Raw genomic sequence first — 144,179 nt, 5'->3', positions numbered from 1 at the left:
ATACACACAAACACATGGACATACACAGAGACATAGAGATACACACATAGACACACATAAATACACATAAACACACAGATAAATATAAATGTATTTAGATCAACCATATCAACCCCTAACTTCTCCGGCTCCCATCCCTACAAGTGCCTCTAAGTTCATGTCTTTTGTTTTTCCCTTAGACTATAAGTTCAGTCAGTACTGCTGAATTATGGACAACCTACTATGGGTCATGCCACTGAAGAAAATGGATATCTTCTCCTCCATCAGCCATCAGCTGTCAGTAACTCTTCAGTTAGGGTTGAAACCTAATGACTCTCAGAAGACTGAAACTGAGATTACAGGCATGCCCTATCAATCCAGCTTCATTTCTTTTTCTTTTTATATTTATTTTCTGATATCATTTTCCAAGTTATCTGGACTTGGACCCAGACTAAACTCTTTTCATTGCCTATATTCACTTAGCATCCAAATTGAAAACTAAGGATATACCCACACACATCGCTGAAACCACACTTCCATGGAATACTTTATTGTATGCACTATTATCATTTTCTATCCTGTTCTATTTTATGTTATTTATTAAAGTGTCATTTCCAACCCAAAACATTGATTTCATGACCCACTAATGTCTCATTGTTTATTCTTGACAAACCACTGTCTTCCAGATATTTAAGCTGCTCAATTGAGTTGGGTCCTTAATTTTAAGTAAAATTAAATAAGCATGACTTTCTCTCTTAAAAGCAGCATTATCAATACAAACAATCCTTCCTTCACTTTCTTCCCCTTCTCTAGCCTACTGACTACAGCTCAGATGACCCCTCCCCCATTGTCTTTCTACTTCACTCATATTTAGCTTTTATTGCTAGCATGCACAGAGGCTTCTTTCTCCAAGCTCTGTGGCTACTTCTGTATTTCTAGACTCAACAGGTATAGTTAGTCCATTTCTTGACAAGTATCCTCTTGCTTCAGAACACTTCCTGACATGGTTGTTGTAACCCCCTCCTACTTGTTTTCCTTTTATTTCCCTGGACTCTCCTTATTATAGGTCTGTTTTGCAGGCTCTTCTTCCTCCATCTGGCCAGTCGATATTTCTCCAGACTTAAAACTGATTTTTCCCCCTTCATTCTGCATTTGTACCATTCTGTAGTTTAATATCCATCTGTATGCTGATGTCTCCCAAATGCTTATCACCTGCCCCAGAATCTCTCAGTCTTGCTCTTATTCATGTTTAGAGCTGGGTGGGGTTTATCCTATGTGTTGCATGGTGTTTAGCAGTATGCCTGACTTTTACCTACCAGCTGCAAGTATTATGCTGCCTTTCTCAAGTAGTAACTGTGATTACTGGATATCTGCAGACATGGGTGGTTGTCATGGAAGTGGGTAGGGAGGGGTCACTCCAGGTTGAGATTTGATGTGTTTCCTTGACCTGTCATCTGTAGAGTAGGTAGCATTTTCTCCTGGACACTTCAAAGCCTTTTCATATTCCCCATGCCAGATTTGAACTTAATGTGTTACCCACTCTTGTGAGTTCATCTATCAGCTCTGATCCCCACCTCATAATCCACTCTGTGCCTTCAGAAGATTGAATTTGTGCTTATTATCACCTGCTCCTACAGCACTCCTATGTGATCTATACTGAACTGAGCCTGTTTAATGGGCTATACATTTGTCTAAAATCTACTCATCTGTCTCCTCTCCTGTTTTAGCCTCTTCCTACAATGATTTCAACTTCATTAATGTCACCTTCATTTTTCCCTATCCATACTCAAACCTTTGGACATCAATGTTGTTGTTGTTGTTGTTGTTGTTGTTGTTGTTGTTGTTGTTGCTAAATCCATCATTATCCTCATTAAGTTTCCTTGGAGCATTGGATGACAATTAATGCAGAAACTCATAGCTGATCAAACTGCAGAGAATAAATGTCAGTGTCTATGTCACTCTGCCATGTGTATCAGGAATTGTAACAAAACACATGAAAGGTCTGTTGTAAGAACCAGTGGTGCCTATGCCTGCAGCTGACCCTGTGCCACAGCTCTCTGTACCCAAGTCCATTGGGAGAAAGATGGTCTCCCAGGAGTGCGGACACATCTGAGAGCACAGGTAAGACAACTACTTTGTTCCAGGGGACCCACCTGGAGCTCTCAGAACACAGGAATCAAGGAACAGTCTAGGAGAGAATCCTTCTGGTTTCTGTCTGTGCCCTTAGCTGACCCTGTGCCACAGCTCTCTGTACCCAGATGCCCTGGGGAGAAGCTGGTCTCCCAGTAGTGCTTACACACAGGTTTACAGGAGGGTCAAGCCTCTGTCAGAGACAGCAAGACCAACTAATATCAGAGATAAGCAGATGGCAAGAGGCAAGCACAAGAATATAAGCAACAGAAATCAAGGCCACTTGGCATCATGAGAACCCAGTTCCCCCACCACAGCAAGCCCTGGATACCCCAACACACCAGAAAAGCAAGATTTTGATTTAAAATCGCAACTCATAACGATGTTAGGGGACTTTAAAAAGGACATAAATAACTCCCTTAAAGAATACAGGATAACACAGGTAAACAGGTAGAAGCCCTTAAAGAGGAAACACAAAAATCCCTTAAAAAATTACAGGAAAACACAAGCAAACAGGTGAAGGAATTGAACAAAACCATCCAGGGTCTAAAAATGGAAATAGAAACAACAAATAAATCACAAAGGGAGACAACACTGGAGATAGAAAACCTAGGAAAAAGATCAGGAGTCATAGATGCAAGCATCACCAACAGAACACAAGATATAGAAGAGAAAATCTCAGGAGTGGAATATACCATAGAAAATATTGAAACAACCATCAAACAAAATATAAAACACAAAAAGCTCCTAACCCCAAACATCCGGGAAATCTAGGACACAATGAGAAGACCAAACCTAAGGATAATAGGTATAGAAGACAGTGAAGATTCCCAACTCAAAAATATCTTCAACAAAATTATAGAAGAAAACCTTCCTAATCTAAAGAAAGAGATGCCCATAAACATGCAAGAAGCCTACAGAACTACAAATAGATGGGACTAGAAAGAAAATTGTTCCCGTCACATAATAGTCAAAACACAAAACAAAGAAATTATATTAAAAGCAGTAAGGAAAAAGGTCAAGTAACATATAAAGGCAGACCTATCAGACTTCTCATCAGAGACTATGAAAGTCAGAAGTCATACAGACCCTAAGAGAACACAAATGTCAGCCCAGGCTACTATATCCAGCAAAATTCTCAATTATTATAGATGGAGAAACCAAGATATTCCATGACAAAACCAAATTTATATAACATCCTTCCAGAAATCCAGTCCTCCAAAGGATAATAGATGGAAAACCCCAACACAAGGAGGAAAACTATACCCTAGAAAAAGCAAGAAAGTAATCTCCTTGCAACAAACCCAAAAGAAGAGAGCAATACAAACAGAATCCCACCTCTAACAACAAAAATAACAGGTAACAACAATCACCAGTCCCCAATATCTCTCAATATCAATGGACTCAATTCTTTAATAAAAGACATAGACTAACAGACTGGATATGAAAAGAGGATCCAATATTTTGCTGCACACAGGCAACATACCTCTGTGACAAAGACAGGCACTTCCTCAGAGTAAAAGCCTGGAAAACAAATTTTTAAGCATATGGTCTCAAGAAACAAGCTGGAATAGCCATTCTAATATTGAATAAAATCGACTTTCAACTGAAGGTTATCAAAAAAGATAAGGAAGGACACTTCATCAAATTCATCAAAGGAAAAATCCACCAACATGAACTCTCAATCCTGAATATCTATGCTCCAAATACAAGGGCACCTACATTTATAAAAGAAACCTTACTAAAGCTCAAAGCACACATTGCACCTCACACAATAATAGTGGGAGACTTCAACACTCCACTCTCAGCAATGGACACATCATGGAAACAGAAATAGTAACTAAACAGAGACACAGAGAAACTAATAAAATGGATTGAACAGATATCTAATAGAACATTTCATCCTAAAAAAATAAAAGAATATACTTTGTTCTCAGCACCTAATAGTACCTTCTCCAGAATTGACCATATAATTGGTCACAAAAGAGGCCTCAACAGATACAAGAATATTGAAATAGCCCATTGCATTTTATCAGATCACCATTGAATAAGACTGATCTTCAATAACAGCAAAAATGACAGAAAGCTCAAATACACATGGAAGCTGAACAATGCTCTACTCAATGATAACTTGGTCAGGGAAGAAATAAAGAAATCTAAAACTTTTTAGAATTTAATGAAAATGAAGGCACAATATACCTAAACATATGGGACACTTGAAAACAGTGCAAGAGGAAAACTCATAGCTCTGAGTGCCTCCAAAAAGAAAATGGAGAGAGCATACACCAGCAGCTCGACAGCACACCTGAAAGCTCTAAAACAAAAAGAAGCAAATACACCCAAGAGAGTAGATGGCAGGAAATCAAACTCAGGGCTGAAATCAACCAAGTAGAAACAAAAAGAATTATACAAAGAATCAACAAAACTTTGCGAAAATCAACAAGATAGATAAACTCTTAGCCAAACTAAGAAGAGGGCATAGAAAGAGTATTCAAATTAACAAAATTAGAAATGAGAATGGAGACTAACAACAGAAACTGAGGAAATTCAAAAAATCATCAGATCCTATTACAAAAGCCTATACTCAACAAAACAAGAAAATCTGGAGGAAATGGACAGTTTCTAGAGAGATACCTGGTACCAAAGTTAAATCAGGATCAGATCAACCATCTAAAAAATCCCCTAACTCCAAAATAAATAGAAGCAGACATTAAAAGTATCCCAATAACAAAATGTCCAGGACCAGATAGCTTTAGTGCAGAATTCTATCAGACCTTCATAGAAGACCTAATACCAATACTATCCAAACTGATCCACAAAATAGAAACAGAAGGAACACTACCCAATTCCTTGTATGAAGCCACAATTACCCTTATACCTAAACCACACAAAGACCCAACAAAGAAAGAGAACTTCAGATCAATTTCCATTATGAATATCAATGCCAAATTACTCAATAAGATTCTGGCAAACCGAGTCCAATAACACATCAAAATGATCATCCATTATGATCAAGTAGGCTTCATCCCAGGAATGCAGGAATATATGTGGAAATCCAACAATATATGGAAATCCAACATTATATGGAAATCCAGCAATGTAATTCACTATATAAACACACTCAAAGAAAAAAAAAACACATGATCAAATGCTAAGAAAGCATTTAACAAAATTCAACACCTCTTCATGTTAAAAGGCTTGGAAAGATCAGGAATTCAAGGCATATATTTACTTTTACTAAACGTAGTAAAAGTACTATATAGCAAACCAGTAGCTAACATCAAATGAAATGGAACCTCCAGTCTGATTTCCAGAGTGGTTGTACCAGCTTGCAACCCCACCAACAATGGATGACTGTTTCTCTTTCTCCACATCCTCACCAGCATCTGTTGTCACCTGAATTTTTTATCTTAACCATTCTGACTGTTGTGAGGTGGAATCTCAGGGTTGTTTTGATTAGCATTTCCTTGTTGACTAAGGATGTTGAACACTTCTTTATGTACTTCTCAGCCATTTGATATTCCTCAGCTGTGAATTCTTTGTTTAGCTCTGTAACCCATCTTTTAATAGGGTTATTTGACTCTCTGGAGTCTAACTTCTTGAGTTCTCTGTATATATTAGATATCAACCCTCTATCGGATGCAGAATTGATAAAGATCTTTTCCCAATCTGTTGGTTGCTCTTTTGTCCTAATAACAGTCTCCTTTGCCTTACAGAAAGTTTGCAATTTTATGAGGTCCCAATTTGTCCACTCTTGATTAGAGCATAAGCCATTGGTATTCTGTTCAGTAAAATTTACCCAGTGGCCCATGTGTTCAAGGCTCTTCTGCACTTTTTCTTCTACTAGTTTGAGTGTATCTGTTTTTTATGTGGAGGTCCTTGATCCACTTGGACTTGAACTTTGTACAGGGCAATAAGAATGGATCAATTTGCATTCTTGCAGATGATATGATGGTATATTTATGTGACCCCAAAAATTCCATCAGAGAACTCCTAAACCTGATAAACATTTCAGCAAAGTGGCTGCATATAAATTTAACTCAAACAAGTCAGTAGCCTTCTTCTACTCAAAGGATAAACAAACTGAAAAAGAAATTAGAGAAATGAAACCCTTCACAATAGTCACCAATAATATGAAATACCTCAGTGTGACCCTAACCAAGCAAGTGAAAGATCTGTATGACAAGAACTTTAAGTCTCTGAAGAAATTGAACAAGATCTCTGACAGTAGAATAATCTCCCATGCTCATGGATTAGCAGGATTAATATTTTAAAAAATGGCCATCTTGCCAAAAGCAATCTATAGATTCAATACAATCCCCATTTTCAGGAGGCCAGCTCCAGCAGGGGTCTTCTTTCTTGTTGGTTCTTCTTGAGGCAGTGGAGGGGGAAGAGTGTCAGTGGAGGGTAAGACTTTGTCTTATGAGATATTTAGGTTTGATATATAACAATAAATTTACTTATCTAAGTCTAAATTACAATGCTATTGTAGCTGACTTACTTATCTATGGCTAAGTTACTATGCCATGCTACAGTAGCTGACCTGCCTTCTGTGTTCCTCTGAAGCCATAAACTTTAGTCTCTGGCACTTAGCACCTCATTCTAAAACAGGAGGATATAAAGTAAAGAATTAATTGCTAGAGCCTTTTCTCTTTTGTCACTATGCCTCTTGCTTGTCAGGCCAGGGGGAAGTTTGGAACAATAAATTTCAACTAAACCAAGAGAAGTGAATAGCACTTGCAGAAGGAAAAACTTTTACATAGGCAAATATGCATAAACTTATATAAGTTCATATATATATTCATGAATGCATATTTATATAGTTTCACTCAACATAGTTGGGCTCAGCTTACATGCATTCTCACAATTACATTTTTACACATACACATGCATACATTCTCACAATTACATACTTACACACACATCCATACTTAACATATGCATATGGATCAAAAGACCAATCACTGGTGCCAAAAGAACTCACTTATCCTGGATGAAAAATAAGCTCCAATCTTTCTTGTATAGAGAAGAAAAAGGCTTCTACCCTTTTAATGCTAAAATAATTAAACCTAAGTTTGTAAGAAAAAAAGCTTGTTCCTTTTAATAAGACTAAGTCTGCCTTGTTATTAAGAAATGACCTGTTCTGTCCCATGGTAAGGAGAAGCCTGCCTGCTCCTTCTGCTCTCTGCAGCTTCTTCTTTCTTCCTCTTTCCCTCTGCATTCTGCACATTGCTCTCTTATGTTACCTATAGTCTCTAAGTTATTCCACTCTGCATTATCCTTCTTATCTTGCTCTCTCTTCCTGCTCTGATGTTCCAATAATGCTCTTGCTCGCAATGCCTTTTCTCCCAATGCTATGCCTATACTTCTTTTTTTTTTTGCCATAAGATTTTTTTTTAAAATTAACTTGAGTATTTCTTATTTACATTTCGAGTGTTATTCCCTTTCCAGGTTTCCAGGCAAAAAACATCCCCCTAACCCCTCCCCCTCCCCATTATGGGTGTTCCCCTCCCCATCCTCCCCCCATTGCCGCCCTCCCCCCAACAATCTAGTTCACTGGGGGTTCAGTCTTAGCAGGACCCGGGGCTTCCCCTTCCACTGGTGCTCTTACTAGGATATTCATTGCTACCTATGAGGTCAGAGTCCAGGGTCAGTCCATGTATAGTCTTTAGGTAGTGGCTTAGTCCCTGGAAGCTCTGGTTGCTTGGCATTGTTGTACATATGGGGTCTTGAGCCCCTTCAAGCTCTTCCAGTCCTTTCTCTGATTCCTTCAACGGGGGTCCTGTTCTCAGTTCAGTGGTTTGCTGCTGGCATTTGCCTCTGTATTTGCTGTATTCTGGCTGTGTCTCTCAGGAGCGATCTACATCCGGCTCCTGTCTGCCTGCACTTCTTTGCTTCATCCATCTTGTCTAATTGGATGAGTGTATATATAGGCCACATGTGGGGCATATGCCTATACTTCTAAGTTCTTCTTGAGTTCAGTTCTGTCTAAAAACTTCTCCTCTACTCAGTTCCTCTCTCAGCTAGGTTCTTCTCAGTCCAGATCTTCTTGGCTCAGGTCTCCTCATCTCTCTTCAGCTCAGTTCTTCTTAGTTCAGTTTTCCTTCGCTTACTCCCAACTCTTCTTATTTGTCCTCAACACTTAAACATCTTTCAGAACACATGATCACATGTTACAAAGTTCATCACAAGTTCACACAAAAAATCAATTCATAAATTGAAATGTAAATTTACAACAGAGAATGTTTACATGCATATCCCTTAGGAGTAATTATCTGGCTAAACATCCATCACCTGTCTCAGCTCTACAGGTTCACTGAAGGTTTAAAACCATAACTTTAAGTTATTAGTGAAGTTTTGTATAGATAAACCCAGTCAATATTTTATCCTCTGTCCTAGCACCTATAATAAATAGTTAATTCCCTTTTTATGACCTTTGGTTAATTGTTTTATAGCCTCTTGGAATGAGCTCTGAGTAGGAGAAAGTCTGGTTAACATCGAAGAGCAATTAACTGGTGACACTTGGGAGACCAGCAGAGTTCTCACTGCAGCTTTGGCTATCAGCAAAAGACCTAATAGCAGTCCCACTATAAAAGAGTTTAATAACCATTATAATTTTAGGAATTCTTACAGGATCATATTAAGACATAAGTCTTCTATTTATTTATATAGCATCACTACCAGACAGTACATCTTCATAGATCTGCAGAGATCTGCTCCTAAAGTGTATTACTTAATGGTTGTTATATGTTTTTAATAATAACATGAAAAGCATTTTAATAGCAGGAATCCTTCCTAAAATGAATCCATTACAGCCTTGCTTAATAAGGACACATCGGTCACAGATTATATAATTATCTGAGGCAGGCCATCTCAGGATTATCACCTGCTAGTTATTAGCTTGTCTTATTATGTCTCTTGACACCCATCAAAATTCCAACTCAATTCTTCATAGAGTTAGAAAGAGCAATTTGTAAATTCATTTGGAATAACAAAAAACCCAGGATAGCAAAGGCTATCCTAAACAATAAAAGAACTTCCGGGGAAATCAGTATCCCTGACCTCAAACTGTATTACAGAGCAATAGTGATAAAAACTGTATGATATTGGTACAGAGACAGGCAGGTAGATCAATGGAATAGAATTGAAGATCCAGAAATGAATCCAAACACCTATGGTCACTTAATCTTTGACAAAGGAGCTATAACCATCTAGTGGGAAAAATTTAGCATTTCAACAAATGGTGCTGGTTCAACTGAAGGTCAGCATGTAGAAAATGTGAACTGACCCATTCTTATCACCTGTACAAAGCTTAATTCCAAGTGGGTCAAGGACCTCCACATAAAACCAGATACACTGAAACATTTACTGAAGAGTAAATGTGGAAGAGCCTTGGACACATGGGCACTGGGGAAAATTTCCTGAACAGTACACTAATGGCTTATGCTTTAAGATAAAAAAATGGACAAATGGAACCTCATAAAACTGCAAGGTTTCTGTAAGGCAAAGGACACTGTCATTAGGACAAAATGGCAACAGATTGGGAGATCTTTACTAACCCTACATCTGATAGAGGGCTAATATTCCATATATACAAAGAACTCAGGAAGTTGGACTCCAGAGAATCAAATAACCCTATTAAAAATGGAGTACATAGCTAAACAAAGAATTCTCAACTGAAGAATATCAAATGGCTGAGAAGTACGTAAAGAAATGTTCAACATCTTTAGTCATCAGGGAAATACAAATCAAAAAACCCTGAGATTCCACCTCACACCAGCCAGAATGGCTAAGATAAAAAACTCAGGTGACAGCAGATGCTGGTGAGGATGTGGAGAAAGAGGAACCCTCCTCCATTGTTGGTGGGATTGCATGCTGGTACATCCATGATGCAAATCAGTTTGGAGGTTCCTCAAAAAATTGGACATAGTACTACCTGAGGACCCAGCTATACCACTCCTGGGTATATACACAAAAGATGCTCCAACATACAACAAAGACACATGCTCCACTATTTTCATAGCAGCCTTATTTATAATATCCAGAAGGTGGAAAGAACCAGATGTCCCTCAACAGAGGAATGGATACAGAAAATGTGGGACATTTACACAGTGGAGTACTCCTTAACTATTAAAACAATCACTTCATATAATTCATAGGCAAATGGATGGAACTAGAAAATATCATCCCGAGTGAGGTAACTGAATCACAAAAAACAAAAAAAAACCCACAAAGACAACAACAACAACAACAACAACAACAACAACAAAACCCACACATTGTATGCACTCACTGATAAGTGGATTTTAGCCCCAAAACTTGGATTAGCCAAGATACAATTCACAGACCACATGAAGCTCCAGAAGAAGGACAACCAAAGTGCAGATGTTTTAGTCCTTCTTAAAAGAGGGAACAAAAATATTTATAGGGAAAATTACAGACAAAAAGATTAGAGCAGAGACTTAATGAAATGCCATCCAGAGACTTCCCATCTGGGGATCCGGCCCATATACAGACACTACCCTAGACAATATTGCTGATGCCAAGAAGTGCATGCTGACAGGAGCCTGATATAGCTGTCTCCTGAGAGGCTCTGCGAAAGCATGACAAATACAGAGGCAGATGCTCATAGCCAACCATTGAATTGAGTATGGGTTCCCAATAGAGGAGTTAGAGAAAGGATTAAAGGAGCTAAAGGGGTTTGCAACCCCATAAGAACAACAATACCAACCATCCAGAGCTCCCAGGGACTAAACCACCATCCAAAGAGTACACATGAACAGACCCATGGCTCCAGCTGCATATGTAGCAGAGGATGGCCTTTTGGGCATCAATGGGAGGAGAAGCCTTTGGTCCTGCCAAGGCTGGATGCCCCAGTGTAGGGGAATATCAGGGTAGGGAGGCAGAAAAGGGTAGATAGATGGGGAAACACCCTTATAGAAGAAGGGGGAGGGGGAAGGCATAGTGGGCTTATGGGCAGGAAACCGGGAAAGGGGATAACATTTGAAATGTAAATAAAAAATATCCAGTAAGAACCAGTGGTTGGGAACAATCAAAGGAAATTAAATAGTATATTGTAAATATGATTGGACCACTCTACTCATAGAATCACAGCAACTGTGATGGTACAAAGGCTACACAAGATCAAACCAGCATAGAGCATAGCATAGAGACAGGTGGAGTTCTAAGACCTGACCCCTTACTGAAGAGCACAGTCAACAGATCCAGTGGAAAGCCCCATAACCATGGGTGTACTCACGGATGGGATTTAGTTGGTTATTTAAAAACAAAAACAAAGCTGGGTGGTGGTGACACATACCTTTAATCCTTCACTTGGGAGGCAGAGGCAGGTAGATCTTTGTGACTTCAAGGCCAGCCTGGTCAACAGAGTGAATTCCAAGAGAGCTAGGGCTACACAGAGAAACCCTGTCTTGAAAAAAAAACAACCACCTACTCAACTACCCACTCAAACAAACTTCCAAAGAAAAACAAATGCAACAGCAACAAAGCAAATAAACACACCAGGGTTAGAGAGAGAGAGGGAGAGGGAAAGAGGGAAGGGGAAGGGGAAGGGGAAGGGGAAGGGGAGAGGGAGAGGGAGAGGGAGAGGGAGAGGGAGAGGGAGAGGGAGAGGGAGAGGGAGAGGGAGAGGGAGAGGGAGAGGAAGAGGATGCAGGCTTGGTTTTTGGGAGGAGAGAGGAGTGTGAATGGTGATTATGAGCAAATGGATTGTATGAAATTCTCAAAGAGTTAATAAAAATGCATTAAAAGCCCCCCAATTATTTTTCCTTCAGTATTACTGACTATTCCTGATCCACACTTGAATGAAACCCACAGTCTTTTTTCTGGTCTCTATCCCCAGTGTCCTTCAAATGTACCTATAAGTACAATTCAGTTCATTATTTTAAAATCTCCATGTTTATATTCATTTCTCCACTTGTAACTAAAAATTGATGCTAAGTTCTTAAGGTCTTTTTAGACCTGTCGGTTTAATTTTCATAGTACTCATGAATGTAATACCCTCTACCAATGCCTGTCTCTGGCCCCCACTTGCGCATGCCCTTTGCTGTTGACACACTTCTACCTCACTGGTGTCTTGGCTGGGTATTTTACAATCCCCTTCTGCAGAGCCACATCTTACTTTTTTACCTCCTTGCCTCCTCTCTGAGGGCAAGTTTAATAAATCTTCCCTCAGCTAATCTGGTCCACAGGGTGCTCTCTCCTCACTAATCTCCCATTTATACTTTTAGTCAATACCAAATTCATTCTTAATTGCTTAATTTATTTTTAATTTCATGCACAGTAGGTTTTCTACATCCAACTTGATTGCAAGTTTATTGAAAGCGAGCTTCTCATGGTATATGTCATCTGCCTTCTCAATTTCATTGAGCAAAATGACTGGCACATAGCAGACAGTAAATAGATGATCAAATAAATGGTCCTGGGTTTCCAAACAATTCTAGACAAGAGGGATCCTCTTTTAGTTGTTTTCATCCCCCAAATTGTTCATATGCTTATGGACTTCCTTATATTATAGCATAAACCTCATTTTCTTACTTTGAGCACATAGAAATAGATAAAAAGATCTTACAACCAAAAACGATTCTTCATTCACTTTGTGATGTTAACAGAAATAATCATATTGCAGTAAAGATTTAAGAACTATTATTAAAAAATTTACTCTCTTGTAAACATTCGGACTGTTTCCTTGAACTTTCGGAATCCATTGACTTGTTTTTTCTTTTAAAAACAAAAATAAAAATTCGAGTGTCATCAGTAGCCAGTTACTTTTGAGGTCAATGTCTCCTCAAAAGACATGTGTACATGGGAGAAATGAGTACATCTCAGAACAGAGAGCGGGCATTCTGATTAGACTCCCAGAATCATTTTCTGCAGAGTGAGTTTTAATATTTGAAGGTTAGAAAGGTGAGCCCAAGCCGGATGCGGTGTGTGAGAACAGCCCACTTTTGCTAAGCAAATTACCTTGGAAGTGGTTCAGTGTTGGATTCAGGGAGGGCTGTGCCGGCCCTCGGAGGAGAAGGCTGAGGGTAAACGGCAGCTCCTGCCAGCAAGATGCCAGTGATCCATTCAAGCTCATCAATCAATATTGGATGTCAGAAATGAGATTGAGCACCCTGACTCCTCTAATAATGGCCAGGAAAATGAAGATATCTTGGAAAATAGCCAGAGGCAGAGAAGGCTTTGGGTTTTGACACTGTCCTGTAGTGATGGGCTTTGCAATATGTTTCCTATTCGCTCTTAGACATTCTCTAAGGACTCCCCCTTCTTTTTCAAGCACCATACCATATCCTGGGTTTTTGGTTTTCTGGAAGACATACATGATGTGGGCTGTTAGCCCAATTTGTGAATAAATGATGTTTATATTAAGACTGCCCACCTATGTAAAATAGACCTTGTATGGCACTGTGTGCTGCTTAGTATGTGTATGGGGCAGATGTACATGAATGTACATACCTGCCAAGGCCAGAGGTTTCTGAGTCACCTGGAGCCAGAATTTCAGGTGGTCCTGAGCCACCACCCATAACCTGGGTACTGAACTCAGGCCCTGGGCAAGAGCAATCAACTGCTCAGCCATCTCTCCAGTCTTCTGTGTGCTGTTTTTGCAGCTGCATCTCTTCATTTAATTGTATCAGCAACACAATAGAGTAGATAAAAGAATTGTGTGTCTCTGTGGGGGTATGCACATATGCAAGTGGGTACTCGTGGTAACAGAAACATCGAATTCCCCTATAGCTGGAGTTACAGGCATTGTTGAATATTTGAAATGTACTAGAAACTGCAGTTGGGTTCCCTGGAAGACCATTGTTCACTCTTTAACGTTGATCCAATTCTCTAGCCCCTCGAAAATACTTTTTATTAACCTAATTATACATACCGGTTGCGTACAGTGAGATATTTGAATACATGCATTCCAATCAAATCAGAGAAGTTAATACTCCCTCTTCACTTGGTTTCTCTGTTTAGAGCCTTCAAGTTCACGGATTCCAGATACTTATATATTATAAATATGTTTCACCACAGTGGTTGCCACAGAGTTACTGTATTCCTTTCAAGGCATCAAGATATCTTACTATTTCTCATATGCTTTTTATTCACGCTTGCACATCCAGTGGGGTAGGCTATTCTACCACTGTTACAGGCCAGCCTTCAAAATAAATCCCTTTCTCCTGACAGTTTGCTTAGTGTGTCAGCTTGATGTACAATGCTGTGTTTAACTTCTTCTGGGCACTGGAGTGTGGTCTCCTTACAGTATTTTTGGTTACAGTTAGTGACTTTGGATACAAAGTGTACAACTACAGAGCTGGAGAGCCTCTGTATAGGCTGCATAGGAATGGGGTATTCTAGTGTCACATGTAGATATGTCTAGAAGGTAGTGGTGTGTTGTGCCCAGTGTTTGGTCATTACTGTAAGTGGATAATGACATTGATGGACTTAATCTGCTTCTGCAGGTACTGGTGATCTGAGATCTCTTCTGCAGACAAGGGGTTCTGTCCCAAATACTGCATGGGAGAAGGAGACAGTGAGAACCACAGTGCCTCCAAAACCTCTTAGTGCAGGCGCAGTAGCTTAATGGCATCAGGGGCTATTGTGTTTGAGCAGTGGGTATACAGGTAGTGAAAGGAAAGATAATTTCCATTCCCAGCTCTGTAAACAACATGAGCCAACCGTAGCATGGAGGTGCTATGCGGCTCACTCCCTGCCTTTTCAGCAGAATGGTCCAGGCATGGGGCAGCAATAGGAACTGTCACTTTTATTACTAGCCCTTTTGCGGTACATGCATATATATATAGGAGAAGGGGGAAGGGTGGAAGCTGCATCAGCATCCTCTTAAAGTGTTGGCACCAGCATGAGCCCATAGATAACTGAACTCATGAGCCTGTAGATAACCTTGGTCTTGAAGGACAGACATGCAGGTCTCCTGACCCTTAAGGATGGCACTTTCCATTCTCCGTGCTGTAAAATCAATTTCGTGCACTGTAGGGCACTAAGCAGGCTTTACTCTTTGTACTCTTCTGAGTTTAGTTGGGGTTGACTTAAGATAGTGTGGTGCAATATCCGTGGCATCCAAGATATGGGTTTATACAAGGGCTTCTGACTCCCAGAAGTGTATAAAATCAGAGTAGCTCACCTTTTAAGATAGGGATATTGTCACTCAAATGAAACAATGAAAGCTTTACCAAAGGGCATGGCAATAGGTAGGGGTACAACTTCACAGGATTAGGAGACAGAATGGGTTTATTGCGTGGAGGACAGAGGAGAGAGCCTAGGGTTCGATAATGACCTTGAAGATGGATTGATGCTCTACTCTGGTCTCTCTTAGTGGTGGCCATGAGGGGAAGTTGGCCAAGGTAACACTGTTTAGGGTAATGCTCTTGGTCATGAACTATGTGTGAAGAGAGAAATAGCCTAGGATATGGTTGTACATGAACTTCCTGGCAATGGTAAATGAACTGAGTGATTGATCATGCTCCTGTAAGAAGCAATATGAGGAGATTAGAGACAAGAGCATCCTTAGAATGAAGAGAAAAGACAATGTTAAGTGGTCTGCAGAAGGGGATGCAAGCATAAGTATGTTTGCACTGAATCTTAATTCCCATCAGCTCTTAAGACCAAACGGAGAAGCACGGGCAATCATTCCCACCATGAAATCTTTTTAGTAGTGTTCTAGAGAAGTTTTGACCAAGCAGGGTCCAAGGGAAGACATGCTAGGATAAAGAACTCACATGAGGTGAAAGCAGATTTGAGCAGAGTAACTGTGAGATCATACACCATGTCTTTCCCTGGTCTCCTTCACAAGTGCACCAACCCAATAGTGCTGTGAGATGTGTTTGCTAACGACCTGATCCAGAGACCTGCCCTCTGCTGAACAGGACTTCATGTTGCCCAGGAGATATGTCTCCAATTCTTCTGCTGGAACCGGAAGCCAGTGCCTGTATCACATGGGGATATGAGGCTGCCACTAGTCTCCAAGGGAGACAATGTATTTGCCCAGGATTTTCCTCCTTTTCTAATTTCTTTATTCATTCTCTCTCTCTCTCTCTCTCTCTCTCTCTCTCTCTCTCTCTCTCTCTCTCCCTCTCGGAGGTTGGCTATTAATACATCACTTAACAAGAATTCGAGTCTCATTTCCTGTCTCTTTGTAATTCAACCTGAGCTTATAATGTGAATGGATGAGGACTTTCAGGAAGGGCAATTGAAACAGAAAGAGAAATAAAAATAAAATGTGAAGTACACTGGCTTTGGACAGAAGTTCAGAAAAAAAAGATGTTTAGAATATAAGATAATAGAAGCAATGGAGAAGGACAAGATGACATCACGTGTTGTCCCTATCTGTAGTGGACAGCAACATGCCTCTAAGTTCTTATGTCAGATGAGGAGTAAAAGAAGGGAGTTCTGCAGAAAGATTAGCAACTGTTAGGATGATGGGTGAGAGGAACTGTCAGAGAAGGGGACTGAAAGTTCAGTAGCGCCCTTGGAAGAAAGAGTTCCATGTTTACAAGAGAAGCTGTGCTTATGAGTCCACTGATACTTAGGACATCCTCCAGAAGATCCTTGGCTCCTCTCACACCGGCTTCTCAACACTCCGGTGTGTCTCTCCTAAATTCAGGTTGCAGGCCTAGAACGACAGCAGAAGTAGCTGAAAGATTTGTCTCCTAGTGTACTGCCGAGCAGGAAGGCTGGCTTATGAAAAAGAGATGGATTATTTCATAAGCTATGATGTAACAAATGGTTGGCCATCTGCAGAAAAAAGGAAGAAAAAGAAAAAGATAAAGGCAGGCTTTGAATTCATTTCGTGCATTAAAATACATTCCATATGGAGCAAGGACTTAAAAATAAAAAGTGAACTATAAAAATCTCAGGGAAAAAAATAGGAAAAGTTCTTCAGCTAGGGAGTAGGGAGTGTCTAAGTAAAATAAAACTCAGCAACTATTAAAATTTAAAACTTCCGTAGGGCAGAAACGAGTGTCTTTAGTAATAGCCAGTGTTTGAGGCCTCCATGTGCTTTACATTGTTGCTTAAGCTATCACTGTACAGAAATATGCGAGGTCAATGCCTTTGCTGTTGTCCTAGGTGAAGGGGGCTTAGAAAGAGCAGACTGCTCTGATAGAACAGATGGATGATGGGAAATGGGGTAAGGTCGGAATTCTCTCGGGTAGATGCTTCTAGACAGATCATGGGCTTCATTTTTAAATTTGTGTTTTGAAGAACTTCTAGGATGTCAGAGAGTTGAAAAACCTTCACAGTGAATTCCTGTGCAGTCTGCACCCAGCTCCATTTAACGTTGGCCTCTTAGAGAGTTTTCATAGCGCAATTAAGAAAACCGAGAAATGAATAATAGTATAATGCCATTACTGAGCTATGGGATGCCATTCAAATTTCCTGTTTTTTTCCTCCATCTTTTATTTGCTCCCATACACAAACTCACATCCAACATTGCACCACACTGTTAAGCTGTAATGTGTCCCCAGTCCCCTCCTAACTGTGGCAACGTCCTCCGTCCTTCCTTGTGTTTTATGAGCCTGCCTTTAGAAGCATTGCTTAACTTATTCTCTGACTGACCTGGATCTGGTTTTTTTCTTAATGATTGGATTTTGCTACATTTTTGGCAACAATAGCATAATGGCCATGTGGCCTTAGGAGTGACATCTGAGAGGGTATCATGTCAGCCATGTCATCATGGATAGGGCTAGCTTTCCTCTCTTCCCTAAGGTGATGGCTAACAGTGTTCATCAATGTTGTTACTGGCTTCAGCAAACATTTCGGAGATGATAGCTTGACCTTAGGCAACCAGTCCTGTTTCTCTTTCATCCACCAGTTTTCCTGTTTGTTCAGATCTTGTTTCTACAATTTCTATGCTTATTTAGTGCTTCTGCATTCGTCTTACCTCATACTTATTGATTGGAATTATTTTGTATAAATAACTATTTTCTGTTTCTTATGTAACCATTCGTTTATTTCGTTATGAATTCGTGAATGTTTTATTCTTTGCACTGTGACCTACTGTTGTAATTATTCCCTTGCCAGCTTTGCCATTCAAAATCTTTTGATGGGTTATGACATCCTTTGATGATGGACCCCACTCCTCTTTCCTTCTCCTTCCTCCTCTCCCCTTCTTTCCTCAGCCTCTGACACTACTAGATGCTCTCTGTTAATCGTGAGCTTTCCTGACGTATTAGTGAAATCAACCACCTTTTGGAAAGTCTCCAACATACTTAGGAATTAAGGTACTGCGCTCCCTCACTCATTTTGGAAATGTGTTTTTCCCAGAAATAGAGTTTTAAGCATATGCTTTCCCCTTTTTCTTTTAGAACTTTCTAGATGCTGTCACTCTGTCCTCTGGATCCCAGCAGCTCTGCGGGAAGGAGAGTAACGCTGTTTTATTACAATGCTGTGTTTACCACTTTCTCCTTCTTTGCTGGATGCTTTAAGAGCTTGTTTTGCTTTTCTATGATTATGGTGTTGGGGGAGGGGTTAAAATGGTAATTGTCCCAGGAATTTTTCTGAATGTTTAGATCTATGACTGAATAGGTTTAAGTGACATGGGGTGGGATGGTGAACTTGCTACTCTTTCACATTTGGGGGTTCCGGTGAATACATTTTAAATCACTTGCTACTACCACACAGGCCTCTGAGAGTCTGTTCCCTTTCTGTGTGAAATTTTCTGTTCATCATTTTGAACACTTTTTCTGGGATGTCTTAAAGTTTATCAGTCTTTAATTCTGTTATGTGTAAACAACGTTCTGCCCAATTTAGTGAAATTTTTATTTCAGAATTTTTGGATCTTTTTTAATCTATAAATATTTGGGTTTTTTTTTGTCTAATTTCTTCTTTAAATTCACACAGTTTTTTAAACCCTTGAGCTCAATTATAACAGTATTTTTAAAGTTAGCCTGCTCATTACATAATAACCATAATAATCATGCCCTAGTTATGGATGGTATTTTCACATAGTCATCGCAAGTCTAGGAGTTTTTAATTGTGTGCTTGATGTTTTCTGTATGATTTTCTTTATTCTTTCCCTTTTGTCGTTATAGTATTTCCCTAGGTAGTTTTGAAAGATGCTTTGATAGGTGGTTAATTTTCCTTCAGACCATTTCAATCTTCAGTGTTTATTGTTGAAAAATGTATAATGTAGTATTAGTACTTTTAACCTTTTTAAAGTGAACAACAGGGACATTAAATACATTTATGTTGTGTACAACATTCACAACTATCCATCTCCAGAGCTTTATGTCAAACTCTGTGAACATTAACTCTCGTTGTTAAAGTCTTATCTCGTATAGCTTTGCACTGGATTTCCCTAATGACTAGCAATGTTTAGTGGGCATTTTCTCATGTGCTTTTTGGCCCTTTTGTGTATTTTCTTTAAAGAAATGTTTGTGTAGGTTTAAAGTTTTTCTCAACCTATTTTAATGATGGTTCTTAAACACTTTAACCTCCTTTCTAGCCCACCACCCGCCAGAGGTAGTGGAAGTGTTTGTTCTACCACAGAAATGCATCCCCGGCTGAATGAACCACCTCTTCATCTCTGTGGTTTTAAAAATAAGGTCTCATGAGGGCCAGCTGGCTTTGAACTCCTAATCATCCTGAAGTTGCTTCCCAGGGGCTGTGGTTACAGGCAAGCACTGGCATACTCGGGAACTGGTGAGCGGCTTTATTTTCTTAATTGGATATTTTTTATTTACATTTCAACTGTTATTCCCTTTCCTGGTTTCTTGTCCATAAGCCCCCCATCCCAGCCCCTTCCCCTTCTTCTATAAGGGTGTTCCCCCCACCAACCACTCCCCCTTCCCACCTCCCCTCCCTGACATTCCCCTACACTTGGGTGTCTAGCCTTGGCAGGACCAAGGGCTTCTCCTCCCATGGTTGACCAACAAGGCCATTCTCTGCTGCATATGCAGCTGGAGCCGTGGGTCTGTCCATGTGTACTCTGTGGGTAGTGGTTTAGTTCCTGGGAACTCTGGTTGTTTGGCATTGTTGTTTCTATGGGGTTGCAAGCCCCTTCAGCTCCTTCAATACTTTCTCCAATGGGGACCCCATTCTCGGTTCAATGGTTTGCTGCTAGCATTCACTTCTGTATTTTCCACGCTCTGGCTGAGCCTCTCATGGAGAGCAGCTTTTATCTCACCATTTAATGTTCTCTTTCTATATGGGCTTCAACGGTTTGACTTTAATTGGATTGGTTGCCAATCTCTTTGGTATATCCCACTTGGAGTTTGGAGGGGTTCCTAGATTTTTTTTTTAATTCAAATATTTTATGAAGTTTGAGAAATTTTACACCATACTTTTAAAAAATAATTACTACCATTCCTGCCTGTCTCTTCCTCCGAGACTGTTTCAGCACGTATAGCTTAACTATGGTTCTTATATCCCGAGGGCTCTGTTCAGTTTTGTGTCTTCTTTTCTGCTGTTCTCCAGACAAATTCGGAATATTTTATCTCTAAGTTATCACGTTTTCCCTCCTGTTTGGATGCATGGTTGATAATCTCCAGTAACTGTTTCGATGTTTGTACTTTAGATCTCTAACACTGTTGGTTCAGTTCTTTTTATGATTTCTACCTTTTAGTTCTTATTCTTATTTCACTTCTACACAGTTTTCCTGATTTCCCTTGGTGGTGCGCTCGCTGACCTTTCTATCTTGAACATATTTTAGTAGATCCTATGCCTGTACATCTGCAGAGCCATTTCCTGCCAATTTGTTTCCTTCATTTTAATTGGCCCTGCTTTCCCGTTTCTTTGTATGCTCTGTGATTTTTGTTGCTACTGAAATAAAAACAAACAGAGCAAAGAAACCTGATCTACCAGTCTGGGGAGTCTGGCTGTGTGCTGAGAAGCTTCCTCATGCATTGGCAGGACCTGCTCTGAGCAGGGGGAATGGGCCTCAGGCTGGGGCTTAAGCTTTTCTAAGGCTTTCTGAGCACGCAGCTGCATCTTGCCTTCCTTTATGTGTGCATTTTTCAGTTTCCTAATTTGCCTGGCCCTGTTTAAACCATCTGCATTCTCCAAGTGTGTCACTCTCGGCCCTCCACGTGGTCTTTACGCTCTAGTGGGTTTCGTCTCTATTATCTTAACTAAGGCCCATAGTCTTCTTGATATATAAAGCACATGAATATACAGGTGCTCAAGTAGGCCAGAGGCATTGGATCTCTCTGGAGTTAAATTTACAGACTGTTATGAACCACCAGTCAGTGTGGGTGTTGGGACTGAACTTGGGTTTTTTGTTTTTGTTTTTGTTTTTGTTTGTTTGTTTTGTTTTGTTCTTTTTTTTTTTTTTTTTGAACAGCAAGCACTTGTAAGTGCTAATGCACATTGCTGGGATCTTTATTTAATCTCTGTGTATCAACACACACACACACACACAGAGAGAGAGAGAGAGAGAGAGAGAGAGAGAGAGAGAGAGAGAGAGAGAGAGGGAGAGAGAGAGAGACCAAGAGACAGAGAGACAGAGAGAGACAGAGACACACAGAGACACACAGAGAGAGACAGAGAGAGACAGAGACAGAGAGAGTAAAATCAAATACTCTAAAACAACCCAAAACAACAGAAACTCCTTTTTTCCCTTTGCCTGGGAAAGATAAAAGTGCTTTTCACCCAGGTAATATTGAGATGTCAGCTGTTTAGCTCAGTTTTTCCCAGTAGATGTTCCCCCAGTCTTGGAGCCTTACCATGTATGCTTTCACTTGGTGTTCAATAGGCTCGAGGAAATGTTGTGTGGAATTACAGTCACTTATTGGTAGACATTTTCTTTTCAGTACTCTTCAGAGCAAATTCCATCCTTCTCAGTCTCCCTAAATCCCGTTCTTCCTCTCAAGACTGTGAGAACACCATGCTCTTCCCAACCCTTCATCATCTATCCATACATTGTTCAAATACTAGATTCAAATAGAATGTCCAGGATTATCTTGCTTTGTTTTCTTTTTTCCTGTTTGTCTTTTGACTTTTTATTTATTTTTTTGGAGACTTCGATTGACTTTGTATATAGGCTGGCCTGGTACTCATTATGTGGTCTGGGTAGATCTCACACAAATGATTCTCCTGCCTCAGACTCTCACATACTGGGACTAGTCAAAGTCTGTCCCACTGTGCCTGGTGCAACCTAGTGTTTTCTCCTTTCTGCGTTTGAGTCTGTGGTCCCAATACCTTTTCGTCCTGGGCTTCATAGATCTTGCTGTCTCCAGCTAATGTGTGTCAGGAAGTCAGGAAAACAGCTCCAGTAGTGCTTACTTGGCTAGGGTTCAAGATGAGACAAGTTTAAAGTGACTTTTTTTTTCTGAATCGTGATATCTGCAAAGGAATGCAAATTAAAAAATATTTTGGTATTCTGAAATACGGAGGTTTATAAGTGTTGTAGAGGTACAGCTTAGTCTGAGATGTCTTCTTTGCTCACAGTGCCTAGCATGCAGATGTGATACACACCAAGTGCCCAATATGTATTCTTTGAAAAACCCTCTAAGCAGCCAAAGGATTCTATCGACAATAGTTTTTGAGGGCAAATATGTCTTGGCACTTCAGCACGATGACTAGATCGCTTCTCTTTCCACTGTTGTAGACCCTGGACTGGGATTGTTCTCTGCTTCACTGTCTATGACATTTACTCCTAAACTGCCCTAGGGCAGAATACTGATGTCATGGATTTGCTCCTGTACTTAATATGTCAGAGAAAAAGAAGTTACTATTTTCTGTGAAAACCTAAATGTAAGGGTAAAATATAACCCAGTACTTAGGATTTCTGCCACATCATCTCTAGATAATATAATCTCTCTCTCTCTCTCTCTCTCTCTCTCTCTCTCTCTCTCTCTCTCTGTGTGTGTGTGTGTGTCTGCTCTTCTCTCTGTATATGTCTTTCTGTGTGTGTGTGTGTGTGTCTGTCTATCTGTGTCTATTTGTTTTTCTCTCTGTGTCTGTCTGTCTGTCGGTCTCTGTGTGTGTGTTTGTTTGTGTATTTCTGTGTGTAAGTATAGATTATTATTTTATCACTATTAGGGAAGCTTACAAACCCGAACTGATACACACATTGGTCTTACAGGAAATATGATTGTGGTCTTTTTGCTTTGTTTGTTTTTAAACTCTGGGAAGTACAAATAGGTTTGTACATTTTGCATTTTCTACATTAATTTTATTTACATTTATTTTACATCTGTTTTTATTTGAGGAACAGCATGGTAATGTATGCATGTACTGATCAAAGTTGAAGTAATTAGTGGTTCTAATTCCTTTCCATTTTCGTGCTTACTTTAAGATTTAGGACTGAAATTGAACCCAAAACCTTATAGGTGCCAGGAAAGCACTCTGCCACTGAGCTGTGCCCTGAACCTTTGGGCTGATCTCATCTAGTTAATCAAATGCTTGGCCATGGCAGTCAGTCATCGCTTTGTGTTGTACATAACTAAAACTCAGTCCCTCACCGTTGTTTTGCCAACTACTCAGCCTCTCACTCTCATCCCTGCCTGACCTGAACCTGTAATAACTATCATTTTACATTCAGATGGACTGCTTTTTAGCTACGATGTATAGAAGTAGCAAGGAAACATGTTCCACTATGTTCATAGCAGCCTTATTTATCATGTCTCTCAACAGACGAATGGATACAAAAACTGTAGTACATTTACCCAAATGGAGTACTACTCAGCTATTTTAAAGAATGATTTCATGAAATTCACAGGCAAATAGATAGAACTTGAAAATATCATCCTGAGTGAGGTAACCCAATAACAAAAGAACACACATGGTATGTACTCACTGATAAGGTGATATTGGCCAAAAAGAAACTCAGAATACCCACAATACAACTCACAGACTATATATGAAACCCAAGAAGAATGAAGATCACACCAAAGTGTGGATGCTACAGTACTACTCAGAAAGAGAAAAAATAATCTCTGGAAAGGAGAGAGAGAGGGTGGGAGAGAGAGAGAGAGAGAGAGAGAGAGAGAGAGAGAGAGAGAGAGAGAGAGAGGGAGATCTGAAAGGGCGAGAGGAGGGAGAGAAAAAGGGGGTGGTTTAGATACAGAAGGAGATGGGGGAGAAGTATATAGAGTCAGGAATTTGAAAGTAGGTGTGTAGCAGTGGGGGGAAGGGGAACTGGGGAGTAGCCACCAGAAAGTCTCAGATGCCAGGGATCCAAGAGGTTTCCAGGACCCAACAGGGAGAACATTAATTGAAATACCCAACAAAGGGAAGATAGAACCTGTAGAGACCATATCCGTGGACAGGCATGGCCCCTGGTTGAGGGATGGGGCCACCCACGCACCTCAAAAATATTTACCCAGAATTCCTCTTGTCAAAAGGAAATGCAGGGACAAAGAGTGGAGTAGAGACTAAATAAAGGAAAGATTATCCAGAGATTGCCCCATGTAGGGATCTCTCTCATCTGCTGACACCAAACCCAGGTAGTATTGCTGATGCCAAGAAGTACTTACTGACAGGAGACTGCTATAGCCGTCCCCTGAGAGGCTTTGCCAGTGCTAGACCAATACAGATGTGGATGTACATAACCAAACATTGGACTAAGGGCAGGGACCCCATTGGAGAAGTTAGGGCAAGGACTGTAGGAGCTGAAGGGGTTTGCAACCCCATAGGAAGAATAACAACATCAACTAACCAGACCCCCTCAAAGCTCCCAGGGACTAAACCATCAACCAAAGAGCACATGGGGGTGGAGTGAGTGGGGGTAGACCCAGGGCTCCTACTGGATATGTAGCAGAGAACGGCCTTATTTGGCATCACTGGGAGGGATCCCCTCGGTCCTGTGGAGGCTTGATGACCCAGGATAGAGGAATGCTAGGACACTGAAGCAGGATTGGGTAGGCGGATGGGAGAGCACCCTCATAAAGGCAGGGGAAGGGGGAGGGGATATGGGGCTTGTGGAGGGAAAACTGGGAAGGGGGATAGCATTTGAAATGTAAATAAATAAAAACCATTAAAAATAAAAAAAAGTATTAAAAAGGTAAGCATGCAGGATTGCTGTGTCTGACAAAGTGAAATAATGATGATATTTTAGAGTAATAGCTTCCAGCTCCATACATTTCTCAGCAATGTCTGGATTCTATTCTCTCTCTTTTTATATGGCTGAAAATAGTGCATTGGGCTAACCCATCTCATCTTCTTTTGTCTGTAGATAAACCTAGGGTGAATGTTGGCTGTGACTTAAACACATGCAACATCTCCTTTGTATGCTGATTTCATTTCCTTTGGATGTATACCTACAAACTGAAGAGCTGGGTCCTATGGTGGATCTGCTTTGAGTTGTTTGGGGATCCATACAGTTTTCCATAGGAAACAACTGTGCATCCTCACCAGTTGTGTTGTCAAAGTCCCGTGTTTTCCACCTCCTGGCCAAGAATTTGTCACATTTTGTCTTTTCTGTTAATGTCGTTTCATCTGGGGTGAGATGATGTCTTATTGTATTTTGATTTGCATTTCCCTGACTTGTAATGATTTTTTTCATAAGCACGCTGCCCATTTATATCCCTTAAGAACGTCTATTAAAACCAATCTTCTATTTGTAAACTAAGTTGCTAATGAGATTTTTAAGTCCTTTTATATTCCAGACAATAGGCAATGGAATGGTTTCTTTCAGCACACAGGTTGCCTCTGATCTCTGCTGATTGTATTCTTGGTTGTACACAGCAAAGTTTAATACATCCCATTCGTCTATTTGGTTTGTTTGTTTGTTTCCTGTACTTCTGAATCTTGCCTAACAGATACTTGTCTATACTAGTGCTTTGGATTATTTTTCTGATTTCTTCTAGTACTTTTATAATATCACGTACTTCATCCTCCTTGAATTGGTCTTTGCTGATTTTTAATCTTGCGTATTGAGTAGACATCAGTCTTCCCAGCACTATTTACCGAAGAGAGTAGCTTTTCTCCAGTGCATATTTTTTTTAGCAGTCTTCACCCTGAAAATCAGTTAGATAGGCCCATAGGTTTGTTCCTGGCATGTTTATTCTGTTTCTTTGATCTGTGAGTCAGCTTTTATGCCAGTTCTATGCTGTTTGGGGTCTTACGGCCCCATGGTGTATTTTAAGATTAAGTTTTTGACATCTCCAGCTTTGTTCTTCTCAGTCAAGATTGCTTTGGTGATCTGAGGCCTTTGGTATGAATTTTATCCTTCCAGATCCCCTTTGCCTTCAGCATCTGAGAATGGAGTATCACTCTGCCTCCTTTCCTGCATGGTTTGAGGTGAGAGCTGCAGAAAACGTGGGCATGGAGTCTGGAATGCAGGCAGACTGCAAAACAGGTCAGCTACACCCTAACCTGTGATGCCACAAGATTATAAATTCTAAAATAATAATGACAGCAGTTTCCCTCTTTACAGAGCCGCTAGGGGGATTAAATATGATAAATGTTGTAAATCTCTAGAACAAATTTTGAAAGTCATTTCAAATTAAATGAACTGAAATTATTTTTATTATTAGTGGTGGTGTATTTTTATATTCCAGATAATAATAGATCATATGTTTTAGCTGATGAATAAGTATATATATATATATATATAGTATATATTCTATGCTTTGCCTTGCAGAGTAAAAATTTTTGGTATTGCTTGATAAGTATATTTTTTAAAGGCAACAGATATCCAGCTGTTTTCCTTCAGAGGATCCAGTATCATTTGGTACCAACAAACCCTCCGAGTGACAGTAGAAGATGTTGATTTTCTCTTCTCTTTTCTACCATTTCCCGTTTCATAACACAAGGAACCTGGCACATATATATCAGATCTTCCTGGGCTTGAGTTTAGGATTTCAGGGGTAGAGTTTGGGAGTGGAACCCAGTAAAGGAATGTTGTGTCATCAGAGGATGCCATTCCAGCAATCAGGCTATCTAGGACTTGGCTGTTCAGAGAAATAGTAATTGATTGCTTTTAATAAAAATTGCAGCAAGAATTGTTCTCTAAGGATATTGCTATCAAGTATGCCTGCGGCCACAGCTTGAACACTTGAGACTGGATTTTCCATGAGTTCCCAGGGTATTGATAAAGGGAGCCTAGAAGCAGGTATTGATGCTAGTCAAGTGTCTTGCAGAAGGTTATCAAGTTCTTTTCCATTCAAATTCATTTCTCAAGGGGTTTGGGGGAATTTTGGCGATTAGGATATTTGTCCTTTGGTTTCTCTCATAGGTAATGGAACTTGTGAGTGTTTGTATTCCTAAGTTTTTTCCCTAATTATGAAATAATGATGGGTGAATATAGACCACTAATAGATATGAATCGTCAGAAAGATAATTCACCCTTGCGTGTCCCAAGCACATTGAATTTAGTCATTGCCCTAGTTTTCTTACTATTGGCGTGATAAACACCATGACCAAAAGCAGCCTGAGGAGGAAGCCTTTGGTTCTTCTTACAGCCTACTGCCCATCATAAAGGGGACTCAGGCAGGAGCTCAGGAGGCAGGCACTGAAGCAGAGGCCATGTACAGGCACTATTTACTGGTTTGCTCTTCTGGTTTTCTCAGTTTACTTTCCTATACTTAGAATTACCTGCCCATGAGTACCACTGCCACAGTGTTCTGGCCCTCCCACATCAATCATCAATCAAGAAAATGCCTGGGAGATTTACCTATGAACTATTTTTTTAATCTTTATTAACTTGAGTATTTCTTATTTACATTTCGATTGTTATTCCCTTTCCCGGTTTCCGGGCAAACATCCCCCTAACCCCTCCCCCTTCCCTTCGATATTGGTGTTCCCCTCCCCATCCTCCCCCCCATTACCGCCCTTCCCTCATCAGTCATGTTCACTGGGGGTTCAGTCTTGGCAGGACCAAGGACTTCCCCTTCCACTGGTGCTCTTACTAGGCTATTCATTTCTACCTATGAGGTTGGAGCCCAGGGTCAGTCCATGTATAGTCTTTAGGTAGTGGCTTAGTCCCTGGAAGCTCTGGTTGGTTGGCATTGTTGTTCATATGGGGTCTCGAGCCCCTTTAAGCTCTTTCAGTCCTTTCTCTGATTCCTTCAACTGGGGTCCCATTCTCAGTTCAGTGGTTTGCTGCTGGCATTTGCCTATGTATTTGCTGTATTCTGGCTGTGTTTCTCAGGAGAGATCTACATCCGGTTCCTGTCGGCCTGCACTTCTTTCTTATGGAGACATTTTATCAGTTAAGATGCTTTCTTTCAGATGACCACAATTTGTTTCAACTTGAAAAAAAAATAATCTAGTCAGCACAGTCATCAACTTCCAAAGATAGGAACAATTTGGATTGGTATGAATTCCTCTAGACATCTCCCCACTGTGACAAGGTGTTTGTGGGTTGTAGAGTGTGCTGCAGGAGGGGTGGCTTGTATATTCCACAGCCATTAGATTCTCCTTTTGTTAAGGCAGAACTCCAACCCTGTTGAGAGATGGTGTGCCTGCGGTAGATGGAGAGTCATCACATGATGCCTCTAAGCCAATCAGGGCAGTTCTTTTTCCTTCACCAATGATAAAACTAAAAGGGTATGAGTGTTCTCGGATACTGGGATTCATAGGAATGTCTCCTAGATGAGGGTGATGGAGGACCATAAGGACCTGAGGGATTTTTAAAAACCCTGCTTCAAAGATGTAAAACTGCCTTTCAATAGGGGCATTTACAGGTACCGTGGTGGATGAGCAGCCCCTCTACCATGAGGTTACATGCTTGGGGGGGGGTAGGAACCAGTACCTGAAGGATAGTGGAGTGGGAAGGTGAAGGAATCTGATCTTTGATGATGTGATGCAGTTTGCTCGCCTCTCTGATCCCTTGTTAGTAATTGATAAATATCAGGATGGTGCAAACAGTGGGCATGTTTCGTTGTTGGTACTGATGTTGAATGCACGATTTCTGATATTTTCACTTGTTTTATTTTTAAACTACTAAGCAGGGTACTAAGCATGTACCCTGGTCCATGCTGTCATGTTGGAACCAGATGAACTGTTAAAAACCATCACAGTGCAGGAAATGTTCTAGCCTATGCCTGTGTTACCCGGAGATTAGGTCTGGACTAAATCTACTCCAGTGAAGGGAAATGCAGTTCAGCTGAGGCTGCTCTTTCCTTGTGTGCATATGTGTTGTTGGAGCACAGATTCTTCATGAATTATTTGCATTACTGAGCTGCTTGGAATTTATTTTGCAAAGTGTGTGAAGGTTGGCAAGTGCAATGGCAGAAGCTATGCTGGCCGTGTTCCACTCTGGACTCGGTGAATTGCCATTTGTCTGCTCCTGGAAATGGCAGCACATTATGTATCTGCTTTTAAACAGGTGCTGCGACATCCTGTAGAGAATGTTGTCTGGCTACCGGTCAAGGCTCATCCGATTATAGAAAGAGTGATAAGAATAAGACAGATGAGATGAATGGTAAGGGATATTTTCCCCTAAATTAGACACTCACACACATGCACACAAACACACACAAACAAAATAGGCCTGGAATGTGTTCTAGTGAAATGAGAATGCCGTGACTCAGAGCATTCTGAACGAGCTATGTGTTGGGACTGACCCTAGCTCTGGAAATAATAAGTATAGCAGAAATCTACTGGGCTTCTGACAAGCTTAGTGTTTCACACTTAGCTCTTAATTTAAACCTTATAGGCAAGCATTTTCAACAGGTTTATAACAACAGACGGCCGAGGTTCAGGAACATGAGAAAAGACTTCAAGTAAAATTGGCTCAAATTAACTTTTCTTTCAGCATGCTCTCGGGTTTCTATCTAACTGGGGTATTCATAAAAATCACTTGGCTTTCCACTGGCAGACAGTTATCAATTCTTTTTGGTTTGTCTGATATATTGATGCTAGAAGAATTATGAAGCAGTGTGGAAAAAAATTAAGCCTGACTCCTACTGACGAAAAGGTCAGTTTCAAGGAGGCTGTGTATATAAATGTGAAGAGATTGTGGAGACTGTCTTCATGAATTTAAGTAAGAAAATCTTATTAAACAGCATGATAGTCCTTAAATTGAGCAATGCTGAAATCAATAGTTTCTGTTCCTGAAAAAAAATGTATTGCTATGTGAGTAGAAGATCTTACTGCTTGGGAGACTGGGAATGCTGTTGGTGACTGCATGGCAGCTGTGGCTTCTGTCAGGAATGGTGACAGTTGCAGAGGGGAGGGCATTAGTAGAGTAGTGCGAAAGGTGTTCGGCCTTTTCCACCATGCCAGCTCTGGACGGCCGGTATGTGTGCTGTCGCTGAGGCTGCTTCAGTCCCGAATCACGGTTATACTTCTCTCTAGGATCTGCTCCTTTCTTGGCCTTTCCTTGACACAGTTATTGAGCATGGGAAGATTCTTTAATAATTATTCTGCTTATTAAATTTTGTCTGCTTCTAGGAAGATTGGCCCTTGACACTCAATAAGAGGAAAAGCTATAAGGTCTGAAAAAATATTTTCAATTTACCTAACTGAAAACAGGTGTAGAAACAGAATTGTCTAAATAACATCTGATCATTAAGAACATGAAAGAACCCAAGAAAAAATGGTTGAGAAGTTTAAAAAGGAGGATTTATAAAATGTCCAAAGAGTAATAAACTTTATTAATGATAACAAAATATACATTGAAAACATACAAATAGATAGCAGAACACACTGGAACTGGAAATATTTAAAAAATAGTATGCGTGTTAAACATTGGTGAGGATCTAGAGCAACAGAAATTCTTAATTGTTACTCTTAGAGGTATATGTTGGTATTTCCATTTCAGAAATTAAAGCTATATCCTCAGTCTGCTACTTATTAGTATAAGTATATTTTAGTGTTATATCAAATTTGTGGAAAGCTGCAATAACATTCGCCATCACAAGATGGCGCTGGCTTCCGCTGCGCCAGCCCGACTTCCTTTCAGGAAACTAGCTGTGTGCGCATGTGCAAGAGTGTGTTCGCGCCAAGTCTTTGCCCACCCCGGGGCGTGCCAGTGAGATCATGGGTAAGCGACCAATCAGGCGTGGACATGCTGTGCTAGGGTTTTATTTATTTATTTATTTTCTTTTTTTCGGAGGTGGGGACCGAACCCAGGGCCTTGCGGTTGCTAGGCAAGCGCCCTACCACTGAGCCAAATCCCCAACCCCCGTGCTAGGGTTTTATAATCAGCGCCTTTCTGGGCCCCGGTCTCTCCTCTTCAAGATGTAATAAACGCTTTGCTGCAGAAGGATCCTGGTGTCCGCGTGTGTTCTTGCTGGCGAGACGATAGCGTGGGATATTTGGTGCCGAAACCTGGGACAAATGCCTCACCATCACCAGCGCCGAGGAGAGCCTCTGTTCACGGAGAGGGTCCAGAACTGCAGGTCGAAAGGTAAGCTCTGAGAGACATGTTTGGTCTTGATCTCTCTCATCTCTCTCCCCCATTAAAAGATGCGGTGGAAGCTTTTGTTATTGTTTTGGCAGCGCTCATTCTTTCTCTTTTGGCTTTTGATTTTGCGGTTGCCGCTAGGCACAGTCAGAAATCGTGCCTAGAAGATGAGAAATGCCGCCCAACAGTAATAGCAGGACAGGGAGCGCTAGGGGAGTTACAGGACAGCATGTCAGAAACAGAGCGGAATGAAAGATTAAAGAGCTCAAAGAGAAAAGGTGCACCTAAGAAAAAAGGCCTTTCCAAGGACCTTGGATCCGAGGGAGCGAGAGATAAGGGAAAGGACGCCCTGGGAGAGAAAAAGGGAGGAGATAAAAGGAACAGTATTTTGGGAGAAAAATTTTGTCTTTGTGCTTGTAAAAGGTGTGATTAGGCTCTGGAAACTTCACAGAGTCATACTGAACAGATTTGATAGAGGTAGACTGCCTGAAACATTTATTCAGGAGAATCAAACAAAAAGATATCTCAATTCTTCATTTTTCCTACCCCCTACCCCCAAGGACATCTCAATGCCCATACACAGCTTGATGGAGTTAATGTAATTGGGTTGTGAGTGGAAATATTCAGGACTGTGTTTCACTTCCATACCATTTATGAATGTCAGTCGTGCTGCTCAGATATCCCGTAATATATCTCAGTATCTTACAGGAATTTGGTTTCAACACGTTGATGGACTAGTCCAGGAATTGAGACAATCCGTCGTCCATATCAACTCCACTCGAGTGGATGGTCACCGTGGAAGTGGTGGGAAAGGGGAAATCCTACCTCTCTGCTGACTCCTATTGGGATCTGGGTCCCTTTGATGGGACACCATCTAGTTTTTCCCTCTATGTGTATTGTCTGTCCTTGGTGTACCAAGCTGTTCATGTCTGTTAGTTTATGTCTGTGGTTCTTGCTTCTCGTTGTTTAAATGTTTTATGTTTCATGTTCAAAAGAGAAAATGGTAAAAACTTTATCTGCCAATCGTTCATATCTTGATTTGGTTTTAACTCATTTCAAAAAAGGAACAAATGAATAAAAAGCAGTTTCAATCAGTCCTTGGAGCCCTGTATCTGTAGCCAGGAGTCTAGGTCAGCTGGAGAAGCTGCCCGGGGATGAGCGTCTGCATGAGCTGATTATTAGACTTAGCAGGTGACAAGGTGCTTCTCTTAAAATCACAGCTAGAAAAGTCATAATGGTGTTTGGTCTAAATATTAAAGATATGTGTAGCCACTTCAATTTTGTTTCTCATTGGTTTTAAATGTATAAATATGCTCTACATGCCTTGGTTATGGACTATTGGCTTTTAAGTTATTGGATATGGTTAAAAAGGTATAATATTGGTAACAGAAAGTTGACATAGAGCTGGTAATTTGGATAAAGTCATTCTAGACAACATGTGACATGAGCCAACCTAGGGAAACAGGTCTAAATTGAGATAATATTTTTATGGAACTCTTATCCTAGAGACCAGGCTTCTAAAAGAATTTAGGACAATGTCTCTTTGTTGAGGTATTGGAGACTGCACCAATATCGTGCGTTGATATGTAGGAATTGGCAGTCAAACTTTGTAGCATGAAGGATAGACTCGGTGTCTTGGAGACTAGATTTTGGAGACTAGATTGTTTGTTGGAGGTTGAGTTTTGCTTTCCAAAGTTGTGGTTTGCCCTGAAGTTATCTGTATTTTAATGCTAATTCCACTGCCCCAAGGACAGCTGCCTAGTCACTACTCAGAACTCAGGTGACCTTGTGGTTGTGCTCTGGTGTTACAAGGAGAACTTAAGGATTTGATTAAGGATTGCCAGTGTTACATTGACTAACTCAAACTTACTTATAATTGAGGAAAAATCAAACAGGTAGAGATTGTTACAGGATTTACAAAGGATTGATGAGGTTTTAGAATTTGTGAGAGCATTACAGCCAGTTTCCTTACTCCAACTGCCATTTCAAGACAGATTTAGAGGATTGATTTTATGCAATTTGTTTATCCTCATTGGAGATAAAGCTTCAGTTGTGTTAATACAGAATTGTAGGCTAGAGTCATGGAAGTATTTTAAAAAGAAACCTGGTGAAACATATCTTATTCCAAAGAGCAATCAAATTGGTTATTACAAAATACTGATATTTGGCCTATTACATATACAAATTTTTCAGGCAAAATTGATAATTTTACTCTTTGCGTGCTTTTGTACTTCCTGTATATTTGTGCATGCAACCCATAGGAAATGCGCTTACTGTATCTATAGGTGGTTCATCTAATGAAAAGGCTACATGTATGATTGGATCACTTGTTTATTCTCTTGAGTTTCCCCTGCTTCAACACAGACTATTAAATTACGTGCTGTAGCCACTGTTTTTAAATGTTAAAAAATCAAGCTTTCAATTCAATGTGTAGCTTGTGGTTTACAATTGATTTCAATTACTTAATGCTTTATTAGAGGCAGGTTTTCTACATAAAATCAGTGAGTGATGATTTCAGTGTGAATTGCCTGACAACTCACTGTCCTTTCAGTGCTCTGCCTCAGACAACTAAACAAAACCATAGACCCAGCTCTTTGAAAATGGTAATGTAGTTGATAACACACCCTCATGAAAAAGAGGAAGACTCCAGTTGCTTACTTTCAACGCCCAGCCTCACCCTGCCAACTCAGGGATTTCTAAATAAGGCTAAATCTGGACCAGGTTTACAGGATTCGGCATTTCTAATTAATGCTTAAAACTTGTGAGGTGCTGGAGAGATGGCTTAGTGGTTAAGAGCACTAAGTACGGTTCCTTTGTAGGCCATTTGGGAACTCAAACTAGATTGCCTGGACCCCTTAACAAGGGAGGACAATGATACTAGACAGTTTATATCTTAATAAATAAAAAGGGGGAGTTATATCCCTGTATGCTATGTATGCTATACAATAATACTCCTTTTATTTCCAATTTTAAAATTTGGATGCCAAGGAACTCTGAGTGTTTATGGCACTCTACAACTAGGCATACTTCTGCATTTGGCATGATACTGTCCAGGTATTTTATATGGGGAAGAGGGAATGTTTGTGTTTTTTCTACAGGATGCTACAAGAGTATGCCAGCTGCCAGAGGTGGTTGCTGAGACTTGCTGATCCTGGGAGCATGAAGATTCAGCTCTCATGGTTCGGGTCCCTGGAGTCATTCCTGTGTCCTTGGAGGAAGACGGAGGATTCCCCCACATCTTTTGTCATCACAGAGATTTTGACGTTGCTGCAATCATTGTGTCCCGTCCCACCGCGGCCTGCACTCCAACCCTCTGTGCACTGCTGCTTTCTGGAGAAGATTGGACTCCAGCTGTTACCCCTGCCCCCCTCATTCCCCTGGTGACTCTTGCTGCCTTAGTCATTTTGCAGTCTGTAGCTTCACAGGAATGCCATCTGCGTGAAGCTGCTATGGACTGGGGAACTCTGCCCTGGTTGTGCAGATCTCAGACATGGTTCCATTGCCTACTGGTTGTTCCAGAGAATAATGACCAATCCTAAACTGTCCTGGGAAAGACCTTGTTACTTTTGCTGCTATTGTAGCAGCCATTACTGCTGCAACCATTGTTTCTGCAGTGTCTAGAGTTACCTTCCCCCAATCTATTGTTAGGCAAGCACAGTGGGTGAACTTTCTGGAGTAGTTGCTAACAATTGGGAATTCTAAATTTTATTATAGGAGTGGCTTGACTACGGCCCTTGTTGGTAGCAGCTGAGGAGAACCAGATGAGGTGCCCACTACTTATCGGGAGTGGCTCTGTTTGGTGCAGCCCTATGCTGTGGATTAGTGTTTATGCTATGGTTGGTTTGCAAACTCAGATCTCAACAGAAACGTGACAAGGTCGTTATCACTCAAGCACTTGTGGCCATTGAACAAGGGGCCTCCCCTGAAATTTGGTTATCTATCCTCAAAAATTAGTCGACATCTGAGTTCTCTGCTCTTGCACCCCATGGATTTGTGGATCCATTGCACTGGGATGAGAGAGACTCAATGATTCTTTGATCAGCCCTTCTACATCGCTGAGGTTTCCTCATTGCACGCGATAGGGTGATCATGATTTCCTCACTAACTCATTTTCTGGCTGGCCTCTTTTGTAGAGTTCGCCCTAGGTCGTTTAGCAGTTACTGTCACACAGCACTGCGGTATCCAGAGACGGGCAACTTTCCTCATGCACAGACCAATCTAAGACACGGGGCCCAGTGGCGATAGGGTTACCCTACGATGGATAAGGCTGTGACATTAGAGGAACGACCTAAGACAGGAGCCACAGCAGATGGAAGTGACTGCAGAGGCCTAGACCAGCCTCATTCTAGTAAAACAAAAAGGGGGAGATGTGGAAAGCTGCAATAACATTCGCCATCACAAGATGGCGCTGGCTTCCGCTGCGCCCCACGTGAAAAGCCGGGATAGCATTCGCCACTATAAGATGGCGCTGGCTTCCGCTGCGCCAGCCCGACTTCCTTTCAGGAAACTAGCTGTGTGCGCATGTGCAAGAGTGTGTTTGCGCCAAGTCTTTGCCCACCCCGGGGCGTGCCAGTGAGATCATGGGTAAGCGACCAATCAGGCATGGACATGCCGTGCTAGGGTTTTATTTATTTATTTATTTATTTATTTATTTATTTTCTTTTTTTCGGAGGTGGGGACCGAACCCAGGGCCTTGCGGTTGCTAGGCAAGCGCCCTACCACTGAGCCAAATCCCCAACCCCCGTGCTAGGGTTTTGTTTTGTTTTTTTTTTTTTTTTTGGTTCTTTTTTTCGGAGCTGGGGACCGAACCCAGGGCCTTGCGCTTCCTAGGTAAGCGCTCTACCACTGAGCTAAATCCCCAGCCCCCATGCTAGGGTTTTATAAGCAGCGCCTTTCTGGGCCCCGGTCTCTCCTCTTCAAGATGTAATAAACGCTTTGCTGCAGAAGGATCCTGGTGTCTGCGTATGTTCTTGCTGGCGAGATGATAGCGCGGGACACAAATTAACTAATTTATGTGTTAATTGTACTCTGTTGATTTATGGTTTTCATTAAGGTGGTTCATTGGTTTGATACATAACATGAATATATGTACATGTATACATATGAAAATATATATTATGTATATAATGAAAGTCATATATAGTTTACATATATTATATGTATAATGTATATTTTACACACACACACATATATATTATATATAAATAGGCCATGTGCTTGGGGTAACATGGCCAATAAGATAACCTCAGTCTCCTGTACTATACTGAATTAAATAATTTTTCCCCAAATTCATGTTCTTTGGGACCTTGAATGTGTCTTATCTGGAAGTCAGATTTTTTAATATAGATATTTAGATAAGGTCATACTATATCAGAGTATTTTATATCCAATATGACTGAAAACAGAAAATGTGAAGCTCACCTATATACATGTGCTTCATGTACAGCACTGAGTGAAAATTGTCAGTCAGGAAGTTTCATGAGAAGTTGGGCAGAAGGGCCTTCAGTATAGAACTTCCCACGAGACCCAGATCTTTCTCTATGTGGTGCAGGGCCCTCTGACAGGCAGGGAAACAGAAGCCCTGAGGGCAAGGGAGACACAAGGAAAGCCTCGGTTGCACAAGGGCCTCAGTTTTTGTCAGCCAGAGATCACAACCTAACCATACCAGAAAAACAGCCGACTGGAACACTCAAAGACCTCCATATCAACCAGATGTGGTAGTAACTTGTTGGAATCTCTTCCCTGATTGTCTGGATCTAACTACATGCAGCCAATCAGGCCCCATCTAGACCTCAATAAATTTGGTGGGCCATGGACTTCAATATCCAATGAGTGCAGAGGTCTGTGGAGTGGGAAGATAGAAAGTCATCAAAAGCAAGCACTTAACAAGATGTCCCTGTGCTTAAGGCAGAATTCACTAAAGATGGAGGGAATCCTCCTTGCCTTCAGCCTCTGTGCTAGCAGGAAGTTCTGATTCTCAGTGATCCTGAGGGCCTTTTTATGACTGCTGGCCAAACACACCAAAATGAAATGTCACTTGTTGGAGATTGTTAATTGTCTCCACCTGGGTTATTAACTGCTCTCCATCGAAGTGTGAAGGTGGGCAGGGAGCAGAGAGAGAACAAGGGTAAATATTGGTTACATGAGACTAGAGAACTCCAAGACCCTGGGTAGAAAGAGTGGCCAATGCAGAGGTGTTTTGGCTCCAAGTCTTTAGCAGCCTTCAGGGTTCTTAGCTGGAAGACACAAGTGTCACAGTCCTGTGGTCTCAGGGACAAATAGGGAAATGTTGCCTATGTCTAGATTGTCCTTTCCTTAAGGGGCCACCCTAGCCCAAATACTCTCAAATGAATCCTGATTTGGGTGGTTCATTCCTATGGGCAAGTCAGGGAGAGTACTTATGTACTTGTTTAGATCCTGGAAGCAATAAAATGAGGTCCAACCTGGATATATTGTAAATCAGGCTATTAGGCCACTGGGAAGTTAAAAATGTCAGTAGCTGACCCTTCAAAACCAAGCGCTCCTGAGTAGCATTTGCTTGTTTCTAGATAACCACCCTGAAGGAAGTAAGTGCTATTCTTGGTCTCTCTTGGAAACCTCCTTCCTGTAAAGCAGACCACAGAGCTCATCTGGACAAATCTCAGAACGTCATATGTATTCTGTGTCAGTATTTCCCTCACTGAACTCCTCTCTGTCATCTGTTCATCCTCCTGGAAAGAGTAACCTGCTGTGTTCTCCAACGCCAGCCTCTGTGTGTTCTTTCATACCCAAGCAAAGTTACAATCACAAGATCGATTCATGCAGATCGATGGTCCTCTTTTTTTTTTCTCTCTTCTGACGTTTCTTGCTCTGAGACAGTCTGCTGTCTGAGGTCATTTAAAGATCTTTTACCTCTTTGGGTTGGAATGAACACAACACACACACATATGTCTCTCACAGACAAACACACTCCTATATACATACATCAAAAGGTTAGTATTAAGTTCCATATCTTAGGATAAATTGCCAGAAATGCATGTCCCCTCCCTTTTCTGGACTTTAAGATCCACAAGATGCATCTGAAAACTTATGACTGGAAAAGAAAGAAAGGAAGCAAGCAAGCAAGCTCTTACTGAATGAAGAAGGCCACAGGGCTCCCAGTGACTGACTGCTGTAACATAGTCCCTACGTAGACAAAGGGAGCGTCACATTCTCTTTGGACATCATTAAATGCAGCAGTTCTTGCTGTGTGACATAGACGGCTGCACAGATTCAGTCGCTTCACCAGCACTGACATGGCTCTTTAGAACTGTTACCACTCACAGTATTAATCTTTGTTGCAGGCCTTACAAAGATGGGCACTTTTTGGCACTTAGGTCCATTCTCACTTTTAAGACTGTATTTTCCATTTTCAGAAACTTTCTTTGATGCTCCCAAACTCTCAGACTTTTTTTTTTGGCAAAAAATGTAAAAGATTCTTCAGAGAAATCCAAGCTCGGGGGTGGGGAGATTGCTTGGCAGTTAAGAGAATTGGCTGCTCTTCTGGAGGACCACAGTTCAGTTTGCATCACCCAGACCAGGTGGCTCACAACTGCCTGCAAGTCTAGCTCCAGAGAACCTGAACCCTAGAGGATAAGGTGAAGAAAGGGGGGAGGAAGAGGAGAAGAAGAAGAATAGGGAGAATGAGGAGAAGGAGAAGGAGGAGAAAAGAGAGGAGAAGGAGGAGGAGAAAGAGGAGGAGGAGAAGGAGAAAGAGGAGGAGGAGAAGTAAGAGGAGGAGGAAGAGGAGGAGGAGGAAGAGGAGGAGGAGAAGGAGAAGGAGGAGAAAAGAGAGGAGAAGGAGGAGGAGGAGAAAGAGGAGGAGAAGTAAGAGGAGGAGGAAGAGGAGGAGGAGGAGGAGGAGGAGGAGGAGGAAAATAGTGTGTACCTGACTTACAACACATCGACACATCTTTTCTGTTCACAGTTTTACAGTTTCTAGATGACAAAATTCTGATTTAGGACACTTAAGCTAGAAGGGGGAAGACGCCGTGTTTCCTTTCAAAGCATTTGCCATAGGGCCCAAAGGGGAAGGCTGAGACACAGAGAGATACTGTCTACAATTATTCCGATTGTTTCCTGTCCAAGGATTGCTAGGTTGCGGAAGGTGAGTGGGAATGGAAACTCAGTTAAGTTCTGCCTGCAGGCCATGAGCTCTCAAGCAGTTTTATTTGCTTGGAGAAAGGATTTCCTTTGACTAATTTCTACCCAGTACTATTCCTCAGCAAGCCATGTGCCTGCCTGAGGGGATGCCGCTTTCTGATGCTTACAGAGATCCCAGGGAGCTGGCTCTTGCTTTGCATGCACATTTATCCGTGGTGTGGATAAATCATCGTTAAATAAGAAGTCAAACTCGTCTTCCAAATAGGCCATGATGGTGGACGTCCCAGAGATGTTTGCGTTTGGGAAACTGAAGTAAAAAGTAGTCTAAGCGCTGTGAAATAACCGCTGGCTGACAGAAAAAGGCGAATCTGCAGTTGGACTAAGTCCTGGAGCTTGCGGAGATGGGAAGAACCCTTTTCAGTGTGTTTGGTACATCCCACACTTGGCTTCCTGTTCCTCCGATTGCTTCCCTGTCCCCTCTATCTCCCTAGAAATAGCTCCTCTGTAGGTGTTGTCAACTGCACTAGTTGTGTTTTGTCTCAGTCACCTCCCTAGCGACTCATCCCTTATGCTCACCGACTCCCACTTGAGCGTTCTGTCTGCCTGCGCCTTATTGTCCTTTGAAATAAAATCTCTTTGCCTCAAAAAAAAAAAGAAAGAAAAATGCCTTCTTGGTGAAAAACTGAGGATAAAAATAAACTACGTTTACTCAAGTTGAAAGATCCCTAAAACATTCTACAGGTCCTTTCAGACAATTGGTCCTGGGCTACTACCATTGCTGTGGATGCCCATCCTGTGAGGTGCTTCCTGGGCAGCTGCATGCCATGGTCATTGGACTCAGAAGCACACCGATAGTGTATCAGAGACTCTGCAAGGTGCTATAGAAGTAGTCCGGTTTAGCGTTAGCTTTTTACATCTTTTAGTTTCTCTCTCTCTGTCTCTCTCTCTCTCTCTCTCTCTCTCTCTCTGTGTGTGTGTGTGTGTGTGTGTGTGTGTGTGTGTGTATGTGTGTTTTGTATGTCCTCACATAATATCACACCTGTATGGAGGTCATAGGACAACTCCCAGTAGTCAGTTCTAACATTCTGATATGTGGGCCCCTGAGGCTTGAACTCAGGCCATATGGCAGCAAGTGCTATGGAACCTGCCCTTTAATGTTTTCTCATGTTCTTAAGTGTGATAATGAAGACCTTGATATTCTTAAGCCTATGAATACTTGGTACATCTATGGAACACACATTACGTTACCAAGTACTAAATACATAGAGGTGAATGCCTTAATAGGAAGGGTCATGGGTTTGAATTCTCTCATTAGTTGCTCTCTGCCCGACTTCACTAGTCAACACCCGGTTTCAGCGTCAACTTTCTCCATAAACTTTTTCTGACCAACCTGTGCTTCATTTCCTCTCACCCAGCTGGAATTTTCTTACACTCACTTCTTCCTGATTTTGCCATTATTGTTTGCCGAGAGCCTTCTCTCATGCCTGGCTTGAGTCCTGGCTGGTCTGCTTCTCTCGTGGATTATTATTACATAGATGTTGAAACCTTTGCCTCAGATGCACTATTTTATGCCCTGCTCATCCAGTCTGGACTTTCCTGGGCTTTGGAGGAAAGTTTTAAGTTCAAGTATTTACATTTAAGAAGTCCTGTTGGATCCTCATTGCCTAAGTACACTACACTTCATATTCTGGCCCACAAAGACTTTGCCAAATTGTCTTGATTTAATTTTTTCCTGGATATTTCTTGTTATCCTGAGCAAACACCGGATATTTTACCATTACGGGGGCTCTCTGCTCTTTCCTCAACACAACAAACATTTTGCCACATGTGTAACTCTGTTTACCTATTATCCTTAGAAACCACTTATACTCTTCAAAATCAGTCTTTGAGGGCCACATCTGAGGCAGCGCTATCTTCCATTTTTATGTGCATGCAGCACTTGGGGGATAGTTACATGATAACACAGCCATATTACAATTTAGATGGACATGCGTTTGGATTTCTAAAACAGTTTGAAGTCTTTGAATGCAGGGTCTCTGTGGATCAGCTTTGCGGTCTCAATGCGCAGCAGTGGCGCGCATGCGCGAGATACTCGGGTGTGGGCCAACTGAAAACAAACCAACCCCTTCTGTTTAGAGCTGGAAGACATCTCCATCATCTGCTCAAACGGATAATGTATGTACATCTCTCTTCCTCCAACATTCTACATTTTAAAATTCATGACTGTACCCAGATATAGTTTTAGAACCCATGGTCATACAACCCCCAGGAGATGGCACTGATTGGTTAGGGTCAATGCATAACTTCTAATCTGCTTTCCATACCTCATGCCTTTGAAGTCTCTTCTTTTATAGATGAGAAAATAGGCTCAACAAGTTATACAAGAGGCCACACAACAAATAAGTAATATATTTATGACATGAAGCCATGCCTTTCATTTGCTAGTTAGCACTCTTCTAACTCTTAATTAATTAATTTGTTTGCTTGTTTGTTTATTGAGGTGTGGTGTTATATAGCCCATGCTGGCCTTGAACTCCCTATATAGCAGAAGATGACTTTGAACTCCTGCCTCTAGCTCCCTAGTGCTAGGAGTAGGGGCACGTGCCACAACACCTAGTTTTATGTTGAATCCAAGGCATTGTGCATTCTAGGCAAACAATATACCAACTCAACCTCCTCCCCATCCCCCAACCCTAACTGGAGTGCTAACCCAAATCCCATCCCTAACCCAGCCCCAGGATACTTACATTTGTTAATGTTTGTTTTATCCCTGCATTTCCTTGTTAGAGAGCCCTGCTATTAAGGTTGCAGTCCCCCATATCTGAATGGTTTTTTGAGCTCAGCACAAAATGGAGGGCTCCCCTTTTCAGCGGGGCTTCCCTTTCGCTGGAGAGCGTCCCTGAACACAGCAGCGGGCCTTGTCTAAAAAATAACCTTGTACAGAGCTCTCAGCAAGTGAGGCAGCTGCATTACTTAGCACACAGGTTCCAGTTTGCCTTCCTCAATATGATAATTAGGTTTTATATTATGTCCAATCAGCCGTTCCTGCCCAACTTGATGCTATGACAACTAGCCTTTCCACCTGTACCCCTAGAAGCCCTTGTATACTCTATCCCTGAAACAATAGAGTAGATTTGTGTCACTGCAACTCTCCCTAGAAGTCCTTCCTTCACACTCACAGTGGTCTGAACCCTCCACACACCCCCCTTTGTCCCTGGGGGTTGGTGGGGAGACGGGAGGGAAGGCGACATTTCCTAGTCTCTTTAATTCACTTACACTTATCTACATGTGAGGGCAAAGAATCCTGCAGTTCCTTTGTCTATTCTTTTGCTCACTATAGCTGCTCAACACGGGTCTGGTGAGTATTTAGCTTGTAATTTTCATGCAAGCCATGTGTTTGAAATAGTTCCAAAGGCTTGATTTTTCCCCCCTCTGTTTAAAATACCTCCTTCTTCTCTTTGGCTTTTTCATAATCTGCATGAGCAAAGATTTTTCTAAGGGTTGGTAATCTTCAGCCCAGTTCCTGCCTGGTGCGATGGAGGCGAAATCTTGGATGATTCTGGATTCTGTGACTCCACTTCACAGCACTGGCTTTGGAAGATGCTTCTCTTACACAATTCCCAGACATTTTATGAACACTGCATTTATAATCATGGTCTTACCAGGTGTCCTTCCCCAAAACTGGACACACTGCTAGTAACATCAGGAGAAAAGAATAAATCATTTCTGCCAACCAAATGTTGAACTTTGTACAACACAAGCAGCCCATCTTCCCTTCCCCACACACGGTTCATGAACATACATTTAAACAGACCAAAACCAACCAAACAAAACCAAATAACCCCTCTTTCCCCTTTATATCTTTTCCTGTGTCTAGAATCAATGATAGATGTTTTCTCTGTCTAATAGCAGTGCTCCAATATAGCTACGAATCAAGAAATTACTAAGAAGAAATTACACCACGTGACTCTCAGCTCCAAATGATCCATCTCCCCAACTTCTACCTTGACCTGATGGCTTACCAGCATGAGTGAAATCCTCATGATTGAAAATATACTGTTTCACAGCAGTGTTTTTCCAGAAATAATCATAATGATGATGGTGGTGCCATAAATACCAATGGGCATTTCATCGTGAAATGTTTGAACGAGCCGATTTCTCACAGAACACTACAACACTGTCTGTCAAGTTTGTCAAGGGTTGTTCTCACAGGTTTTCATGCAAGTAAGACAGCCTTGTACTGCCTGGGTATGGAGGTGCTCAGACCCCAAGAGCACAAGGTACTTGCCCTGATCTTTCTGCCAATGCTGTCTGGAGGGCCCCCTCTCTTCTTTGCTTTGCCCCTTCCTAGTCAGGAGTCCTGATGATTTTCAACAAAGAGCCTCACATCTGTCAAGCAGGTAGCTGCAGTCTTCGCTGCTGTGGCTTGCACCATGTCTGTGTCATCATCTCTTTGGACCGAATTTAGCGATCTATCAATCTGCTTTGTCCCCTTTGAGTGACAAACTCCCCTTTCCTATTTATTTATTTTTGGATGTCTGGCACTTAGTATAATGACTGGTGATTAATGTGTTCTCGTTAATGTTTCTGGAGACGAATCGGAGCAGATTTGAAAATCTGCGCAATAGATCAAACCTGCTAATCATTCTTTTTGAGAGTGTAGCCGTGTGGTGGCTTGGCTTTAAACTCAGCACCGGGAGGCAGAGGCAGGCCAAACTCCTTGAATTCAAGACTAGCTAGCCAGTCATGTTACATGTCAGTGGTACATGTTGAAACTAAAGCAAACATGTCATAAAACAAACGAGCGTGCATTTCTGGGAGGTAGGAAGGAAGTCTCTCACTTTATAAGCAATCACCTATCTCTTCTGTGGGCTTTTAAAGATCATTTTATGTTAGATGGAAGAGAATGGAGTTTTAAGAAGAAGCCCCTACCTAAGAACTCTTTCTCTCCTTCCTTCGTTTCTTCATTCTTTCCTTTCTTCTTTATTTTATCTCTTGGCATTTTGATTTACGTATTTTAGAAATAATATTGGGGCTAGATTAATTACTTTATGGTTAAGGACACCACTGGCTGCTTTTTCAGAGGATCCAGAGTCTGTTCCTCGAATCCAGATGGCAGCTCACAGTCCAGGGAACCTGATTTCCTTTCTGGTCTCTGTGGGCACTAAGCATGCAAACAATATATGTATTTACATGCAAAACTAAATCTAATATATACCTATATATAACGACTAACATGTTTGTTGCACAAATTAATGGATTCAATGTTATATTTCTATATAGGTACATTTATGGTGTCCTTCCACTCTCCTTTAACCTTGGTATTTCTCTCAGTTCCTCATAATTCCTCTTTCATTATCAGTTCTTTTTCAGCTAAACATATGTAAGAAAGATTATGTGATAATTATTACTTATATACTTATTATTCTGTGTTTGGCTCCTTTTGATTAACATATGTCCTCTTGCTGTAAATAAAAGGATCTTATTTTTCTTTGTGAATGAATAGTACCCCATTGTACATACATACATACATACATACATACATACATACATACATACCTACACACATTTATACATGTGTTTATATTTCATTCATATCTGATGGGCATAGAAACTGAATCCCTGTCTTAGCCATTGTGGATAGTGTCACTCAAAAGGAAGCATGCATCCATAGATTTCATACTGTTGACTTCATTTCCTTTGGGTATGTGCACAAGAGTGATATCAATAGATTATGTAGTACTTTTCCTCCAGATTTTGGAAAACCCTAACGCTATTTCCACAGTGTATGCACCAATTTTTATTTCCACCAGTAGCCTTGTTCCACACTCTTACCATTTACTCTTTAATTGTTTACATTTTATTTATTTATTATTTTACTAAAAATAGATTTTAATACAATATATTCTGATTACGGCTTCCCCTCTCCCTACTCTTTCCAGTACCTCCTCCTCCTCATCTCCTCTCTCAACCAAAGGCATGGAGCCTTTTCTGCCTCTCATTAGAAAACAAACAGGCATATATAGAGAAATAAAGAGATAAAATACAGAAAGAGTGGTGGGGGTGCTTTAGGGATCTGTATGCCATCCTTGTGCAGGGGCCATGCTAACCTTCTCTGTACCATTCCAATTTTACTGTATGTGCCGTCGAAGTGAGCACTCTCACTTTACCTTTATAAAAGTTGTCATTTCTTTCCTTCCCAATGAATTAGACCTGGTTGCTTGAACTTTCCTTCCTCCTCCTCCTCCCCCTCCTCCCTCCTCCTCCTCCTCCTCCTTCTCTTGCTCTTTTCTATCCATCAGTGTTGCTACTATCCCCATGCATCAGTGTTTCTTTATCCTCACAACATCCTTCTTCTGTGGGATGACTGACAAATACACCCTTGTGCTTAACCCTCACAGTGTTTGACAGCAAAAGCCTTACTTCTGTAAGAAGATGAACCTAGGATTCTGAGAATTGAGCCATGCCCCTGGCCAGTCACTCATTTTTGGTTTTATCTATTTCTAAAGGGAGTTTAAATCCTATCCTTGGACTTCTGGAAGGGGATTTGATTGGTCTTTGATGGCTAATGCTTGTGTACCCACTCTAGCACGTACCCACCCAGCTCTTGAGAGGCAGGGTGGATGCTCTGGAAGCCAGAGGAGGGCTCACTGTACTCACTGTGTGAGCATCTCCTCTAGAAACTAACTTTCCTCCTTTACAGTTGGTTCTTCCCAATTCTTTATTTTCAATCCAACTGTATTCTACTGGGATTAACCGTTATATTTCACTCTGGTTTGGCTTCACCCATATACAATGATGGTGAATTTCTGGACAATCAGATTTCAACACAGCTATGCTTCTGCGGAACCTAAACTTTAAGCTCAGGCTGCCAGACTGTTACCAGAGGTTCCTGTAGCACAGGTGCACGGCAGATGATTCTGCAGTAGGAAGGGGAGAGACAAGGCCCCAAACCAATCCAGACAATTTCCTTCTAACTTGTTCAAGTCTTAACTATCACTGACCCAGATAAATGGCAACAGATGGACTGAAAGCTTCCTTGAGCTGGGATGTGACCACCCTTGCTGCTGACTCTCGGCTTATAGTCAAAGCAGCCAATCTGGAGGTGCAGAGCTGTCTGGTCCCCAGGGGCATCCTATGCTATGGCATGGGGCTGGAAACATCTTCTCTGCATTGACCTGTGGTCCTCCGTGGCTTTCTTGTCTCACAATTCCTAATGTGCCTGCAAAGGTTCCTTCTCTTAAGCGACTGCTTTATTGCCTCTTCCCCTCTGAGGGTGATTGCTGATGCCTCAGGAGAAGTCCCCGTTACCAGCCTTTCTTTCTTCAGCTCCGCCATCTGCTCCTGTGCATACATCTAATAAGCACATTTTCCAGGACTTCATTATGTCTCTATAGTCTCTCTCTCTCTCTCTCCCTCTCTCTCTCTCTCTCTCTCTCCCTCTCTCTCTCTCTCTCTCTCTCTCCCTCCTCCAGTCCCCCCTCTGGAGTTGGTTTTTCTTGGGGAGGAGAGCAGAAAGGAATGAAGGGGTTTATAGAAATGACGAGGGTGAACTTTGCTTAAGGATGTTCCAAACCAACCCACTTACAAATCGACTGTTTTAGAGAGGCAGGTCTCAGAATTGGCTGGGGAGCTGGAAGGAAAAGATGTAAAAATACTTTGAGCTCAGCAGATATATATTTAGTTAACAGATTCAAAGAGAAACAGATGCAGAAACCTGGAGAAGCCACCAAACCCCACTAAATGAAAATAATATATCGCCATGGGGCCTCGCAGCTGACACACAAGTAGTGAGCCCTGCCTGGGAGGACTTGAAGGAGGGAGCCCAAGAAGGTAGAGCTCATCTGGGAAGTTGGGGTCCGGCAGTGTGGAACATCTGATGTCTCTCACCGAGAAAGGCTCCAGTACCAGAAATCGTATGCTGCAATTTTCTCTAAGTCTCAGCATCAAGTGGAGATCCATATGCCAGTCTGTGATGCCAGCATCGTCATCCTTGGCTGGCCCTCCCATGCCCCCGTCACATTTTAAGACCCCTCCTGAGTGAGAGAAAGGGTATTCATAAAAGAGATGCATACTTGTTCCTTCACCCAATCAACACACACATGCTCGCCAGGAATTATGTTAGCTGCTTGCAAATATTGATTTGTGTTGGTACAGTGACTTATAGCTTGCCAGCTATGTTCCAATACAAGGCTCTTAACAACCCGAGGAGTGGATTTTAATGCTTTCATCTTGCAGATAGGTTAGAGATAAGGAAGCTCAGGAGGTTAAATGACTTTGTTTAAGGTCTCAGCTCCGCGTGGAAAAATCTGGCATCTAATATCTATCACTCAGTATACGGGGCGTGGGATTAGCTGTTGAGATGCCAAAGATGAAGAAGACACAGCCGGTCTCTGCCCTCAGAAGGTTAGAAACCAGGAAGTGAGAGCAACGATGAACAAAGAATCAATTCTGTAGGGATGATGCAAGAGGAGACTGGCTGTGATAAGAGAGCTTCTGATAAGGGAGGCAGAATTGAGTGGCGACTGATAAGAATGTGAGGACTCTTCCCTTTTCAGGGTATTTCAATTGCACTTGAGAGGAGATGAAGCCAAACGCAGTCTCTTAGATGCAGAGGTGTGAATCAGATGTGGGGGCAGTTCAGGTGGTGGTGACCAAAAGGCGGGGAACAAATATTGTAATATTTAACACAGAGACCCTTCTGTTGTTATGCATGGTCTATGGCGTAGAGACAAGGAGCATTTCAGTGGCCCATCCTGGGGTTTCTTAAACTTTGTCTCTCCTTTACTATGTGCCTGGGTTCTGGCCTGTACTTGTACATGTATTCAGAGAAATAACTCAGCCCATTGGCTAAATGTTCTGTGTATAATATCACCCATTACCTCCTAGGCTAATTCCTGTCCTCACTACTTCTGCCCCACCAGGGGCTCATATTTCCTCGGAGCCAACTCTTAAAATGGCCTCCTCCTACACCTCTTCCTCCTCTTTCCTCTTCTCAGTGCCTCATAAACTTGTAGCCATGACGTCTGTTACTGCTGTGGTCAAATGTGTTTTTGACTTAGAGAAACAATTCATCGTGTGACACCAAAGGCCAAGGTGGCCAGGATATTCATGATTGATGCCTGTGGTCTCAGTGTCATGGCTTGCCCACCCCTAACTCTCATGCATATCCTGTGGTTTGTATGCTATCTCCTGTAGGTTCTTAATCTGTTACCTGTTACCTAGTCGCCTGTCTAGACCCATTCTGCATGTCAACCTCTCTGCCTATGCGACTCTGTACCTTTTCACTAGACTAACTTTTTTCTTTTTCTTTCCATTCTACTTTCTCATCTTACAAAGTGAGTTCAGATGCCCTTATGGGCAGGAACTGGGTTGACTGCCTGCCTTCTGCTAGGTGAGTCCTGGTCATTGTTTTGTATGCCAAAGGACACAGAAATGTTGATAGAGTTTAAGTGGTGAATTATTCATTGAGTGGGCATTAATTTATGGCCCTTCAGGTAAGATAAGGTAGCTCCCCTTTCTACTACTGATTCTCCTAGGGCCCCTGTGACCTTTGGTATTTTACCAGGACGGGCCCCATAGGAAGTCTTCTTATATAACCAGGTCAATAGTTTCAGCCAAAGACACATTATCCTTCACCAGATACTCTTTGCATCTTTAATAACCACTATCTTTTCCTTTCTACTTTGTTAATTGAATGTTTGTGTCCTAGTTAGATTAAACCAATCTAGGTCAACCAGGGGTTCCAAACTGAGAGGCAGTCATCCACTTTACCAAAGGTAAAATAAAGGTGCCATGTATTTTGAAGAGATTGGTTTAGGGGTTTGGTGTTAGTCATTCTTTCTTTCTTGATGGCTTTCACTGTAGATGAGTCTGGGTTTCTGTCTCTGTCAATACTCTTATGCAGACTAATCGATAGTCCAGCCCTCATTCTGTTTGGAAGGTGGCCAGATAAATGGTTGTCTTATCGCTATGCTTTTGTCACTCAGCATTTTTTTTTTTTAGGTTTCTATGTTAGACTGAACTATGACCTTAAAAATAAGTCTGCCACCATGGAAGACAGATGTGCATCTTCCCAACTTCTGCCCTCAACAGGAAATGGCAAAAACCAGCATGGCAAAGGTGGTGGTGTTTCATTAGGATTCTGAAGCCAGGGCACCTTATGTTATAAGCAGCATATCTGCTGTACTCAGCATTAGAGGCCATATTGGAGTCTGCAGGCCAGCAGTGGCTTTAAATGATGTTTCCAGTGAAATGGCATCGTGGCACAACTTTGGTATTATTCACGGCTGTAGACATTTTACTGTTTCTCTGACTTCTTGGGAGATTTTATGTATGATCTCATATCCTTTAATAAATAATTATTTTTATAGGATGGCTGGAGTTATTCTCCATGATTTGCAACTATGGAAACCTTCATCTAGGCGTTGATTCAGAAAGTTATCTCTCCTTTTCCCTCTCTCCTTCTCCTTGACTGTTTGTTCCCATCTGTGTCCTGACTGTAAGCCTGCCCCTTTAATTGCAGCATGGGGGAAGAGAGAGAGAGAGAGAGAGAGAGAGAGAGAGAGAGAGAGAGAGAGAGAGAGAGAGAAGCATCTCTACACAGGTTCTAAAAGTGACATATCTCTCTCTCTCACAACACACACACACACACACACACACACACACACACAAACACACACACACATGACTCACATTGTCATTTAAAATCCCAAGGGACACTGAGACTTGTAGTTTACTGGGAAACTGGAATGGAAGTCTGCCACAGAGTATCTTAATGTTTTTAGGCCTAGGAATGTGATTTAAAGCATTTCATTCTCCGATTTTAGACCTGCCCACTCTTTTTGGTGGTCTCAAACTAACATGTTCCCTGAGAGATACATATTCTAGAAGCAGGCTCACATGGATTTGCACCCTGTCATCATTAGTTGTGAGCTGTCAGATTTGGTTGCTTGCTGAGTGACCTTCTCTATAAAGCCTGTGTCTCAGTAATGCCTCCTTCAGAAGGCTGTGGTGAGGACTGGACACCGAGTTATGTGGCAGTCAGCATTTTGATTGTGAATAATATAATTCTGGATAAATATTACCATTTAAAATTGGTCTCTTTGTTCCCCGCATCACAAAATGATCTGTAAAACAAGTGCTTATTTGCTATCCTGCTCGGCGGTATTCTGGAACTTAATTTTACCATCTCTGAAAGGCCAGTGGTGCATTTGTATTCCCAGGCTCACCTTTGATGACCTCACATCAGGAGTCTGAAATTCGCCTTTGTGACAATGAAGTTTCCCATGGGGACGGGTGAGCATTACGAGGTTTCAGGTTCTGCTCTTACCTTTCACTGTGGCAGCCACTGGTAACCTCTAGTTTATTGTGCCTTGTGTGAAGGCAGAACCTGGCTCAGAGCTACCCATCAGCAGATTCTCCTCACTTACCCTCACTTACGCTTGGAGCAGCTGAGTAATGGTGCTGGAGCAAAATAAACTATCGACCTCTAGAGCTGTGGAGATATATACGCAGTGATCTACCCCATGTCCAAAAGTTCAGAGTGTCTGACGGTTGAAGAGTCACCCAGTATCTACAGACTTACTTGTTTGGTGGGAACCCCTGCTCACCCCTGCATAAACTGGGAAACCCCATCCGTCCTCCTTCCCCTAACAATCCACCCAAGAATGCCCACCCAGAAGCTCAGTTTTTGACCATACATGAGTACAATCTCAGCTCCTAGCTGACACATCATCGCTCCCTCCCTAAGCTCTATAAAAGCCCCTTGTGTTAGCCCCATTGTGTGACTCCACTCACTTCCACCTGACCCACCTGAGAGCTGCCTCCTAATAAATCTGCCTTTATCTATTTCTCTACCTGTATCTGCTTCTCCGAGGGAGAAAGAAAGCCATTCATTACTCGGCAGTATGAAGGAGTTTCTTGATAGCTGGCAGGGAAAACAGTGGTGGAGATAGAAGATCAGGGTGCACTAACTGCATAGGATTGATGTCCCTGGACCTCACCAGTGTGGAGTGGAATAAAACCCGATATGTAGCTTTGTTACTAGAGTGCATGCCTAGCACAAAAGAAGCCTTGTGTTTGACCCCCAGCACTGCAAAAAGCGCATGAGAGCATCATAGGACTCTGGAGATGGAGGCAGGAAAATCAGAGGTTCAAGGTCATCGTCAGCTACAGACTCAGTTTGAGGTCAGGCTCTCATATAGGATACCTGCCTCAAAGCAAACAGAAGAAACTCACAAACAAACTAAAGGTAGAAGGGCAGATGATGGTCTTTCTGGTTCTCACTCAATAAGGTCTTTTCTAGTTTGCTTTTGCAAACTAGACCTTTTACAGAAAACCACACATAAACAATGTAGAGATGGAGGGCCCAGAGCCCAGTCCCAATGGATACAGTTATAAAGTGCTTAAGGCTCAAGGAACATTGTGGGAGAGAGGACTGTAAGATTGTAAGAGTCAGATCATTTGCCGAGAGATCATGTCTCCTAGAAGTGTCAGAAGTTACATGCATAGTGTCTTACCAACATGAACTGATCAGGGACACACATAAACACCGTAAACATGTATCTGAATAGACATGCTAAAGTGGACAGAGTAAAGTTCACGAGGCCTCAACCCTGCACAAAGAACTACAGGCATAAAGGATTGGGCAAAACCGTCCTTGGTAGGGAAGAGTACATGAATTGGTTCTCCAATACCAATGGCAACTCTGAAAGCATACATACTAATAAAATAGTACAGCCTGGCCAATATGTGTCAGATATGTATTTAGAAACCTGTGTCTGTGTGTGTGTGTGTGTGTGTGTGTGTACACATACACACATATAACAACAACTAATTTAAAAGAGGCCATGAATTTAAAAGGGAGCAAAGAGGGATGTGAGAGGTGGATTGGAGGGAGGAAATGGAAAGGAGAAATGATGTAATTGTATTAAATCTCACAAGTAAAAGAAGTCAGTTTTTAGAAAGGAGAACAAGGCTGAGTTGGTGGTTGACTGAGTCAGGATGTCAGTAGTGTTGTGGAGCAGGTCAGGGACCCTCCCTAGGATGAGTTTCCTTTGCTGTAATCTTGGGGCAAATGAAATTGCTTAATTTGACCTTCCACTTGGTCCTGGGATCAACTTGGGTAATTCTTTTAAATTATCTATACTTAGTAATTTGTGGGGAGGGCCCTATTCTTGTATCATCTCAACACTTTCTGAAAATCACCACAGAGTGTGGTGGAGGAGAACACCTTAAACTGCTCCCAGTTCTTGAATCTCCTCCCACAGATAGGCCAGGCCCACCCTTCCCCCTCCTAGGTGTTAAATGAATATTTATCTGAAAGACCTGTGTTGGGGCTGGAGAGATGGTTCAGCAGTTAAGAGTATGCACTGCTCTTTCAGAGGGCCTGAGTTTGTTTCCTAGCACCCACGTGGCAGCTTGACACATGTAACTACAGTCCCAAGGGATGTAATGCTCTCTTCTGGTGATGGTAGGAACCAGGAATGCATAGAATACTCTGAAACACTCATACAGAAATAAATAAATACATTTAATAAGATAATAAAGGAATGAATGAATGAAAAAAAGGAAGAAAGAGAAAAAGATCAGTGTTGGATAATAACATTAAAACATCTATATAGGAAGGGAGTTGAGTCTAATTAAGACATAAACTCTCTCCTGTACTCATCTGGGCCAAGGCCTGCCTTCCTCCATCCCTCTACTTTTAACATTTCACAGTTCCTTTATGACTTTAAAGATGAGTTTTACTAAAGTCGATTGGAAGGGTATTTCCATATATATTCCAGTACAGGAGATAAAGAACTTTTGAACATGGAAGGGAACTTAGAAATCCATTAGAATCCCACATCCCTCTTTGTGGAGTAGGCAAGTGAAGGCTCAAAGATCTAAAGTCCTTGAGGTCACACAGTCAGTCATTGGTAGAACTGAGACTCGAACACCAAGTTCCGTGCTCCAAACTCAGCTCTTTTGTTACTTGCAGTAGCTCTGCAGAGAAGGGTGTACTCTGATGGCTCATGCCGGGCAGAAAACGGTGATCAATAAGAACTGAATAGGTTCTGAAAGTGGGTCTGTCAGGGTCCATTCAGCAGAGAAACCACCACGGATTGCCATTTCAACACGAAGGTATTTTCATTTCCCAGCAAAGGAATCCACTGTCAAAAGGAGAGAGAAGAATTATACTCACTACCGAGCCTTTCATTCATGGGTTTGTCCTCAAAAGCACAAAAGAAAGGAACTAAGGAACAATTATTAGAAACGTTAACCTGAAACTGTGAAAATGCTAGACTTGCTTCTGTTGAGGGGGAAAATATCTATTTACTGGGAGATTAAAATAGTGGCCATTTGCATTTCTTGAAAATAGACTTTGCAAGTACTGTGGTGGAATAAGACACAGCCATGTGAGAGAGGGGCCCACCCAATCACGGGGCTTCGCCAGCAAAAGCTAAGAACTGGGAAACTCTGGCAGGAGAGTTACTGAAGCCTAGAGTCTGGCCCCATTCCGATCGAAGAGTTTAGAATCTCTTTTATTGAACTGAGCTGCCACTGTGCTCTTTGAGGTTGGTTTTCTTTCTTTTTTTTCTTAATACAAGACCCACTGACTATGGCCTTTGTTTGCTTTGTTAACCAAAACAATTTCCCAGGAGAAAGGACGCCACCTGGTACTCACTGTCTAATCAGCAACTAGAAGGATGGGTCTGAAAGGCATAATTGTTTCTGAAGTTTTCCATAACTGAAATGTAAGGAGGGAGGGCCCACAGTACTTTTGCTGATGCTTTTCCTTCCTCTGAATTCAGAGTAACTGCACACTGTACTCAACAAGATCCGCATAGGAAATAGTAGTGTGGTAGGCTGTTGTCAAAATGTTTCCACCCTTGGATTGTAAATCCACGATCTTTTGATATCTTCTAGGTTCCTAGTATAGGTTTCATAATCATTTAGACCTACTCATATACTTGGGTTGGTACACACACACACACACACACACACACACACACACACACAATTTTTTTTGAACAGCACATAGCAGGTGAAAGTAAATATCTGTTAATGAGTCACGTGTTTTTTGCCTTTAAAACACTTTTGTTGATATTATCCATTCTTTACCCTTGAAATGTGCTATGCCATTTAAAAACATCCGTTATATATGCATGCCTGTGGTATATATGAACCCTCATATGCTTGTGTTTGCATATATAGAAGGAGAGATGACATGGTGTGTTAGCAAAACTACTTTGAATGGTAAGAATTGAGCCTTCCATGGTAACTATGGCCACAGTGACTCAATGTGGCCGTATACTCTTAGAGTTTTAGGTCTTATTTGTTTTTGGCTCTTATTCCTAAATGCTTACATATGTAGTTAAAAGAATGTATTTCAAAGATATCTCTTACTTTCCTAAATGCTTGAATATGTACTTAAAAGAATGTCATGTTTTGTCAAAATTCTACTGTGTATTTTGTAACAGGGGTTTTCAAGTTGCTCCTGGAAATGTCAACTACAACAAGCATAGGCTAAACAAAACAATGTTAGGGTTTGTCCACAAATGCGTTTCCTCAAGGCACCTATGCTGAAGGCTTGGCTGCCTTCCGGTGGGCTCTGGAGAGGTCAGGAACCTGGAGCCCTCTCTCACTGGGGGAGTGATACATGGATTAAACTCATGGCTAAACTGACCACTGGGATATGGGGTTTTGCTAGAGAAACAGGCTCATGGCACATACCTTGGAAAGTTCTGCCTTATTCCAGTTACTGTCCTTTTCATTGTCTTTCTCTGGGTCTTATCTGCCACAGTCAGCAGCTTCTCTCCTCCATGATGTTCTGTCTTACCACACACGGGTCTAGAAACAAAGTATCCAAGTGATCACGGATCTAAACTGTGAACCAAAATAAATTCTCCGCCCCCTGTTAGCTGTTTTACCTAGGATCTTGTCCCAGCAATAAACCCTTAACACAAACAAGTTAGTACAAGTTTTGAGTGCGTGCTGCAAACCCTGCATTCTTTTTTTCCAAGTGTTCTGACCCTGAAAAGAAAGCATGGGTAAATCAGAGAGACGCTGAGCACTCTGTCAGAAGAGGGGAAATGATCTAGATTCTTTTGGCTCAATTTACCACTTGTGTGATCTTGGGCAAGTTTTATTACTTCTCAGATTCTTAGTTCCGTTATTGGAGAAATGGGAATAATATCTGCTGTGTGCATTGCTGCTCTGGTGGTTAGGAGGTCCATAAATGAACGATGAAAACGTTTATAAAAATACAGGAAGTTTATAAAAATACAGGGGATAGCTTATCTTATAAAAGGAAGCCTCATGGAGGTGGAGACAGAACGGCTGCATTCATCCTGGAAATTTTATTTACAGCTAACTGTTCATTTCCCCCGTCCTCCGCCATCAAGATTTGGATGCATCCCTTGTCTTCATGGTTTTCTGTGATATTTCCAACACTGGGCCATTACCTGGTTATTCAAACATTTATTAAAACCTCATCTGGAGATACAGGATATTCAGGCAGGATGATGAGAGAGTTGAATTGAAATACAGGTGAGGATGAGGGACACCAGGGACAGTGAAATCCTAGAGCGGGTCGGGTTTTGTGTCGCTATTTCCTCCAAGTCATTTTCTGTGCACATATTACCCCCAGCCATATTAAATGATGAAATAAACAAACAGACAGACAGAGAAACAGACACATCTATGGATAGAGTTATTCTTGGGGACAACACTGCTCCAGGTGAAAGGAAAATACCTTACATGTTTACCATTGGGTCAGCTAGGCAAGACAGATGGCCTAAGGGGACCTGTGTGGACAGCTCAGACTGTTAGTCTTTAGAAGAATGATCTGACCAGACTTAATTAGAGTGGATGTTAGTACTTTGGGGTGGAGGCCTTCCTTTCAGGAAGCTCTATGCATGTTTGCGGCACATATCGTTGGTGTGTCTTTGTTAGAACAATGTCATAGGTTTCCAGGACAACATTTGGCTTTGCAGTGACCTTTCACGTGGCTTGACATGTCCTCGCTTTACAGCTCTGGGGTTATCAAAGTTATAAGCTGTGGCAAATTTGTCATATGAAAGAATTCGTTCAAGCTCATTAAATCAGGGGTTGGTGGAGAGAGCGGGGGTGGCTGCAAGGGGGCGACTAATCCTAGAATAGGTTAAAAAAGCGAAACACCCAAAGTAGAAATATTAAAAATAGAGAAACCTCCAGTACCAGATGGTCAGAATTATGAACAAGCCTGGGGACAAAATTAAATAAATGTTCATGGAAATATTTTGTCATCCGTTGGAAGCCCGGATAGGTACCCAGAGCTGCTGAAAGGCTTCCTATTCTCTTTCATCCAGAAGCCACAGTGCCGAGAGTTTGCTGGAGTCTGACCTACTTTCTAGGAAACTTCTTATGGTTAGGAAGAAAAGAGGGGAAAAAAATTGAAATGGTATCAAGGCAGTGGGATGCAGAGATAAAAAGCACTGGTCTCGCTGTTAAGACAAATATTTTTAGCAGTAGTAACTGTCACTATTGATGGGATGACAAGTAGCATTTATTGAGTGCTAACTGTGCCATGTGCCTTGTTTTCCTGTGATGATTACAAAACCGGGCTTCGTGGCCTGCCACCACCGCTCTGATACAGAGGCATTGGTGCAGGTTCTGGTAAGTCACAAAACTCCTAGACAGTGGGGCCAGCACCTCCACCTAGTCCTCATCCTGCTCCGTGGAACACATCTCACGCCATCTGCCTTTCTGACTCATCTCCCCAGCTGACCTTTGGAAAGTCACTGTCTCCCTCAGCTTAATTTTTTTTTTAATAACTTTCAAGTGATTCAATTAGACTCGTCCCATCTGTTAATAACAAAGTGCATAATTATTGGTTTAATTTCACCTCTTTCTCTTAGAAGACTGCCACTAGGGCAAGAGCTTGGTTGGAATTCTTGTGTTCTAGTGCCTAGTGCAGGGTGTGTCCGGCAGACAACAGATGCTTGGTAAATAGTCACCAAAAGAGTCTGTGTAAACTGTGACCCATTTCTTTCTCTGACCGTAATTCCAGTAATCAGCAACATAAAATTCAGCTGGGCCTCCCCTACAGTTCTGTCCCACTTGGGGAGGGACTCGTTCAAGTCATAGACTTGCTCATTTGACTTATTGAACCAATTTCTGTAGGATAATTTCTTTTTGAAAAGTTTTATTTATTTTTTATTTTTTAATCGTTTAATCTAGACTTCTTCCCCAATCTGCCTCCTGACCACTCCCCATCCCATAACTTCTCCCCCACCTTCTCCAAGGGGGTGTCCCCACCCTTGACCCCTAGCCTACTAGGCCTCCCTACTCCCTGGGGCCTCAAGTCTTTCGAGGGTTATGTGCATTTTCTCTCACTAAAGTCAGACCAAGCAGTCCTCTGTTGTATATGTATCGGGGGCCATAGCAGTTGGTGTAGGCTGCCTGGTTGGTGGCTCAATGTCTCAGAGATCTCAGGGGTCCAGTTCAGTTGAGACTGCTGGTCTTCCCGTGGGGCTGCCCTCCTCCTTGGATTCTTCCAGCTTTTCCCCAGTTCAACCACAGGGGTCCCTAGCTTCTGTCCATTTGTTGGGTGTTAGTATTTGCATCTGACTCTCTCAGCTGCTTGTCGGGCCTCTCAGAGGGCAGCCACGCTAGGTTCCTGTCCACCAGCACACCACAGCATCAGTAACAGTATCGGGGCCTAGGGCCTCCCCTTGAGCTGGATCCCAATGTAGGTCTGTAACTGGACCTCCTTTCTCTCATGCTCTTCTCCATTTTTGTCCCTGCAGTTCCTTCAGACAGGAACAATTCTGAGTCAGAGCTTTTGACTGTGGGATGGCAACCCCATTCCTCCATTTGTTGTCCTGTTCCTCCACTGGAGGTAGACTACAGGCTCCCCTTCCCCACTGTAGAACACTTCATCCAATGTCACCCCCTTTGAGCCCTGAGAGTCCCTCACCTCCCAGGTCTCCAGTATATTCGAGAGGCCCCCCCCCCATGATTTCTATCACAGGCATTGCAACTGATATTGTAGTTCAAAGTCTCCTCACAAATTAAGAAGCGATGGTCTAGCTAATGACTCTGAAAGCAGATTGTCCAGGTTGACTGTTGGGTTGGAGAGGACACAATCTATCTGTTTTCCCCATAAAGCCTTATAAACTCCCACAGCTGGCCCTCCCTTCAGAGGCTCACCAGTGGTGCCTCCATAACACGCATTCCCACCTAATGTTTAATAATTCTTTCTTTTATTTGTGCTTGTTTTCCCCTCCTTTGGAAAAAGTGGGAAGAATAGGCTAGTTAAAGGCTGAAGCAGAAGGTGACCCAGAAGGTCATGACATAAGGAAAGAGATGCAATGCCTCAGTCTTTAACCAAGCTTTGCCACGTTGCTTAGGAATGACAGCCAAGCCTGTCTCGGCAGTGTCTGTGTTGATGGCTTCTCTGAGACAATATTGTAAACTCCCTGCTGCTGGTGACTTTGGCCTGTTTTTCAAATGAACTCTAAATTAGTGTAGTTAGTGTACTCAAAGGCTTTTTAACACATGAGGTCTTCTTTTCTCTTCTTCCTCAAATTTCTCTTTCTGGAGAGTAGATGTTGCAAGCTTACTGCTCTCTGTAGTTCTTGTGGAAAATATGATTGTTTTAGAATCTCAACTTGAGATGATATTCTAAGACTTGTTTGCTTACATTTGGGATTTATTCATTTATTTATTATCATCTTGTTTATTTGGTTGGTTTTTTGAGACAGAGTTTATCTGTCTGTCTGTCTGTCTGTCTAATCCTGACTGGCCTGTAACTCACAATGTAGATAAGGCTGGAGCTCATAGTGATTCTCCATCCTCTGCTTTCTGGGTGCTGGGAGTAAAGGCATGTGCCACTGCAGAGGACACATCTGAATGCTTAGATATTCATTGGGGTTAGAATGTGTGCAAAGAAATCTGGAAAATAGGTTTGTCCTGGGAACATCGTTTCAGCTCTCTCTTTCTCTCTCTCTCTCTCTCTCTCTCTCTCTCTCTCTCAGTTTTTAATGTTCTAGAAGAATAATGGAACATAGTGCTTGCTTTTGTGTAATCCTGAGGACCTGGCCTTGTGTTTCCTTTCCCGGTTTTATGTTGAATTTGTAGTACAAATCTCAGCTGGTTTTTATATTAGTTACTATTCTTGTTGCTATGACCGGATATTTAATGAAAGGTAACTTAAAGGACGTAGAGTCTTTTTTATCTTAGAGTCTGACCTGGCAGTGAAGCTATGGCAACCAGAGCTTTGGGCAGCTGATACATCCTTGGTGAGGAAGCAGAGAAAAAGGAATGCATGTTGTCCGCCAGCTTCCTCCTTTTTATGGGACCCACGACTCTAGCCCATGACGCTACCCACATTTAGGATAGATCTTTCCCTGCAAATTAACCTAATCTAGAAAAATCTCTCACGGTCATGCTCAGGGCTTATCTCAAAGTTGATTCTAGGTCTTACAGATAGATACCTTCAGTCTGGGAAAAAATGTTCAGCGACATCGTCTGGAAGGGAATTTTTCCTTCATTAGCTTTTCTTCAGTTGAGCAAACTCCTTTCTGAAATGTTAGTTAACAAAGAAAACGTTCTCATTTGCCAAGAAATGAATCTAAAACAGTGTCCATTCTTTATCTTCCAAAGGTATGTGGTCACCTTTGTGATCCCAAATATCTACCCACTGTCTGACAAAGGGGGTGGGGTTGTTTCCTCACCATGAGCGGCTTAAAGACTTGAATGAAGTGGGGGAGACTCATAATGACAAGCGACAGAGATAAAGTTTCAACTCATTTACATTTTGTGGGTGTCAAGTACTCAAGTCTGGTGCTCTTGTCCTCGTTTGTCACTTTTCCTGCCAAAATTTCAATAAAGGAAACGTTTCGGTTCTTAGCAATTTATGTCCATAGTGTTTGTTTTTGTTGCCAGAATACTGCATTCTTTTGCATCCGTCATGTCTAGATGCTATTCCCCATAACTGTCCTGATCCACCTAAGAAGATGGTGTGTGTATGGAAGAGCTTCTGTATTAAGAATCTGAGTAAAAGCTGGGTGCACACCTTTAGTCTCAGTACTTGGGAGGCAGAGTCAATGGGATCTTTGTGAAAGCGAGGTCAGCCTGGTCTACAGAGCAAGTTCCAGGACAGTCAGGGCTGTTACACAGAGAACACTGCCTTAAAAAAATAAAAAAAGAACTTGTGTGGAAAGTGGGCATTCTCAGGAGTGTCTTGACAAGGCTCTGCTTTCCTAAGAATACCTCCTCTCAGCGACGGTATGTGTGCACTACAACGCTGTCAGCCACTCACCAGCTGATGAACAGCTGTGTTGCTTTCCATACAGGGCTATAATGAAATAGAGCCGTGCCGAGCGTGTGTGTACACATTTAAGGGTGAGCCTAAGCTTCCATTTTTCTTGGATACAAACGCCCGTCATGAGCCCCTTCTAACTTTTTACAGAGTTGGTTGCCCTAGTTTACAGTGTCTTCAGCTGTGAGTTTCCCCCGATCCTTGTCAGCATTTGACATTGCTGCTTTTACACTGTGGTCATCTGCAGGTGTCCCTTGCTATGGTATATAGTTTTACTTTGCATCCTCCCTACTGACGGATGGTTAGGAATCCTTGTATGTGTTAACTCACCATCTGCAACTTGTTTCTGGATGTGTGTCCATTTACGTCTTTTGTCAGTTGACTTTAACTATTTTCACTTCCAAAGGTCTTGTTCACGTTTTTGTTTAGTTTTTCTGATAGATGTCAGTATTTGTTTTTGGACTTAGAAATTTTTCCTGTGTTACAGATTTCAGCTCCTTTTCAGATCTGTCTTTATATAGGTATATCTATATATGTGTCTGAATAGATATATCTTTATAGAGAGAGTTACTGTACACATCTTCAATCTGTTACGTGATTTACTTTCTCATTCCTTTGGTAGTGTCTTGTGAAAATGGAATATCCTGATTTTAACAATGTCTAGGTTATCAAAATTTTCTTATTATGAGTTGTACATTTTTTATATTTTGGATCCTATTGTGGCAATCTGTGACTTCTTGAAGATCATGGAAATGCTTTCTTATATTTTTCCTAAAATCTTGCCACTTTCTTCTGTGCTTGAGGACTATGTGTAAGACTCTGCTATTGCTTTCTTCTGTAGTTAGAAGAATTCGCCACAAAGCCATTTGGGTGTGAGGTTTGCTTTTTGGCTGGATTTTAAATAGACAATCATTTATTTTAAACAGATATAAAACTGTTAAGACTTTTTCTTATTTTCCTTTTAATTTTAGTAGTTTCTAAGTTTGAGAAACTTCTTTTAAGTAAATTGAATTTTTTGGTATGTAACATTATACATGAGACAATTTAAATTAAACTTTGTGTGTGTGTGCATGTGTGCGTGTGTGCGTGTGTGTGTGTGTGTGTGTGTGTGTGTGTGTGTGTGTGTGTGTGTTATGTATTTGTGAGCCTGTGCAGGTGCATTTAGAGGCTGAAAGATGACATTCAATGTGTTTCTCCATCGGTCTTTGTATTATAGCCTTGAGAAATTTTGAGCCATTATTCAGCTCCAAATGCTTTCTATTTCCTTTCAGTGTCCCTTCTTTCTTTATCTCACTTTCTTCCTCTGGTTTTGTTGATGTTTGCTTGTTTGCTTTGAGGCAAGGTCTCATGTAATTCAGGTTGAGTTTGAACTTGTTATGTTGATAGGGGTGATCTTGAAGTCCTGTTTCTTCTGCCTTCACACCTGGGGCTCAAATCTAGGGCTTAGTGCATAAGGGGCAGCACTCTGCCAAGCTATATTCCCAGCACAATATGCCTCCTTTAATCATGATAGATATATATTTTTTTCCATGTGATTATTTTTTCCTGGTTTTGTGCATATTATTGACTCTAGTATTTTTTAAGATATCAAGGCTTTCTCAAAAAATACCCTTTGAATAAAACTAAGAGAGTGAAGATTTGAATATATGATTTATGAATATGTAGAGATGCAATAAACATATGTACTATGGGACATGAAGCAGCGATGAGCTTTGATTCAGAATGACAGCTACTTTTTGAGATGAAAGACAGTATAAATAAGAAATGGATTCATCACTGTACAGTTAGAGGGGTACTAGAATGACCTTCTTAGCTTCCATTTTTAGTTGTGGATCTTTAAATGATTATTACTTATTCCGTGTAAACTCTTAAGCTTTTGTTTTAACCTAAGTTTTTGTTAAGTATATCAGATGTACAAAGATAACTACTCTATCACACAGGAGCCAATTATGTTAAAAATTTGTCGTTTGTTTAAAATCTGACTTTCCTTCTTAATCATCGAAAAGATATACTATATACCAGGCGCTGTTGCAGTCTTTTAACTTACTCCTTTTTTTCCCGGCAGCATTAGAAGGAAATGTCCCCCGGGCACAGTGAGTCTCATGGGTGAGTTTGTAGGCCTCCTTTCATTTGAGTATCCTAAATCTTCAACCCCAAACTATGAACCCTATCCACTGCACAAGACCAAGTCTCCACTCTTCTTCCCTTTTCTCTCACCAGGCCACAGGTCATTTTAGCACAAGGGGATTAATTACTTGCCACTCTGAAAAAATTATTAGGTGGCAAAAATAATTACAGCTGTGATGAGTCCATTATGGTTCTGGGAATGGTAATCTGTGTTTGTACTTCTCGCTACTATTTTTAGTTCTTAAATTTATAGAAGAAAATCTCAATGATGCCATAGTGGTAAATAACCTCCAAATATCAGTGGCTTATCACGCAAAATTTGTATCTTTCTTATGCTCTATCTCCAGTCATTACGACCACTCAGACAAGCAAAATAGCAGCTATTTTCAGGGCTGCTGGCTGGGGCCCTTAAGTGTAAAAGGAGCCTGGCATGGAGAAGGGAATTCTGTTCTGGTCCTCAAATGACCGATACCTTCCCACCAAAGTGCGTTTTCCAAATCTTGTCATATGGCTCTACTCTAATAAGAGATTCAGGATGTAATGGGGAAACTGGAAATGTTTGGAGGAAACAGCAGTAATGCCTATCACAGCCAATAAAAAGCCCCTGTTTCCTCCAGGGAGGTCCTGGCTGGGGATGTGTGTGCTCTAGCACTTGTCCAACAATCACAAGGCTATGAGTTAGAGGGTCTTGTTTCAATCTGCAGATTTAGATGAAAGGTCAGCCCACTTCTTTTCCTTCCCGGTGTGAAGCCAACTTGCTAACGATACAGGGATAAAACTCTATACGTCTTCTTGCTGCATGAAGACCATGCTCGCCTCTAAGAATATTAAAGTGACAGAGACCTATTTAGGGGAATCCTTGATTCACAAAGAATCTATAACCTAGAACTCACAATAATAAAAAGGATGATTGTGTTGAAGCCTGTCAAGAATTAGTGAGCAATCTCTCCCAAACATGATTTCAATCATATAATTTACTATGTGAATACATTGATTGATTGATTTATAGATGAAGAAACGCAAACACAAGAGGGATGGGACCTTGATTTTAATCCTGCATTTAATAAGGCAAGGAGGTGGGACTTTCTTTCAAATATTCCGGCTCACCTTCCCTGGCAGACTCCTTCTATTTCCCCAGTTTCAGCAGCCTGCTGCGCTGTGCTCATTTTGTTTTAATGTCGTGATAGTGTTCATTGTCTAGACTCATAACTTGTGTTGTGCATACTAGTATGCAGAAAGAGACCATCCTTCGTCAGTGACAGTCTAGCTGGTCCCCTGCTCCTTATTATACACTCATATATATATATATATATATATATATATATATATATATATATATATGTGTGTGTGTGTGTTTTTAATCATTTGGGAATCCTCACTACACTGAAATAATATCATTGATAGAGTATAATGGGTCACTACGTGACTCCTGACTAATCTTCTAAACTATATCAAACATTCTATTTCCCTTGTATTGGCCATTGTGTGTAGGAAGGATTATTGTATCAATTTGACATTTCATAAGGGTGGGGCAATCATGAGGAGTGCTTAGGTGTGGGAAGGAAAGAATTAAACAGAGAAAGGGGAGGAAATTGGAGACTGGCAACCCTGGGAGTCTGTGACTGCTCTAGGGCTGCAAAGACAGTGGGAGACAAATCATGCCCAGAGTCCAGGAAGTGGGACTAGTGAGTGAGAGAAGAAAAGCTATACCGAACATCTCCGCCTACAGAGCCCATACTGTCTATTGATGGCTTGAGTCACTGGGACACCTGCTAAGGATAAAGACCACGAGAGTTGAGAGAGGAGCCCCTGCCCTGTCTCCTCATCTCTTCTCTCTGCCCCTCCCATTAGCCAGGTACATCCTGGTGTGGATTGAAAGAGAAACCAAGAAAATGGAGTTCCTAGTCTAGATGATTCTAGGAAAAGACAGAGAAAGGACTTAGAAAGAAACAATTATGTGCATGCCAACCATCTAGAGTTTTCTGTGACAGAGATTTTGTATAGCTCATTGGTGTCGTTGAAATTTTCATTTCTTTCCAAGTATATGTTATATGATACCATCTGTTTGAGTGATGTTTTTTTTTTTACTTTCAAAGTGGTTGATTTGACAGAGATACAGCCACACTAAATATATTTTATTATTATTTAGGAGTTGTAATTTCTGCATTGTAGATGAAAAAGAGCGACTTATGGCTCGTCGTATATAATTATACACCTCCTTCCACTCCTTTCCCACCCTAGTTGTCTGAAATTGTGTTATTTGATTTAAAATTTACCCAACATATTTTTACCATGAACATCTAAAAATAATAGTTTTCAACTGCAATTCAGGATTGTAGTCTTTAAGATCTAAGTGGAGATCTATGATTGTGTCTATGTGACGTGAATTTACCTTCTTGAAAAAGATGAGAACAAAGTCTACTAATCTGGTTAGAGTGAGTCACATAGAACAACACTTTCTGAATCATTTATATGCTTACCATATAAGACTTGCTATGGAAAAAAAAACCAAGCCATAATAAATTTGAGGAAGGCTGCATAACTTATCCCCTTTTTAGAGAAGTCACAGTATTTAAAGGATTAGTGATATCTGAGGAGAATGCTGTTTAATGCGGCACTCCAAATCTAGCAGATTTCAAAAGGAGAGTCAGCTTCCTACCATCACTTAGCTGAGAGGGAGTGGGTGTCTGGACCAGGGCTGAGATCACAGCACTGCTGTGGCGGGTGGTGGTGGCAGTTGGGGACATGGTCTTCAGGTCGGACAGGGAGTGGTATTGACTTGAACAGAGAAACAATGACAAGCCAAGGGAATCATGACATTCTTAGTTGTTTTGCTATTGATCAAAAAAGAACAATTATACTCATGACACAGATGGATGTGCTTACTCTGCTATCAAATAAAACCAAATAAATACTCATATACAGTAATAATTAAATAATGTGTTGGCTATACTATATATACTGGTGTATATGCATATTATTACTACAACCTATTAATGCGGGTTACTGACCTCCATATTAATAGACTTGGGATTAGATTAGTCTCTAATCCCAGCACTAAAGAGGAGTTCAAGGTCTGTCTGGTTTACAGAGAGAGTTCCAGGACAGCCAAGGTGACACAGAGAAATTCTGTCTTGAAAATCCAGAAAAAAATTATATTTGGAGTTATTTGCATGATGTTCTGTTGCAACCCAGATTTGTAAAAAAAAAAAGCTTCAATTTTATTTTTAAAAATTCATATAAAAGAATTGAAAAAAGTATACTCTTCATGTAAGACTCAACTCTTCTAATGGATTTTTAACTATGTGGAAAGTCAGGGTTGCCTGTGAGACCTTACCAGAGACACCCAGTGGGCAGCAGGTAGACTGAACATGCCCAGCATCTCACAACAGCTGTGCTGGTCCTCCTGCTCTTCTGGCCTTTTCACCTCCTCTTTCAAGATAACCTGTGACTCTGATAGGTTAAAAACCTGATAGGTTATCCAATCCCAGCTGGCACACATACATAAAGGCAACACTAAGTGTAGTTAGTAGGTGTGTGTGTGTGTGTGTGTGTGTGTGTGTGTGTGTGTGTGTGTGTATGTGTGTGTGTGTGTGCTCACCAACATTAATAATTATCGAAGGGATCATGAATCCAAGTTGGAAGAGGGAGGCAGATATGAAAATAATGTGAATATAGCATATTCATGTATGAAGTGCTTTCTCTATCTCTGTCACTGTCTCTGTCTCTCTGTCTCACAGTCTCTCTGTCTGTCTCTGTCTCTGCCCCCCACCTCTCTCTGTCTCCAGGAAGTTGAATTCTATACCTGCACCTGCACTCTGCACTTCTGGACAGGAGAGTAAAATATGTATATATCATTGATAACTGGTACACACACACACACACACACACACACACACACATTCCATTGAGGAAGAAGCTCTCTCTGTATTATACATATAACTATATATAATATTATATATTATATGTTATATTTATAAGTAACACAGAGACAGAGGCAAAGACAGAGGGAGAGGCAGAGAGACATAGAGACAGAGACAGAGACACCCACAGAGAGACTCAGAGGTAGAATGATGAGCCATTTGCCCCAGTAAAAACACACGAAAGTGAAGGCCTCTCGAGTACTGAGGCAGAATGTTTAAGAATATTTATTGCCTTTTATTTTGTAAAATGGGGAAATAAGCCAAGCAGGCAGTGATAAATCACTCAGAGAGTAGGAACAGCCTCTGTCTATCTCAGGACCATGCATGCTGAGTTGATGAACTGTCGGTTTCTGAGCCACAGCTGGCTGCATCAGGTGACATGTTTGCTGGCTTAGGAGCTTGCCTCAGCCCAGAACAGGAAGATGCTCAGAAGAGGAATGGGAAGTGTGTGCCTTCTCTTGATTCAGCACCTCTCTGTCTCTTCACCTACTCATTTTGCTCCATTGAGTGAGGAGCTCCCTCTGTATGTAATCCACCTTCCGAGAGAAGATTCTATTGGTTTAAGTCACTGCAGTAAACAGAGGGTTCTGCCTCAGCTTCAACATAGCTCCATATAGGCAGGCTGTCTGGTGCAGCCACGAAAGATTGGCTTGGAGCCTACTCTTTTCTTCCCCAGGAACAAAGCAAAACAAAGAAAATCAAGTGTTTAGCATTTAATATACTGAACAATATTTTCATGAAATCAAGAAAAGCTTAAAATCTGGAACCCCCGAATGTTAAGAATGTCATCACAAGTGTATGCTGGGCAGAGCTGTGGAGGAAATAGTGTTGGGGCCACTAGGGTGATGGGCAAGAATTATCAGACACTCAAGGCTTCGGGTAACAACAGGCTGCAGGGAAGCCTTGCAAAATATGTCACTTTAGGAGAGAACCCAAACGTAAAGGAACAAGAACAGCACACAAAACAAACAAAACTGAAGTTGCTGCTGCTATGAAGATAATATAGACGGACAGGACCAAGGACAAGCAGTGGTCACTCTCACAGGGCACGTGAAAGGTGTAGGTGAGGACAGTACCACACAGGAGATAATCATGTCACTTATACAGACTATATGGAAACTGTTGTGGACAAACTTAGCAATGATACTTATGAGTCACAAACCTAAAAGATGAAGAACCAAGAACAACTGTGGTAAAAAGCTCATACTAAGTACCAATTATAGCTTTGTATCAGAGAGAGAGAGAGAGAGAGAGAGAGAGAGAGAGAGAGAGAGAGAGAGAGAGAGAGAGAGAGAGGAGAGAGAGAGACTGAGAGAGGCAGAGAGAGACATGGAGAGAAAGACAGAGAGAGACAGACAGAGACAGAGAGACAGAGACAGAGAGACAGAGAGACTAAGAGAGACAGAGAGAAAGGCAGAAAGACAGAGACAGAGACAGGGAGGGAGAGATAAAGATACTGAGAGAGAGAGAGAGAGAGAGAGAGAGAGAGAAAGAATAAGAAAATTGTTTTTTTTTAAATCCTAGTTCTAGATCTCTTAGTGTGTAGTGGTTGCAAATATTCTTTGAAGGAAACAAAAATATTTTCTATGGAAGCTGAGCATGCACAGTAAGAAACAAGACGTTTATAAGTGGCTCTTACAGATGATATTCTGGGAAATCTGTGTTTAATTTGCAGTAGTCTCATTATGCTAATTGGACTTGTAATTTGTGCGTGTCCTTTAGAAGATGGCTGAGGGTAGGTAGGAGTTAGTGTGGAACCTACAGTTCTAGAAATAACCTGTTCCAAAGCATGGCTTTGTGAGGATGGCTTAGACCTTTTTACACAGTATGAAATTCTTTTTATTTTATTGTTTCCCAGGGAGATGTTAGCAAATATATTTACCCCAAACACAGCATTAATTAAAAAAAAAACCAACAAACAACAAAGACACGAGTCCATCCAGGTCTAGCCTGATGAACCGCTAAGTTTATTAAGCACGGTTAAGGGGTTAATTTCAGGAGTACAAGCAACCTTAAACATTGCCAAAACTGCCTAACATGGAGTTCCTCCATCCAGTTAACCTTCTACCTCATATGCACTCTGATAACTGCTGAGATCAGGTATGGAATCTAATCTCCCTGGGAAGGGGCAGGAGTGGGTTGGAGTGTGAGTGTCTGTATCTTAGGTGAGGGTTTAATGACCTTCTCTGACCCCTCCTTTTCTGAAGGTGCATTAATATCCCTGTTCATCTTTTAGGAGTCTCGGGTGTAATCCCAGTGGTTCTGGTTTTAGATGGTAATGACTCTTATACCTGGAGGCACCTTTCCCTCCCTTGATTCGACTCAGGTTAGGTTTGATCTATGGGTAGAATTATTTGGGAGATTGATAAATATTTCCTCTTTTATTTTCGTTGTCTCTCATCTGCTCAGTTGGGAGTTGGAGGTTGGATTTCCCGCATCCTTTAACCCTTGCCAAGCACAGCTTCCTGGAGGTTTGAGAGTAGGGATTTTGGGATGGCAGGAGAGCTGATCCTTGTATGCTACTGAGGAAAATTGACAATGCTGTATTCTTGCATTGATGATTCGTTGCTGACTTATTTTAATGAAGCCCCACGGTGAGAACTGAATAAGGTTCATAGTAGAGTGAGAAACAGAAGACAAAAAGAAAGATCATGGCTTCCTTCTCAGCAGCACTAAAGCAGCTTAAGTTAAAGGGATCAGATATTCTTGAACATTGGTTTGGTGGGTTGAAATGGTTGTCTGGGATTGGTTTGCCTGGAGCAGCATTTCTCAACCTGTGGGCCACAACCCTTTTGGGGCTCACTTAAGACCATTGGAAAATACAGATATTTGCCTTATGATTCATAATAGCAAAATTACAATTACGAAGTAGCAACAAAACAATTTTATGGTTGGGGGTCATCATAACATGAGGGACTGTGTTAAATGGACACATTAGGAAGTATTAGGAAGGCTGAGAACCACTGGTCGAGGGGTTGGCCTGTTCTAGCACCATGTGATGATAACAGGATAGAAGTCCTTGGGTCCTGGTGTCTGTGTCTGTGCATGTGCGTGCGTGCGTGGTGTGTGTGTGTGTGTGTGTGTGTGTGTGTGTGTCTTCTGAAAGTATCTCTCAGTATAGTTATATACCACATCATAGTTTGTGTGTTCAGAGCACCACTAAGACCAATTAGGAGCTGAATAAATTACAAAGATTTTACTGGGCAAATGAGAGGCCAGCCAGTTCAGAAGGTATGGAGGCTAAGTAAGCTCCCATGGTGTGATCCCTGCAGCCTCAGCATGAGGCAAGAGGAGACCTACTCAGAGGGAGCTCAGAGCCAGAGAATACACTGATCTAATTTGCTTAAGGCCAAACATGCTGTTTCAGGAAGTGGGAATTTCACATATATTGCACTGGCTTCCTTTTCTAACTATGTTTTGAAAGAGCCTCTTTTGTCTGGGCTTAGAGGTGAGAATAAGGAGGGCACAAGGGCCAAGAAGGGCTAGTTATTTAGGGAAGTCAGAGAGAGAGAGAGAAGACGTGAAACATCCCGGTTAAAATTGGACAGAAAGAAGCAGCAGTTAAAAGTCACTCTGTAGGAAATGAGACCAGAGGGGACATTTAAAAGCTTCCTCTTTGTCTCTGTGGAGCTTCACCTTCCTGATCCTTCCGTAGTAGAAAGGAGAAATGAATTTTCTCTCAGGCACTGTTGGGAGCCTGGAGGGGGTGTGGTGGCATGTTCTACTGACTCATGATCAGGAGAAAACCCCATGCCTTGATCATGCCTAGTGATGGGTTGGGTAAGAAAGAGCTACTTAGAGTCATAGAATGGCATTTTTAATCATCTTCCTCATCAAAGAGATTTAAACTTTTCTGGGAAAGATCACTGCGTAGGATGCTTTGTTTAGGTTACCTGTCTGATGAGTCAACTTCTGGACACATGAGGTTGAAGATGTAGACAAGGGACAGAGCAGAGTGTGCAGCCCATAGAAATAAAAATATGTCCACATGGATGCTAGAGAATGAGTTTCCTCTATGGTTGACCAATTCCAGATAGTTTGCCCTAGACACATGACTGCACTTATGAGCAGTGCTGAATAGATTTAGTGCTTTTTATATACATATATGTATAGATGCACACATGCACACTTGTAACAACAATAATTAAAGAGAGCATGAGTGTGGGAGTGGACATGTAGAAAGAGTTAGAAGGGGAGAGAGAGGAATTGGAATTGGAAAAAGGGAAGAGAGCCAGGAATGTTGTAGACATAGTCATTATACTGGCTACTTTTGTATATCCACTTGACACAAGTTGGAGTTGTCACAGAGAAAGGAGCCTCGGTTGAGGAAATACCTCCATGAGACCCAGCTGTAAGCCATTTTCTCAACTAGTGATTAATCCTAACTCAACTAGCGATAGGGGAGGACCCAGCCCTTTATGTGTGGTACCGTCCCTGGGCTGATAGTCTTGGGTTCTATAAGAGAGCAAGTTGAGCAAGCCAGGGGAAGCAAGCTAGTAAGAATCATCCCTCCGTGGCCTCTGAATCAGCTGCTGCTTCCTGCCCTGTGTGAGTTCCAGTCCTGACTTCCTTTGGCGATGAACAGCAATGTGGAAGTGTAAGCTGAATAAACCTTGCTTCTTGGTCATGTGTACAGGAATAGAAACCCTGACTAAGACAGTCATTATGAATAAAGACCTATGTCCCTCCATCCCCCAAAAAAGGAACTTTAGAGGGGCCCAGGTGGAGATCACATCACCTTTCAGTTGGCCCACATTAGAGGAAATAAATGAACCTGAGTACTTCACTCTGATGAAATTTTGGTTGGCCAGAAGTGCTGTAAGCTTCAGAAAAGCAGATTTCTTCAAAGAGGTGAGCGACAAGTGAAATTTGTCTTCCAAAAGTGTTCCTGTTAGCTGGAGAAATGAATGCCTATACTCTGAGGTCCTTACTACCTGGTACAATGCATAGCACAGTTATTCTTCAATATCCACGTGTATTTATTGCTTCTAGGACCCTTGTAAACACCCAAGCCAGAGGATGCTCCAGTTCCTTATAAAAAATGGTGCAGCAGCTGTCTGTAGCCACATAGATCCTTCTGTATGCTGAAAATCACCTCTTACCATACCTGGTACAATCCAAATATTATGTACATGCTGTATTGTTAGGCTGTATTATTTACAGAATAGCTACAGGACTACACTTCTGTCCATGGTCAAGAGACATTCAGCCATAAGATTGTATTTTTGATTGTAGATGAATCTGTGGATATAGAACCCTCAGATGAGAAGGGCTTAACATCCTGCAGTACCCTGGATAACTCTGAAACAATGAATTACCCAGTCAATTTTGAGAAAGTTTCCTTGGCCTGTAGGGTGGAAAGGAGACTGCTTGGTGCAATTCCTATCTCTCCACTTGAGACGTATCTCCTCCCATCATCTCACCATGCTTGGCTTCTATCTTGATTCAGATATTGTTGAATACTGATCTCATTCCTTCAGGACAGGTTTCTGAATCACTGACTGTGTCTCTCACAATGTTGGACACACAGTAGAAACTCCGTGGAGCTAGTTAGTAAGTTTCACTGGGCAAACATTGACTTTTATTTGAGAGACACCTCTGTGCCAAACATAACTGATGCATGAAATACATTCTGGAAGTGTCAGATGAGCGGGTCAGAGAAAGGGTGCATTGAATGGACACTACACTACAAACTCTGGCTGATTATGGGCCTTGGTCCCATTTGCATGTCACTGTAATTGAAGACCCAAGAGAAGTCAAGCCTGAAGGTGGTCTGCATTTATTTCTGATGTCTTCAGTCTCAGAGGTGCCCGGATGTCCTTTTCATTCCTCTAATGCCCTGGACCCATTCACCTTTCTCCTGCTCTGAATTTGTTGGCAAACCATTCTTCTCCTTATTTATTTGTCTCTTGGGGTCAGGGCAGTCTGTGAACTCGTGTAAGGGGATAGATTCAAGGGTATGTTAGTTTTTTAATGGGAGAGTGGAGATGTGACCCCTTTCTCCTTTTCTTTGCCTTCCCTTGCCTGGGAGGAAAAGGAAGAATTACAATCGATTTTCAAAACCACAGCTTTGGAATCTAGACCTCTGTCCCCATTGATAAGAACTTTGTGCCTACAGACTGCGTAGTGCCCAGCTTGTCATTTTAATCTGCAAATTAATCCTACCGTTCAGTTCAATCAGCTTAGAGAACCCTAAATCCCCAGGGCCCAAATTTGTTTAGTTTGGTGAATATACTATTTATAGATTAGTTTTTTTTTTGTGGAAGAAAATCACATTTCTATTTTCACTAGGATCTATAATATTAGCTCGAGAGTCTCAGGAGAATCTATCCAAGGATTGTAACATTTCTTTCTCTCTAGTGTCTGAAAACCTGCATTGTGCTGCTTTGTTTGTGTGGTCAGCCCTTGGGGAGAGTGACTGGCACTGCTAGTGCAGTGAAGCTCTGTCCTGAGGAAAAGTACTCCATTTGTACAGCACACTCCTCCCCAAGCTCCCTGGCAGGCTACCATTGAATTAGATGTTTAGGATACATCCCATTCAGGCCCTAATGAGTTCATTATGATAATCCACAGAGAAATTCATCCCTTTTGGTCACACACTGGCTTTAAATTACAATATCTTCAGTTGTTATTAATTGGTTTTGTGTGGAGATACCAGCCACATGTGATTGAACCAAATTATGAATCAATCATCTACCAAAATACTCTCTTAAAAAAAATCACCATCATGGGGCAGGAGAAGTGGCTCAGCAGTTCAGAGCACCGGCTGCCCTTTCAGAGGTCCTGAGTTCAATTCCGAGCAACCACATGGCAGTTCGCAACCATCTACACTGGGATCTGATGCCCTCTTCTAGCATGCAGGCATAGGTGCAGACAGAGCACTCACACATTAAATAAATAAATAAATAAATAAATAAATAAATAAATAAATAAATAAATATCACCATTATGAGTGGGCTATGCTAGTATGAAAGGGAAGCAATCAAACCTGGGAAACAGAATTTTCTTGTAACAACTCCATTGACTCAAAGGACAGGATATTCCTGCTTAACCAATGCTCACATATGCACACACATACAGAGAGAGGGGGAGGGGGAGAGACAGGAGAGGGGGAAGGGTAAGGGGCAGGGGAGGGAGAAAGGGAGGAATAGAAAGAGACAAAGACAGGGACAGAGAGATTTCAGAGGGAGACAGAGAGAACTAAACACATATGAGCAATTAGACAACACCGGATAAAGCCCTAATCTGTAAATGTAATTCCATTTGAACAATGGCCTGACAACATCAGGGATTAATGATTCCAACCTGTTCACAGTTCACAGTATGCTTGGATGTCCCGTCTCAATGTGTCTTCTATCTTGTGGTGGTGGAGAAAGGCAGAATTTAAAGTAATCTTTCTAGGCAAGATTGGAGTTTGAAATGTTTTATTAACAATAGGAGAAACTTCCATAGATATAAGTGCAATTCATTATTTAGACCTGAATCTGACTCTAAGTTCGTAGTTTATCAGGAAGTTATGTAGAAAATGAAAGGAAGGAAAATTGATGCCTTCAAAACACTGATTGGAACAATGGCAAAGTCCATATTTTGATGACTAGGGAATCCCATGCAAATATAGCAAGAAGGAGTTTGTCATCAGAAAATTTAGGTTAGGTGTTTGACGTTTTTAAACTCTTAACCACTGGGTAAAACATGTATTCGGGTTAGTTTCTGTCAACTTGTTAAAAACTAGAGTAACCCAGGAAGAGTAACCTTAGTTGAGGAATTAATTTCACCAGACAGTCCCACGGGCATGACTGTGTGTCATTTCTTGATTAACAATTGGGGTAGAGGAACCAGTTCACTGTGGTTGGTCCTACATTGGGTAGGCAGTCCCAGATTTTATAAGATAGCAGGCTGGGCGAACCACAAAGAGAGACCCAGCAAGCAGTACTCCTCTATGGCCTCTGCTTCAGTTCCTGCCTCCAGGTTCCTGATTTGAATTCCTCTTAGGAACTTGAATTTCCTTCAGTGATAGACTGTGACTTATAAGCCAAGTTCCTTTGGTCTGTGTTTTATCATAGCACCATACAACAAGACTAGAACAAGCTATCTCTCCTGTGAGTTAAATAGAAATCAGCTAGACAATATATGTAAAGGTCTTTATAAACTCCAATGAGCTGGCAACTATTAATTATCAGTGAAACCTCTGTCTCTCTGTCTCTGTCTCTGTCTGTCTCTGTCTGTCTCTCTGTCTCTCTGTCTCTCTGTCTCTCTCTGTCTCTCTCTGTCTCTCTGTCTCTCTCTGTCTCTCTCTGTCTCTCTCTCTCTCTCTCTCTCTCTCTCTCTCTCTCTCTCTCTCTCTCATACAAGATTTTTCTGTGTTGTTCTGGCTGTCCTGAAATTCACTCTGTAGGTCAGAATGGCCTCACACTCTAGATCGAGATTCACCTGCTTCTGCCTCCCAAGTGCTGATATTAAAGACCTGTGCCACAAGACCTGACATCCGTGAATCTTTTCAATACTGGCAGTAAATCTGACTTGTATTATAGCAGGGTACAAACAACAAGCACATTTTAGAGAAATAGAGAATTATTTCTTCAATCTGTCTGGCTTCTCATTAGAAATTCCTGTTAGACCACCTCTGATTTCCATATCAAAGGTGTTTCCCATAACTGGAACCCTCATGAATTCATTGTTGGGCCAAGATGTGGTGTCTGACTTTTCCATTGTCTGTGAAGAAACTGGCATGAGGCAGCTCATTTGATAAAAGAGTGAAGTGATGGCAGTCTAAAGCTATCTAGGTCATAAGTCATGTACTTGGGGGTCACATGGAGTGGCCCAGAATTAGAGAACAAGAAACTAAGGTTCAGGACACTATATAAGAAATGAAAAAGAGCTTCAAGCCTAACTGACATCAAAGGCAGTCCTGCTTATAAAGACTCACACGGCATCAGAGTTCCTACACAGGAAATGCTAAATGAATACAGACTTTATAAATCTTCTCACTGGTAATAAAATGCTATTCTGTTTTATTGCTTCTTTTGGGGGAGAAGCATGGAGAGGAGTCAGAGATTGGAACAGACCAAAATTGAAGCACTACTCTGATCATTAGCCTAAGTTTCTGACCTCAGAGGAGCCATGTTGGCATTTTGGGAAGAAGCAGATTGACAGGTAGGAAGCTTGGAGGCTGAGGCAATGGCTCCATTGGTAAAATAACTGACGCCCAAGAAAGAGGACTTGCACTTGATCATCAGAACTAGGTAAAAAGCCAAGCATGCTTAGCGTGTGCTTGCAATTCCACTGCAGGGGATGTGGAGATGTGTAAATCCCAGGAACTCAGTGGCCAGCCTGCCTAATATACTTGGTGATCTCCAGGCCACTGAGAGATGATGTTTGAATAAACAGGGGAGACAGCTCCTGAGGAACAGTATCCATGGTAATGTTGTCCTCTGGCCTCCACAGGTCCACATAAGCAGCCTCTGGCCTAGGTAGCATGGTGCGACAACTCATCTTTCATCACCTTTGCCCCACAGCAGTATCTCGACCCCATCTTTTGTTGTGAAGGGACTTGTTCCTGATTCATTTTTGCTTTGCTGTCTGGACTGGACTCTTGTCTAATGCTTTCTTTTGCTCGTGTGTGTGTGTGTGTGTGTGTGTGTGTGTGTGTGTGTTAATACACTTACCACCATTGTATAAATTATTTAAATAGTCTTTTTCTGTCTTCCCAGCCACTACACATGCTCTCCTAGAGATGTTTATTAATCTCAGAAATAACAGGACCATGGAACAGTAAGACAGATAGCAAGGGGGTCATCTTATCATTGAGCAAGAATACAGATATATACAACAGGTAAGCCAATTTTATTGCTGCAAGATGCCACTGAATCCAGTTAAGCAAGCAGCCAACTTGACTAGGGTTAGGGGGTGGTGGTGCATGAGTTGGAAATCAATCAATTAAACCAGTTGGCTTACATTGACTGGTCATTTCAGTCCCAAACACTTTGCACTGGGTAGATACTGCCTTAGAGAGCTTCCGAAATACAGTTCCCATAGCAACTGTACAAAAGTGGCAATAAGAAGCAGTGCTTGTGGAATTTATTTTATCTCCTTTGCCTGACTTCCTTTAGTCCCATCTCATATTCCCCTAGGCTCTGGCCATCTGGGCATGCTCTTTTTTTCTTAGCAGTTTTTCTCCCTCCAGGAAAGAGCTCCATTTAAAATGTTCTTTCTTACTTGGCTCTGACAGACAGATTGAGATTGTCATCCACATTGGTGAGCTTCAGTCCGTTGAGTCCCTAGTGAAATCCTCCCTCGCTGGCCCCTTTCTGGCTCACTTTTCTGGGTTCCTGTGCTTTGGATTATGGAGTTTATTGCAAGAGGGATTAAGATTTTTAGCCTCAAGATCTGTTCTAGGTGACTTCTCCCAGGAAGAGGCTCATCGGTTTACACACTGCTGCTCCAATTACTCAGAGGAAGAAATGCAAGCTCGACGCTTCACCTTCCTCTTTCCCATCACCTTTCTTATCTCCACCGATGAGGGGATTTACGGAGTGATGTGATTCAGCCTTCTTTATTGATCTGTATCTTGACACACATGTTCATCTTCTGATTCCCTAAAATGTCTTCATTAGCACCTCACTGAACTTTCTTCTTTAAATAGGTATGTGACAGAGCAGAACAGGCTGCCTCAGCCAGAGCCATTTCATGACTTACGGAAGAACTTATTTCACAAATTTACAAAAAAAAAAAAAAAAAAAAAAAAACTCCTTAAGAATTACGTCAGTGCTATTTCTGACACTCATGTAAGGGGTGATTCTGAATCACACAAGTAGCTACTGTCTCTCTTAAGTGTTCCTCCTAAGCTAGATGTCTAATTTGTATGCTTTAACATGAAGTCTTCTGAAACTTCATTCTAATTTTCTTTTAAATGTATGCCCAAACAAGAAAGCCACAAGAGCCTTCTTTTTCATCTAGGTGGTGGCACCTGCCTTTAATCCTACGATTTGGAGAGTAGCGGCAAGAGGATCAGGATTTTCAAGACCTTGACGACATGGTAGCTTGAGGTCTGCCTGGGCTATATGACAGTTTTTCTTAGAAATAATCTTCTTCTGCTAAAATGGTTTGTTCAGTGGCCCCTCAAACACTTTGCCTTTTATAGTTGCCTGTTGTTACTCATGTCATGCCTTTAGGCATGTCAAAGTCTTCCTCTTCACTCGCCATTTAAAATCATAGTTCATGTTAAAGCTAACTTTGAACATATTAGCATGTGTGTTAGGTAGTCGTTAGTTGTATTAGGTGTGTTGCTGCTAACTAATAAACCAGCACGAAAGTCCATGGCTTAACACAACACACTTTATTCTTATCCCTGAGGACCTGTTGGACTAGTCATCTACAATTACAGTGCTGGAGATTGAACCCCAGGCCACAATCATGGCAGAATAGCATCTGGCACCCTATCGTTGAGCTATATCCCAGCTGGGGGGCCATATTAATAAATGGACTTGATTAATCTGAAATGTGCTCTGCTGGGCTGTTCTACTTCATGGTAAGGGTCTGAGTCCAGTTTGAAGAGGCACAGTAACTGGGGGAATGTTCTCCTGCCCAGCCATAGAAGTAGAAAACAAAACACAATACTCAAAACCAACAAGCCAAGTACATGAGTACTATTTTGAGGCTTCAGGTCAAATCATATTTTCTAAAATTCAATGACTAAAGAAAGGTGTGTGTGGCCAAGCCCGTGATCAGGCTGAGCAGAGAGATTACTCTGCCACTGTGGAAATGGGAAGGAGAACAAGGATTCGGTGAAGATGATGCTTATTGGTGCATCACTCTCTAGATGTGGAAATGCTCACTTCCATTGTCATAACTTCCCCACCCAGGCATATAATCACCCCCTTGAGGTCCTTACAGCATAGAAAAGGGTAGCATTGTATTTAGTTTATTATCATTGATCTCTAATCCATCTCCTACATTGATACCTGAACCATTTCACTGCATATTGTAACATCTTTAACTCCCACAAGAATCAGCAAAAACTTAAGAAGTAGAAGGTATATAGAATATATATATGTATATGTATATGTATATGTATATATATATATACATATATATATATATATATATTTCCTCCCACTGTCTGTAACATAGCTTCCCCTGTAATGAATAGCTCCTACTGCAATGGGACATTTGCTGTGACTGATGAACTTTCATTGACAAACATCATTCAAAGGCCATAGTCACACTTGGTGTTGTATTCTCTGGGTGTTGACAAATTTAAGATAGTCCATACACACCATTATAATACCATTTTATTGCCCTAAAAATCTTGTTTTCTCTGTTTATTTCTGTTCCTTTCCCACAGCCCCCCGGAAACCACTGGCATCTTTACTGGGCTCATAGTTTTGATTCTTCGAGGATGTCATGTAGCTGGAATCAGATAATGTGCAGCCTTCTTAGCATGGCTTCTCTTCTTTAGTAATACACGTCTACAGTTTCCCATGTGTTTTGTCAAGGCTCAATAGTTCATTTAGTTTTAGTGATGAGCAACACTTCGCTACTTCTCCAGGCAGTGGTAATCACCCAGATGTATTAGCTTGTTTGGTTATCTACTGATGGAAGACAGCTTTGATGAAAGTCCACCTGACAGGTTTGTATGTTACCCTAATTTTCATCTCTCTTTGGTGAAATAGCAAGACGCGCATGTTTTAGATTGTAGAGTAAAAATATCATTAGTCTGTTAGGAATCTACCCCACTGTCGCCCAGTGTATCTCCCATTCTGCATTGCTTAAGCACCCGAGAAGCTTCTCGTCATGCTGCGCCTGTGCTCCATGCAGGTCATCAGGGTGCTGAATCTTTCTAATAGATGCAAGGTGAGGTTTTATTCTTTGCTCTGTATCTCCAGATACCGGATGTGGTACCTGGGTCATGGCTTATTGCTCATTTGCAGCCCGCTTCAAACCTTCACACGCACTGCACACCCACAGCCAGTGCAGCAATAGGATTAGAAACTGTGAGAGTTGTTCTGGAATGATCTGGATGGGACCGGCTTCAAGAGCACCACTAGTTTGCAATAGGCAGCCAGTGATTATTTCCAAATTCCCAGGCATTTAAAGAGCTGCGTAGCTATGCAGCTGGGTAGAGGTGGTTAATCAGGGCAGAAGAATAAGTGGTAGAATTGTTATTTGGATTTCAAAACCCAAAGCCCCCCAAAAATGAGAGCCACTTATGAGATTTTCTTGGATGTCATTTGAGTCTATGCAAGGACAAAGCATTGGCTCTCTATTTTCACCTCTGCAGAAGTAATTGTAGTAAGGATAGTGCCTGTGGTTGTAGTCTCTGAGCAGTCACTTAGTTGTCATGACAATAGATTCCCTTTTCCTTTTCACTCTGTCTTCTTTATGGCACAGAATTCGGGTATCTCCTTGGGAGAATGTTTGAGTAGCATAATGCCAAGTTGCAGTGCCTTTGATGGGCTGTGGTGCAATCAGGATTGCCTCTTACAGCTGTACTGTTGATCATCCCTTACACATCCTTGTCAGGGTTTTGTTCACACGGAGAAAGTTAGGCCCCCTGGGGAACTCTCAGCTGCAAGCCATTGTAGTCATGGCATAGGTTTGAAGGTAAGATAGATCTGAGTTGAATCCTAACTCCGCTCCTTGATTTCCTTGTAACCACATTTTGTAGTCACACAGAACCTCAATTCATTTATCTGAGAAACTCACCTTTAGCAATTTATTTTTTTAAAATGGTATATATTGCTAATAATGTACTTAGGAAATAGTTATAGAATATGTTCAACAATGCATATTTTATGTAAAATGTACTTGGTGAATATTGATGTACATCTTACCCATCCATCATTCTAGTCCTGACTCCTATGAATGTCTACTTCCTATGGGCACTTTCATTTCCCCTGATTATATCCTTTTTTTTTATTAACTTGAGTATTTCTTATATACATTTCGAGTGTTATTCCCTTTCCTGGTGTCCGGGCAAACATCCCCCTCCCCCCTCACCTTCCTTATGGGTGTTCCCCTCCCAACCCTCCCCCCATTGCCACCCTCCCCCCCCCCACAGTCTAGTTCACTGGGGGTTCAGTCTTAGCAGGACCCAGGGCTTCCCCTCCCACTGGTGCTCTTACTAGGATATTCATTGCTACCTATGAGGTCAGAGTCCAGGGTCAGTCCATGTATAGTCTTTAGGTAGTGGCTTAGTCCCTGGAAGCTCTGGTTGCTTGACATTGTTGTACATATGGGGTCTCGAGCCCCTTCAAGCTCTTCCAGTTCTTTCTCTGATTCCTTCAACGGGGGTCCTATTCTCAGTTCAGTGGTTTGCTGCTGGCATTCGCCTCTGTATTTGCTGTATTCTGGCTGTGTCTCTCAGGAGCGATCTACATCCGGCTCCTGTCGGTCTGCACTTCTTTGCTTCATCCATCTTGTCTAATTGGGTGGCTGTATATGTATGGGCCACATGTGGGGCAGGCTCTGAATGGGTGTTCCTTCAGTCTCTGTTTTAATCTTGCCTCTCCCTTCCCTGCCAAGGGAATTCGTTTTCCTCATTTAAAGAAGGAGTGAAGCATTCACATTTTGATCATCCGTCTTGAGTTTCGTTTATTCTAGGGATCTAGGGTAATTCAAGCATTTGGGCTAATAGCCACTTATCAATGAGTGCATACCATGTATGTCTTTCTGTGATTGGGTTAGCTCACTCAGGATGATATTTTCCAGTTCCAACCATTTGTCTACGAATTTCATAAACTCGTTGTTTTTGATAGCTGAGTAATATTCCATTGTGTAGATGTACCACATTTTCTGTATCCATTCCTCTGTTGAAGGGCATCTGGGTTCTTTCCAGTTTCTGGCTATTATAAATAAGGCTGCGATGAACATAGTGGAGCACGTGTCTCTTTTATATGTTGAGGCATCTTTTGGGTATATGCCCAAGAGAGGTATAGCTGGATCCTCAGGCAGTTCAATGTCCAATTTTCTGAGGAACCTCCAGACTGATTTCCAGAATGGTTTTACCAGTCTGCAATCCCACCAACAATGGAGGAGTGTTCCTCTTTCTCCACATCCTCACCAGCATCTGCTGTCACCTGATTTTTGATCTTAGCCATTCTCACTGGTGTGAGGTGAAATCTCAGGGTTGTTTTGATTTGCATTTCCCTTATGACTAAAGATGTTGAACATTTCTTTAGGTGTTTCTCAGCCATTCGGCATTCCACAGCTTTGAATTCTTTGTTTAGCTCTGAAACCCATTTTTTAATAGGGTTATTTGTTTCCCTGCGGTCTAACTTCTTGAGTTCTTTGTATATTTTGGATATAAGGCCGCTATCTGTTGTAGGATTGGTAAAGATCTTTTCCCAATCTGTTGGTTGCCGTTTTGTCCTAACCACAGTGTCGTTTGCCTTACAGAAGCTTTGCAGTTTTATGAGATCCCATTTGTCGATTCTTGATCTTAGAGCGTAAGCCATTGGTGTTTTGTTCAGGAAATTTTTTCCAGTGCCCATGTGTTCCAGATGCTTCCCTAGTTTTTCTTCTATTAGTTTGAGTGTGTCTGGTTTGATGTGGAGGTCCTTGATCCACTTGGACTTAAGCTTTGTACAGGGTGATAAGCATGGATCGATCTGCATTCTTCTACATGTTGCCCTCCAGTTGAACCAGCACCATTTGCTGAAAATGCTATCTTTTTTCCATTGGATGGTTTTGGCTCCTTTGTCAAAAATCAAGTGACCATAGGTGTGTGGGTTCATTTCTGGGTCTTCAATTCTATTCCATTGGTCTATCTGTTTGTCTCTGTACCAATACCATGCAGTTTTTATCACTATTGCTCTGTAATACTGCTTGAGTTCAGGGATGGTGATTCCCCCTGAAGTCCTTTTATTGTTGAGGATAGCTTTAGCTATCCTGGGTTTTTTGTTATTCCAGATGAATTTGCAAATTGTTCTGTCTAACTCTTTGAAGAATTGGATTGGTATTTTGATGGGGATTGCATTGAATCTGTAGATTGCTTTTGGTAAAATGGCCATTTTTACTATATTAATCCTGCCAATCCATGAGCATGGGAGATCTTTCCATCTTCTGAGGTCTTCTTCAATTTCTTTCCTCAGTGTCTTGAAGTTCTTATTGTACAGATCTTTTACTTGCTTGGTTAAAGTCACACCGAGGTACTTTATATTATTTGGGTCTATTATGAAGGGTGTCGTTTCCCTAATTTCTTTCTCGGCTTGTTTCTCTTTTGTATAGAGGAAGGCAACTGATTTATTTGAGTTAATTTTATACCCAGCCACTTTGCTGAAGTTGTTTATCAGCTTTAGTAGTTCTCTGGTGGAACTTTTGGGATCACTTAAATATACTATCATGTCATCTGCAAATAGTGATATTTTGACCTCTTCTTTTCCGATCTGTATCCCCTTGATCTCCTTTTGTTGTCTGATTGCTCTGGCTAGAACTTCAAGAACTATATTGAATAAGTAGGGAGAGAGTGGGCAGCCTTGTCTAGTCCCTGATTTTAGTGGGATTGCTTCAAGTTTCTCTCCATTTAGTTTAATGTTAGCAACTGGTTTGCTGTATATGGCTCTTACTATGTTTAGGTATGGGCCTTGAATTCCTATTCTTTCCAGGACTTTTATATGAAGGGGTGTTGAATTTTGTCAAATGCTTTCTCAGCATCTAATGAAATGATCATGTGGTTCTGTTCTTTCAGTTTGTTTATATAATGGATCACGTTGATGGTTTTCCGTATATTAAACCATCCCTGCATGCCTGGGATGAAGCCTACTTGATCATGGTGGATGATTGTTTTGATGTGCTCTTGAATTCGGTTTGCTAGAATTTTATTGAGTATTTTTGCGTCGATATTCATAAGGGAAATCGGTCTGAAGTTCTCTTTCTTTGTGGTGTCTTTGTGTGGTTTAGGTATAAGAGTAATTGTGGCTTCGTAGAAGGTATTCGGTAGTGATCCATCTGTTTCAATTTTGTGGAATAGTTTGGATAATATTGGTATGAGGTCTTCTATGAAGGTTTGATAGAATTCTGCACTAAACCCGTCTGGACCTGGGCTCTTTTTGGTTGGGAGACCTTTAATGACTGCTTCTATTTCCTTAGGAGTTATGGGGTTGTTTAACTGGTTTATCTGTTCCTGATTTAACTTCGGTACCTGGTATCTGTCTAGGAAATTGTCAATTTCCTGAAGATTTTCAAGTTTTGTTGAATATAGGTTTTTATAGTAAGATCTGATGATTTTTTGAATTTCCTCTGAATCTGTAGTTATGTCTCCCTTTTCATTTCTGATTTTGTTAATTTGGACGCACTCTCTGTGTCCTCTCGTTAGTCTGGCTAAGGGTTTATCTATCTTGTTGATTTTCTCAAAGAACCAACTTTTGGTTCTGTTGATTCTTTCTATGGTCCTTTTTGTTTCTACTTGGTTGATTTCAGCTCTGAGTTTGATTATTTCCTGCCTTCTAAACCTCCTGGGTGTATTTGCTTCTTTTTGTTCTAGATCTTTTAGGTGTGCTGTCAAGCTGCTGACATATTGTCTTTCCTGTTTCTTTCTGCAGACACTCAGCGCTATGAGTTTTCCTCTTAGCACAGCTTTCATTGTGTCCCATAAGTTTGGGTATGTTGTACCTTCATTTTCATTAAATTCTAAAAAGTTTTTAATTTCTTTCTTTATTTCTTCCTTGACCAGGTTATCATTGAGTAGAGCATTGTTCAATTTCCACGTATATGTGGGCATTCTTCCCTTATTGTTATTGAAGACCAGTTTTAGGCCGTGGTGGTCCGATAGCACGCATGGGATTATTTCTATCTTTCTGTACCTGTTGAGGCCCGTTTTTTGACCAATTATATGGTCAGTTTTGGAGAAAGTACCATCAGGAGCTGAGAAGAAGGTATATCTTTTTGCTTTAGGATAGAATGTTCTATAAATATCCGTTAAGTCCATTTGGCTCATGACTTCTCTTAGTCTGTCGATATCTCTGTTTAATTTCTGTTTCCATGATCTGTCCATTGATGAGAGTGGGGTGTTGAAATCTCCCACTATTATTATGTGAGGTGCAATGTGTGTTTTGAGCTTTAGTAAGGTTTCTTTTACGTATGTAGGTGCCCTTGTATTTGGGGCATAGATATTTAGGATTGAGAGTTCATCTTGGTGGATTTTTCCTTTGATGAATATGAAGTGTCCTTCCTTATCTTTTTTGATGACTTTTAGTTGAAAATTGATTTTATCTGATATTAGAATGGCTACTCCATCTTGCTTCTTCTGACCATTTGCTTGGAAAGTTGTTTTCCAGCCTTTCACTCTGAGGTAGTGTCTGTCTTTGTCTCTGAGGTGTGTTTCCTGTAGGCAGCAGAATGCAGGGTCCTCGTTGCGTATCCAGTTTGTTAATCTATTTCTTTTTATTGGGGAGTTGAGGCCATTGATGTTGAGAGATATTAAGGAATAGTGATTATTGCTTCCCGTTATATTCATATTTGGATGTGAGGTTATGTTTGTGTGCTTTCATTCTCTTTGTTTTGTTGCCAAGACGATTAGTTTCTTGCTTCTTCTAGGGTATAGCTTGCCTCCTTATGTTGGGCTTTACCATTTATTATCCTTTGTAGTGCTGGATTTGTAGAAAGATATTGAGTAAATTTGGTTTTGTTATGGAATATCTTGGTTTCTCCATCTATGTTAATTGAGAGTTTTGCAGGATACAGTAACCTGGGCTGGCATTTGTGTTCTCTTAGGGTCTGTATGACATCAGTCCAGGATCTTCTGGCCTTCATAGTTTCTGGCGAGAAGTCTGGTGTGATTCTGATAGGTCTGCCTTTATATGTTATTTGATTTTTTTCCCTTACTGCTTTTAATATTCTTTCTTTATTTTGTGTGTTTGGTGTTTTGACAATTATGTGACGGGAGGTGTTTCTTTTCTGGTCCAATCTATTTGGAGTTCTGTAGGCTTCTTGTATGTCTATGGGTATCTCTTTTTTTAGGTTAGGGAAGTTTTCTTCTATGATTTTGTTGAAGATATTTACTGGTCCTTTGAGCTGGGAGTCTTCACTCTCTTCTATACCTATTATCCTTAGGTTTGATCTTCTCATTGAGTCCTGGATTTCCTGTATGTTTTGGACCATTAGCTTTTTCCGCTTTACATTATCTTTGACAGTTGAGTCAATGATTTCTATGGAATCTTCTGCTCCTGAGATTCTCTCTTCTATCTCTTGTATTCTGTTGGTGAAGCTTGTATCTACAGCTCCTTGTCTCTTCTTTTGGTTTTCTATATCCAGGGTTGTTTCCATGTGTTCTTTCTTAATTGCTTCTATTTCCATTTTTAATTCCTTCAACTGTTTGATTGTGTTTTCCTGGAATTCTTTCAAGGATTTTTGCGATTCCTCTCTGTAGGCTTCTACTTGTTTATTAATGTTTTCCTGTGTTTCTCTAAGGGAGTTCTTCACGTCTTTCTTGAAGTCCTCCAGCATCATGATCAAATATGATTTTGAAACTAGATCTTGCTTTTCTGGTGTGTTTGGATATTCCATGTTTGTTTTGGTGGGAGAATTGGGCTCCGATGATGCCATGTAGTCTTTGTTTCTGTTGCTTGGGTTCCTGCGCTTGCCTCTCGCCATCAGATTATCTCTAGTGTTACTTTGTTCTGCTATTTCTGACAGTGGCTAGACTGTCCTATAAGCCTGTGTGTCAGGAGTGCTGTAGACCTGTTTTCCTCTCTTTCAGTCAGTTATGGGGACAGAGTGTTCTGCTTTCGGGCGTGTAGTTTTTCCTCTCTACAGGTCTTCACCTGTTCCTGTGGGCCTGTGTCTTGAGTTCACCAGGCAGCTCTCTTGCAGCAGAAAAGTTGGTCTTACCTGTGGTCCCGAGGCTCAAGTTCGCTCGTGGGGTGCTGCCCACGGGCTCTCTGCAGCGGCAGCAACCAGGAAGATATGCGCCGCCCCTTCTGGGAGCTTCAGTGCACCAAGGTTCCAGATGGCCTTTGGTGTTTTCCTCTGGCGTCCGAGATGTGTATGCAGAGTGCAGTCTCTTCTGGTTTCCCAGGCGTGTCTGCCTCTCTGAAGGTTTAGCTCTCCCTCCCACGGGATTTGGGTGCAGAGAACTGTTTATCGGGTCTGTTTCCTTCAGGTTCCGGCGGTGTCTCAGGCAGGGGTCCTGCTGCTCCTGGGCCCTCCCCCATGGGAGCCCAGAGGACTTATACAGTTTCTCTTGGGCCAGGGATGTGGGCAGGGGTGGGCAGTGTTGGTGGTCTCTTCTGCTCTGCAGCCTCAGGAGTGCCCACCTGACCAGGCGGTTGGGTCTCTCTCTCACGGGGTCTGGGAGCAGGGAGCTGCTCCCCTGATTATATCCTTTATGCACTCAGGTTTTTAAATTTTTATTCAACATTACAAATCATTAATCATACAATTAATTAAAAACCACAGGAATAGGTATATATGTGCAGTAACATATATTTCTCAGAGGCCCATTAATATTTATCTTTATAATAAGCTTTAAAAAATCTGTAACTGTAGAATTTCTTACTCTAGAGATGACCAAACTTAATTTCCATCTAGCTCAATGGTTTTCAGCTGAGGGTAATTTCTCTTCCCTCATCAGCATTTGACAACTAGACAATACTGAAGACTTTTTTTTTATTGTCATGATATAATAGGGGACATAATACTGACATCTTAAGGAAACCTAACTGCTTTCACTTCCAGGGGTCAAAAGCCTGGCATATTTTTCTATATTCCACATTGCACAGGACAACTACTGTACCCACAGAAACATTTCTTGTCCCAAATTTAAGTAGAACCATAATTAAGAATTCCAAGAATCCAGTTGGAAGAAGAGGTCCTTCATGTGAAGAGAAGTCTTTGCCTAAATTCCACTCTTATCATAAAAATGACACCGAATTCAGACAGGGTGTAGTTACCCAATGGTTGTTGAACAATTTTTAGTAATTGTTCAATTATACTAATTGTTCGACATTAAAACTATAAAATGTTTTAAAATGCGGTTCATCCATTTATTGTGGATATGTAAGCTTGTACAGCCACTATGGAAATCAGTGTGGCAGATCCTCAGAAAGATGAAAATTGATCTACTTCAAGATCCAGCTATACCACTTCTAGGTATATATCTGAAGGATACTTTATCCTTTTACAAAGGTCCCTGTTCAGCCATGTTTATTACTGTTCTATTCATAATAGCCACAAATTAGAAACAATCTAGATGTCTCTCAACAGATGAATTGATAAAGAAAATATGACACATTTATACAATGGAATGCTACATAGCAATTAAAAAATGAAAGCATGAAATTCATAGGTAAATGAAGAAAAAAACCATCCTGAGTGAGGTAACCCAGGAAGACAACTGTGCTATGTACTCACTTCTATGTGGATATCAGCTGCTAAGTCAATGGTAATGAAGCTACAATCCATAGAACTATGGAGCTTTGGTACAGGGTAAGATACCTAGGAAAGTATAGATAGATCTCCCTAGGAAGGGGAAATAAAATAGATGATTATGGATAGAGAGCGAAGAGTGAGGGAATGGAATGGGAGGATCAAGTAGGGAGAGGGAGGGAGGAGGAATGTAAGGAAGGGAATATAGGGAGATACAACTAAAATCTATGATCACTTGAAGATTAGTATGGAAACCTAATACAGTAATAAATATATCTATATATATTTATATATTCTACTATGAGAATACAGCCATAAAATGACTCCTAATGACATTCTGCTATACTCATAGACCTGTGCCTTCCTCAGCCATTATCAGAGAAGCTTCCTCCTCCTGCAGCAGTAGATGGGAACAAATAGAGAGACCCACAGCCATACAATATGCAGAAAGCGAGAGACCTTGGAATACTCAGCCCTAAACAGAAGGTGTCCATCAAAACCCATGGGAACTGCAGAAGAGAAGATGGGAAGACTGTAAGAACCATAGGGTATGAGGAGACCAAGGAGACGAGGCCATCTAGGTCAACATGATCGAAGCCCACGTGAACTCACAGAGACTGCAGCAGCATGCACAGGGCTGCACAGGGCTGCACCAGACAGGATCCTAGAGGTGAAAGGAGCACTTCAGGCATGCCCCATCACTAACCCAGCAGCCATATTTTTTGATAATCATTTGCTAATGAAAATTTAATGTTCTCAAAGAGGGTCTCACTGAAGAAACAAACTACTCTTAAGGATCAGTCACATGCCCAGTAGTAGTTGCCCATCAGAAAACGAATTCAACCACATCTTTGGAGGCTCCATGTTTTTCATAACATCATGTCAGGGAGTTTCTGTTTTATTTTGTACTTTTTCCATTTTTTTTACTTTTATTCTATCTCTGTCTGTCTGTCTGTCTGATTGTCCCTCCCTCTCTTCCTCTCTTCTTCCCCCTCCATGGGTCCTATGGGTCCTTCTCTTATGTATTATGACTTCTAATTTTGGGTTTCTACAGGATACCTCAGTGTGCAAATGAATGGGTCTCTGCTTCTATAGCTGTTTCTTTGCCTTTTCATGGGCTTTCCCCTTCTATACACTTGTATTGTTCTAGTCCAACTCCTTAGACAGTTGTTTGATTTTAATGGGAGACAGAAAAGGGGCGGATCCTGATGGGAGCAGAGGTGGTGAGGGAACTGGTAGGAGCAGATAGAAGGGAAAACGTAATAAAGACATATTATATGAGGAAAAGTCAATTTTCAATAGAAGGGGGAAGATGTGGTCTTGGTTAATTATATAATCATAAGAAGCGGAAGGCCTGGCCCTTGCCTTTCATCACTCACAGTCAAAGGTGAGTGAGTCAGAAGGTTTTGGCAGAGACTGTTGACAGCACTCTTACTCTGAAGCCGCTCTATAACCCAGATGAAACACAAACACGAGTTAGCAGCATAAACCCTGGCCCGAGCTCTCTCCGCTTCTCAGGTCAGCTTTCCTGTGCATGAGTTCTCAGTTGCTGGTCAACCCCTGGACAGTTGAGATAATTGAACAATTCTCATAGCCAGTAGTCAGATGTCATGGCGAGCTGGCAGACCCGCTCTTCCTGCTCTAATTCCTCCTCTCCTTTCACCTCTTACCATGAGCAGTGTGATGAGCCCTCCTTGTATGTTACAAATGTCATTTGGCAACGATAAATCCAAGTACGGGACCTGGCCATGCAGAATTATTAGACTTAATCTATGACAGGTTGTGGCAAACTGTAGAATTTTGCTGAATTACACGAAACGGGTAGTTGGGAAGTAAAATCTGACAGGCAATGTACATTCAAAGAGAAAAATAATGTAGTCTGGCTACTTGTTTGCCACATCTATTTCCCCTTGTGTCACCCACAGCAAGGTCACATCTAGCTTCTTTTGCAGTGAGGCGGGGTCTGGTGCAGCATGGGACAGAATGATAATTGCCGGTGTAGCCTAGGCACAGTGAGAAAATTTTCATACTGCTTCCAACTGGATTTGGAAGCTTAGGGCGATCTTGAAAGCTACACATTGAAGGCTGAAGTTCTCCCGTTTCTAAGTAATATAACAGGAAATCTTTGAGAAGCAAGAATATATCCAGGGTCCCGGGTGGAAGAAGGCTAGAGAGGCACAAGACATGAGCTGACAGGCCGCAGGGCAGACGAAGATACAAGAAGGCATCGGTGACCACGAATGAAGGGTACATGTGCTCGGTTTTCTTCATCAGGCATCACTATTAAGCTCTTTGTCAGCTGTGTCTGACAGGTATGATCCCCTTATGGACAGCTGTTGGAATTGCTGAAAAGGTACTTGATAAACTCATGAGACTAGGAAATAATTTTATGAACACACCCCAGCAGAAAGCATGCCTTTCCCTCTGAGAAGCCTGGTGTCAGCGGCAGGTGTCACGCCTTCCACAGCCTACGCCTCTCTAGACATCCTCTCGTTCTGCTCAAATACTTTTCCTTTGTTATGCTCCTTAAGGTACCAAAGAAGTCTTTAAAACACAGAACACAAAAAACAAAGAGTAGGCATGCTGGGGAAAGGAACAAGCAGGTCTTTTTGTGAACTTTCCATTGCAGGCACCCTTGGGTTTTAATTAGGAACAGCCTCTTTCCCCCAACTTCAACCGCAGTTTCCCGAGAAACACAGGTGCCCACAGAAATAACCTGGAAATGGCCTTGGAACTTGTTTAATGTCACTACCTAATCACTTCCCTAAATGTCACTGATTCAGAGTGCTCTTTTTATATTAGGTTTCTCACTTGCTTCTCTTTGATCCCAGGTAGGAGACCCCACTTCATTTGCAAGGGAGAACAGACCTTTCCCCTGCTTGGTCCCACCCTGCCTTTCTCCCTAGTGTTTTAGGACAAGCTCCAGGCAGAAAACACTCAAAAGACCGTGTAACATTCCTATATCACTAAGGAAAATGTTGGCAACTGAGATTCCTTTATTTGCTAAAAATTGGAGTTTTAATATATAAGATATACTTTATGCCTCTTCTGTAATACTGGCAGTGTACCTGCTCTTTGGCCTTTGAACTCAGATCTCTTGAAATGTCTAAGGGTAAATGTGGGACCTCTCAGAGCCTCTCTACTTTCTGGAAACATCTCACCGGCATAACTGATTTTTGTTTCTTTCTTCAACTTCAGGCATTAACCAAGGCTTTTATTCTCTGAGTATTTCTCCAACCTATTGATAGAGTTTAGTGTTGGATTTAAATATGCCACAAAATGAGAGTAGAGCGGAATCCATTCTTTGGAGCTTTAGCATAAAGGGATACTATAAATGGTGTGGGGGAAGGACAGCTATGTGAGAAGCTTACTCTGTCCATCTTTTTCTCAAGACTTCACCTTTACATTGGTTTAAATACGTTTGCATCTTTTTCTCTTCTTGAAATTTAATGTAAATAAATGTGTTCCCTCTCGTGCACTTCTTTTGGTAAAATGATTTTTGTTTAGTAACACAGGGTAAGCATGGCAAGACTCAGCAGGAGGGCAAAACAAGGCTTTTCTCAAACAGACTGCTTCTACGGTCTACTCAGCAACATCAAATGCTGCCAGTCTGTGGGACTCAGAGATGGGTAGGATCAGTGCCTGCATCTCTGTGAGTTCTATGAAGATGTTTCATCTTGCTGCTAATGGGGGAAGTGTAAATTAAAACAACCATGAGCTAGGAAGATAAAGGAATCAAAACATTTCATCACAATAACTGAGTGACTCACACAGGAAGCCAGCAGGAGCAGAAGAAAAGTAGAACAAGAGAGCTGTGAGGCAGAAAGAGAGAGAGAGAGAGAAAGAGAGAGAGAGAGAGAGAGAGAGAGAGAGAGAGAGAGAGAGAGAACTATGAAATAAGAACAACATGCCAATCCCTATCAAGATGACCTTGAGCATAATTGAGTTAAACTTCCCAATCAAAGGAAAAGATAGCAGGACACATAAATATATAAGAAATATATAAGACCAATTATTTGCTGTGTCACAAGAAACACTCGTTGTACTTAGAGACACAGGCTCTAAAGATCAGGGGAAGACGGGTTTCAAAAATGGTGACAAAGCAGAGCTCTGTGAGAGCCAGGATTCCATCAGCAAAATAGACTGTAAGAACTGCCACCAGAGACAAAGGCCAGTGGGATACTTTATTATAACTATGAAACAATTGTGTGTGTGTGTGTGTGTGTGTGTGTGTGTGTGTGTGTGTGTGTGTAAGTATCTATGTACTCAACCTCAGAGCAACCGATGAATAAAGTAAATGTTGATAGGAATTAGGAGAAAAGTAGATCAGAAATAGCAATGGGAGTCTCTAATGCTCTGTTTTAACAATGGAGGGCTGAGACAGAAAATCATTTAGGAAACATTAGATGCCATGTTAACTTCAATCCTAAGAGAGACTTAAGCGGAGTATTGAGTATTCCAAGGATGTCATCAGAAATGCTCTTCTTAAGCCTACATGGAGCATGTTTATTAGGTCACAAAGCAAATTCTAACAAGCTTTAGAAGATTAAAAGGACATCAAACATCTTTTCTGACCACCATGGCACAAAATTAGATATCTGTAACAGGGGAACTGGACAAGGCACATATTGTAGAAATTAAACACATTGTTTTTGAGCAACCAAAGATCCAAAGAAACCAGCAATTCAAAATTTAAGTTGCTTTGAGGTGAATGAAAACGGAAGCACAATATTCGCAAGCCTAAGGAGTGCAGCTAGAGCAATCATTAGACGTGCTCTTCTAGTGCTAAATAAAGCGCACATGAAGGAGAAAATACAGAAGCAATCTGTTGTTCTATATGAGGGAGCTAGAGAGTAAAGAAACAAATCAAAGTCAGAAGAATGGAGAGATGGGAGCAGAAATCCATGAACAAGAGATGAACAGAACTATAGGAAAGACTGTTTAAACTGAGAGTTGAGATTGGGAAAATAAACAAAGCCAGCAGTTTTTAACTGAGCTAAGAAAAAAATACTCAGAAAAGTCAGCTAAAGTAAGAATTCGAAAGGGAGACATTATGCATCATATTAAGAACATACAAAAGATGCCAAAAGATTACCATGAAAAATTAGACATCAGTACCTGAGAGGACACAGAAGTGGATACATTCCTGTGTAGATGCTGCCTGCCAAGACTGGATCATGATGAAACAGGGAGTCTGATCATGCCAAGAACAAGTGAGATGCCCAAGTCGGTGATAAAAAGTATCCCACCAAAGAGAAGCCTAGAACTTGGTGCCTCATTGGTGACTTCTATAAAATATTTAAAGGGGAGTTGATATCAACTCCTCCCAAACTCTTCCAGACTCATTGTATGAACCAACATTACCCTGATCCAAAAGCCAGAGAAATTAAAGGCCAATCGCCATGAATAATAGGGAGGCAGATGTCCTTAATGAAGCAAGTTCATTATCACATTGAAAGGAACATACACCACAATGAAGTGGGGTTCATCCAAGGATACAAAGATAACTCACACATGCAGTCAATCACTGTGGTAAAGTGCATTAATAGAGTGAAAAATAAAACTCGAACACTTACCATATTAGAAACGAGTAATTTACTGTAATACAGTACATATTGAAAACTTCCTTTCAAAATCAGGAACAAGGCAAGGGTGTTCACTCTTGTTATTTCTATTCAACCCAGAACTAGAAGTCCTGGCCACACTAATTAGGAAAGAGGTAAATAGAAAGCACACATGGATCCCAGTTACCAGAGGGATGTACCTCAGATGTACCATGTCCTAGTTCTAGTCCCTGGCACCACCTAAACTGGGCATGGTGGCACGCCCTGTAGTCGGGAGGTGGATATATGTGGAGCACAAGTTTAGATTATCCTTGGTGACACAATGAGTCTGAGGCAAGCCTGGAACACATGAGACCTTGCCTCAAAACAAACAGAGTAAAAGAACAAACTCCAAACAATAGTCTGACTCAGAAGTCTGACTGCCCAGGACAGGCAGTGCGAGAAACTAATTCCTCTATGAAATCTGTCAGAACCCATGAATTCAATAAAGTTGCACAACGTAAATGCCAACACACAGCGCAGTTGCATCTCTATACAATAACAGTGAACCACTCAAAGGATGAATTGAGGAAAGGAGTGTGTCACTTCCAATACCATCAAAAAGAAGAAATACTTAGTAATAAGCATAACCGAGGAGTGAAAGACTTCTATCCTGAAAATCACAAACATCATTGAAATAAATTAAAGCGGACATAAGTACTTAGGAAGACAGTCTGTGTTCATGGATCAGAAGGATGGGCATTGCTAAAATGTCTACACTGCTCAGAGTGACACGTAGGCTCCACAATCTCCAGCCATATTCTAATGACATGCCCTTTGCATAAATAAGTAAAACATTCCTCAGACTGCTGTAGAGTTTCCAGTTGACAAGCGTTTCGTTAGTAAGTGGAATTCACTTTAAATAGGAAGGTCTTGGAATGGTGTCCCAGATGTAATCAAGAATCATCGCATACGTTAACAAAATTCCTGCTCTAGAAACTCCACCCCTTATTAATTGATATGTGAGGAAAGTAGGGAGAGGTCTCCAGTCATTAATAGCCAAGTCTGAGGATCTTATCTGAGAGAAACATACTCAGAAGAAGTACAGGGATACATATTATGTTTATTAAGGGCACTTTTTAGTAAATGATTTGAAGAAATAAAATGTATGCCGTTATTTTGTGCATACTGTGGCATTTCTGAAACAATATCATCAACCAAAAGAAATGAAACAGATTTATATACAGCAAAATGGACATATTGAAAATATTTCAAACAAAAAAGTAAGACAATTATTTTATGTAAAGCTCATTAAAACATATGGAAAGTAAACCTGCAGACGACAGTGCTATATATTTTGCTGTGTGTTTCCACATGGTGACACATTTGTATACATAACAATATATAAAAAGTGAATTGATACCTTAACCAGATAAATAGAGAAGAATTAAGATGAGCGTCAAGAGGAAATTAGAGTCCTAAAGTAAAATACTGATATTTTGCCATGAACATCAAGGGTAAAATCCCTCAATTCAGCATATCCAGTTAAGGCAGGAATAGCAAGCAAATTGGATGAACTCTGAGAAAAACAATCTTGATGAACTTCTTGGAACAAAAACCTGAATTTAGGACATAATATAAAGTGAAATAACTTCTTTTGTGGATATCATTAGAAAAATCATTAGCTACAGAAGAAGTCAAAGAGATAAAGCTTCACAAATCTCTGCGAGATTATTGAATTAATGGCAGGAGGAAAGAACTCTCTATAAAGAGGTAAGTTGATGCCAGTGGACTTGTTCTTTAAAAGAAAACCATAAAGATTGGGGTGCTGAGTCAGAAATCCACAGAAGCACTTGATGTGCTTCTCAAGATCACCGGAGACATATACACTGTGTGAATCATCCCTCCTTTCGCTTTCCAACAAAGAAAAGGATCACTAAGAAACATACTGGGTTACACACTCTCATCCTTGTGCACTCTCGGATAGTACTTATACTCCCTGGAATATACTCCCTGGAATTGGGTAGCAGTCATTTAAGGAATAGAAGAGAATTTGGGGGGCAGGAGAAAGAATGTTTATTTTGTGGTGGGTAAAATGTTTTAGGGGGCAGGAGAAAGAATGTTTATTTAAGTGTGGATGGTGGACAGATAGACAAGTAGAAAGACAAACAGATGACAGACTGATGGATAATAAACGTGAAAGATAATAAATGGTAGACTTACACACAGACAGACAGAGACAGACAGGTAGATGATAGATAATTATAGATTAGCTGGGTGATGGGCAGACAGATGTATTTGGTAGATATCCTAATTAAATGTGTACGCCATCTAGAAATCTGGCTTCAAAGCTTGGAAAACGCTCTTTCAGAATAACTACAATTGATACTGCTCTAAAGTAGAGAACTGAAACTACACTTTTGACCTAATTGTTTCGTGTTGCTGCTGAGGGTGAATCGGTGGCTCACCCATTGCAGGTCCTCTCAGGATGAAGCAGGGGCACAGAGCTGACTGTACTGGGAGAGCAGCAAGAAATTTTCAAGGATGGGAACTGTTCTACTGGCTGGCCTTTTGTGAGATGGGATGTAGTACAGAGAGGTTTGGGAAGGGGTGAGCAGGAGGAAAGCTACTAATCTGAGGTAAGCCCCTACTCCATGTCACAAGCACATGCTGTAGTACTGTATCTCTGCTAAAATCCCACTTACTCCATACTTTTCTCCCCACACTATCCTAGCTCCTCAGTAAATCCAGTGTATTAATCAGGAATCGTCTCAAGAATCACGTTCAGAAACATCTCAGAGACCTGTGCTTTCTCCTTCAATGTACCCAGTGCACCAAGATCACACCTACCTCTGCCATGGATTCAGCCTTGTATCTGCCCCTATCCTAGCAGCTTTAACATCCCACTGCAGATCTTCAAATAAGCAACCCGGTTTGCTAACAAGGTAATAATAAACTGAGCGATAATTAGAAATAAGTCACTCTGTGAATGTCAGCTATTCCCATGGTTGCCCACATGAGGTGCAGGCAGAAAGAAGTATACGGAAATAGGCATGGTTGCTACTTGGGTAGCCTGGGAGAGTGTGCATCCATTTGTCTGTCACCAGTAAACCAGGAGGTTCGGGTAAAAAGAAACTGGCAGACAGTTCTATACTGGGTAATTTGGAAGTGTTCAAACTGTTCCTAAGAGCAGCGCACGATAAGCTTTCTCGTTGCTCAGTGCAAAATAACCGAGGACACTGAATTTCAAGATAATGATACTTGCTATTTTCTGATGCCAATAAGAGAGAAAATTCTATGAGTGTAAAGGGACCTTTTGTCCAGATAGAAAACAGATTCCTGGTTAGCGGAAAACCGGCACTCAGGATCTTCTCATTGTATCATCTTACCCAGTTCTCATGGAACTCTGGGTACGCCTTCATGCATTCCTATACAATCCCAATGATAGGCCTGCATATGCCATCAGTGTGGTTATCCATTGTAGAGCATATAGAGGACACTTTGGCTAATGATTTTCAGAAGAGAGCTGGGAAGTCATCGAATGTCCGAGAACACATTAACCCAAAAGTCTCATTTTTTGGCAGACAACTGTAATCCTTGGGAAGATATTGCTAACTTGAATTAAACTTGTATGCACTTAAGCAATCAAACGCTTCTCAGGCCGCTCATCTGCTTCGTGACTTAACATACCAAAACAGGTGTTGAACATACAGATGACTAGAACACAGTCCCAGAAGCCAAGGGTTTAGCTATCTTCCTGGGAGCAAACCCATAAACAGCAGTGTATTTTGGTTTCATTCTTTTGAGGACAATATGAGAGTACTTAAATTTTTTTAAATAAACTACCCTGGTCCTTCAATTAATTCTCAATAATTAATCCCATGGAAACAGACTTGGAGGAAAGTGAGCATTTAGCCATAAAACGCAACCCCCTTAAGAGTGTTACTTAAAGTAGGGTATCTGATACCTTGACCTCTTTGCAGTCACTCAAATCTACGTGGAAGAAAAATATTAACATAAAAAGAATGATCGTGATATACTGTCCAAAGATCAAATAGTAGCTCCCACTGGACTTTAAAGATCATAAGTCTATTTTTGTAGTGTGGTTTTTTTTTCTTTACGCCTAGAATAACCTCTCAAAGTGTTACCAGTAGGGGCTGCTCCTCTACTCCTGGGCGCATTTTCTTTTCTTTCTTTCTTTTTTTTTTATTAACTTGAGTATTTCTTATTTACATTTCGAGTGTTATTCCCTTTTCCGGTTTCCGGGCAAACATCCCCCTAATCCCTCCCCCTCCCCTTCTTTATGGTTGTTCCCCTCCCCATCCTCCCCCCATTGCCACCCTCCCCCCAACAATCTAGTTCACTGGGAGTTCATCTTAGCAGGACCCAGGGCTTCCCCTTCCACTGGTGCTCTTACTAGGCTATTCATTGCTTCCTATAAGGTCAGAGTCCAGGGTCAGTCCATGTATAGTCTTTAGGTAGTGGCTTAGTCCCTGGAAGCTCTGGTTGGTTGGCATTGTTGTTCATAAGGGGTCTCGAGCCCCTTTGAGCTCTTCCAGTTCTTTCTCTGATTCCTTCAATGGGGTCCTATTCTCAGTTCAGTGGTTTGCTGCTGGCATTCGCCTCTGTATTTGCTGTATTCTGGCTGTGTCTCTCAGGAGAGATCTACATCCGGTTCCTGTCAGCCTGCCCTTCTTTGCTTCATCCATCTTGTCTAATTGGGTGGCTGTATATGTATGGGCCACATGTGGGGCAGGCTCTGAATGGGTGTTCCTTCTGTGTCTGTTTTAATCTTTTCCTCTCCCTTCCCTGCCAAGGGTATTCTTGTTCCCCTTTTAAAGAAGGAGTGAAGCATTCACATTTTGATCATCCGTCTTGAGTTTCATGTGTTCTATGCCTCTAGGCTAATTCACGCATTTGGGCTAATAGCCACTTATCAATGAGTGCATACCATGTGTGTTTTTCTGTGATTGGGTTACCTCACTCAGGATGATATTTTCCAGTCCCAACCATTTGCCTACGAATTTCATAAAGGCATTGTTTTTGATAGCTGAGTAATATTCCATTGTGTAGATGTACCACATTTTCTGTATCCATTCCTCTGTTGAAGGGCATCTGGGTTCTTTCCAGCTTCTAGCTATTATAAATAAGGCTGCTATGAACATAGTGGAGCATTTTCTAAACATTTGGCAGTGCATACCCATTTGCCTTAAAATAACAGAAGAAAAAGAATAAGATATCTGGGTATCAAGGCAGCACTTGGGTTCCAGAATGTGGAGCCAGAGGACTTGGAAGTCTGATCTGGACTGAGACAATTCCTGCACATCCCGCTGAGCCAGAACAAATGTTTTATTTTTCCAAATCTTAGTGAAAAGTAAATAAACAAATAAACAACAAAAAAACATTGCCAGGACATATGAGGGCACAGCTCTGCTCAGGGACAGGCACTGACCCTGATCGTGTCCCTGTGTCCCTGAGAGTTTCCAAGGCAGTCCCTGTGTCACCTTACATCTCCTTGTGTCCTACATTGGCAGTGTGTTTTGATGAACTTGATTCCCTGAAAATAGGTAACGCAGGCACCTGCGCTGGTTCCTTAAGAGATGGAACAGTAAGTTACCCAGGATGTCCGACGTAAGTAAGAATTAGTGGTTATTCGATTGCACTAATCTCTGTCCTCCCCAACTTTCAATTTATTAGGGAGCCATCAGCATGACATCAGCAGGAGGAACAGAGACAAATTCAACGGGAACACTGCACCAAGGGCAGAGTGGAAGCTGTACTTACCTCACAGAGACTTCCAGGCTCTCAGACAGATTAAATTGGAATAGAACGAGCGCACATATTCCTCTATTTATTTACTTGGCAGAAGGTGCCTTATTTTATATAGATCACATAGCCATCATTGAAAATGTATGCTATTTTTAAAAGTGTCACACCCTAGTGGAGCGAGCATCTGGCTTCTTGAAGGGCACAGTGCAGTCTAAGGAGACACTGGGAAGGAGGGAGAAGTGGAGGATAAGTACATTCCGATCTCCTCCTGGAAGCTTCTTCAGTTTGATCTTTGCATCTCACAGAATTTCCAGGGTGCTACAGTGGTTTTGTTTTACAGATGGACAATCAGAGGTTGTCTGTCAGAGTTACCCTCATAGCAGCACACTTGGCAGCAGAGACAGATTTTAGACCCAGGCCTGTCATACCTCAAGCTTGCGATTTGTCTGTAGCGCCCTGTTGCTTTGGAAGACCATACTGTATGCGTGTCACGGGGTCAGGTTAAATCTAAAGGGAAGTAGAGACTCTGGATGATGGGGCATGCAGACTTGCGGCTTAATGCTGAAACTCTTCAGTGAGGTTGTGCTAGGCTTTTGTGCATTGGTACCAGCAATGCCTGCAAGAGGGTATGGTCAAACAGTATAAATGTGATCAGACTCACACGTGCCTTTGCAGTTACTTGGTGGGAGTGACCTTCAGCAGTGTCCTTATCTCTGGTGCAGATGGGCTGTCACATACAGATGGGGCAGGCCATGGCGGTCTACCCAGGAAGCCAATGTCTAGGAGACTGGCTTTAGGTCCAGAATGCCTCATCCTTCACTGTGTTGTCTGCTTATTCTTGAATACCACACCCCCCTGACTCCACACCCAACCCTTGTGATTTATAGTCTATGGTCCTACCATTACAGGTTTTTAAACTTGGGACAGGATACGTCAATTCCACCAGGCAAGAATAAGACCATTACCTCATTGGCTGAGCCAAAGTTTAAAGTAAGCTTTATTAACTACCAGGCAAAATGATAGATACTGGACAAGTCAATACTTGGGGTTCACAGACAAATAACCCTGGAATATGTTAGTCTGTGCTCATAAAGTCAAAACCTACAGGCTACGTACTTACCATTTTGCCCAATCTAGGGCAAAAATACATCCTGACTTCCAGAAATACCTGAGAGATGTCATGTTTAAGCAGTGTGAATCTCATCACATTCATATATGCCTCTGCAATTACTTAGCGACTTCCAAATACACGCATACTTCCTGGTTATGGACCTCCCACTTATGTGTGATGAAGCACCTTATGTGCTGTGGGGTAGCTAAACCTTTACAGAAGTGAAAACACATGGCTGATTTTCTTACATGAAGAATAGTTGACAGCATTCTAGGGAGTTATTTGCCCTTGGGCAAGTGGGGTTTACAGGTTAGACGCATTATTTTCTATACCTCTTAAGCACAGTAATTTAAACTTAAAACAACCGTAGATCTCCCAGGCACTGGTGGGTTGAGCATGACTCTGATTTTGTGTTAGAGAATGAGGACTGAGCTCAGCGTACCTCATCCCTGGATGACTTCCAAACGTGGTGCAGTATCTTCTGTCCTGAGTATCTTCTCTCCCTTGTTCACTTGCTTTCTGGCCTCCAAAAGCCATTTTTTTTCAAGCACCTAAGCCTCTTGATCTTGAAGGCTTCTGTTCTGAAAGAAGCATAGTGTCACAGTGTTTTAGGTTTTAAGTTCTCACCAAAGTTTAGCTCTCCAAAGTCACACTTTCTCAGGTCCTATAAGGTCACTACTTGGGTTTAAAATCATGGGAATGTAATCTCGATCAAGGAGTTAATACAGTTCAGTCTCAATGCACACCCAATTCAATTACTTATTCTGAACTATTTATTTGTAAGTTTGGTCTTACGTTGAGTTAAAATTGGCCTCTCAGACTCAGACCTGCCAGGAAGGTTGTACAATGGACCATAAGCCATATTCTGGAAATTTCTTAGAGTTCATTGCTGTGATCAGAAAAGGAAAGACTCTTGTAGAAGGCTTCTTGTGAGAGCAAGTTTTAGGCAGTGTCTTCCGCAAACAGCTTTGAAATTACCACCCTTCCATTTTCTTTGCTAGGAAGTCTTTGGGAATTTTGTTTGTTTATTTTCTATCACCTGACACCAAATAGTTCCAGTCCCCTGATGGCCAGACTGAACTTTGATCAACTTGGGTTGCCCCGATTTGTATGACTTACATTGCAGAGATTGCCCAACTTCTCAGAGATTGTACCTAGTGGCTCAGAGTGACATCCAGTACGCTATACTGACCAGTTTGGTCTGTCCTTTTCATGGGCAGGAATCTGTATACAAAGAAACTCTTCCAAATGTACCCCTTTCCCCAATATCCAGTCGCTCTAACTTGCTCTAAAGAGTGAATTCCTTCAGTCCTCTGCCACCCTTCTCCATATATGTGTAGCTAGACTCTCAGGCCACTGTGCAACCTTCAGTGAGAAGTCTTCAGTGATCATCTCATCCAGTTGGGGCCATCACCTAACAAACTGTGAATGCGCTATGAATCACCTAACTCTACTATGAATCCATGAATCCATTAATGGATTAATTCACTGATGCAGTCAGTGTCCTCATCATCCAACTGCCTCTTCATAGAGCCATTGGCTGGGACCAAGCCCCAAATGCAGAAACCTTTCGGAGCAGGACTTCTCAAATCCATCACAGATCCACAGCATCCCTTCCCCCTCTCTACTCCCTCCTAACCCCTCAAGGCTTCCCCTTTCCCCTCTTTTTGTTCTCTCATTGCTGAAGATGAAGATGGCAACCAGCCTCTTATTGTGAAGTGGTACCTTGCTGGGAGGCTGGGAAGAACATTAAGACTCTTAAGTCCTCGTTGGTTGGTTTTGCTTCTCATGAGTTAATTTCTAGATGTGGTGAATTTAATGGTAACTTTTTGTTGTTAATAAAGAATGACAGCTGTGCAGATAATTTTGCATTGTGTTAATGCTATGAGAAACAAATCAGCCCTGTTGGCATAATACCTGATTTAAATAATGAATTAGCAGCACATTAAGTTTCAATGCCTTTGTTGAAAAGTGTAAATCTGAGAGCAAGACGTGTTCGTGTGAAGTATGATACCCGAGTAATTCCGAGTTTGCTTCATTCTCGTGTTGAAAAAAAAACACGCAAATTCAGTCTCTTCAGATTTTCTGATCAAATTCCCAAGGATAAAAGTATTACACTATAAAGATCTTTATGAACTGACACAATATCGACACAACACAGTCTGTGATCCCCAAACAATGGTTTAGAGTGTTAATTAGAATATATATCCTTTTTGATTTTTGGTTTATTTTCTCTATAAATTATGATCATAAACTTATTTGAGAGAAATTCTTCCTAGCAATTGGCATCAACTAATATTAGAAAAAAACCCCCACATTTCCTATTTTACTTCCCCATCAGCTCTGAGCATGCTGTGGACTCTCCTCTTTCAAATAGCATCAAAGTCAGGCCAAGGCTGATTCTTTCCCTGACCGGCGCTGCCTTGACCATCGCCGATACTATCCCGTTATACTTAGAACTTTCTCATTAGATCCAAGGCTCAAAAAATTACATGATTCATCCAAGTTTTCAGAATTAGCAGTGACAGAGCTAGAGTCTACATATGAATTTCTTTTGCTTCAGACCCATCACACTGATATGAATTTGCAAAACAGAGGATGATTAGCCCAAATCAGCCCATGGCCATAGTTTTATCCTTTTTTGTGATTAGCACAAGGATATACTCACCACAGTTATCTGTTTTCAATGTACTTCACACATTTAAACTATGTCTCCAATACCCAGTGACATTTGAAGATTTTGGATTCCTATCCTTGGTCTAACTGGACAATCCTGGGTTTGGAGCTAGGCAGAGAAAGATTTGTCTAGATTCATCCAATTATTACCAGTATATGCTCTGGGAAAATCTCCAAGCCCATTCCCTTCACACTTGAAATAAGAAGACTTACGATTGTAGAGCTGTTGCAAAGGCTGAAGGAGAACAGCTGTAGAGTGCTTGGTGTCCTTTAAATATCTGTTTCCAGTGATCGCCTCCCTCGGTGCTTCCCTTAGTGGAAAAATTTCTCATATTCTCTTAGCTTTGAAGGTGCTGCCCCCAGAGAAGTGTCTGTTGAGGTGATTTCAATTGCTACTGGAAGAGGATATAAACTAGAGTTTTCCTTGTCTTCATCTCTACCAAGGTATGGAACTGAAAGACAACCGATGAGCATGGGAGGCGAGTCCTCCTGCTTCCACATGATAAAATATAACAGAAATATTCAACAGCTACTCTTATGATCTTGGTGTCTCAACTAGATCAGAGGTGGAAAAGGCCATGATGGCAAGAGGTTTAAAGACTTGAGAAAGATGTCCTAGGATTTGGTTGTGTCTTTATCTCCACCCACTTGAGGTCTAGTGGGGTGGGCATGGAGAGTGACGTAGACACTGATTCAGTTATTGGTGGGATGGAGCTCCACCTAATAATTCTCCTGCAGGAAATCTAGAGGACAAACGACAGATGGCTTTGGTGGCAACAACATGGGATGCTGGTACAATCAAATTATTCTGCATTCTCCAAGGTCATTCAGGCAAAGAAACAAGAGTGCCTTTCTTGTCACATATGTGGGCCACACGGCAGTGCTTACGGCACATGTAATGGCTTCACCTCAGACCCTTTCATTTCATTTCAGTGCTACTGATTTATAGTTAAAATTTTTTCTGTTCCTAGAATTTGAGGAGACCCTTGTACTTGCTGGGGGAAGCAGCCAGAAAAGCTAAGGAATTGGAGCAGCCAGTCATAAACGTCAATGGAAGAGACGAGAGTCTGAAGCATTTTATACACCTATAAATGCCACAACTTTCTTGCTTCCAAACTAGAGTGATCCTGAAGTGTGCATTCAGCGCCATGATGGGGGGAGGACGGGGAGGGGAACACCCATGTGGAAGGGGAGGGGGAGGGGTTAGGGGGATGTTGGCCCCGAAATGTAAATAAGAAATACTCAAGTTAATAAAAATTAAAAAAAAACGCATTAGTAACTGGTTTGGTAATATTTCTTTTTGTGGCTATTTCATCCTTTCTCTGCCATGTCCTCACTCTAGGAGTGGGATTCAGTACAACTTCTAAATACTACTGCCATCCAAACTCTTGCCTCATGATCTGGGGGAACCAAAACTAAGACAGAGACGCCAGCAGAGAGCCTAAGAATATTCTTTCTGAGTCTTGTCAATCAGATGACAGAAAGACTCTATGATGGTACTGCCTGGCACATTGACTGCCTCAAGAACGAATACTCCCATTGGTGAGGAATTGCAATGCAGTAGAGGGTTTCAAGATGCCTGGCAATTCTTAAGTATGGTAACAATGGTAACTATGAAGACTGGGATTGACCGTGGGTAAATATTGTTGTTAGACCTAAGTTTGTTTTCAGGGTAACCACCAACTAACAGCTCAGTGTGACTCCCAGAAGAGCTCCAATGGTATTCATGGAGAACAAGTTCCCTGTAGAGGAGGACCAAATCAGCTGGACTATCTGTGTCCACTCTCTGTATCAGCTATCCTATCTGTGTCCACTGTCTGTATGAGACTGTGCGAGGGGACAAACCGCAAAAACCTCACTCTCAACCCTGGAACAGATGTTAAGTTAAAGGTAAAAAAATCATTTATTTTTTGATAAAGAGCGCAGCCCTGAGGCCTGACATGGAAATATTTAATGCAAATGTGAACTTTGAACTTGCAAATTGGGCCTAAACATCTGGGCCTCTGAAATAGTTCTCTATTCATCGTTACAGATCATCACATGAAAAAACAACATTTTAGCTGAAGAAAGAGTATCCACAGAGGCTGGTCTGTAACAGAGCGTGTGTGTGTGTGTGTGTGTGTGTGTGTGTGTGTGTGTGTGTGTGTGTGTGTGTGTGTGCATTCACACATAGCACACACAAAGCATGCCCTAAATAGAGGACATGTAAAGATCCCAATGAACTGGCTGTGTGTGGGGAACATTGAATTCTCTACCCTTCCCTCCCTAGCTTTGGTTTACCTCTATCCCTTGGAGGTATGCTTCTGTTTTTTTCTTTTTTTTAAACTTTCTTCTTTTAATTGTGTTTGTGTATGTGTACGTGCATGAGTGTGCGTGAGTGTGCGTGTGTGTGTTTGTGTGCATGTATGTGTGCACCCTCACGTTCGCGTGTGTGCATGATTGCATGCTCTAGTGATGTTCCTGAAAAGTGGTTGAGAGTCCATCTAGTCCATCTGGGTTTTTTGTTTTGTTTTGTTTTGTTTTGTTTTGTTTTGGGTTGTTTTGTTTTGGTTTGGTTTTGAGACAAGGCTCTCACTAGCCTGGAGCTTGCCAAGTAGACTAGGTGGGCTGGCCAGTGAACCTTAAGGATCCACCACTCTCCACCTCCCAGGTGCTGAGACTCACAGTCCATACATTTCTGTCTGGCTTTTTTGAAAATATGGCTGCTATAGATGAACCTGAGCTGCTCATACTCGTCTGGAAAGCATTTTACCAACTGAAACATGCCGCCAGCCTACAAGTGCATCACCAGACTCTGCTTCTACTACTATGTCTGTCCTCATTCAATTTATTGTTCCTGATTGGAAGAATTTGGAAACCCTGGTGGGGCTACCAAACTCAGATGTATGTCCACAACAATAGCACGGCAGAGTCCTGTAGATAATACAAGGCATCCTCTCTAATGTAGGCATCTTATCAAATGCTACTTGCTTTTAAGACTTTTACTCACAATTTCCTTATAGATCCTAGGACCATAACTAGAGTCAAAACACAAGCTGGATTCTTTGGAAAATACATTATCTGTTCTAAGAAAAATAGACATCACTAACAGAGGAGTTAGAAGATTGAATAATATGTTCTGACAGAATCATCAAGAACATACTCAAATGGAGGCTTCTAGAGTGTTGGTCCAACAGTGAAGACTCAAAGGGGGGAGAAGAGGGAGGATCTTTGATCTGAGGATGTTCTTCCAGTACCTCTATCTAATGTACTAGGAAGGGCTGTGGGGAGTAAGTCTACTCTGCTACAGGGAGTTCCTCAAACCTTGGAAAGTGAAGACCTGTAGGAAACGAGATGAAGCTAGCGTGTGTATGCCCTGTCCTGTTTCCTCTTAGGTGGAAACAGATTTCTTAGATGGCTGTTGAATGTTCATTCCTAGAGTTTTTCTCATAGGACTAAATAGCAAGACGTGAAAGAAAATAGCAGATTCTTACACAATGAAGGAGTAGCCACTGCTTATGACAACTGAGTAGATGAGTGACTATGAACCAGCCATTGAGAAAGTTGTCCATCTAGATTCAAGCTAAGCATCTTCCAGGTACAGACATAGAAAGGCTTCATGGGACCAAACAAGTCTTAGTCAAGGTTTTTAAATGACTCCCTTAACTTTCTGTCTTTACTGCATTCTAGAGATTCAGGAGTCTGCCTAGAAATTTATGAGTGGGTGACAGGCTTAGAGGAATAGAGAAAGAACCAAATATTATTACATACACCAAACATTCTGTTACAAATAGCCCCAATTGGAAGGTATTCTTAAGATTATTAGATAGTATATTTGTAGTTTTAAAACAGAGAGCATCTTGGAGATAAAAGTTAGCCCCAAAGTCATCCTGCCTGTCAAGTTTTCCTCCATAGCTGAGAAAATCGTTCTGTGTAATTGACTGGAGGTACAGATGCCAAGCTCTACTTGCTGACACTGAAAACAAGGTGGCGAGGGTGTTGGCATTTACTTCTTGGTTCTAACTACAGGGATATTTACTCTATACAAAAGAATTCACCAGAAGGAATTCTCATGACTGCCTACAAAATAGAGCATGGCACATAATGTCATTGCATTTGTCAGTAGTTCATCCTATGACAGCCACATCTATGACCCAAAGCAAGTATTTCTCTTTTGCTATGCTCTTTCATAATCAAGAGAATATTTTACATAGTATAAGTCTGTATCCTAGTATCCTCATGTAGCATGCACAGGTCCTGACTTCAATCACCAGCACCATATTAAAGGGGGGGCAGTTAAGTGTACAAGATCTAAAGCCATACTGAAATCCTAGAGGCTCATTTCTCCCCTCTTAGCATAAACTTTCATTTCTAATGGCCAGAAATATTTTGTGATAGAATTATTTGTTCTCCACAAAATATCTTGATTGTTTCCTGGACTTGAGATTTTCCTCCTTTTCTTCTAGATGGATTTGCGTGTGTGTGTGTGTGTGTGTGTGTGTGTGTGTGTGTGTGTGTGTGTTTCTAGTTACACATTAGAGCCTATCTTAGTTAAACTCAACTTGTAGGAAACAGTAGATAAAAGCTTAATGATATATGGATAGAGCTTGAGATATCAATTTCTTTCATAGGACCATGATAACAATGCTATAGGTGTAAAATGTATGTGTAGACTAGAGGTTTTCAACTAGGGGTAATTTTGTGGCCCCTTCCATTAACATTTGGCAATGGCTAGACATATCTTAGGCTGTCACACCAGAGAGGGAGATCTAGTGGTAGATCAGTGGGGTAAATGTCTGCATCATCTTCTTCCTGCTATCTAAGCAATTATCTGACTGAAGAGCAAGACCAACACCTACTTGTTACTTCTTGGTTCTGTAAATCAGGAGTCAGACAGAATGGTGAAGTCATCTCTATTAAGCTCTCTGCTTAGGGTCTCATGGCACAAAAGCACAGAATCCCTGTGTCAGCCAGGCTGTGCTCTCACCTGGAGACTCTGGGGAAGAATCTATCTCATGTTTTTCAGGTTGTTGGCAGAATTCAGTTTTTTTGAAGATGTGATAAGTCCCTACTTCTTTATGGCTGTTACCCACAGGTTTTCCCCTCATTTAAGCCACACCTATATGAGCTTGCTTCTGGCTTTCTACATTTTGTAAATCAAAAGTGAATGTTAGATATCCACATGCTTTGAATTGCTGACTTATTGTTGTGTTGCTAGTAAGGGACAGATCCCTTCTTTGCAAGAGCTTATATGATTGGATTTGCACTATCTGAATTATTTGTTCTTTACAGTTAAATAGTCCTTTAATTACAGCTACAGGAATTTTCTCACAGAAGTACCTAGATTTTTTTTTCTGAGTAACCACTGGATTTAACCTTGGGGAACCATCTTTAGAAGTCTGCTTACTTTAATACCATACATACACAAGACAGCCTTTTATAACTAAAAAATTATCTGGTTCTAAATTTCAACAACACTTGGTCTAGGCATATCTTTTTGTGCATGGTAAAAGGATTTCCAGTTTTCTGTCTCATGAATAGCAGACCCACAATCTACAGCACTTGAAAGAACCATATGCTGCTGGGTTTCTGGTCACAGTCCAGAACCCTCATAATCAAAAAACTATTTCTCACAAAGATTTTATCAATTACTTGACATCTGTCAGTCCATCTATTTTTACCCATGTCCCTCCATTAGCTTGTGTTTTCTGTTCTTTGATATATGTGAGGCTTTTTGGGAAATTTAATTGAAAACTTAGGGAATAAAGAAATTATTTGTATTTGGACAGATAACCAGATTATAAGTATGTGTGACTAGGATGTAAGTACTTGATTTTAGAGATTTCCCTATGGTCTCTTACAATCTTGATGCTCTTTTGTTTAGATTTAATTGGTTCTGAGACTTTATCAGAGAAATTTTGAGGTATAGAGAGATGAAATAGGAGGCTGGAAAGACAGTTGGTAAGATGCCTGCCACACAAGCTTTAGGAGCACACACAAATCTGGGGATGGTGGTGTGTCCTTGTAATCAAATTAGGAAGAGACTTAGTTCATTCCTGGGACTAAGTAGCCAGCTAGTCTACCCTGATTGGCCAGTCCCCATGAGAAACCTCACCAGTTCCTGAGAAACAACAGCTGAGGCTGACCACTGGCCTGTGCATCATTTCCTCTCTTTCAGTTCTATATACACATATGCATATGGATGTACACACATGTATGAATATACACACACATGAATGTACACACACATATGAATGTATACATGCATGAATGCACACACACGTATACACAGGAATATACACACAGACACATATGAATGTTTAGACTAATGAATGTACATGTACGCACAAATGAAAGTATACACACATGAATATACACACATATGAATGTACACACACATGAATATACACACATATGAATGTATAATGCATGAATACACACATATTTATACACAAGAATATACACACAGACACATGAATGTTCAGACTAATGAATGTACATGTACACACATATGAATGTACACACACATGAATATACACACACATGAATGTACACACACATATGAATGTACACACAGGAATATACACACAGACACATGTGAATGTACAGATAAATGAATGTACATGCACACACATATGAATGTACACACCCATGAATATATACACACATGAATATACACACATATGAATGTACACGCAGGAATATACACACAGACACATGTGAATGTACAGACAAATGAATGTACATGCACACACATATGAATGTACACACCCATGAATATATACACATATGAATATACATAGACATATGAATGTACACACACATAAATGAATGTGCACACATACACAAATGAATATACACACACCTGCACCCTCCTGCACATACATACAACTGTACACAAATACTCATGTAAAACAGGAAGGAAATATATTTAGAGTTATTTGACTTTGACCTGAAGTCATGCTTTTGTGCATTTTTAAGTTACAGAGACCACTTGGTTCAAATTTCCACCCAGTAAGTTATTTGACACTCCCGAGGAATCTAGTTCATGGTTGAGACCTTTCAGGTGGATTAACCCAGAGGCAGGATCTTCAAAAGTAATTCACAAAGCATGTTTGGCCTGTAAGCTCTCTGAACAAAGTGTGCATATTTTAAGTTGCCACGTGACATCCTTATGCATAAATGTAGTGGTTGCAAAGGATGTGGTTTCTAACACATTCCATATCCTATATGGTACCTATTTTACCAGTTGGAGCAATATGTGAAACTCATTCCTCTTGTAGACTGTCTCCAATACTGTCAGAAAAATCCATTTCATATTATCAATAGAGCAGTCTAGCTAGGGCTGCTTTTTTTTCCCAAGGAAAAAATGGGTTCATTTTTCCATTTAAATGAACCATAATACTTTCATCTTTGTAACAAACAAACCACCTTTCAATTTCAAGATAAATCAATCTATAGACAGGCAAAACGTATAGCCTTAAAGTGGGTTTGTCCTCTAATGATATAAAGTACAATTCTTTCAAGTACTTGTTACAGATTGTGCTGTTGTTAGGTTGCTGGTTTGTTTTAGTCTTCTGTTTTTGTGCTCCTATTATTCCTGTTACTGTGTCTCCTCAAAGGAATTTCTACTCTGAATTGCCAGTAAGAGTTAAGACTGATGGTTGATAAGACAAGTGCACCTTTTGTGACATAGGAGACCTGAGAGAGAGGCAACAAAATTTAAAATTTCCCCCAAATGGATACACTGGAGAGGAAAGGTAGCAAGGGCTAGAGAGCTGGAAATACTTTCCTTAAAAATATATACACCGTAGCCTCCTGGACATTTTTAAATGTTCTCTTAAGAATCTATTTCCTCCAGTTTGAAGGTTACTAGGTGATAACCTACTGTGTGCTTAGAGAAGTGCTCACAATATGCTGAGGTGAAATGTGCTTCCTACCGCAAGTCTACTCCACTGTGGTTCAGTACCTCCATCTCTGTTGATGACTGACATTGGAAGAGGCTGTGGTGCATCCCCCACTGCATCCCTGAGGTTCATATCTAGACCCATGGTTCTGTGTTCATCATCATCATCATGTGTGCTAATATTATGTAATAATATATGTTATTTCAGTCCTCTCATCTCTAGTTATCTTTACACAAAGGATACTAAAACTCAAAATAAATCTTTTTTTTCTGTATTTTGTTATCTAAAACAACATAACATTCCTATTGCCCAGGATAAAATACCACTGTTTAGGGTTTTGTTTATAATATAAAATCTATTGTGTTTAAAATGCTTGTGTGTTCAGTACTTAAAATAGTCCTAGAAGGAAAATACTATTACCATCATTCCTATTTTTAATTTACAGACAGGAAAATTGAATAGGGAAAGACCTAAACTGACTAGACAAAATCAAGAATTTTGCTCTGTGCCTTGTTTAGCAGTTGGTTAATTCATTACTGCTCAATGAGTAGTTGATTCAACCGTAACACGATGCTATACAGACATATCTCTGCCAGCGTCCAGAAGGAAAAGCAGAAGAGATAAGAATAGACAAAATGACAGAATCATCAGCACATTCTCTGGTGACTTCACTGGACAGCTAGGAGGCTTTTGTCATGCATATGGAGTGATGGTCCAAGATGACCCAAGGGACCTAATGAAGTGTAATGGCTTCCAGACTAGATTCTTAGTCCAAAAGAGTCTGTGGACTGCTGCAGAAAAGGGGGATCCAAATAAAAAGGACTTCCTATACCCCCTCTTCTATCTCAAACACTTCTATCTCCTGTCTTCTCCAGTGAAATTTAGCTCAGCGAGGACCAGTTGGGAACAAGGGCAATGTAAAAGTAGAAGTAGAGATAAATACGTGCAGAGAGGTAGGGAGAGGAAGAGAATGAAGAAGACATAACACAGACGGATGAAGGGTATTAAAACCCATTCTGAGGGGGATAGAAAGATGGCTCAGTGGTAAAGAGCTCTAACTGCTCTTCCCAAGGACCTGGGTTCAATTCCCAGCATCGACATGGCAGCTCACAACCATTCGTGTAATTGTAACCCTAGTTCCAGGGAATCTGATGCCCTCTCTTCTGACTTACAAAGGCACCAGAGACTCCGGTGGTGCACAGACATACATGGAGACAAAGTACTCAAACACATAAAAGTAAAAATAGTTACAAAAATAATTCTGAACATGTGTCCTCAAATATAGTGTATGCTCAAATAGTCCTTTATATATGCATTTCCTTTTTCTTTTTTATTAATTCATTTATTCATTTACTTTACATCTCAATCACTGATTGCCCTCCTTCCTCTCCTCTCAGTCCTTCTCCCCACCTCGCTTTCTCTCCATCCATTTCTCCTCCCTTTCTCCTAAGAAAAGGGGGAGTTCCCAATGGATATCAGCCACCCTTGACATATCAAGTTGCAGTAAGACCAGGTGCATCTACTCCTATTGCAGCTAAAAGAGACAGCCCAGTAGGGGGAAAAGGTTCCTAAAGTAGGCAAAAGAGTCAGAGAAGGCTCTATTCCTGCTGTTAGACGTCCCACATGAAGACCAAGCTGGGGAAAAATAAAAGAACCCTAGGTTAGTCTCATACATGCGCTCTCTCTCTCTCTCTCTCTCTCTCTCTCTCTCTCTCTCTCTCTCTCTCTCTCTCTCTCTCTCTCGGTTCAGTCTCTGTAAGTCCCTATGGGCCTAGGTTAGTTAACTTTTTAGGTAACCGTGAGTTTGCTTGAGGGTCCTTGATCTTCTAGCAAATATTTTATTTATTTTTGAGATAGGGTCTTCTGTAACTGGTCTTATACTCCTTATGTGACTGGGGTGATCTTGAACTTCTGATCCTATGGCTACCACCACCTAAGCACCAGGATTATACCACAAACCATACCACACTCTGTTTTATACAGTGCTTGGGAGCAAATCCAGGACTGTGATCGTACCAGGCAAGCACTATGAGCTGTATCCCCAACAAAGGTGTAGACACCTTTGTTGAATAAAAATGCATGAATGAATAAATAAGCAAATTTTATTCTTGCAACAATAGCTTTGTAGAGTTGTAGTAAGGATAAATGTTATTATACAGAGCTTAACACAGCCTGAATTTTACTGTTTTACAAGTAAAATAATAAACATAATAATTATCATTACCCACTCTGGGATTCTTTGATGGATGTGCAGGTGCTTGTGTGGTTCTTCTTTCTAAGCAGAAATCCCTGATTAAACTTGTGTTATGTGTTACTTCGGCCTCCATGAAATCAGCTTGAGTCCAGAGAGGATTTTCCATCCAGAGAAGAGTTCCATCCTCAGAAGTTCTTTGGTTTTCCAGTCTTGAGGAGTGTAAGCTAAAAGATTGGCAGTTATTACATGGAAGTCTTGATGGAAGCCACATGCAGCAAAGCTGTACGGCCATCCAGAGAGGTCACAATCCTACAACCAAGAGGACAGCGTATGTTTCCCCACTACTCCTTGGGGTTGAGTCATACCACTCCAGTTTATAATATTTGGTTTCTGCACAAAACTCATGAATTTATGGTTCAGAAGGTGTAGAAAAGTGTACTGGGCTTTTGGCTTTAAAATGTATGACTTTAATTTACCTAAATTATTTACAGTTAAATACCACTGTCTCCCAAGTCACACTGAACTGTAGCATGATGTAAGTTATCTAGGGTGAGACTTTATCTCTCACAGGTTGCACGAAATGGCATAGACACCTTAAGCATTCCTAGCAGAGCAGATGGTCTCATTTGTAAAAAAGACTAAGAACACTGTCAGTTCCGTGACATAATCTGAATTTGTGGCATGTTACAAGAATCCCAGTAGTGACCAATACCAGATGTTGTAGAGATACAACTCCTCTGGAAACACCCAATAACTTCCCCGGATCTAAAAAGCAGACCACGAAGGGTTAATTTTGTGTGAAGACTTCTTTTTACAAAACAACTTTTTTTTCCCTTCCCTGCTAAAAGAGTTTTCCTAACTGGATCTCTTTTTGGAATATTTACAACTGGTTTTGCTTTACAACATGTTGATGGAATTCTGCTGAGAGTTTCCACAAATGCCTGCCTGTCGGGTATCCACAGTGAAGTCTCAGGAGTCATAGTGAGGCAGGTAAGCAAAGACTCATCACTCTCCAAGGCAAGTGAAGCCAGAATCGCTAGACCTGGAAGGTGGCTTTAACAAACACCAGACCCCCCACTTCCGGGAAGGAATGCTGATGCAAATATCTAGGCCCCTGGCCATCATTTCCTTGTGACATTGACAGTCCAAAGTTATCAATCTGTGGTCTGAAGGAACTGTCCATTGTGCAGCCTGTACTGAACCGTTAGCTTAAATGGAATATATTTTTCTTATTGACACAGTTATGAAGATACAGCTGGTGCTTTCCTTCTCTTTGTAGCGCCGTGAATAGAACCCAAGGCCTTTGGCATATCACACAAGTGCTTTGACACTGTGCTGCTCCCCAAGCCCCAGATGACTTTGTGCTCAAATAAATGAAAACAGAATTGGGGGTGGGGGAAGGGTATGGTGTATCATTCATTTATCACAGGAGCAGAAAGAGGAAAATGAGAATATGAGAATTTGGAGTAGGGCCAGATGGGAACCTAGGGTCAGAAGGAGACACCTCAGTTCATGTCAGACCTCAATTCACGACTACAGCTGATAGGAGTGGTTCAGTGGCTTCTAGTATTTCTGTCAGCTTTCCTTCATGACGCCTAGTATAAGGAGCAGGCAGGAACACACACTTCACCACTGTCCAACTCAGTGAGTGAATGTTGCTCACTTTCTAGACTCAGACAAGAGGTAAGCAAGACGGGAGAAAAGAAAGAAAGAAGCACACTTTTAATAAGTTATCTGAGTGCCCTTAAAGACTGTACTGTGTTTAGTTAGTGTCCCAAGCCAGCGTATCCAATTACTCACATACAGAAAAGCACACTCGGTTTTGAAGATGGCTTACTGTAATAGAATACACTATTCCTGTTTCTGCAAGGATCCCAAGCTGGTCGCTCACTGGTCTCTCCGAAGGCTTTTGCAGGCTGCTGAGAGCCTTTTTAGGAGATGTATGCATTTAACTGAAAAGGCTAATGCACCAAGAATCAAGCACTTTGACAAAAATCGAAGTCTACGAAGGGACAGTTTTCGAGAAGTACCTACAATGCTGAGAGTTTTTACGGGTCATTGGTTTCTGCACTCCTCTTCGTAATTTCCCCTTCCCACCCTGCAAGCCCTTGCCTGCTTTGTGTGTTCAGCATGTGGTATCCTCAAAAGAGAAGAGGTGTTCAATACACCGAACGGTTCCTGGGCCTGGAGATGAGCGTGTGGGGGAAGAAATCAAAAGGCAGATGGGCTGACATTCTTTGGTGACTGGCAGAGAGATGCAGTCTTTGATGCATATCTAGGTTCCTGTTTCTGATTCTGCCACAGTTGTGTTGACAAATGTCCTTGCCACCCCCCTAGTAGAAGCAGTTTGTGCTTAGAACCAGAGGCAGAAAAATAGGATTGGGGGGGAAGCAGGGACTTTGATTAGTCAACAGGAAAAAAGTGTACCCCCAGGGGAGAAGGCTCTCCTGGAGCAAAACTGTACCTGGAGACCGGTTGAGGTTGAAGCACCGAGCAATGGAAGAACTGAAGCCTGCGTCTTCCTAGGCAAAGGAGTGCTTGTGCTGAAGGTGGGTTGCTGACAGGGCGGAGGTGGGGCTGGGGCTGGGGCTGGGGTGGGTGTGCTCTTCCCAGCCCCAAAGCTGGGAATGTGTTGGCGAGTCTGTTATGCCCCGACAAGGTGTTGGTTATGAGGGCGGGTGGGGGCCTAAGGGGTGGCTTGGAGCCCTGGCGGTGGCTGCCTGACGTCACCGGCCTCTCTGGCAATAGGCTAAGAGCTGAGCTCCCTGTAGCAGCAGCAAAGGCAGCGGCAGCGGCGGCGGCGGCGGCGGCGGCGGCGGCGGCGAGGGCGGCAGCAGCAGCGCGGCTCTGTCTCTGGTCCCAGCGCTCCGTGCTTTCTGCAGCCGCCACTGCAGCCAAGGCGGGGGCTTCTTCTCTGCAACTGGCTGGCCCTTCCAGGTAAGACACAATGGTCGGGATCAAAGCTTCCACGGCCGGGGACCCCAGCGGCAGGATGAGGGTGGGTAAGACCACTCCCGTGGCCTGCGCAGGCACCTCTGGTCAGAGCTTCAGCCCCCGCCCCTGCCCCGGCGGAGGCTAGCGCGTTCCCTTGCTGCTCCGCAGTGCAACAGTTTGCACCTGCCTTTTGGGAGAGGCAAGGGAGCAGCTGTGCTGTCTGCCCGCAGGTCCTCCGGCTTGGTCCTCTGACAGTCTCTGGGCCCTGGGGCCAGGGCCGGGGGAAGGCTGAAGACAAGGTCGGTTCCCCAAACTTTGCAGGCGGGAACCCTTCCCCTTCCAGTTCCTGCTCTGGAAGAAAGAAAAAGGATTCAGGATATTGTCAAGTGGGAGGCTCTGGGAGAATGGGGGGCGGGGGGGCGTTTGGGAGGATGTGCCTACGCTGAGAAGGGTGTTTCAGCTGCTTTTGATAGGGAGAAAGGGGGAGGAAGGCAGCAAGGGAGAAGGCTGGAGAAAGGTCGAGCATGATCCTGTGTGCCAGATCCAGTGGGTCAGCTGTAGCCAGGGACAGAGGCAGTGGGATGTATACCCCTGGGATGGGGACCTTGAGGGTCTGAAGGTCCAGGCTGGAAGTGTTTGGAGAGGAAGGGATGGGGAAGGAGGACTGCGTACAGGGAGCCTGCTTGGAGTGCTGGCGAGAGTGAGATGAGGTCCACAGGACACAAAGAGGGCAGTTGGCTTTCTGGGAAGTATATAGAGAAAGCCGCTGCTGTTGGTGGCAATTAGAAAGTTGTGCAGGGGGCAGGGCAGCTGTCTTCTCTGCTGAGTAACCAGTGTCTCCGCGGTGCTGTACGGGCGCCAGACCCCATCTGAGCCAGCGGAGCAGCTGGCAGCGGTCCTGCGCTGTCAGGAGCGGTAGGGTTGGGTCGGTGGGTTGTGGAGATGACAGCGTCCACTGGAGGGCCGCGTGGCAGTGGTGACAGATCCCTCACTTTCTACGTACTCGCCTTGGCAGTGGCCGAGACCCTAACTAATCCTGTTTTCTTTGCAGCACTGTGCCTGGGGAAAGGAAACAAGATCAAAGAAGATCGGAGACAATCTCCTTGGGGCCACTAGCTCCCGCCCGCTTGCTTGTGGGCAGTTGGTCCTTCAGTCTTTGGCTGGAGCGCTCACTCCCTCCAGCGCTTAGAGAGCAGTTGGGGTGGCGTGGGCTCTTGTCCTCATCTTGGTTGGTGGGAACCGTGTGTTCAACAGAGGAAGCCTGGTGGGCCTGGCCCCTCTCAGCCCAGCGCCGATGAGTGCCAGGGCGCCGAAAGAGCTGAGGCTGGCCCTGCCGCCTTGTCTCCTGAACCGGACCTTTGCTTCCCACAACGCCAGTGGAGGCAGCAACGCAGGTATCCGCAGCTCAGGCGCAGGTGGTGGCACCTGCATCACGCAGGTGGGACAGCAGCTCTTCCAGTCTTTTTCATCCACGCTGGTGCTGATTGTCCTGGTCACTCTCATCTTCTGTCTCATCGTGCTGTCCCTCTCCACTTTCCACATCCACAAGCGTAGGATGAAGAAGCGGAAGATGCAGAGGGCTCAGGAAGAATACGAGAGAGATCACTGCAGCGGCAGCCACGGTGGTGGGGGGCTGCCTCGAGCAGGTGTTCAAGCCCCAACCCACGGAAAAGAAACCCGGCTGGAGAGGCAGCCCCGGGACTCCGCCTTCTGCACCCCTTCCAATGCTACTTCTTCTTCCTCCTCATCCCCTGGTCTCCTGTGCCAGGGTCCCTGTGCACCTCCTCCTCCACCGCCAGTCCCAAGTCCACACGGAGCACACGCAGCTTCCTCCTGCTTGGACACACCGGGCGAGGGCCTTTTGCAAACGGTGGTACTGTCCTGATTGTGCAGCCCCTCTCCTGACCCTTTCCTCATTCCAGCATCTTTACCGTCCTCGCTTTTGTTCTTGCTTTCTTCCTTTTCCGTTCTCCTTTGACCCCCGTTTTCTCTGCCCTCTTTCCTTACCTGGCCACCCTTTCACTGTCTCTCCTCCGCCGAGGCACTGTGCGGTATTTGTAAATATTGGGCGAGGAAAGTCTCAGAGGAAGAAATAACACTGATAAATACTTTATTGATATTTATAGTAATTATTATACTATTAATAACACAGTCCAAGCGCATGACAAATCACATAATTTCTCATTGTCAATGAAGGCTGCATCTTCCCTCTCCACCCCGTGCCCCCCTCAGTAAAGAGGAGAAACCGCACAAGCTACCAAATATCTAAAAGACATTGACACCTAAGCAAAGGATGGGAGGGGACCGGGGTGTTGTATATAGCTGTCAAGTGAAAGTTTAGTCACCTTTTTGCCCCTCCCTCACGGGCTTTCTCTTTTCCTTTAGCTTGTCTCCCTCCCCTTTCCTCACCTTCAGCTGGGCTCAGGCAATAGTATATTATAAAGGGAACATCTACAGAAAGCACCAGAGACCACATAGAAGGTCCCAGAAAAACGTTTAGGACAGGTAACCCCTCTCCAGTCAGTCATCCTCTCACTTTTTGGTGTCCTCCTCGGGCAGAATTTGAGTTTACTTTTAGAAATTATCTCTCGCTGGCCGAGCGCAGAAAACAAAAACCATACTATCTGCTTTTGCTACCCGTTAGGCCCCACTTGCACACTTGACTGGTGGTCATTTTGTTCTGTTCTGGTTTTTGGTTTTGGGGGGAGTGTCTTTTTGGTTTTGTTTTGGACCTCAGAGAATCGGGAGCTGTCCAGCCAGGTCTGGTGCTGAATATGTCTCATCTTCATGGTTACTTCCTCTGGTTGTGCAGACCAAAGAAGGAGCTGTTTTGGAAAGTGATCGTCTTGGTTTTGATTGGTTTCTTTCTTCTTCTTTTCTACAATTGGATTAGCGTGTGCTATTGTTTTTCTTATCATTATACATTATACATTGTATAAGTTACCTTTATGTGAAAAAAAAAAGTATTAGGTAATGTGCAGTTTTGAAAATGCAGTATCTAACCAGCCACTATGTTTCTGTTTTATTTTTAGAACAAGTGCACCTTTGTTATATATTATTATATCGGTACCAAATACAGAAGAAAACTATAGCTCTGTGATATAGCCTCCAAACTGTATATTCTTGTTCTGACTTTCCAGCTGTTGATAGAATGGTTGCCACTGGCTGAGGAAGTCAGTGGTTCAGGCCTGCCTGGCTTCTGCTGTTTCCGGAAGTGTTCTTTTGTATTTTACTCTGTAGTAGACTATTATAAAATGATGACACCCGTGTTTCCCCCTTTTCTTTTGTGAATCACAGAAACAACCACAACAGAAAACAAATAATGGATGTGCTGGGACGCCATCTATTAAAAACATGGTTAATCTTTAAACAGTGCCTGTGGTCCTCTGCATGCAGTTGCCACCTGGAGGCAGTGCCGTGTGTGCTTGTACTGTATGCATTTGGGGGGAAAGACTGGTGGAGATGTTGGGCAATTTGGATGACAGGACATAACAACTTCTAAGTTAAATCCATAGATGCTTACAGGATAAAACTGTTTATAGCTTGCTTAGTTATGACTCTGTGCCTGCATCCGATAGACGGGGAAATCTTCCTTCTTCCCAAGTCTGGCCTAATTAACCACCCCGAACACCTAGAGAATGTTGAGGAAAAAGGAAAGCATGAGAGAAGATAAATCTCTTTTGTCCTCTCTTTAAATGTCAGATAAGTCCATCTATGTGACACTTTGCTGCTTGGCTAAGGCAGTGGGACCCCACATATCCCTCTCCCAAGCCACTAGCTGCCCTCTCCGCTGTGTCTTGTTCCAAGTTGTATGGGCTTAATATTCCGAGCAATTATTGCCTCTAATGTTTTTGGTTATATATAAAGTTTTCCAAGCTCAGTCTGTCTCTTTATAAAATAATTTAATAAGGTTGATTTAGTCACCCATAGATATCATCTAAGTCCTTTTATGAAGCACAGAAGATCTTCATTTAAGCATGCTATGTGTATCGTTAGGAAGACCAGGTATAATCTTTGGATACAATTATTAAACAATGAACCAGATTCTCTCCAGTGCCTTAGTCACTTCCTAGTAACAGGTCAGAGTGCATTCACTCCCTTGGGCCATCAAGGAAGCTGTTAGTGTATCGGAGCTCTACACTGTACAACAGAATGGCTAAGGCACTGTGAAGGAGACTGTCCACTAAATCTCTTTAACTTGCCCTCATCCAACTGTAGTTCTTAATACCTTCTTCCAGAATGCGTTTTGGATGTGAAATCTGAATAGGATCAGGAACCCAGAAGGAAGGTTCATCATTTCAAATGAACTCTACTTAAGTGCATAGATATTACTTTCTTCCCATTATTTGGTGCACTCTTTTTACAGTAAATAAGTTCCCATTTTATTAAAGCAATAAGATATTATGTTTTGAGCAGTGCTAGATGCTGATTCCACTTCCTTGGTGCTGAAGCGACTCATGTGTTCCTGCCTTATGAATCAGTGCATTCAAGGCATGCAATAATAATCCCCTTCCAAGAAGCAGACTGTACACCCTGGAGGGCAATGTCCTACATACCTTTTTTTCCCAGAAGGAATAGAGTGAACTAAGAAATAAACTAATTATGTGTATTTAAAAAAAACATCTTGATACCTCTAACCATAAGCACACATCTGTAATGTGCTATTATTGTGCACCTTTAAATGTATATGCCTTTTCCCCATCCATTAACTAGGGTTTAATATTTTAATAGTGTCCAGTGTAAAGAGGATGCAGCTCGTCAATCACATTTCATACTGAGTTTAATATGCTGTGAACCTGGTGGCATCACACAAGATTTCTGTGAGCTAGAATGAGAATTACATGAAATTCTTGTAGGCCAGATCCCACACCAAATTATTGTAGTAAGCATACGGCAACGCAGATTTCTATAGAGTCTGCTTAGACTGCTGCTTAGAGAGCTTAACTGACCCATATGACATTCGAGGTTTCATTTTTATGAGACAAAAGGCAATATGAAAAATAGCTAAATTTACTCTAAGGATTTTATTTACTGCTGTCCCGTCAAACTAATTGCTCCAACCCTCTATAGCTACAGCTCGGTTCCCGCACTTGCTATTCAGTATTAATAAGGTAGCATGCTTGATTCTTACTGTTTTAAAAATGAGAAAAAATAGAGAGAGAATGCCAATATGTCAACTGTACGGGACTCTGACTCTTGAAGATGAAGATGGATATAATCTTTAGAATTTATATACACCCATAGATATGTATTTATATATGCATACATTTTGTACAAATTTACAACGGACTTTTTGTATTCTCTTTTCTGTCATTATGAGTATGAGACTGAAACCAAATAGTTGCTCCATCCTCTGATCCAGAGAGGATCCGAGGAGTCAGGCGTATGCATGCACTTGGTTCTCTGAGGTCAAATCGGAATGGCTTTCTCTTTATTTAGTGGAAGGGGAGAGTCTTCCTTGGCTTGGGGAATTGGTAATTAGATAAGCTTCCTTTCCTCTATTAGTGACTCAAATGTAGCAATGATAATGAAGTCATGACCATCTCTACGTGGTCCAGCTATTTGGATGGATCAGAAATCTATCTATCTATCTACAAGAGCATTGGAGCCATCTTGACCACAATCATGGATTTCAATTCGATTTTTCCTTTTCCCTTTCAACTTATACGTTGTATGAGATACAACATATACCTGCATATGTAAAGGTAAAATGAAACTATAACTATTATTTGTTTAGTTTGACAAGTAGCGTTTTGGAAAACATGGACAAGTTAGCTTTAAAAATTACTGGGCATTTGACTTTTTAACCCTTCCTGTCTGTAGCCATTGAATTGATTAGATACTTACTAAAATTTCTTTTTCCAATGCATAGGCATAGGTTTTAAGTGCTTTATGTGGAAAATTGCTGAGAAATTACTAACTGATATTATCTGAGAGTTATGGGCTAAATTGGAACCAGAAACTTTAACATGGCTTCTAAAGTCTACTCCCAGGAGTACCTAGGCTTTGGACTGGAATCTGAAAAGCCACTTATTCATGTTTGGACGTTGCGGTGTGGTTCACAGATGTTCATGCAAAAATGAGTTGCCCCATCTACACAGAAAGGTATTTCATCACTGGGATGAATATAAATCTGATTCTGGTTAGTCTTTTTTCCTTATTTGATAACATCTGAGAAGCAGATGTTATGACTTGACATCAATACTTATCAATGCCACCAACCCAATGACACGATTGGTGCGGTGTAGGAATGCTTAGTGGAGAATAAGAACTTACTTAGCTTTAACTGAGAGACAGTGCATTATTTGGGTTGCTTTACCCATTTGAGGCAAGATATTTCATTGAGACTTGTGGTCTCACAGGATTGCTGCTACAGAGAGGTTAACGACAGTGTCGGCATCAACAGAAAAAGGTGATTTTTGAACTCTAGTATATCCAATAGATAGAATAAAACAGGTATTAGAAATTCATGAAAAATTTGTTTTGCTTTTATATCAATAAAAGAGTTTTCTTGTTAATTGGCCTTTGGACACAATTTTTCCTTATTAATTTCGTGTACAGCATGCCAGAGTTATAAAATAGCTCATCCTGTTTCACTTAGATACAATTTTCTAAAGGAGATGGTCAATTACAGCTTATCTCTCTTTCTCAGAAACAAGCTGCATCTCAGAAAAGTGGTGTGTGTGTGTGTGTGTGTGTGTGTGTGTGTGTGTGTGTGTTTGATATAACCCAGTAAACTGAGTCTACTGTTATAATTCAGTGGCCCTTTTAGGTACCAACTCAACCTCTTAAGGATTTTCCCTCTTTCTTTTCTTTCACTGCTCTAATAATAGCCTAGTTTATCTGGAAGAGATGTGTTCATATCTTTTTGCCATTTAAAGTGGGATGTCTCAGGCTCACGCACATTTAGATGGATCCTAGTGGAGCCCTGCTGCAATGCCTCTTGTCAGAGCTGCTTCTTATGCGCAATGCTACTGTTCTTTCCCGAGCTTCTCCTGCCACTCATCATCAAAGTCTTAGACCCAGACCTTAGTCTTCAGTCTCTACTTTATCACAGGATTCTTCACCCCAGTCGTGCAATTCTCAGATCTACCAGTGCTGGGAATACTATCTGCCTATTGAAGGTACAGTGGACTCTGTGTTTCCTGTATTATAGACCTGCATGGGAAGGTATGGATTTGTTTCTCATGATCATGAATCAAATCCCTGCCACCTCGGCCCCATGGTTTTTGTAACACAATCGATGATGTACAGAGGCATTTCAAGTTGGTTGTATAGTCTTACACTACAAAGGTCATGGTCCGAGAGCTGAGTAGATGCAGGCTTGGCATTTACCCAGCTGTTTGGATGTTTATCACACGTCACCAGCCCTCTTTTTAGATTCTGTTGTGGAGAAGAGAAGAAATCCTCACAGCTACTTACCTTACTTCATTCTTTGATTTTATTTTATTTTTTTCAAAATCATCCCAAACCATAAGAAGCAGCCATTTCTCTTCAGGGTACTTTCTCATTTCCAGGGGTTCTTCCTACTATATTAGCCCTCCTCTTCTTCAGTGGACTTAGACTTTTTTCTGATATCAACTTTGTACTTACTTCTTAGTGTCGAATAGATGAAAAATAAAACACAAAATTGTAAGCATATTGGTAAGGATGCTCTAAGCTGCCCGTGTGCTTAAACCTTTGCATTCTTGGAAAGCAACCTAACTCACTAAATTGTAGGTAGAAAGTTGTAGCATTGACCTGAGATGGTCTTCCATTGGGTATTGGATACTGAAGTGAGAATGAGCAACTAGCTTTTCCTGCAGGCAGCAACGACTATGCATTAGTGATGAAAAAAAAAGCACTCAATCTCACATCTTCAGCTCCAGAAGGTACACATTTTAATCTCATCTGTTTGATGTAATAGAAGAATAGATGTTAACATAGCTTGATTTCACTGGTCTGGCATGGATCCATTTTCTTGTTATGTGGATTTCCCAAGCAGGGATTAATCTACAAAGCATTAGTCTACACACACACACACACACACACACACACACACACACACACACACACACTCACAAGCATATATACATGTTTTTGGGGGGGGCTGAATATTGAAGCCTAATCTATTTTCCAAATATATCATCTCCATTTGTGTCCCAGATTAGAACTGATGCAGATAATACTGTTTCTGTCCCTAAAAACAATGGCTCACTTTCTCAAGGCTTATAGACTAAGAGACTTTGAGACGTAAGTAGTCTTCATACCTCGTTCCCACACCCTGGCCATTCCTATCTGCCTGTGTAAATCGTCTGCCTTCCTTAGCATGAGTCAGGTGAGTTAATTTTTGCCTAAGTGTCTGACATCACTTCTCAGTGCATAAATTTCCTGCATTTGGAACCTCTGAAATCCTAGGGTAGCCTTCGCATGCTCATTACACCGAAGCATGAGGGATGCACAGAAGGGCAGAAGTGATCATTCTTAGCATACACAGATGCAAAGAAATGCACCTATTTTATTTTTTCACAAAACTCATGTACTGTAATGCTTTCAAGAAAAATTCCAAATTTTTCTTTCTCGGTGTTTCTTTTCCAATCATACCAGGGTCTGATGTATGTTATCTTGTGGCAGAGTGGGAAGGTTCTTCAGACCAAAGCAGTATTAAGATGACTTTTTTCCTGGGCGAGGTGGAAAGGGGCCAATCCTATATCCTAAGGTGCTGACTACTAGGGTTCAAGGCCCATCTAGTATCTACTAGCTCCGCCCGGGACCATGAATATTTTTTTATAGAGTTTTAGCATCTGAGTCTGCAGCAACATCTATGCACCAACCGTGAGACTTTGATGTTGTGCCATGTCCCAGGCATTCCTGGACTGCTTCAGTAGGGTGAGTGAGACTTTCTTGGTCTCTTTGTTATCCTTAGATGGTAGGACACATGAAGAGTTATTCCTGTTGCTATCACAGCCATGTCAATGCCACTACCTTACTATTGGAGCAAAAAGTTCCTCCTTTCAGAAATAGGGAGTTTGCTAATGTGATCACTAACATTAAAGTCCAATGATCCTGTGATTCTATCAGAGTGCTGATAACTGGGCCAAATACCTCTTGGTTATATTCCTCCCTCCCCCACCACACCACCCCCTGAATCAAAGTATTTGGGAATAAAGAGCCCTTCCATTTATTTTCTTGCAGTCATGTCTGAATCCTTCTAAATGACCCAGGCTTGGAAGTGTGGACTTCTCCATATGGTTCCTTAAGGACTTCATTTGGCATAATCAGAAAGGAACAGGTAGATTTTAGGGATTTCTGCTAAAATTTTACTCTAAACTTACAGTTTAAATTGGAAGAGAAATGTGTTTGCAAACAAGCAACCCTGCATCAATCAGAATATGGTTCAGAAATATTTTATTGGTCATCCTATGATTGCACGAGGTAATGATTTCCAGTTGCACTTGAGGAAAGCTTGATCCCCTTTCACTACTTTCCAGTGGATGATATTCCAACTCAGTCCTTCACTAAATCATACAAGCAATAAACCTGAGCTTGATTTCAGTGGAATAATCTTCAGACCTTTGTCAAACATCATTAAGAGAAATATAAATATTTTAAGTATTTGGTGCTTCAATGTAGCCCAGACTTCTACAGGGAGGTGAAGGTTGCCAAGGAAGAGCCAAGAGGAATGAGAAGAATGCTAACTTTTATTTTTCATATTTTTCACTGTGGCCTGGACCACTCCCCTTATCTTAGTGTACTCTCCTGTGACAAAGGATGGAGACTTTGCCCCATCCATTAGCCTGATGTGGCAGGGTCAATTTCAGGCTCCTAATGGTTATTTCCACCTTAGATTCAAACAACTTCTTTCCTTCACATCAGCTTTACTGCCCTCTCCCTGATAAGCTGTGAGTCAGCCTGTAGTTCTGACTGTCTGGCTGTATCCTGCTCTTAGTGTGGTCACTAACTAGGTGTCACTGACTGATATTATAGAAATATGAATTGTAAAATGATTCCTCAGAACCTTTCACTGTTCACTCTTCACACTTGGAAGTTCTTTCAAGCCATAGATATTCTCTGAGAGTCGGCTGTATGCTAGACATCGCTTTTAGTTCCATACATGTCACATTAAAAAATGTAAACAAAGTATTCTGACTTCACAGAAACATTTTTTGGTAAGTTTGAAAATTTGTAAACATACAAAGAACAAAACTGCTTGAGTTCTGGTATTTCAGTGATCATTCTACACTTTAAAACATTCACATGTATTATATACCAAATTGTGGTTGTATTCTTTTCAGATAAGCCTTACATAACCAGTTCTTCTATTAAGTACTATCTATTTTAATTGTAAACAGTTAAGAGAGGTAATGAACAAAACACTTTAGCAGATTGTGGAGTATGTTTAAGGGTAAATGTGTTCTAAAGACAATGGATCAGAAAAAAGGAGATGTGATGGAAAAGAATATTGGATTTCAAATAAGGTATTCAAGGAAAGTCTTACTGAGAAAATTGTATTCGAGCAAAGACTTGAAGAAACAATGAAAATATGGGCTAGAAGGATTTTTAAAATTTATTGTTCCCAGGTCCAAAGTCTTTTTTTTTTTGGTTCTTTTTTTCGGAGCTGGGGACCGAACCCAGGGCCTTGCGCTTCCTAGGCAAGTGCTGTACCCCTGAGCTAAATCCCCAACCCCCCAGGTCCAAAGTCTTATAGATGACCAGATAGAGATTTTGGTGGGAAGAAGATAAGAAAATTATGCTTACCAAACATTACCATGTGGTAAGGGGGTATATATATATTCCATCAGTACATTCCATATGATTCAATTTCAATTACATGTATGTAACTTTGGAACACACATAATCAAAGTCAAAAAAGTAATAACTAAATCTTTGTGTGAGAGATTAAAATCAGATTGTTTGCTTTTAAACATTTCAAGATGAGTTAGAGTTCTTCAAAAGCAGAAAGAACAAGTTCAGTGGAAAGGAAATCATGTTGAAAGCCACAGAGTAGGATTGCTGTACATACTTGTGGATATTATAATACTTACAGGAGAGATAAAGGCAGATCATGGAGGGCCTTTTCCAAGGCCCATTAAAAGATGTGCCTTTCCCTTTGTCAGAAGAGAATCAGCAAGAAATTTGGGATAGAGAGAAGAATTATATATTTGAGCATATTAAAAATTGTCCTTGGAGGGTCAGTGCATGAAACAGATGAAGTGGTGACAGAAATACCGGATAAAAATCTATCAATGTGTATGGGTAAAAATGTGAACTAGGGGCACAGAGACAAAGAGTAAGGATGCATCTAAAAGTACACTAGGTTGTGGGACTGGTAGAGGTGGTGATTAGTAGACCCACGATGTAAAGGTAAGGAAGAAAACAATGAGAAGAAAGGACAATAATCGACTTGTGACTTCTGTTTTGGGATCAGAGCAAAGCTCATTGGTTCTATTTCAGTCCTAACTTAAGGACAAAGTTATTAATTAATTAAAATGGATTCCTTTGAGGAAGGCTGCAGTTTGTGGGCACAGCCTATAATGGACCTGTCTTCAGGCTATGCTTACAATATGGTAAAGACTAGTTTAATGGAGCCGCCTAGCATTTAATGTGTAAACTTTCCAGAAATATAACTGTCATGGAATTCCTGAATTATTGTTCATTGTTTGAGAACCAGGAGGACTGTGGATGTGGGTCCTGAACTGAATACAGCTAAGAAGGGAGGTAAGATGTTGGTGAATGTATTAACTTACTTTCTGTTGTGGTGATGCCAAAATCAAAGTGTTATTTTGGTTGAATTGCCAAAGGGGTCCAGGTTATAATGGCAGAAAGCCATGGCAGCAGGAGTGAACCCAGCAGTCAGGAAGCAGAGAGAGAACAGAAAATGAGACCAGTCCTTCCTCCAGTAACACACTTCCTCCAGTAAGGTTTCACCTCCTAATGGTTGTATAACTTGCCTCCAAAACGCCATCTGCTGGAGACCAAGTGTACAAATACATGCACCTATGGGGGACACTTACCATTCAAATCACAAACAGTGAATGTTTCAAAAATCGAGTATAGACAGCGTAAGAGGAGACAGCTCGTGACATGATAGCCTGCAGATCTTCGAATAGCTTTTAATTTCTACGTTTCAATTTTATGAAAGTCCACTGAGCATGTTTAATAGGGAAATAGAGGGAAAGAGCTGATAATAGCAGATGGTAAGCACATTATGGCTTCTGTTCTTACTCTGGGGTTGAGTAGGGGAAGGGTGAAGCCATTTTCTAGCAGAGGATTGCTAGAAAAACTCACATTCCCTGGGCTTTGAAGTTGTATTGCAATCCATAGCTAAGTGCCTTGGTCATTCGAAGAAAATGATATTGAATGTATTTCACGCTGTGAACTCATGCCTGATGGAGGACTTTGCTACAATTTTAAGGTATCTGGTTGAAATCATGTAGGCACCAGAAAACAAGCAAGCAAACAAACCCACAAAGCAAACAATTGTGAGGATTAATCATTTCACCTGACTTTGAATAACAAAGTGAAGGGTGACTTCTTTAAAATCTTTGCCGTTTTTTAGTGAGATCTGTCTTTTCAGATGTTTTCCACATGCAGTGTCCTTACCTATATCCTAGCCCCGCTTGCAAAGCCTGACTTTAAAAACATGAGCCTTAATATTTATCAAGGTTTATTTGGAAGCAGTGGGTCAAACACAGATGCTGAAGTCCAAGGACTGTTAATGGAAGGAAAAGAATCAAGCGAGCTGCCAGTTGTCTATTATGGTCGAGGAGAAGCTAATGAAAAAGACAACCTCCCTCCTGTCCGGGATCTTCAGGCTCTGTTAGAGACAAGTCTTTCAGAGTGTAATAACAGAGGAGAAACCCAGTCGAAATGACAGCTAGAGGCTAAGTAAGCCTAAATTGAATGACTCCAAACCAGTTATCAATGGTATGTACATATTTCTCTCTCCTATTCAGAAATGCATATATAGAACTTATCTTCTTGTAGACTGAGAGATATGGGCCTGATGATAAGGTTTGAAGTCGAGACAAAGACAGCCATAGACTGTCCTCTCTGACTAGAATTCAGGCCATTGTCCCTCAGTAGTTGTGAAGTCTAATCATCCCTGGCAGAACAGGCACAGTCCATCATTCTTCCTTTTAACATTTCTACCAACTCAAAAATATTACATATCGTCTAATCTGCCCAATGCTACACCGTCTTTCTCCCTCTTTCAAGTCTCTACGTATAAAATATGCCCCTGTCCTAAAACATTCTGTGCCTTATCTCTGTTATTACCAGGCACACACTGTGCAATACTGAGCAGGCATGCTTTGCATTAGTTACCAATAATGACTAATTCAGTTGGGAGAAAACACTCTTATTTTCACAGAAGGCTAAACCACACTAAGTCGGAAGGGATATTTTAGGACAGGATGTTGGGTACCCAAGAATGGATCTTGGTAGTCTTCTGATCTTACCATAGAAGCTGCCTTCAATCAACTGAACTTTGTCTCAACAGACAGGTCTCACAACAGATTAGTACCTCAAATACAGAAGGAAAACACACATGACTCCCAGATTTATCCCTACCAAGTAATTTCACATAAAAACAAATAGTATTATGAAATAAAAGAAAGTCCACTAATAAAGTTCTTATTTTTCACATGGGAACTATTTGAATCCATATTCAAATATATTTTTTCACACTGTGTTTGTCTGATGAAAAGTCTGGCTAGACCCAAACAGACTTACGACTATGACTTTGCAGCCCAGCACAGCCTCTGTAAGAACCAACTACTTATGTTTGTTCTGAGGGGCTGCTGATAAAAGTTCATTGACCAAAATTATACTCCTCAGGCCCAGAGCACCAGTTTCTCTTTACATATGTATGGTCCCTACTCTATTGGCCCATCCTCTTTGAAGACTAAAGCTCACTAAAGTGGGAGGGTCACCTTGACTAGGTGGAACACGAGGACAAGCATATCCTCACAGCATCCTGTCAGCAGCAGACTGTGCCCCTTTAGATAACAGAGCTTCCTCAGATCTGGCCCAAAGCTGTCAATCATCACTGACTTCAGCTGCTTCTGGATTGTACTGACATGGACTTGCATAGGTATCCCCTTAGCCCCTGTGCCCCATAGGAGGTCATTTGTACAACAAGGTAACAGTAGGGGAATATTTCCAAGAGGTCCTGTTTCCTCAATGGCACTTCTGCTCTTTTCCTTGGGGAAAGGCATCAGCAGTAGATACTCCAGCACATTCTAAAACCTTTCTTCTCCAGACACAAAGTAGATGTCTGCCTTTGCTTCTGATTTGCATCTAGCTGAGATACTTCATCTAACACTCGGAGTAAAACTTCAGGGCTTATTTCCACGACACATATAAAGAATAGAAGTTCCTGGAGGTTAAACAACCCCGCCCCCAAGGTCACCTAGTGATTGAGTCAGAATTAAAGTTAGCCTAACTCCAAAGCCCCTGCTCTTTCTGCTCCATGTCACCAGATTAAAATACCATTTCTGTGACTTTTCCTTACTAATTGCACATAAATCATTTCCACCAGGCTGTCTCAGCATCCTGAGTCTCCTCTTAACAACAGAGAGGCAAATAAAACAATCATACGAGGAGTCGAGTCTTTCTGGGCACCTCTTACAATATAGAATAGAGGCACATGCCTATTAATACAGGTTACCTGCGTCTATCTCAAGATGTACTAGACTTGAAACTCTAGGAAAACATCTTAGTCTTTGTATAGAATCCCCAAGGAGTCCTAATGCTGACTCAACTCTGAGTTCTAGAGGGGGTGCATGATAAGACAGAAGGAGGTCTGGGGCATCTTACTTCCTGTGCCTCTCGGAACGTTCAAATGGGATTATTTTTCAGAGATCCACGGCAAACATATGTTCATTAAGTATTCATGGTATTTGTGCGTTAGAGAAGCTGTTTATTGTCATACTAATGTGTAAAAAGGGAATAGAACTAAAGAGCCTAGGTTCCTGAAACCTGATCTTTTGGAATCTTGTGGAAGAAACAGAAAAATCTCACAGGCCTTGTTCTTTTTTGTATGAGACAACGAGTCTGCCAAAGGTTTAAAAAAAATGAAATTATATTGCTTTAGTTACTTTTCAGCTGTATAAAAAGACAGCGTGACCAAAGTAATTTATAAAAGAAATCATTTGTTGGGGCTTTGGTTCCAGAGGATTAGTCTATGACCATTGTGAGGGAGAGCTGGCAGGTGAGCAGGCAGGGCACTGGGGCAGTAGCTTATACCTGATCCACAAGCATGAGGCAGTGAGAGGCAGAGAGCTAACTGGAAGTAATGTGGTCTTTTGACTTCTAGTGACACACCTCTTTCAACAAGGCCACACACCTCCTAATCCTTCCCCAAACAGTTCCACAACTAGGGACCAAGAATTCAAATGTATGGATCCGTGAGGCTATTCTCATCCAAACCACTGCATATACAGTTGGGATTGGCAAAACAACATCACACACAAGACACACAGCTACTGGTCACCTTGATGTGAATTGGTAGCCCAGAGACAGCCACTAAACAGAGCTGAATCAGTCAGCATTGCTGGAAACATGTCTGTTACTCTTTAAGTGAAGAAACTGAAGAAAGTCCTACTTGATTTCAGAGGTGCCATCGGCTTGCTATTTATCAAAGAACCAGATATATAGGAAAAGAAAAGTAATATAAGTGAACTTTGGGAAGATGTAGCAATTGTGTTTTGGGTAAGTCAGAGGATGATCAGCTACATTTTCGGTTTTGAATGAGTGAGTTTAGAGGACAAAACATCATCAAACTGGCTACTTAGAGCATCCAGCACACACTGGCTGAGGAAGCCCATTTTTAAGGCAACCACATGAGTTTTCCTTTAGAGAGTGATGTCCTGGACAGAGCAGAATGGCCTTTCAGATGAAACTTCCAAACAAAGGACAATAATAGCAGAAATGTAATGTCAAACCAGGGGCTTCTGAACATCCAGCAGAAATCAACTGGGGAAACTTTTTAAGGAAGCCAGATGGAGTTCATAGTTGAGAGAGTCCAGGCAAAGCAGAGTGTTTGAATGTGTGTGTGTGTGTGTGTGTGTGTGTGTGTGTTCCAAATAAAAGAACAAATAACAACAGATAGAGACGACACCATCAAAGCAGGCACTCCCAGTACCCAGCATACACTGGGGAAGTTAAGGCAGTCAAAATGTCCTAGGTGAGCTTCCTTTCTGTGGCTAAGGTTCCCATAGCAAAACCTCTAGCTTCATTTCCCACTGCAGGCACTACTATATCACGGGATAAGCAAAAGCAATGCTGGAAACTGTCTACCTTTTAACTGTTCTCAGAGGCACAGTGTTTTTACTCTTGGGTTGTTTGGTTGCTCCCTTCCCCATCACAAAATTAAGGAGGCTAGCAGACCTTGGAGGGCACTTTAAGAGATACAGGCTTGGGTCTGAAATAGACAAGACTCCTCTTCCAGACTCAGTTTCTCCATGGGCTCAAACAATGCATGACAGTCTATCAGTGTAATGTATATTACATCTATCTACTGTGTCTTTGAAAAGAAGATATGGGGTGTTTTTAAATTATGCAAATCAATGACTTAAAACCCTTCACTACCCTTCAATAAAGTAAGCTTCCTAAATGGTGTGATGACCATTATGCCAGCTGATGTCTCGTCTTTACAGAGGACTGCCGATTGTTCTTCTCTACCTCTGCAGCTGCAGGGACTAGGCTTAGAGAAGGTGAACTCATTACTTCTAGCAAACTTGTGAGTGACAGAGCACATCTGACTCCAGAGCCCCATGTCTGCTGCCACACTGTGTGCCTTGCTTGTAGTCACCTTATCCCAGGGCAGTGTCTCTGTGGTCCCCTCCAGTTTCTTTTCTAGAATTAAGACTATACCGGACCTCAAATTCATATGCAACTAGGACTGATGACTGGCCCTTACATTTTCTTCATTTACCAACTATAGATGACCCATTTCTAAGTAGAGAGAGATTTTGGTCAAAAGCAAAATATCTAGATTGGCTACTGGACTTTGAATGTTGTCCCACAATTTTCTGTGTGAAAGTGATTTAGGGTGAACTATTAAAATAGAAAATGAGGCAAAAGGTAACATGTTCACATATGTTTAAAAATCTAACTAGTACAAACTCAACTCAAAATTTGTGGGGTTTTTTGTTAGAGATTAGTAATTAGAAACTCTGACCCCAGCTAACTATATATAATCTTAAACAAGCAGTCTACAGAAAATTAAAATAACAGCAGCTTCCAGTGGCAAAAAAAGATTTATAGTGGCTCACAGAATGTGTACTGTGGCAAGAATACCTCATTCAAACCTTGGTGTGTCATTCACTGTTCAAATTTAGTCACTGTGTTTAAATGAAAATGGTTCTCATAGACTCTTGCATGTCAATGCTTGGTCATAGGGAATGGTACTATTAGGAGGTGTGGCATTATGGGAGTAGGTGTGATCTTGTTAGAGGAAGTACGTCACTGTGGAGGTGGGGCTTTGAGGTCATATATGCTCAAGCTCTGCCCATGGTGAAACGAAGTCTCATTCTGCTGCCTCCATATCAAGATATAGAATTCTTTGCTCTGTCTCCAGCACCGTGTCAGCCTGAATGCTGCCATGATTCCTGACATGATAATGGATTAAGCCTCTGAAACTGTAAGCCAGCCCCAACCAAATGTTTTTCTTTATAAGAGTTGCTATGGTCATTGTGTCTTTTCACAGTAATGGAAACCCTAAGACAGTTACTTGCTTCATTTTTCTGGTTTGACTTCCCCACTTAAAATAATAACAACTGAAAATAAGTTACCATTTCTATGTGGTGCTTTGGAAATGTCTGTGACAGGCTGGGGGGATGGTTCAGTCCCCGAAGTGCTCACCATGAAAGCATCAGGCCCTGAGTTAGATCCTCTGAACACACATACAAAAAGTGGGGTGGTGAGCACTTGTTATCCTAGTGTTGGGGGATAGGGATAGCCAGATTCTTGGTCAATTACCCTGGCCATTTCCAAGGCAGTGAGAGAGACTGTCTGTCTAAATTAGCAAGATAGACGGCACCTGAAGAACTACAGCAGCACTCCATATACAAAATGTCTGTCACAAAGTAACTGCTCAAGGGTTAGTTAACAAATACCAACTAAAAGGACAGAGTCAAAGCAACACCAGCAAGGTATTTTCTCATAAATATGTGTTTTCTAACCATCTCTTTTTTGTGTGGCCATTGTAGCTTCATCATGTGTTAAAGATAGACTCTTCGTAGATTGTTATAATTTATTAAGCTCAAGCTACAGCTATTTTAGTTTGTATACTGGACTACACAGAAAGAAGAAGAGCTAGGTACCACAAAACTGAAAGAAAAGGTAAACACACCCATTTTGAAACATCAAGAAAGTGTCTGTAGCTCAACAGAATCTACATATTATAGTTTGAGAAATATGGCTCTGTATGGATGTCCTCTGGCAATGAGCAACACACCCCTCCTTGTCACCTAGAAGAACATATAAAGTGTGTGGGGGGATCAGCAACATATGCAGTCATTCACACTGATGGACACCAGGCATGTCCATGGCAACCTTGGAGAAAGCATCCTTCGGCTGGGCACAAAACAATTAAGTGCAAGCTCCTCTCCAGAACACATGGCTTGGCTACTTTCCTCATCTCTCCGATCAAATACATGACAGGAAGCAGCTTTGGTGAGGAGAGTTTTTTTTCCTTGCCTATTTGCTGGGTGAGTACACTCCTGTATGATGCACTGATCTACGGAGGCAGGAAGAATAGGGCAGCTGCTTGTTCACATCTTAATGGACCAAAACGCAGGAGAGACAAGGAGATTGGCCAGGTTATACCTCATAAGGCCCGCCCCTTATACATCCACTTCCTCTACTAGGTACCCAATCCCAAAGGTCCTACAGCCTATGGAACTGGCTGGGGAACAAACAGCCTGCTGGGCAGGTCTTTATCCAAACCAGAACCAGACAAGGAAAAGCATTCTGTGGTGGGAAGAACATAGATCTGGGAGTCATGCTTTGTCAGTCACTGGACACAGGACTTGAAACAGTTTGCTCAGACACCCTGCACCTTCATTTGTTCAGCTGGCAAAAGGGGGTAAAAATATCTACATAGAAAAAAATCACTTTGTTCTTTAGTATAAGAATGAAATACATCTGACACGACTGTAATGCAAACTGTATTTCTTCTAACAACAGGGATAGCCATTATCTATTGTGTAGTTTCTGTATATATGTTTCTTTCTAGGAGGTCATAGGCCATAAGTACTATTAGCCTGCTTTTTTTGTAGATGATAAAATAGAAAACTGATAAAAAATTAATTTTCCCAAGGTCTCTGAGCTAGGACCTAATGGAAGCAGAGCTTGATCCTGGCTTTATCTGAGCACAAACTCAGGCAGTTTCTCCTGGCATGTTACTTGGCCCTCTGTGTCTTTGCTACTTTGCTCTAATTCCTTTAGACTTTTAGAGGTGGCCATATGGCATTGGAGAGCACCCATTCTCATAAACGCAGTATCTGCTACCCATAAACTTAGTTTACTCGTTCGTCCCCAAGACTTTTATAAATCTCAAACTGGTGGAGGTAAGCAGATCAGAGGCAGAAAGCAAACTCAATTGATACTGTGATATAGTTTATCTTCCAAGGGATGATGCAGTTAGAGGCCTGGCCTTTAGCTTTTATTATCCTGTGGTCCTGCAATCGCTTCCTGCATAAAGAGTAGGCTGAGTTCTGCTGTCCCTAAACCGGTTTGGGAGTGACACACTGGCTTTATGTGGGGCAGGAGCTCACTGATGATGTTCTCACCCACTTCCTTTTTGAATGTGATCTGCAAGTTCCCTCCCACATCTCACCGGGCCTGGGAACCTTGCCTTGCTTTCAAATTGTTTTCTTTGAAAGGAAGACTTTGGACTTAGCTGTTTGGAAACTAATACATCAGACCACCAATTAAACTCTTAGGTTTCCAAGGATGGCCCATTCAAGTAGGGGATCCTGATATGTGATGGAATCTGTGACCTACCTTATCTTGGGGGTGAGGTAAGCAAATAGCACCGCAATGAACCACACTGCATCATGGGCAATGCTTACCGGAAGGCCTCGGAACCCAAGACATTAATTATCCTTTGGCCTGAAATCAGAGTGAAAATTTGCCAGAGAACACACCCCTGCACCGATCAGGTCCTGAGAGAATTGTGTTCATTTCTGGTGACAATTGTGAAGAAATGAAACTGTGTCCTTTTGAGGAGACAGGGGACGTTCACTCCCCCTAATCTGCAGGTACTTAGACAACTTTACTGTTGAATAAAATGATAGATCTGTCGCTACATATGAGTCACCGCGTGTTACACCGCTAGTCATAATTTGTGTCATTTATCACAGTGAAGTGATCCTATAGACCAATACAGACTTGAGTGTTTATTTTTCAATAGCCACCAACAATCATTGCCAGAATCACTTCAGGACACCTCTCGTGGTCCTACTCTTCCTTGCTTTACACTTTCTTGTGTTTATAACATGCTGCCTGTTGGCTAAAAACGATGGCTCCTTCTGTTCCTCTGAACTTTTGGTTCTGTGACCCAGTTTCATTTTTGTGATCTGTGACAGATGCTGCCAGCACCTCTTCAGATCCCCATGACATTCACTGTTCCACCGTTCGTGGTTTCTCCCTGAAAACATCACTCTCTGCTTGGGAGCTTCCTCCTCAGGCTGCCTTTGCATACCCAGCCTCCTCAGAGGGTAGGCAGAAGCCCCAGAGTTAACATCCTGTGAGAACATTGCCAACGACAGATGGGAGTTGGCGGACTCCTTCCCCAGCTTCCTTGCTTTAAGAAGGAAGTGATTCTGAGTCTCCCAGAGATTCCTCAACTCAGTTTCCACTTCCATGCCGGTAATTCTAGAATCGCCCCAAACAGAAATTTAGTTGCTAGCTCAGGGTTCTCTCCTTAGGGTGCTCACTGCAGTTCTGTCCTTGTTTAAGACGCGAGCCTCATCTTCTTCTGGATGCTATGACAGACACCCAGTCCTAAAGCCCTTCAGTAGCTCCATGACAAACACCCTGTCAGAATTGATGATTGTGATCTATCTGGAGATAGTGAGACTAACTAAACTGACGTGCAATTTCACGATTTGTTTAAGTGACTGCCACGTAGTTTGTGGAGATCTTTCCCAAATTACCCTCGTGTTCTAGTAATGATTTTGTGCAAACCTGATTTGCCATAGGGAGGCAGGACAATAAGGTAGGTAAGAAAGAGCACAGTATGGTTCTGGAATCATACTGTATTGGGTTCAAACCCTGGTTCTGACCCTTGTTATTTGTATGTCTTTAAAACATGAGATCTAGCCCTGCACATCATAGTTCTAGTGTCTGTAAAGTGGGAATAAATGCTTGAACCTATCTCAGAGAACTATTAAAATTCTTCTCATAAGGGCTATCTTAATTTGTTTTATTTCCTGTGATAAAAACATTGACCACAATCAACTTGGGGAGGAAAAGATTCGCTTCATCTTACAACTCCCAGGTGAGTCTAGCACTGAGGTAAGTCAAGGCAGGAACTTGGAGCAATTGAAGCAGAAGCCATTGCAGAATGCTGCTTACTGACTTGCTCCTCATGGCTTGCTCAATCCATACTCTTATAAGATGGACCTCCTACCCAGGGGTGGCACTGTCTACAGTGGACTGGACTTTCCCATATCAGCCATTAATCAAGAAAATACCCTCAAAAACTTGCCTATAGGTAATCTTATGGGGACATTTTTCTCAATTGAGGTTCCTCTTCCCAGATGACTCTAACTTGTGTCAGCTAGAAAAAAAAAACAAACAAACCATACTAAAGCAAAGAACTAACCAGTACAATGGTTAGATGGTTAGATGGTTAAAGTGCTTGCCAGGACCAGGGATGTTTAGATTGACTAAATGCATTTAAAATGGAGGGTAGGCAGAGTGACCTGTGATCCCAACCTTGGAAGGCAGAAATAGGAGATACCTGAGCAAGCCTTATAGTGACTAGCCAGATAGAAGAGCTCTGCCTTTGACTCAGAGACCTTGTTGTGGTGAATAAGTTGGAAGCACTGTGCAGGATGATTCCAGAGACCGCCTCAGAAATCACTTTTCTTCTTCTATTAAGTCGACTCAAATAGCTCCTTGTATTTAGGTTCCTTGTAAGATCACTGTGTGATCAAATGCTAACATCTGCTGAAGTACTTTATAAAACTGCCCTGTAGCAAGTTAGTGTTACTATTATTGTAATTAGTAGCGAGTGCATTTGCCTTGGTTATCTTGAGCTTTAAAAGTTTGACTGAGGTAGGCTCCATCCCTAGGAATAGTTGTCTCTAGGAATCCTCAGGGATGCCAGGTACAATTCCTTCTGCCCCTGAATATCAGCTCTTAGTCATTTGGTAGCCTCTGTCTTTGTTATTCAAATAATTCTTCTGGTTACAATTTCAAAGATTATTTTAAATATTATGACGGAAACCTGTTAAGGGCCAGAGAATGGGAAGATCTGATGAGATACTGCCTAGAGTCCAGTCATGTCAATTCTTTCCTGGTTAAAATTTATCTAAACATCCAAGACTAGCTCTCCAGGTAAGTAAGTGTTATGCTGCCATACCATTGAAGGTTACTTCAAATGCTATTAAAATAGACCATTTAGTTTAAAATAGCTATTTGGTTAATTAAAAATTAATTACGTGTGTGCACATACGCATGGGCACACTTGTGCACATGTGTCATGACAGATTTGTTGCTGTGAGAGGATAACTTCTAGGAGCCACTTTTCTCCTTCTATCATGTGGGACCAAACTGAGGTCTCAGGCTTGGGGGCAAATTCCTTTACCTGATGAAATATCTCTTGGGCCCCTTTTTAGTATGTTGATATCAATGTCAAAGTTAACTTCTCTTAGAGACTTTTTTTTCTAGAATCCTGTCTCATTCGTTGAAAGATGCACAGGGGATGCACTTTGCATCCACAGATGGGGGCTAGGAATACTTGGTGACAGTAGCCAGTGTGGGGAGCACAAACCTGGCAGCAAAGTGTTCCCTCAGGGTCTGACGTGTGAAGCTATTTGACAAATAGCCAAAGTTCTTCCATATATTTTTATTTTAATATTGCATATAAGATTGATTACATTTATGTGTACTCACACTTACTGACTTTGTTCTGTGAAGACAGGATTTTGATTAGGTCACGTGCTACCACTCCCATGTTGTGAGAGAGACCGTGTAGGAAGCAAGGTTGGGAGGAGAATCCAAGGATCAGAGTGAGGGAGGAACCTGTGGATTAAAGGTGTGCCAGCCATTCAGTCATCCGTGGTGCCCGGGGCTGCTGGACTGGAGCTCTGCTATGCGGAGGGCTTTTTTAATCTTAAGTTGGTGCTTTATTAACACTTATATCACGTTGTGGTTTGAAGGCAAGCCACCGAAAGCCACACAAAATGCAGTCCAGTACTTTGACACCACCTGGGAGTTTGTCAGACACACAGGATGTTAGCTCCCCTCCAGGGGTCCTGAATCAGAATTGACATTTAGGAAGAATTCATTTATATATCATGTTTGGACAAAAAAGTGGTATAAGAAATCCAGAAAGCATCTAGCAGGGTCTTTAATTAAGGGGGAGGGCACTAGGGTTATTGGGAGTGGAAAGGGTCAGGTTCTGTTTGTAAAGCTGAGGTAAGTTTTGTCTCTGTATAGGAGGTCCTGGGTCTCAGGCTTTGTCTAGGATGACACGGGGCTACAGAATCAATGCCCTGCAGCACTTGTCTTGCCTCTGTCATGGCCTGGCTAGGCCTTGCTTCCCTTGCACTGGGATCCGAGTCTTAAGTCATTTCTCGGTTGCCAGGCCTGCCTGCATCTCCTGTGGCTCTGCTAGAAATGGACACTTACACCGATTCTACAACACAGGGAGGGTTAGCTTCAGTTCTCTCCTTAGCTGAGAAAACAGTTACAGCAACTTCCTGGACTTCCAAGAATCACCTGGCTAGAAAATTTTTCATTTCAGTGCTTTATTATACATGCATGAATTTTCCCACCAATCAAAATAAATTTTAGAAAGTTTTTTTCATAGGTATATTTTCCAAAGTTTTCGTTTTTACTGATCATTCTATTTATTTACATCTCAGATGATATCCCACTTCCAGGTTACCCCTCCACCAGCCCCCCCTCAATTCCATATCCCATATCTGCCCTTCCCCTTCCCCTTTGCCTGTACAAGAGGCACACACTTTCCTGCCCCACCACTCCAGCATCCCCCTACACTGGGGCATCGAGCCTCCCCAGGACCAAGGACCTCCTCTCCCATCTGGAACCATGGATCCCTCCAGGTAGACTTTTTGGTTGGTGGTCTATACTCTGGGAGAACTGGGTGGTCAGGCCAGCCTTTGTTGTTCTTCCAATGGGGTTGCAATCCCCCTCTGTCCCACCTATCCTTCTGCTAGCTCCCTCACCAAGTTCCCTGATGGTTGGCTCCAAGAATCCACATCTGCATTAGTCAGTTGCTGGATGGACTTCCTTAGGACCCACCACACTAGGTTCCTGTCAGCAAGTGCCTCTTGACCATAGCAACATTGATGGATTCGGTGTCTGCAGACCTGATGAATCCCCAGGTTGGGCAGTCCCTGGTTGGCCCTTCCTTCAGTCTCTGTTCCATTTTTTTGGGTCCCTGTTCTTCCTTTGGACAGAAACATTTTTGGGTTAAAAACTTTGAGATGGGCGGGTGGTCCCAACACTCGCCCAGGGGCCGAGCCTATCTACTGGATGTGGGCTCAAGAGGGTCTACCTCCCTGCTCTCTGTGCATGTTGGCTAAAGTAATTTCTGACCGTCTTCGTATGTCTCCTAAACACCCAGCACTAATGAAGAGCTTGTACTGTGACAGCCGTTTCTTTATCCTTCATTACGTGCTTCACTCACAGTACTTAGCATGATCTGACATTTAAAAATGATAGAAGTGGCTGGGGAAATGGCCTGGCAAGTTAAGAGCGCTGTATGTTCTTCCAGTGGACCTAGGTTTGATTTTCCAGCACCTACATGACTCTCACAATGACTGTAACTTGATTTTTGGATAATCTAATGCAGTCTTCTGGTCTCCGTGGGCACTGCATGCATATGGTACATACTCATACATAAATCAAGGATGAAGGAAGAGTTCTGGTCTCAGTAGAACTTAATAATTTTTTAGTAGACCAACCTTCACTGTCCAACCACAATCTCTGGAAACAAACTCTGAAAGCAATTACCTGAAGGCTCTAGAGAGTGTACAAAGCCAGTAAATTCTGGATAGAGGCTCACAGGTGAGCTTTCTGGTTTGCCAGGGTTTAGCTTGAAGGTGTGAACCCATCACACCTGAAGCAGCGAAACTCTGGTAGAAAACACAGAATTGTTCTGGTCCCAAGAACCAATAAAAAATTTCAGGCTGGTTTGGGTGCTGAAGAGCGAGAATGTAAGTGAGGCAAAGTCCTTGATTAATTGTGTAAACTTTCCCCAGTTCTTATACTGATCCTGAAGCACTTGTGGGCAAAGGAAAGTCACAACATTCAACTGAAAATAAACCTAGTTACAGCCCAAGAGACAGTTTGCAGTTTTATATTAACTGTTTCAGAAGACGAAAGCAAAAGCCTTCAAGACAATGCAACAGAATCAGGAGTCTTTGTAGTCTAACGTTCACAATAAACAGGATGCCCTCTGAAAGATGACATTTAACCTTAACGTTTCTGTCACTGTGACAAAACACCAGAAAGAAGTCAGCTTTGGGGAAGAAAAGTTTGTCTGAACTGGTGGTTTTTTCTGAGGTGAATTGTCTCCATTGCTTTTAAGAAGTACTGAAGCAGAAACATTGTAACTGAAGACTGCTGCAGGAGAGATTTGCTCTGCTTAGGAAGGCCAGTCGGCAGAGAAAGGAAGAGAGGGGAGGGGCTCTAGGGCATACTCTTCAAAGACACACCCTCAGTGACAAACGTCCTCTAACTATGTCCTGATTCCTAGCAGTTCATTCTGGTGTGAAGTCATCCACGGATTGGTTTTGATAATCTTCATCTCCCAATAGGAAACAATCTTAACTCCTGAGTTTATGGGGACATTTTACATCCAAACCATAATAGCACTTAAGAACTCAGAAGTGTGACTCACTCCGTTCTGAAATTACAATAAAAAAGAGTCACTAGAGATGGACTGGATGCTGAAAATAGTGAAGAAGGACTCTGTGGTAGCCATTATAGCTACACTCAGCGGGGTAGAGAAAACATTCCCATAGCTTGTAGAACCCATTGAGGAGAGCTGCACCATTTGAATCAAGAGGGAAACATTCAAAAAAGAGAGTGTTTAATTCCTTGATGGAGACAATTGTTGGAAGAATTTGTCCACAAGACAATGGACGGATAAACATACTATCTGAATATAGAAAACAGTTCATAAAAACAAAATAACAACTAAATGGAACCCAACTAAGGCAAGAGACTCCTAAAGTATTATAGCAAAGGTTAACATTTAAGGAGAGTCCTTGAAGAAAGAGAGAACAGGGTAGAAAAAAAATGTAAAATATAATGATGGCTGCAAATTAGCTAATTTGCTAAAATGCAATTTTATAGTCAGGAAACTATGTTAATCCTAAGTAATAAAAGTAAGATAGAAGCCTACACACACCAAAGTTAAATCTCTAAAAGGGCAAATCATAATAAAAATTAGTTTTTTCCCATCTTTGAGAATCTAAACATTTGCTTTAATCTTGATGCTTCTACTACACACATCTATTCCTTCTTCACTACAAAAGGTTTCTTTGGGGGATTTATTTTCCTTCTTTTTGCTTCCGACCTATGTCTTCATATCCGGTGGATCTTTTGTAGACAGCATCTAATTGCTACTTGTTTGTGCTAATGTAGTTTGCCAGGCTCCTCCCTCTAATTGCAATGTGTGTTCCATCACATTTAATGTAATTATTGGTACAACTGAAATTAAAGAGAGGATCTTGGTGTCTGATTTCTCCTTATCTAGGCTTTCAGTTCTTTTAGAGTCATAACTCAATCCTGTACATCTGTCCTTTGACAAGTCACGTCTTTAAGAGTCTTCTGACACTGACCTGTAGGAGTTGACTGGGTTTCTCTGAGTCTCTGCACACACTGAGGTGTTAAAGCAGCTGAAGTAGTTGGACCCCAGTAGCTCATGGTCCAACCAGCCCAAGTGAGTAATGAACGTTTTTTGCTTGTTAAGTGAGAGACTCTGTCTCAAGGGAGTAAGACAGAGAGACAGCCAGCCTCTATCTTCCACTCCCTTTGTCGGTACTCACATTTATGTGCATAAAACACACACACACACACACACACACACACACACACACACACACACACACGCACACACACGCACACGCACAACACACGTTTGGTAGACATTTTGGTGATGTTCTAGGAAGAGGAAAAAGGTGAGCACACATGTTTAATATTAACAATGAGCCAAAAATTCTGACTGTGTTTGTTAATCCCCTTGTTATTCTTTGGGTCCATTGAGCTAAAAAACGCTTATGGAAATTTTACATACCCCTAGCTAAACTGTTTCCGATGAGGCCCTATTGAGTTTTCTCTAATCTCCTGAAACACTTGCTGCAGAGATTCAAATTCTATTACTAGACACTAATGGAGCAGCAGATCACACCTTCTTCAGACAAAACCTGTTCAGTATTTTGAAATTGGAGTTGTAAAGACCCTATTATGCTTTTCATATATTATTAATCGTAAAAATAATTTTGTGTGAAAAATTGGATTGTTAGAGAAATTCCCAATAGAATTGCTAAGATTCTTGTGTGGGGCTTGACTTTCAATACTCTGGGTATCTAGCATTTAGATGCCTACGATGAGCGGTTTAGCTCCCTCACCTCCTTCCTGTATGCCTCCTATGGCAAGAGACTCTGGGAAACACTCA

General features: G+C 41.6%; 1 protein-coding gene, 1 long non-coding RNA gene and 1 other non-coding gene across 6 annotated transcripts; 2 read left to right on the top strand and 1 right to left on the bottom strand.

The window, feature by feature from the left end:
* The first annotated feature begins 41,575 nt into the window (after positions 1-41,575).
* LOC102551665 (uncharacterized) lies at positions 41,576-104,571 on the top strand. Of its 3 annotated transcripts, XR_015627269.1 has the most exons (6): positions 41,576-41,665; positions 76,543-76,664; positions 77,789-77,877; positions 79,176-79,460; positions 96,473-96,683; positions 104,266-104,571. It is a non-coding gene; the product is annotated as an uncharacterized LOC102551665 (long non-coding RNA). The 3 variants fall into 3 exon arrangements; XR_015627267.1 differs by lacking the exons at positions 77,789-77,877; positions 79,176-79,460 and adding an exon at positions 43,403-43,770 and having other exon boundaries at positions 41,577-41,665; positions 104,266-104,560; XR_015627268.1 differs by lacking the exons at positions 41,576-41,665; positions 77,789-77,877; positions 79,176-79,460 and adding an exon at positions 53,470-53,617 and having other exon boundaries at positions 104,266-104,569.
* On the bottom strand, positions 45,543-45,649 carry LOC120094404 (U6 spliceosomal RNA). The gene has a single exon (XR_015628354.1). It is a non-coding gene; the product is annotated as a U6 spliceosomal RNA (small nuclear RNA).
* Positions 104,572-116,179: 11,608 nt separating the features above from the next.
* Positions 116,180-122,826, top strand: C8h11orf87 (similar to human chromosome 11 open reading frame 87). Of its 2 annotated transcripts, none has more exon segments than NM_001103354.2 (2): positions 116,180-116,311; positions 117,360-122,826. In NM_001103354.2, a coding segment is annotated over 1 exon segment (591 nt). In that variant the 5' UTR covers positions 116,180-116,311; positions 117,360-117,602; the 3' UTR covers positions 118,194-122,826.
* The last annotated feature ends 21,353 nt before the right edge of the window (positions 122,827-144,179 follow it).

The sequence above is a fragment of the Rattus norvegicus genome, chromosome 8 (assembly GCF_021556685.1).
Source record: "Rattus norvegicus strain SHRSP/BbbUtx chromosome 8, alternate assembly SHRSP_T2T, whole genome shotgun sequence".
NCBI classification, from domain to species: domain Eukaryota; kingdom Metazoa; phylum Chordata; class Mammalia; order Rodentia; family Muridae; genus Rattus; species Rattus norvegicus.
Note: the sequence above shows the minus strand (reverse complement) of the source record. Positions and strands in the feature narration are given on the sequence as shown.

Bases quoted from the DNA above. Each gene is read 5' to 3' on its own strand.
- C8h11orf87 (XM_087559948.1), top strand. From the start codon at position 117,603: ATGAGTGCCAGGGCGCCGAAAGAGCTGAGGCTGGCCCTGCCGCCTTGT.